This window comes from Acomys russatus, chromosome 7, assembly GCF_903995435.1.
Source record: "Acomys russatus chromosome 7, mAcoRus1.1, whole genome shotgun sequence".
Classification (NCBI taxonomy): Eukaryota; Metazoa; Chordata; class Mammalia; order Rodentia; family Muridae; genus Acomys; species Acomys russatus.
This window is the reverse complement of record NC_067143.1, coordinates 40919534-41063712: the sequence shown is the minus strand read 5'-3', so window position 1 is coordinate 41063712 and position 144179 is coordinate 40919534. Positions and strand designations below refer to the sequence as shown.

Sequence of the window (144179 nt, the reverse complement as noted above, 5' to 3'; positions counted from 1 at the left end):
GACATAGGATAGCATTCTGGGTCCTTCACTTGACTCCTGAATGATATGACTGGAGGATAGTCCCCAAGCATAGTTACTAGGGAAGCCAGGAAGTGTTCTTGGGAGACTAGGAATCCCCTGGCAGATGTATGTTCACTCTTGCACTAATTAGGGGAGGCAAGAAGAAGCTGTCTAGGTCTTCAGACCTGAGTGGGTGCAGTGCTAGGATTGTCACTCAAGATGAAGCCAGAGGCCAGTGCAGAGGTTTCACGGGAAAGCTTTGCAAATTGCTCAGAATGCCTGAGCCATGTCTCAGAACTTTTCAAATAATCAGGCACTATTGTTGGACACGTAACAGCCATTTGAAGTAGGAAAGATTCTATAGCAGATAGTGTAGAAACATACATATAACTTGCTAAAGCGACAGCTTAGTTTGGAGTATTTGAAACACACATAGCATAGGCATTTAAATAAAAGATCTCTAACACACATAAACATAACTTGAGCAGTGAAATAATTTGTCTTACTAGAAAAGAGAAAAATCACATAAAAAGAGAGTCTGACGCTTGTTGACTGGTTATGAAGAGATCAGGGTAATGTAATAGGTCTGACACTGTTGACTGGTTATGAAGAGATCAGGGTAATGATGTAATAGGTCCCAGCCTTTGAGACAATTCTATATACTAAAACATATTGTTCTGAGATCCTTTCAATTCTTCCATGAGATTATCCTTGATTCCCTAAGTAAATTGCAATATTCTCAGATTCACAGTCTTTGTCTTGTTTACATTTTATAGCAGGAAAAGTAACTTTTATCCACCTGAGATATAAATGTAACTTGTCTTCTCCTGATGTTGTCTTGGAGGCTTACTGCTGACCAAGCTCACCCTTTCTATCTCTTTCTGAATTCTGACTAGCTGTATCAACTCAGCTGCTCTGGCTCAAACTCCCCTGAACTCCACAAACTGACCTGCTATCACCTGACTGCCATGAACTCAACTCTCTACTGCAATGCCTCCTTCACTGACCGACCTCAAATCTACTGTACTATCTTCCCTACTGAACTCTCTACTGTACTCAACTCTACTACTTTCTCTAGTGTACTGACTTCTCTAATGAACTCTCTACTGTGTTGTCTTCTCTCTCTCTCTCTCTCTCTCTCTCTCTCTCTCTCTCTCTCTCTCTCTCTCTCTCTCTCTCTCTCTCTCTCTTCCTCCCCTCTGTACCCTACTCTACCGTCTCAACTCTACTGCTCTTCAGTAGCTTCTCCTCTCTGTTCTTATGAGACTTGAGCACATCCCATCCCTGACTCATTCTGTCAAACCCTTCTCTGATTTGTCATTTTGCTTGCCCCTCAATTAGATATCACTTCCAAACATGTTGTTTCCTTCTACAAAGTAACTTTACCTTCATTGTTTGGGATTAAAGGTGTATGCTAAAGGTGTGTCTGTATTCCAGCCAGGAGGACTAAGAGTGTCATTCTAGCCAGATTGGTCTTTGGGTGTGATTCCTTGCCAGAGCATCCATGTTGCTGGATTAAAATTCTTTTACAATATAACACCTACAGTGTCTAGTAAACTGCTAGGCAAAAGAAAGTGCTGAATTGGTGGGGTATTTTTAAGGACAAAAATAAGGCAAAGAAGGCACATTGGCATGATGGAGGCAGAGGAGGCAATAAAGTGGAAAATAAGATAAGGGATATTTTAAGGTTTCTCAGGATTATACAGAAAAGTATTTGTTGAACGAAAATGTAGGTCATATTTTTGTGGCAGTGGATACAATTACAATATTCTTTCTTTTAAAGCATTAAGCCAGGGATTCTCAACCTGTGGGTCATGGTCTCTTGTTGCATCAATGGATCTTTTCATGCAGTTAGATACTCTGCATATCAAATATTTACATTAGTATTAATAACAGTAGCAAAATTACAGCTGTGAAGTAACAATGAAATAATATTATGATGGGGTGGGGATCATCACAAGATGAGGAACTGTATTAAAGGGTTGCAGCATTAGGAAAGTTTAGTACTACTATACTAGTCAGTTTTTATGTACAATTCTTAGTCTCCAAAAATATTTAAAGGTTAATCAATATTTATATACATTCTACATTTATATACATTGTTATAATCTCTTACCTAAAACCAGTCATATTCATAAGAAAACAATTCTGGACCTGGGAGCAAGCAAGCAGGTGTTCTGCAAGTAGTTGCATTAGTCCATGGTTCTCAGTCTTTCATACATACATAAGAAAAGTAATACGGTCAATATTTGTAAATATATAAGACATAAGAAAGAGTCTCACTCTTATGATTTCCCCAAAACAACATGGAAAGAAGAAGTCGTGGCAGGAAATCATGTTATCAATGATAACATTTTGTCTTTTATGAGTTTAGACAGGAACATGAAAGAACCTCAGGATAAACTGGAGCTTTCTTATCTAAGCTTTTCTCTGTTTCTCGTGTTCTGTCCCTCCTTCTCATAAATGTGCTTACACACACACACACACACACACACACACACACACACACACATTGTATTCATGATCTATGTATGTTTTCTTGGAGAATGAAGGAAAGAAAGGAATGTGCTTTTTATAATAATTTAAAAAACAATGTGATTGACAGGCATGGTGGGACACATTTGGGAACATGTTACTCAAAAGGCTGAGTACCCAAGATAAAGAACTTGAGGTCAGCCTGGACCACTTTCAAGACTTTGTGTCAAAAGCCAAAACCAAAACCAAAACCAAAAACAAAACCAAAACTAAACAAATGAATGAGGTGGGGGGTGGAGAAAAAGTCAGCCTTCTTTCCTCTGTAGCATTGTGAGCCTGCAAAACTGTAAAACCTACTTTAAGAGATTCAACCACAATTTAGAAGAAGAGAAGGTGAAACACTACTATGTTTAGAAACAATAATCCATACTGAAATTAGTACAGCATATGTAAATAAGAATGCTAGTTTGTGTAACTAGTAGAGATGCCATTTGTCAGATCATTTATGCCTATATAGAAAGGGGTACAATAGTTTTCAGCATATGTACATGAACTGCTAAAATAAAATGTGGAAAATGGCCTGGGTTGCACTGCAGACAGTTTTGCTGGCTAGCTACACAGCCTACGATCTTCTCAATAGGTTTGGCATAGACAAAACCTATAAAGGTCAAGTGAATATGACCAGCAAGGCATACAACGTGGAAAGCATTGCTTTCCAATCTGGTGGTTTTGCCTGCCATTTGGATATAATCTTTGTCAGAACTACTAGAAATGGTGAAGCTTTGAAAGACCTGAAGGGAGCTGTGGATGGGAGGTCTGTCTTTCCCTCGTGGTACCAAATAATTTCATGTTTACGGTTTGAAAGCAAGGAGTTCATTCTACAAGTACATCCAAAGCACATATGGGTCAGAGTCCTATAAAGTATATGTGTTACTTAACAGAGAATGCTAGAAGGAACAGCTGTCTCAGTACTTAAAGAGCAATTTCATTTGTTTCCTGAGTACCACTCCTCCTGCCATACAGCAACTCTTCCTTCCATCCTTCCTCTCTGTCTCTCTCTGTCTCTCTCTGTCTCTCTCTCTCTCTCTCTCTCTCTCTCTCTCTCTCTCTCTCTCTCTCTCTCTCTCTCTCTCTCTCTCTCTCTCTCCTCTCCCTCCTTCTTTCCCTCCATACCTTTCCTTCTCCCCCTCCCTCTTTCCTCTTTCATTATTTAATTCTTTTTTCTTCCTTCTTTCCTTCCTCCACTCCCTTTTCCTTCTTTTGTTTCCTTATTGTTTTTAGCTCCAACCTTACAATAAAACTTCTTTATAAAACATATTCTTCTGTGGTCCGTGAATTTCATTATTTCAATTCATGAGAACCTAGAGCCACTGAATCAGTAAAAGTTTTGTGAGTTTCAGGCACCCTAACTCTGCAGTTGAAGCTCATTGGAAGCTAGGAAGTATCCTCTGCAGCCAAGGACTTCCATATTGCCACTTACACAGCCAAGATGGAGTAAACAGCCACCTCCATTTCTTCCATTGGAAGTAGCTACCAAACCTTCATCAGGTGCACATGACAGATGCTCAACACCTAGAAAACTAACAGCAAAATACATATTAAAGAAGAAATTCGTGATTAAAATTATCATCAAGTCAACATTATTTGGAATCCACCCTCAATCCTCAATCTGCTCTAGGTCGGCTTTACATGTGTCTAAAGCTGTGGACTTTAAGTTTAAAGTTTAAGAACAGGACGTGAACTAAGGGGAGTGGATGGGAGTAGATAGTAAACCCTAGATGGATCTTTTTTTTTTTTTTTTCAGCTTTAGGGAACTTTATTTTTCTTCCCTTCACTCAGGTGTCTACAGAGCAGCTCAGGACCACTCAGTGGTCACTCCAACCTACTTGGTGGTCTCTGCTGTGGGAGCTGCTGAGGACTGCTGGCTAGGTACTCCTGTCCTCAGTAGGGAAGTGCTGGATGGATACAAAGGGCACCTGTACACACTCAGACCAATCTGCCACCTCTGGCTGAGCAGTGGTGAACTCAGGATCTGGCGCAGTTCATTCACCCTGAAATTCTTCTATGGTCATGGCCTTAGCAGCAGCCTGCTCCTCCTTCTCAATATCCTCTTGGTCTCTGTAGAAGTAAAGATCAGGCATAATCTCCTATGGTTGCTCATGGGAGATAGTACCACGCATGCGGAGTATTTCCCAGACCAGCATCCAGCACATCAGACCCACTGAGTCAGCTCCCTTGTTGTTGCATGGGATGGCAATATCCACATAGTGCAGAGGAGAATCCGTGTTGTACAGAGCAATGATGGGCAGGTTGACATAAGAGGCCTCTGTGAGGAGCTGGTGGTCAGTCACCACTGGACACCGTGACTCCCTGAAGACTGTTTGGATCTGGTTGGTGAAGGTCCCAGGTGTGAAGCTGCCAGCAATGGAAGTGGCTCCAGTGGCCGTAGCAAACTTGAGCACAGCTCGCTGGCCAGTGTTCCTGGAGGAGATGACGCTGACGTTAGCAGGGCTCTCAATGGCAACAATAGCTGGAGCTGTTAACAATAGCTTCTCCTCAGATTTGTGATGCTGATACCATCACTCTGACTTTTGTAGATATATTGCTCCATCTGAAAGTCAAGGTCGGTGCCATTTAAGTGGGTTCCTGTGGCAAGGAATTTGGGGACATCCTCTTCTTTCATCTTCAGGACATCAAGGTCTCCAGACATGGTGTAAGTTCCCTTTAAGTTACAACTGGAATCAAGAACAACACCTTATGGATCCACTCCCTGGGCAGCGTGGAAAGCTTTTTCTTTCTTTCTTTCTTTTTTCTTTTTTTTTTTTTTAGTTGTAATGGTGTGATGTACTTTATTCTTTATAGATGTTTGTTTTTCATGTCTCATTAAAATGTTAGTCATCTTGATCATTGAATGTTTGGATATACTTCTACATTTCATACCTGAGACGTATGTCTCATTTATCTGCCTTATCCGTCTTAAACTTGCACGCAATAAGAAAACTAAAACTGTGTTTTTCTGGCTAAAGTTTCCAAGAAGGCAGGGGCCAGGGAAACAGAAATTATCAAAAAGATCAATTAAGGTAGCTCATGAAAATGGATTCATGAAAAGCATCTATAAGCTCTTTCATTGTTGTCTGCTTGTGGGTGTAGTGGCCATCAACAACCGCAGATTGACATCTGAAGCAACAAATACATGACCACTGCTGCCTCACACTGGAGTGCAGGCAAGAGAAACAAAGGCTTTAGAATAGCAATTAGTATCACCACTATAAACATTCCCACAAAAGATGCCATTACACCTGCAAACTGAACTTTACCAACACAAAAAGCATGTATTGTCAGGGTCTCTGAATATGATACAACCTAAAGGGAGTCAATATCTGAAGAACAGGATCATGCAGAAAAGATGACCAACAGATACCACGACACAAACATGAGAAAGCCTTTAGAATAGCTTGTAGAAAAAGTGCTGCAACACACAGTTATGGAAAGTCTTTTATTTATTTATTTATTTATTTATTTATTTATTTATTTTTGGTATTTTATACTTTATTCTCTTTTTCCTTTTTTTAGATTTTATTTTTTGGCATATGCATTCATATTATTACACATACGTAGAAAACTTATATACAGCAAGAAGAACCATGAAACAATCAGGGATCATATAAATGTTATATTCGTGGTGTTTTGGTTAGATGCATTTGACAGCCTTGTAGAAAACATCTTTCCTATCTTGGTGAGTTTAAAATTCTGAATGAGAATCAATATCTATCATATCTCATCTAGGCCAACTCAAAACCTCTATCTAGACCTAAAAACATCTTAACACCTACACAGCTTAGGTTAATTGTAATACTAAACTCTCTGGTCTTCAATCCCAGCAGAGACCTGAGAAGGACTGAAACTTTGTTACTTGAGTGAACTAGAAGTGCAGGTTAACAGCTTCCAAAATGAGAAGGAAAAGAAAAAATGACAGACACAGTGTACTGCCTGAACAGTCACCCAAAACTCTCTATAAGTTTGGAGCATCATCTTCAGCCTTCTGGCCGAATATAGCTGACAGACATATTTGTGACACAGGAACTATTGAAGACTTGCCTACCCTTTCTTAACTGAGTTTGGCTGTTGACTCTGCCTGTATCCAAGCTTGCCCATTTTTAGGCAGAATACTGTCTGTGGCAGAAATGAGGACCTTTTAACCAGTGGCTTGTTTGCCACATTTTAAGCCACCTCCATAAGGAGGTTCTTTGATGCTCATCATCTTCTTGAGGTAAGCTAGGTGCTACTACGAGTTAACTTGCCTTGTTGTCAAAGAAGCTTTAAGATATTAAAAGCTTCTTAAATGCCATACTCTGTAGGTCTCTGAAGCTTTGAAGACCTTATCTAACTATTTTACCTAATCTATCTATAGGATCATTTCTATCTATTAAACCTAGGATGTATATTCTTGTTATTAAAAATAGGCTAGTAGTTGACATGACCATAATTTGATTAACTAACAGTTGGGTTGTATTAATTATCCTAATCAGCCTACAACAGCACTTTCCAGGTATTGGAAGTAAGCTTTGAATTATAATTGAGTTGTATGGGTTCAGTGCCTCATATTTGAGTAGAAATATATATAATGTATGTGGAGAATAGTCTCAAATTTGAATTCTATACCAATGTATCAAAGTTCATCTTATTTTGTATCAATATCCAAAATTCTATAGCAATGAATTAAAAATAACCTTTTTTTGTTAGTAACAAATAAGGCCTTAGGTTGAGTAGATTTAATAATCTACTTTTTATCCTATCATTCCTATATATTTCTATATAACCCCTTCTTTCTTTTCAACCCCTATCTCCATATTTACAAAAGAAAGATAGAGGAAAAGAGACATCTTTGAGTCCAACTTCGTTTTCTCCCTGAATAAGACCAATCATAACTTATAAGCAACTCTCAATGAAAACAAGCATCCGTAGCCCAAGAGAGCAAACACAAACCTACCCAGCCACCCCTAGGGGAAATGTTCTCTTAAAGTTTCTTCCTGCTGATTTGTGGCAAATAGTTCCGTTGTAGGGGCCCAAATAAAATTGGGGTACAAGGTTAATCAAGCCAGAAATTGCATTTGTGGTCCAGTTTCCAAATGTTGAAAGATTTCAGGCTTAATCGAAGTCCTGTGTGGGACAGTCTAAAGCACTGAGCCAATTTGTATGGAAGCTTTCTTTGAAGCTGTCCTGGGAACTGTCCTGTTCTGATGAATAACAGCAACTGAAGCACTTGGGGCTGGAACATCAAGGATGTAGGATGTCAGATTCCTACATGCTGAGAGGAGTGAATCCTGTCAGGTCTGATCCAGCTTCAGTGTCTAGCTCTTTTGTTCTGAAAATATATTGAAAGTCGTTAAACAAATAGAAAACATGTAAAGTTTTAGTAAAGAATTGGAAGACATGAGAGAAAGCTCAGTGTAGGGCTTTCTTCTCTACAAATATTTGTTTCTTTCCTTTGTAGAACTAAGTATTGACCCTTAGACTTTGCACATATCAGGCAGCAATCTCCCCCTGACACACAATGCTAGGTTTCCTTTAATTATATTTTTTATTTTGGGAAATTTAGATTTCCCAATTTGGGAAAAATAGATTTATCTAAGTTGCTCAGGCTGGCCTTGAACTCACTCTATAGTCCAGACTTGCCTTGACCTTGCAGCTTTCCTGCCACTGTTTCTCTACCTTCTGGGATTATAGTCTGTTACCACCAGGCCTAACTCCCAAATGGACAACTTCAAGACTAAAAACATAAGTGGCTGAAATAAAGATTCCAGTGTTGTACTTAACAATGGGATGCAGATGTCAAAAAAAAAAAAAAAAAAATAGAGGATCAGAGAACTCAAAGACAAATCAATAGAAGTTATCCAGTCTGAACAGAGAAGAACAAAGCTGAGAGGCAAATAAAGCAACAAAAACAAAGAACTTTCTTAGAGACAAGACCTACTATTAACATCTTCCTTCCCAGAAATGAGAGAGAGTTATGTGTTACAGACAAGAGGAATGAACAATTGCCTGAAGCCTTTTCAAACTGTTGGTGTGCAGTTTCATACATGTCAATGCATGTGTGAGTCACAGAGCCAGCACTATGAACAGGTAATCTAACACAATAGGGAGCCAACCCCATGGACCTTCTCATCAAAGATTGGGTAAGTATTTCTTGTGGGCTTGAAAGATTATTTAGTTCTTAGCCCTGCATTTTCCTTGGTCTGTATCTGAGTTTTACCAACTACATATTCTCTTTCTTAAAATATCAAAAGAAGAATGCCATTTGGCTCCGGTAATTTCCTCTATTTCCAGAACTTCCTGACACCATGCTATCAGTGCTACATTAGTGATTGTGCTGGTGGTAGCAGTTTCCCTCAAAGCTGGCTTTTTAATAGTTGAAAATCTCCAGTGACCTAGAAGAAATTGAGGCCACCTTTGAAAATCAGCATGAAATCTTTCAAGTTGTAAGATCTTTCTACTTGCTGGGCGATGGCTGTCCCTCTAAAAGGGGGTGGATAGAGGTTAATATGAATTTTATATACTGCCTATTACAGCCTATTTTTATATAGTAAATGTACAGAAACTAGGATTTATCTCTCCATTTTATACAAATATTGTATACATATACATGTCTGTTGTTCACACTTTCAAAAGTATTCGACCAACATGAAAGTCATTAAAGGCTATTTTTCCAGTGAGAAAAATGCATTTATGAAAACCATGAAGGGGGGTCTCACTAATACTAGGCAAGAAAGTACAGTTAAAACCAAGTAATATCAGGAGGTCAGGCCATGTGAGCAAGGCAAAAATTTCAAATGAGTTCTACTAAAAGCCTAAAATACATAAAGAGCTTTTATGGGTAAATAATCATTTTAGTTCTCAACCAGAGGCCCTGTTGGAAGAAAGGACTGAAGGGTTTTTTTTCCCTCAGCAGGACTGCTGACAAAGAGGGGGAATTATTTGAGCCAATGAATGAACATAGAAAGGCAATGGAATTTATGTCGCTGATGCTCTTTCAGCAAGAAAAGGCCCCATATGACAGAGAACAAAAGATACCTACTTTAAAGCAGATACATTCTTTGCAAGTTTTACATATTTTATTTCACTTTCTGTGTGAACTTGGCAAGCATTAACCATATCTTTATCCTACTTTCATTAACTATATTGAATGAGATAATCATACCCAAATCACATGATCACCCGGAGGATTAATGCATGCAGGGACACAGAGAGAGTGCCAAGAGCTTGGATGTTATTAAGGCAGCCCTTCTATCTGTAAAACAAGAGTTCCGCTCAATTAAAAACTTTTTCATCTTCATCTTGATTTTGGAGGCTCAGAAGCCAGGCTTGAGTGAGCCCAACTCTCTGAGTTAGTCACATCTCTATAGTGATTTCTGCCTTCTAGTGGCCTCAAGCTATATGTATAAGATGGAGAAATAAATAACTTCCCATCCTTGAAATCATATCAAAAAGCAAATGGTTATAACTGTTACATTGGAGTGTGTTGAGACTTCTTTTAATGCTCAGAGTCTTATAGCTGCTTCCACTCATTTGGTTTTACAGAGCATCTACTGGCACTGACGTGATCTCGGTCCTCTGGTGGTGTCCTACTCATAGTTACTAGTGCTGTGATACAACACCATGATTAAGGAGGAAAGGGTGTCCTAGGCTTATGTTTCCACATGATTGTTCATCATTGAGGGAAGTAAGGACAGAAACTCAAAACAAGGTAGAAACCTATAGGCAGGAGCTGACGCAGAGGCCATGGAAGTGTGTAACCTATTGGCTTGCCCCTCCTGGCTTGCTCAGCCTGCTTTTGTACAGAGCTCAAGACCAGGGATGGTCCCATCCAAGATGGACAGGGCCCTCTTCCATCAATCACTAATTAAGAAAATGCCTTGCAGCCAGATCTTATGAAGGCATTTTCCCAATTGAGGTTCTCTCCTTTCAGATAATTCTAGATTGCATCAAGTTTATATAAATATACCCATCAGAGATGGCCTGAAATACACCAAGGGAGACCATTCTTTCAACTCATTCCACTATGGAAAGGTCACTGAAGGAAAGAGGTCAAACAAAACAAACAAAAAACAACTGGACCTAGAAAAAAAGGACAAATTTCACTCTTGTGTACAAGTGTGCTTCACAAAGAAATTGTAATCTAACCCCAAGTATTTTCCAGGTCTGAGCTAAGATTGGGTTTTCCAGACAAGACAGTTTGTACAAAATTGTAGAAAAAAATATTGCTTTGAGTTTTCTGCAGACCTTTTTAAGTTTACCATGATCTCAGAACAAAACAAAACAAAACAAAAAAGTAGGGGTAAGAATCATTTTTTAGAATACTTTTATTAATGAATAGATTTTCCATCCTATACTGTATTCCTATGTCGTAAAATAAGGAATGATATGCAGATAAAAGATCAAGTTGAACCTATAAAATGGACTAAGTGTCATCACTACTTTAATAGCTGTTATAAGGAATTGCTGCTATGAAAATACTCTTTAATCTATAAACTTAGCACTGGTGAGATGCATCACCAGGTAAGGCCACTTGCTGCCAAAGCCTGACAGTATGAGTTACATCCCTGGGATCCTCATGATAGAAGGAAAAAGCCCACACTTGCAGGGTTTTCTTCTGGCAGAAAAATTGTTGACTCTATGACGATACAGTGTTGTTCATTGTTGACAAATGGTAACATAAGCCTGCTCATTTGTATATTATCAGCATCAGATAATTTTAAGTAGCTATATTCAGAAATGAACCAAAGGAAAAAAAAGCATCTTAAGTAAAGTGAGTACAGAATATGTGACTCCCACTGAAGTACTGTAGGAGGTAAAATTGGTCTGATAAAATTCAAAAAATGTAGAATGGCTTTCAAAATGTTCAGTAACTAACAAGAGGAGACACGATTACTTACATAATGACATCGCAAGAGCAAACTTTGCAGAAAAAAATCTTTAATAGGAACAGGTATTATGATATAGTAAGAGATGTAAAGGGGCAGGGAACAGCACTTTGATTATTTTGAAAGAAACTTGGAAATGAGAATGAAAATATAATGCAAGAAGGAAACAGTCGAGGGAGAATAAGGCATAAGGAAGAAAAGTGATGCAACTTCCTTCCCAGGGAGACTAAAGGGAAGTGAAAGAAGCACAAGACAGAACAGCTTCAGGCTGAGCAATTCAAAGGCCCTGACTCCAAGGAGGTGGTGGCGGAAGATCAGGAAGAATCACCGGCTGAAATAAGATAATGCAAAAAAGGCCTTGATGGTCAGGTAATGAAGAAAGACCTGCGCTGTTTCGTTTAGGAGGGTTCCACAGGCCTCACCAGCCTTCTTGAATTCTTAGGACATCTTTCTTCCTCCTTAGCAGGTACGCATGTGAGGAATCATTAGCGTTTATGTAATAATTTGCCTTGAAACTTACAAAATATAGCTTTTCGCTCTTCTCTAGATTCTGACAGCTTGCAGCAGCTTGTGAATCACCTGGTTATATTAGAAATAAACTAAAATGCTTAATTAATCAATTTAATCTTTTAATCAATCACTCCCCCCTTTGTGATGCCAGGCTGGGAGTTACACTATAAGGAATATAGGTGTGACAAAGAAAGCCATTGCTCTGCCTCTGAGATGCTATTAGGTGATATAGGAAAATGTTCAGAGGACTTTAAAACAATGCTAATTGCTGCCTCTGTAGAAACTGCAGCACTGCTGGAATCTAGGTCAGGAGCTTCCTGTCAGACCTTAGAGTGGCAGTGGGTCAGAATAACTGTCAGCAAAGAACTTCCAGAAAGGCTTTCTGGAGAGGATGCAGTTTTACTGGGGCTTCCTTCCTTTTTCTTTCTTTCTTTCTTACTTTTTTTTTTTTTAATCTTGTCCACTCCAAACATTTCGTACGCACATGGAACTTTTCCCTGGTATGTGCAGCACATAGAAACCACTACGTCAATTTCAGAAAAGAAAGTTCACTGTGTCACAAAGTAAAAGCAAGTCTACCAGGCAATTTTTACATATGCAAACAGGTGCCTAGGGCACTGAGTTCTTAGCCTTACACAGAGTAGTGACAGTTTTTCACTATTGATGGGAGCTCAGTTTGACTGGCTGACTCACAATCAGAGAGAAGTGGGAGATAGCAAGTCAAGTTTCAGGAATGTCAGACACAGGGCTTTGGGTAACAAGCCTGCACACAAGAATTTTAGAAGAAATGGTAGATGTATATAATGTTTGACCTCTGGCATGCTGGCTATCTTTCATGGAAAAGACTGTTTCCCTCAGTCCCAAAATCTAATAGACTAACATTTATCTTGAGTTTATTCAACAATCACTTTCTTTATTACGTGAATTTCTAAGGAATAGTAATGTGTCATATAGCTAGGCTCTAAGTGTGAGCACTGAGCAAGACTAAGCAATCCTTTCTCTCACCCAGGTTTAAGCTAGCCCATCTAATACCTTCATCGCAGCATTGGAGAGGTACTTAGTCCAGGAGAAACACTTATCCAAGACAGATGTACAGACTCTTTCCTGGGAATAGTATGCTCAGACAGCCTGCCCAACACCTGAGAACTACTCAGCCACCCTTTTGCATGCACAAAGGATGCAAATCTTCAACCAGATATTCTAGGAGGAATTTGTTTCTTTCTTCCCCAAACCATACACAAAGTAAATGTCCTCAGTGTGAAGTCTTTGTTAGGTCTGGAATCATGTTTGAGGGAAAGCGTACCTTTGAAGTCAAATATACCTAGGTTGAAATATTAAGCCCCCAAAGGTTCCTCCTAGGACAGCCATCTGTGCCTCTCAATATTTATTTTCATTACCTCTCCAAAAGAATAAGGAAAAGCTGTTAGCAATCAGGTGGTACCCCCAGCCCCGTCTTTGCTGACTTACCACCAGCTGCTAAGTTAAGCCATCACAGGCACCAACCTTTAAAAGGTACCTGCTATCTCAGATCTGTCTCTGTCTCTGTCTCTGTCTCTGTGTCTCTCTGTCTCTGTCTCTCTGTCTCTCTCTCTCTCTGTCTGTCTGTCTCTGTCTCTCTGTCTGTCTGTCTGTCTGTCTGTCTGTCTGTCTGTCTGTCTGTCTCCCTCTCTCTCTCTCTCTGTCTATCTCTCTCTCTCTCTCCTCTTTCTCCTTCTCTTCCACCCCGTAAATCTCCTGTGTGAGATCTGTTGTGTAGTGTGATCTCTCTCTGCTGAGGCATTCCTAGGCTCTGATCCACCAACATACTCTGCTGCACAGTCCTAAAAGACGCTTAGGTAACTTAGGTTTGTGATGAGAACACAATATGCTAACCTAAGTGAAGACAGCATGCTGCAGTCACTGTGTTGACCCTAGGAAGAAAGATCCCATCTAATTGTCAGTCCATCAGTCCATGTGTTAACACTCTCTCAGCTTCCCTCAGCTGACTGTGGAGCTCAAATGGCTCCTCTGTTCTAATCCTTCTTAAACTTACCTCCTACTTTTCCCAAGCTGACTGTTTTCTCTCCATGGTTCAAACTTCTTGAGCTGGGGTGCGTGTCTTCTGGGTGCATGTAACCGTCTCCCAATAACACCGCTTGGAACTCTTAGCTGCTTTCCCCCTCTAACAGCCCCTGGAGTCGCCATTATCCTGACTATCCCCCAAAACAATAGGTGAACAGTGCTCAGGGTGGGGATTTCTTGTTAAGAGGAGGTTAAATCAACATATTTGTTGGTCTCAAGCATCCTCTTTAATAAGAAAGACTGCTTGAGAAGCCTCTGTCTCAGTCAGAGATTTTCTGCACAGTGAAAGCTTATAAATTTGCAAAATGAGTGGTCATACGCATTTGGCAACCAAAATGACAAAGAAAATATGAATATTTACATGATTCCATGTGGGAAAGAAAAAGGCAAACAGAAGCATTAGGGAAGCATCATTATCCCTGGTATTAAAATCAGAGAATTATTTCTCTAGGGCCTCACAGAGAGGACAGCATTTAATTTAATTAACAATGCTAGCAATTCAGCCAACAACAAAAAGGTCATAGCCAGAAAATCTTGGCTTTTTTCTTGCTGGCCATTCGTAATCCAGAGAGAGACTTGGACATTGTCTAGGGAACAAATGGAGAACATAATATTCAGACAATCATCCCTAAATAGTATTTTCTTGGAGGTAGTTTGGTAAGTGCATAACTTTGACAATCTACTCCCAGAAGAATATAACAGCAGTATTGTTTATTTATGAGGAATCTGGGCTGAGGTGGGGCGGGGAGGGATATAGTCTGCTGGTGGAATGTCAACACACGCAGTCACTATGGAAGTCAGTATGGAGGTTCCTAAAAAAAAAAAAAAGCTAAAAAGAGAAGAACCTAGGGCAATGAAAATAGCTCAGTGGCCTGGGGAGATAGATTATTTAACAAAATGCTACCCACTCAAGCATAAAGGCCTATGTAGGATCCCAGAAACGCCAGTCATGGTAAGACATATTCGTAATCTGAATTCTGGTAAATGGAAACAGACCTTATCTAGGATTTTCTAACCAGAAAGACCAGTTAAGTCAATGAGCTCTGGGGCATTGAGAGACCTGTCTCAGAAAACAAGAACAGTGTCCTGCAGTACGACTCCCAAAGTTCACCTCTGCATTCCATATGCTCACATATGAACCCACAAAAAAATGCACCTGTACATGTACAAGAGAAGCAGTCCACACTTCATTAAGAAACGGTAAACTTTCAAATACAGGGAGATGGTTCAGTGAGTAAAAAAACTTGTCATGCAAATAGAGGGGCCTGAGGGACTCTCCAGAATCCACATAAAGTCAAACATGACAGCACACGTTTGCAATCCCACTGCTCACACAGCAAGATGGGAGGCAGAGACAGAAGAACCTTTGCAAGTTCACAGGCCAAGCAGCCTGCAAAAACAATAGATAGCAGCAAAGATATTGTGCCAAAGACAGATGGCAAGAACCAACACCTTGAGGTCTTCTCTTACCTCAGTTCACACGTTGTGTCGTGCAGGTACACACAATCAAATACATGAATGTGTGCACATGCGTAATGCATACACACATATCATACATAGGCACCCGCACACACATACACAAAGAGAGTTTTGTTTTTGTTTTGTTTTAAAGAGAATGAAGTGGCACAATCTCAAGAGTGGGAAAGAGGAGGCACAGAAGCAAGCCTCACGGCTCATTGGCTCTGGGTTACAAAGAGCTAGAGTTTTCATGTCATTTCACTCTGTGCTTTTGGCTGCAAAACATTGCTTGACTTGCCTGGCCTGGGTTTGTCTGTGGATGCTTTCTCTACCATAAGAAGTTCTACATGCAACGTCATGTATCACGTTGCTCGTTAGTGTCGTAAGGTTCCAGGTAGGAGTGTTCTGATATTGTAATGTGTCATAGGTCACCTTTGCATATTGTCCAGTGCCACTGTTCCTATGCAAGTGACTAATTTTAGATGGCTTTGTGGAGTGGAGGGTTGGGGGTCCTCTTTGCCCATATATATATACATTTAGTAAGGGCTTGGGTAAGGCCAGACCTCTCTCTTATTTGTTTGCCTTGTATCCATGTGTGTCTGTGCAAGAGTCACAGTGAACAAGATATGGAATCAGTCTGACTATGATCAACAGTTGAATGGAAAAAGAAATTTCGTGGATGTACACAATGGAGTTTTATTCAGCCGTAAAGAAGAATGAAACTGTCATCGCAGGAAAATGTATGGAATGGAGGAGTATTGTGTTAAGTAAAGTAAATTAGGCTCAGAAAGACAAAAGTATCACATGTTTCTGTTTCTATGTGTGTGTTATGAAAGCAGAGTGGGACAATGTAGAGGCCATGAAGGTTGAAAAACACTGCAAATAGACGAGAAAGAGTCATGGGGAGAAATAATGCAGAAGGATCACTGCAAATAGACCAGAAAGAGTCATGGGGAGAAATAATGCAGAAGCATCACTTTTTTTCACATGTACAAAACATATGTGTGTACTTATAAATATATTTCATGCCATATATGTGACATATGTGTTCAATAAAATCAACACATTTTAAAAACTCAAACAAGTCATCTAAAACACCCAACTCTTCACTCACACTGGCCTTACTACAATTAACTTTGTGAGTATGCAGAAAAGCAGTGAAATTCTATATGGTTCTATTTTTTTTTTTCATCTATACAATGGGGTTTCTGCAGAATATATATAATTAGGAACTCTGAGCATGAAGTGAGAAAATGTATGAAAACGTCTCAGCTCAGTCTATAGAGGAGAGTAGGCTCTTTAACTCCTAATTAGTCGCTTTGTTCTTTTGGATCTAGTTATGCGTCACCCTGGTTTATAATTTCTGTTCATTCATGGTGGTTTTTTCATGAGGCCCATGTCATTGGGTAGTTATTCCATTATGAAAGAGCTGGAGTCTCATATCTTGAAGAAGGAATAGTTCTTTAGTAACCATAAATCTTGTGACTCACAGACTATGTGCAAGACTTGCCTCTTGCAGGAGGTTATCTTGATCTCTGCCTGGAACTCTTGTTTCAGAATTCAGAGTCAAATGTTACTAGAATTTAGCCATTATTTATCCAACACAAGCACTGTGCCTGGGACTATCGTTGGCCCGGTAAACAAACAGCCATGCCTGTTCACACGTCATCTGGCCAGGTTATCCTGCATTTCCTTGGCTCTTGCCTATCACTGCTGAACACAGAGTGTGAAGAGCAGAGCATCCATGCCTGGTCTGATACATTCCACCATGGATCAGGGCTGATAGATGGGGCTATTCCTTCCAATGGGAACAGATGCTGTTATCTGCCCTCTGTGCCTACATCTGGCTCCGACATGTTGCAGTGTCCATTGGAGGCTCTCAATCACTATAACAGTCTTAGGAAAGGTAAGCCTCTGTGATTCTATTACATCAATTAAGCAAACATTCAATTTTCTAAGTACTTACTGAGCTCAGGATGTTAGCGGAATTAACATCTCTAATGCTTTGGCATGCGTCTCCTCACGCAGTCTATCTTTGGGAAGCACTGACAAAAGTAGCTCAGAGGGACTTAAGGTTCTACTTTTGTTCGTTGTCTGTAAGCACACTATTGATCAGGATTGTATCTCCCGGGAATAGCCTATATCTTATTAAGATACTATTAAGACAAGAATCCATTTTCATCTATTTCCTTGTGTCTAAATTATTGCAAAATTTTGTGTATGAATTTCAAACATATAACTTCTATAATCTAAGTATTAAAATAGATTATTTACATAATTATATCATGCCCAAGTAAAAGTAAATAGTATCTTTATTTTCTAAAAATACAAACTAAGATATAGGAATGTTAAGCAACTTACTCAAATGAACTACAATTCAATTAATGGATTGAATTAAAACTCAGTCTGACTCCAAAGCCAAATTTTTCATAATCCTAGGGTTCTCTAAGGTTGGCAATGTTAGGGTCATAGCTAAATAATTCTCATTTTTTTATATAATACATACCTTAGGATGTTTTACATCATCCCCAAGCCATATTAGCAGAAGTCCATAGCAGTTCCCTCACATGTGATAGCCAACATTTTCCCCTGATGTTTCCAAACATTTCACAATTAAAACCCATTACTATATGCTAGACTAAAAAGAAAACATGTATCAAATCACCTAACTTTGCTATACCACAGAGAAATTACATATTTATCAAATTATATAAGGTAGTATGTTAGGAATTGTGAAGATACAAAGGTGTATACAGCATTCTACATTTGAGTACCTTACTAACGTGGAAATGAAATGGCTGGGGATATAACGCAATGATATAGCACTGGTCTAGCATGCAAAAGGCTTTAAGTTTGGTCCTTGGAAACACACATGCACACACACACACACACACACACACACAGGAAGTAAAATTAAGGTTTTAAGATTGGGCCAGTTCAGCAATGTGGCTCAGGGAGTAAAGATGCTTCCTGTCATGATGGATGACCTCAATTCATCCCCCAGGATATGGGTAATAGGAGAGAATGCACTCCTGCAAAGTGTCTTCTGTCTCCATGTATATTCCACAATGTGTATACAGGCACATGCAGTAAATATATTAGGTAAATAATTTAAAAGTATTAGGACTTCTTAAAAATATAGTAATTTATTTCATATATCGAAAGGAAGAAACTTTTAAAAGAAGAACTGTTATCTACTCAATGATCTGACTGACCTTATCAACACCCAAACAACTGTTTCTTGGCCATTGGACTAAGATCAAATGTAACAGTCTAAAAAGATGAGACAACACGTGAGTACTAATTATCACAGTCATAACAATTATGTGAAATGATGGCAAGATTTTTGCTGATTTTAAAATAAAGACATAAAGGCTGGGTGGGCGGAGGGCGCGGGGGAAGTAGACTGTGTCAAATCACACATCTGTGTAAAGGAAAGGCCAGAATAAGAATCTCTTTCTGCTTCCAATCAGAGTTCAGAAGATCTCAAACACTGGACAGCCACAGATGCTGCAAGAGACCCAAGAAGAAGCAGTTGACTGAAGCCTCGTAAGTAAAGTGAAAACAGCAAATTAGGCATGAGTTTCAGTGCTGTGCAAAATGAGAATATTAATCATGCATATTTGGAGAAAATGTCCCAGATGTCTAGAGACATTAGCCTGCTTATGCTGCATAAATGAAGACATCGCATTGTCTAATGATCATTTAAGAATCAAATTGTGGTATGTGTTTGCCTCAAACATGAAAAGATGATTCTAGCTAGTGACATATTAAACTTGTGAAAATTAGGAACACTGACACAATATACAGAAATGGCTAAAAGCAATCCTGGTAGCTTATAGGAAAAGAAGCAATATTGACAGAACACTCTTTTTATACTCTCTAGTGAAATGCCTGGAATATGACTGTGTGGGGCCTGATTTTCCTTCATGTGATTAAGTAACAACATGTCAAGAAAGAGTTTGCCAATCTGTTCCTTTGGGAGCCCACCTGGCACCATGCAGAGGAGTCTCGATGAGAGCAAAGGGTCAAGCTTACACGGCCACTGGTTTTAGATACCTATAAGTATTCATTGGGGGTGTCTTTTGGGATTTGATTCTGTCAATCCTGAAATAAAATGTTTTACCTTCCATGTGACTTCCTCAGTTTAATTTTTCTTAAAATATGTTTTTAAATTTAAAACTGAAATGTCTCTGGAATTTTCACATAAACATGTTATCCTGTTTTGAGGAAAGATGTTTAATATATAGTAAAAGATAAATTATTTAGACTTAGCAAATTAGATGATTATTTCGTGGTGTCCTATTTTCCATAGTAAGTGGTAAATATACACTTATTGCTTTCTAATAACCTAAGCAAGGCAAAAAGAACATTATAGAAAAGTAATTAGACTAATAATTTAGAAATTTTGGCTTCTAGAGTTCAGTTTCACTAACTTGTCTTGTCTTCAGTCAGGGACTGAGTTTCTCTGATTGAACATATCTTAACCGTACAATACAATGCATAATGTGTATTTCCTAAATCTCCAATAATAGACTGTGAAATCACAAGTTTGCTAATGCCTACATGTCCAACTTTATTTAAGTTCATGTTATTTCAGTAATCACATCCATTATAGTACAAACATAACACTTCATAGCTCATAGAATCACCATGCAAACTCAAAACTGTCACAAAGAACATATGCCAAAATGTTTGCTCATCTAGCTGTGGTAGTGACAGCTTTACTGAAAAGCTTCTATGTGGGAAAACTAGAGTTCTAATTAGTTTTTGAAATTTATATCCTTAATATACTTAGAGAAGGTGAATATGGCTTTTTCTTCAGTCTAACGCGATGAATTTTATTATTTTCTCTATATGAAGTTTAGTGTTTTAGTGGGAAGGAAAATTGAGTCTGCTGGGTAGAAATTTTAAGATGCACTATTTATTAGTGGCATATAGATGTCACTGTTTGTTCTCCTGGTGGAGGGTTCTGGTTAGCTTTAACTGTTAATTTGGAACAGCCTAAAGTTTATGAGAAGGGAGTCCCAAGTAGAGAATTGTCCAGATCAGACTGTTCTGTTTCCATGTCTGTAGAGAGTTGTCTTGATTATTAATTATTGAAGGAGTCCCCAGCACCCTTTGAGTGGTGGCATTCTGGAACAGTGTTCCTGAGACATGTAAGAATGCAGGCTACATAGTAAGCAGCATTCTTCCATAGTTTATGCTTCAAGTTTCCACTTGAGTTCTTTCCCTGACTTCCCTCAATGACTCACATAACAAGGAATAAGAGAAAAGGAGGAGGAAGCTTGAGTTACATCACAATTTTCACTCATTTGTTGGAAATTTACTCATTGAAAAAGAATGCTTTAACGGTGATGTAGATCTATTAATTTCACATGATGTCAATTAATATAACACATAGTCCAAGAGTGCTTTAGACTTTTTAATATTAGTTTCACTTTATTATTAAACACTGTTGATGGAGATAGAATTGGAGAGAAAGAAAAAGAGAGATCACTTGTGATTTAAACTTTCTCAATGTATTTGCTTATTTCATTAATATGCAAGGAAACATTGCCACTTCATTCTGCTATAGGAAGCTATTTCAAAATGCTGCCTAATCATCAGTTTCCATGTCCTTCTAGGAGCACAACATAAGAATGTTACACAGAGCACTCAAGAAGAGGGAGATCAACATAGGCATGAGCACTTGATGAGTATGGCAGTGAGCACTCCATTGTGCTAGGGGGTAGCTTGGTGTTCTTGTGGGACTCCTAACAATGGAAGTGGGGGTGGTGTCTCCAACTCTGTTGCTTGCTCTTGGGATCTTTTTCTTCCTACTGGGTGGCCTTGTCCAGCCTTGATATGAAAGTATATTGCCCAGTCATGCTGTAACTTGTTATGCCATGTTCAATTGTTATCTCTGGGAGGCTTGTCTTATTCTGAAGGGAAATTGGTCGGAATGGATCTGGGTGGAGAGGGGAGTTGTGGGGAAGAGGATTAGGATGAGTGGAGGGAGGGGAAACTGCAATCTGGCTGCAGTATATGAGAGAAGAATAAAACAAACAAGCAAACAAGCAAAAGCCTTTCTATCTGATTAAGACCTCCATACCTAATTACCAAGCAGAGGATGTGAAAATGAGGGGAGAACACATCAAACATCACCACAGGCTTGCAAGTAGCAAGAGCTGAACTATTAAAAAAAAAAAGAGGAGCTCACAAAACTAGTTGTTGTGAGGAGAAACAGAAAATAATCAACTGTGAAAGCAGGATAAGAGGCATATAGATCAGGAGACATCACCTGAAAGTTGATTTCACAAGAGCATACCACTTGCCAGGTATCACTTCTCTTGGCACATGAGCCTTGTTTGGTGATACTCTGTAAAGTGCCATTCTCTTTGCATGGTGTATAATGAGATACATATGTCAAGTGATGCTCTATAGTGCGAGCTTCCCACCAGAAAAACAATATGTGAACTGGGGAACCAAAAATTAGACATTGAAGATTATTGCACATGGACAGTGGTATTAAGCTGTTCTACAATTTTCATTATCTTATTCTATGTTGATTTTTCCCATGGTAATATGTAAGTCTGGGTCAAAGTAGTCCAGTAGAATGTTGTAGCCAAATGTACAGTCTCGGGGTCTAAAAGGAGTGTCTCTTGTTAACAAGTGAGTCCACTTACATCAAAAGAAAGAAAGAAGAAAAAAAAAAAGAAGGAAGAAAGGATGAAAGAAAGAAAAAAAAGAAAGGAAAATGAAGTTTCACGGCAGGAAAAACAAACCAAAAACTAATTATGTAGAGTTTAGTAGCATATTTATGATAAAATTTTGTGGTTAGAAGCAAATAGAATGACTCAGAATCTCCTCATCACTTATAAAAATAATTATTTGAAATGGAAATTATCCTTAGGTTAGTAGTTTTGTAGAAGCTGCCTTTGAAATATTGATAGCCCTGGGGAAGGACTTGGAAATGATCTAGGAGCTGAAAGATTTCTCTTTTATTGGTCACGTGGAGAATGGTGGGAAAAGAAATAAGCTTTCTTCTGTTAGGATGTTTGTGAGCAGAACTTCACTAGGGATTTTCCCTTCACCTAGGATACAGAATCTTTCATACACATGTCCAGGAGGATTTTACATATTTCTCTATACATGCAACTTCCGTGCCCCAGTGGAACTGAGTATATTCCATCTCTGTAAAAGGCTGCGCTGAGAGAGTTCATTGTATCATGCAATATCAGTGACTCAGAGATAAACTGTCACTAATGGGAATTTTAAGCTTTGAGAGAAGTGCTTGTATGATGAATGACCAAATGTCACTGTGTGAAAGAAAGTGTAATAAAACATTGGCTCTCAGAGAAATAGACCAGATCAGTGAGTGGACAAACATTTACTCTTGCTCTTACTGGAAAATGGGAAAATAGCTTTCCATAACCCAGTTGTCACATTCAACTGTAACTATGTGACTGCTACTGGCCTATGCCATGTAACATAACGAATGTCATTTCCAAGACAAGCCTGTTCAATCACGTTCTATGTCTTCTGTCTCTGGAATATGTGTAATAAAAATCTAAAAGAAAAGAGCCTTGGTTGACATGGCTCATGAAGACAGGTGTACATAACATTTGGTTCACATGCAGATTATAATCTGCATCAGAAAAGAACTTGATTCTACTAAGCCTCTGAAATTCAGGTATTATTTGTTAAAGCAAGGAGACTCATATTGTGAGGTAAAAGCATACATCTTTAAGCTCTTGGCACATAAATAACAAGAATGTCATATAATTTGACTGAGCTTGTATTTGAAATTAGCTTTGCAGTTAACAGTTTGGGGTTTCTTTCTTTCTTTCTTTTTTTTTTTTTTTTTTTTTTGCGCATATAGTACATTTTTATTGGTGGAACATGGGAATGATTTCTTTAAGCATCACCAGGACCATACTCATCATTTTTTTAAAATTATTTTATTTTTGTACATATATATTTATATCATTAAACATATATACAATAGATTCCCTATGGCAAGAAGAACAGTGACACAATCAGGAATTATATAAATGCTACATTTTAGTGTTTTGGCTATTTGTATTTGACAACCTTGAAGAAGACATGTTTCCTATCTTGGTGCATCTAACTTTCTGAATGTAAATCAATCTCCATCACATACTGTCATTATCAACTTAGAACACCTATCTAGACCTAAAATCATCTTAACCCATAAACAATTAAGCTTCATTGTAAAACTAAGCTACCTGGTCTTTAACTCCCTCAGAGACTTGAGAAGGAGTAAACTTGATTATCTGAATATGCCAGGAGTGCAGGTTAGTAGCTTTCAGTTTGGGGGTTTCTTTAATGATGATATTTCGAGTGGGATTTGTTTGTTGTTTTTGTATATGTGCTTTTTTGTTTGTTTGTTTGTTTGTTTGTTTTAACTTTTGTTTGTTGAGGGTCTAGTTCTTACCAACATTGTACTTGATGTCAAGAATTTCTGAGAAAATAAATACCACCCTTACATAAGAAGCTTATATGCTAGTGGGAAATAATCACATTCGGAGATTTCCTGAAATCTCTAGGGAAAGATCTAGCCTCATTCTATAATATTTTTCATATGTCCATTATTCTTGATTTTCCTTCTTGCCATCTTGCTTATGATCTTTGTACAGTTGGAGCTCTGTCAAATCTAACATTTAACAAGCCTTTGGCATCTCTCTCACAGCTTCAGATACAAAGGACGAGTTTGGGACTCGTCTTCTAGGTCTGTATACGAAGCTCTGTGCAGCTCGCTTTGCAAATACTGACTCTTCTGTGTCACAATCATGCTTTGTAAGTTAATGGAAACTAATATTTTGCTTATAATTCTTGAATCAGTGTAGTACAAGTTAAGCTACCTTTCCTGGTATCTAATATTCAAAACATTCTCCTTGCCCTCAGAACTCAGTTTTTGTGTGTTTTCTTTAGTATACAATGCCCTGGGATTCGGGGCTTCAAAAGGTTTGCAGAGGTGAGGAACTACTTATGAAGTGGAGGGAGAAATAGATTTATTTAAAAACTGCTTTCCAGGGTCAGTGCACCTCCAAGAGCCAGCCAGTATAGGCACAGAATATCTCAATGTTTTTCTGTTCTCTTGGGAAAGGACAATATATCTTGTAGTAGAGAAAAAGGGAGTAGAGACATCTTAATTTTCTCTCTTCCACTCAGAAACTATGGGATATGTGTCCTTGAGAAAACCTGTTAACCCAATTAATATATTGTATTCATCTACAAATGGGCATAATCATAATAAAGCCTTATATGGTTGCTGTGAGAGCTGAATTAATAAATGATGTACTTAATATGGATATTAAGTAATGAAGAGTGACCTCAGATTATTACACTGGCAGGCATTTTTTCAGTTTATGCTCATCATGACACAGGGAAATATGTCTTTGTGATTTGATCAATTGTCCTGTTTGAAATTTACATTTCAAATTCAGTTTTCTGTATCTTTATGTGCCTTTTGATGGAGAGCTTGCAAGTGACATATGGGGCAAGGTTATTATAAATTTAGAAGCGGCTGCCTCCGTGAAGGAGGAAATGATCCTGAAGTGACCCCAGCTCTGCAAAGACATGGCTTTGTTTTATAATCATCAAAATAGCAAGGACCCTTCACTGGCATCTTTGATTTAGAATTTAAATGTATGCTTTGTCACAGAGGGTTAGACATTTAACAGGTTTACTTGATTGCTAAAGTTCTGATTAAGAGACACCCTGACTCTTTGCTGGCGCACAGCAGAGGCATTGACAGCTGTTTACTACCTTAGTTCTTACTGGGTGAGTTGCCATTTCAAATTGCTGCCAGAGGTTACTTTTAATGACCCCACTGGACCCTTGCCACAAATTCTAATAAATATGTACTGATTAAAGAAGATGTATCCTGGGTCTCACCACCTTACTAAGCATTTTGAGATGGTCTTTTTTTTTTTTTTTTTTTTCTTTATGGAGTTTTGTGAAAAATAAGGAAACCCCATCTTTCTAATCCAGTAAGTCAATATATTTCAGAATCTGTTTCTCTGTCTCAATCTTTGTCTAAAATAACACAGTAAGAATAATAATAATAAATAAAAAAACAAGGTATTGTGCAAAGGCCTTTCACTAAATTTGTTTGGATTTCCATTCAGTAGAGATACTAGCAAATGAGAAATTGACTAAAAAAATTGATCATCCAAGTCTGTAGTGTTCTTATCTGAAAGTAAACATAAAACCAAACCAAGCAAACAAACAGACAATCCAAAACGACAATTCTATGTAAATCATGGTGGCAAGGGCTTATAACTCTAGTACTTAAGAGACAGAAGCATAGTCTGGGCTCCACAAACTCTTCTAGGCCAACCTGAGCTGCATAGTATACATCTATCTTAAAACAAACAAACAAAAATATAAACTAAATAATTAAAAGAAAAATTACTTAATTCCAGATATTTCTCCTGTCAAAATCTCCTTGGATAGTTTACCAATGATGAAATACTCATACCAGTGTTAACATCCATCTCTTAAGGCAGAGTACAATTTTTTTAAGTTCACATACTTCCTTGGGGGCGTGTTCCCCATTAAATTTCTGCTGTTACATTTCAGAGACAGCCACTGTGCTGATTTGTTTCATTTTAAGTTAGGTTTACCTTAAGTGCATCAGGTTGTAAATGAAAGAATGAATTTGGAGTGCTTAGAATATGTATTGTTGAGAAAGTGTCCTTGTTGTTTGGTGGTACATCTTTTGAGTATATACAAAGGAGTTAGTATAGCTGGTTATTGAAGTAGAGCTATTCTTGTTTTCTGAGAAAGTGCAAGATTGATTTCCAAAGTGATTGTACAAGATTGCGCTCCCACCAACACTGGAGGAGTGTTCCCCTTTTTCTACATCCTTGCCAGCATGTGCTGCCACTTGAGACTTTGATCTTAGCCACTCTGACAGGTGTAAGATGGACTGTCAGAGTCATTTTGATTTGCATTTCCTGTTCTTAGAAGCTTTATTCATAAAAGCCAAAATCTGGAAATAACATAGATGCCCCTCAAACCAAAGAACAGATAAAGAAATTGGGTACATGTACACAATAGAATACTACTCAGCTATTAAAAGCAAAGAAATCATGAAATTTGCAGGGAAATGGATGGAACTAGAAAAGATCATCCTAAGTGAAGTATCCCAGACCTATAAAGATACATATGGTATGTACTCCCTTATAAGTGAATATTAGTCATATAGTACAGGATAAACATACTACAATGCACAGACCCAAAGAAGATAAATAACAAGGAGGATCCAAGCAAGGATGCAAAAATCTCACTCAGAAAGGGAAATAGAAAAGACAGAAGTAGTAGTTTAAGATAAGGAGCAAGGAAGGAGAGGGGGTGCAGAGATATGAGGATGGAGATCAGACCTAGGGAGAGCTGTATGAGAGGACAAAAGGCCTGCAGAGAAAAGAGAAACTGTGGGTAGGAGCATCTCTGTGACAAGCTGGAGACGTAAGTCAAGGTAGGCTCCTGGGAGGATATGAGGAGGACTCTAGCAGAAACTTCTAGTAGCAGGGGCCATAGTGACCGAAGAGGATATCCTCTAACTAGATAAGACTCCTAGTAGAAGGATGGGAACATCAACCTACCTACAAAACTGACCCAAAATTTACCCTGCCTACAAGCTGTTCAAGGACAAAGATAAAGCAGGTAGAGTAGCTATTGAGGGAATATCCAACCAATGTCTGGATCAACCCAAGACCTACCCATGAGAGAGAGCCAGCCCCTGACACTATTAACAATACTCAGCTATGCTTGCAGAAAGGAGACTAGCAAAGTTGTCCTCTGAGACACTTCACCCAGCAGCAGTTTGAAACAGATGCTGAGACTCATAGCCAAACATTGGGCATTGAGTAGGGAGTTTTGGGGGGCTGGGTTGAGAAAAGGACATGGAGATGACATGAGATCCACAAGCATACCAACAGAGCCAACTAATGAGGGCACAGAGGGGCTTGCTGAGACTGAAGCACCAACCAAGGGCCATGCATGGACTGGATGTAGGCACCCCACAAAGATGTAGCCAATGAGAAGTTTAGGCTTCTTATGGGTCCCCTAGTAAGGGGAGTGGGGGATGCGTCTGTTTCCAGGTTTTTGAACACTTCCCCCTGGTGGGACCACCTTACCAGGCCACAGGAGAAGAGGACATGCTCAGTCCTGATGTGACTTGATAAGCTGGGATGTATGGGATGGAGACTCCCCTTTTCTGAGGAATAGGGCAGGGAGGATGGGGGAGAAGGAGGAATAGTAGGACTGAGAGGAGAGAGGCAATGAGGCTATGACCAAGATGTAAAGAAAAAAAATTTTTAAAAGACAAGACTAAATAAAGAATTTTAAAGCAACAAGAAGAAGAAGAAGAAGAAGAAGAAGAAGAAGAGTTATTGTTGTCTAATAAATGTTAATTTAACTATTTCTATTATGTTGATAATATATCCACACAAAGAGAAAGTTAAGACAGTTGATGAATCATTAGCAATTGAAGGAGAGATAAAGATGTTTTTTTGGTTAGATCACAAGTGGGGGATGAGAAAAGACTTGTGAGAGAGCAGGTGATGTTTATCCCCTTAGAAGTCGAACCACCATGTGGGGGGAGATTGGTTGTTAACCAGCTGAAAAACATCCTTGAAGAAATTCTGAGAGGGTGTATAAAAATGAGCCAAATACAAGAGGCGGAGCCTTTGGAGACTTGGGATAGTTTTAGCTGTTCATCACTCTATTTCGAGACGTTCCTAGAGAGAACCGCTCGAGGGAAAGTTTCAGGGCTCTGGGCTCCAGCTGAGGTTCCAGGTTCTGGTTGCTCCAGGTTCTAGCAGAAGAAATCCTGCTGATTACGTCAGAAGAATCATTCCTTGGAACTGATATCCTTATGGTTTCCTTATTGTGTGTTTTTTTTTTTTTAATCTTCTTTTCCTATTGTTTAGGTTAGTTGGGTTATAAGTAAGGTACTCTTGGTTAATAAGTTTGTAATAAAATATATTTGCTAAGAAAATTGAGCCTACAAGCAATAGAGGGATAAATGTGAGAAACCCTGGATTAACAGAGGAGTTATATAAGGGTAAAAGAAGAGTTGAGGGAATAGCTAGAAGCAGGAGGTTGTTTAAAGCTATTCAATGACTGGTGAATGCCAACATTATGTTAATAGTTTAATTTATTTAATAATAATAATAATAATAGTAATAATAATAATACTTTAAAGTAGATGTTGTTTTGTTCCCCCAACACACAGGTTTGTGTGCTCATGTAGACATTAAGTAAGCCCTTATTTAAAATTACACCACTAAGTAACAGGGATGAATTTAAGCTTCCTCCCAGATCTAAAGATCTATCAATTCTAGGAGAAAACTGGGACTCAGAAAACTGGGACTCTATATTAGAGCAAGAGTGCAAAGAACAATGAGATTAGTTGAGCCTAAATATAGAAAAGCATTCAGCTTGGCACTTGCTTTTTCAATATTATTTCATCTAATCATCAAATATATCATTTTTCCACATTTTAGTTTTGTAGAATCCACAGTGCAAAAGAAATGAGCATCAGTGTGATTTTTGCTTAGCTTCAACTGTCAATTTTCTGCTTTTCAAGAATAGAAACTAACAAACTAAACACACACACACACACACACACACACACACACACACACACACACATATATATATATATATATATATATATTATACTTACAAAAATTTCCCACACAAAAGGTTTAGGAAATACTGTGGAAGAGAGCACAGTAGATTGTAAGAGGCAGGTGATCGGGGAGTTTTCCATGAGATTGGGTCTCTTAGTAATGTCAGACCAGAAGATACACACAAAACTTTAAATGTGTTTAAATTAATTTTAAAAAGGAGAAGCTATGACTTTTGAAAATACGTATACTGCATGTGTTGCTCATTCACCAAACTGCAGAGTTTAGCAAAGACAGAGTCCACAACCATGCGAAGCCTACAACATGTTCTATTACAGTCTCCTCCTCAAGAAAAAAACAAAAACAAAAATAAGGCATTGCTTGAATCTTTGTGTGTGTCACATTATGCACCCCACTCTCGCTCACCTCCCTGTCCCTAAATATCTGCCTTTTGCCTTTGCAACCTTCTCTCTGAAATAAAACATGCGCGCGTGCGCGCACGCACGCGCGCGTACACACACACACAAAGTAAAATTAAGGTTTTAAGATTGGGCCAGTTCAGCAATGTGGCTCAGGGAGTAAAGATGCTTCCTGTCATGATGGATGACCTGAATTCATCCCCCAGGATATGCGTAATAGAAGAGAATGCACTCCTGCAAAGTGTCTTCTGTCTCCACATATATTCCGCGATGTGTATACAGGCACATACAGTAAATAAATTAGTTATCCTGTTGCCGCCCTGTGTCATGAGGACCCTGAAGCTTTGGATCAAGAGGATGGGCCCTTTCAAGTGCCCCAACTGTTCACAGATGATGTAGGTTTTGGGGTGTGCCATCTCAGACCCATGGATCTAGGCCAGGGTGGTAACATCATCTCTGCCCCTGTGCCATCCCACAGCAGATGAGTGGCAGAGTCTGCTTTCCCACACTCACGCTATGAGGGTCCGACTCACCCCCAACTGCATCACCAGGGCCAGCTCCACTGTGCTGCCTAGGTGAGGCTCAGGGTCCACTCTCCCAACTGCTGCTGCTTGTGAGAGGTGAGCCCAGCTCTACCTAGCCACCAGTTGTACACAGCCCCTAGATGAAGGAGAGATAACCCTGTTTTTTAGGATCCCAAGTGCGGGATTGGAACGGTCTCCTGTGAGAACAGGTGAGGCTAATCCACTAGAAGAGCAACCATCTCGTCCAGGAGCTTAATTGTTGCCAGCTGAAAACATCCCATGAAGAGACTCTGGGAGGAAATATATAAATGAGCCTAGAACTTGAGGTGGGAGCTTTTTGGAGACTTGGGATAGTTTTGGCTGTTCATTGCTGCACTTCGACACACCCCTAGAGAGAACCGCTCGAGGGAAGGCTTCAGGGCTCTGATTCCTGCTAAGGTTCTGGGTTCCGATTACTCTAGGTTCCAGCAGAAGAAATCCTGCAGATTGTGCCAGGAGAATCGTTCCTCGGAACTGATATCCTTACGGTTTTGTTATTGTGTCTATTAATCCTCATTTACTGTTTTTTTGGCTAGTCGGGTTATAAGTGACGTATGCTCGGTCACTAAGTTGTTAATAAAATATATTGGTTAAGAAAATTGAGCCTACACCTAGACATCCATGAGGTCCCTGGTGGCTTTCCCTGGTCAGAGATGTCCTCATGTTCTTTTTGGTAATATGCGCTATGGACATTGATACTGACCCTTGCCATTGTGTGGCCACAGACCCAAACATGGCCCTCAGCAGCAGCTTGGGCTGGAATTTCACCATAAGTGGGCTGGCCACTCACAAGAGTCTACTCTATCCATCCTCGAGTCTCTACTTGGATCTCTCTTCATAATGCTTGCCCTGCACCACTTCTCTTTCTCATCTCTTCACCACATACACACACTGAGGTGACACCTGTTGGCAAGTGGGTGTCTATGGCTCTGCTTGTATTCTGACTGGAGGGCAGGTCTATGGGTGGCACGTCACACACAGGTGCTGAGTGGTGGTTAAGTGGGGCTCTGTGTGTGTATGGCCTGCCTGTGCCACGGGGTGGAGGGCAGGTCTGTGGATGTTTTTCCCTGCCCCCATTTCATGGATGGGAACTGGGTCTCTGTCTGTCTTCTTCCTCCCATGATGCACAGCCTGGGTTTGATTTGATTTGTATGTGTCCTAGGCATAAAACAGATTTGGTTACCAAGCCTGGCATCAAGCTAGGATGAACAAAGGACTGCCATCTGCTGTGCCCCTGCCTGACATGAGAACACCATCATCCACCAAGGTGTCTCTTTGCCCACGCATGGGGTAGGGGATGGGGGTGGGGTGGGAGGGGCAGGGGGAGCAAGTGGAAGGCCAGCTTAGAGTTTCTTGGTAGACTAGTGTGAGTTTTAACTCTGACTGAAAGTAACCTAATCTTTCCATCCTTTATTTTCTTCATTTGAAATGTAATTTAATTGGACCTTATATTGTTATTATGAGTCTTCTGGAAACTCTAAATATTAGAAGCTTGCTTTTTGTTTTGGGAGATGAAAGATAACAATAAACAGGAATCATAAAGACTATAAATATTATTTTAAGGGAGAGCTTTACTTTCTCAGTTAACAAAATCTCAAAATGCATTATATTTTTGCTAGCCTGAGGATTAATAGGTGATTCAATTAGGAACAAAGTCCACTCTGCTATGGCCATCTCATGAATAAATCGTAACACTACTGTGCATAAAGCAGAAAGCATGCGCGTGGCCTGTTCTGGTGTGTGTTCTTCCTTATATTGCTCCTCATCTTCCCAGAAGAAATCAGCAGTTCTCTGTCAAACCAACTACATCTATCACAAAGCAAATGAAGTGAAGAGGCAAAATTATCTTATCATAGTCCAAGGAGACACATGCCAAGGAGAGTCAGTGCTACTGCTTTTCCCTTTGACCAGTCACAGCTTTAAAAAAATCAACTGCATTAAAAGCCTAGTTATTAATGTGTAAAGTGCTAACATTTAACTCTGATGTGAGTTGATGAGCTCTGACACAGGCTAGTCCAATTATTGGGCCTTGGGATTTTCCAAGAGCTAGATAGTAAGGTTAGGTTAAGAGTCCAAATCAGAGTTCTCATATCTGTCAAATGATCAATCTCATTTAAATTTCTTCACTATGCTAACAAATAGTATATCAGAATGTTGGCAAATAAAAACTGGATAAATGGATAGAAAAAAAGATAAGTGTTTACATAAAGTAGTTTGTCTTCTCTAAGTGTGCTTCTGGTTTGAAATCCTATGCCCTACGTACTAAATGGAGAAGGCTCTTTCTTACATCTGTATAATGCAGGGTTTTCTGGACCAGAGGTAAACTTCTTAACACAGTACTCATTCCTCTCACCTGGTAAATTTCAAAAAAGTACTTATTATTTATGCTAGGAAGACATGAATGCAACAAAAGACAGACTGGATGATGTCATGGGTACAATGGGGAGGGTGGAAAGGTCACTAAGACATCTTCCCACACAATTCCCAATAAGACAAAGCGTGAAGAGGTGTAGGGCCTGATGTGGAGAGACCCTAGACATTGGTTGATTCTTTTCTCTCAGACAGGCATGATGAACCGTTCTGAACATCATTTTACTCTAGTCAAATACGAGATTCTCAATCCTATTATCTGAGGTCAATTATGATGAAGTGAATCCTGGAGACTACCCTGTCCCTAGAGAAAACTCTTTCCAAGAAACAGACCAGGGCTTACCATTTACTGTTAGCTCATTTGTCCTAGATACTCAGTCAGAAAGAGTGTGCTCTGTGGGTGTGTATGGTAGATAATTCCAGTCTTTACCACATGCCTGATAAATTCATACAAGAAGTCACCTAGTCAGAAACACACAGTTTAGAAGTGAATAGTGAACATATGAAAAACACTGCCCAAATATTTTTACCTCGGAAGAAGTACATAGATTAATAGAGTTTGGTAAAGGGCCTCTAAACTCATGAGGATTGATTTTGAAGGGCACATGAGATCATACAAGAAAACAGAGTATTCTTTTTTAAATACGGCAGACCTCAAAAAGATGAGAACTCTTTGTGCTTGTCTGGAGGCCCATTGTCACCATGGCTTATCAGACAAGTCTGCTTTCTTTGTTACAAATGAGAGCAGTCAGTCATCTTCCTCCATGTAGTCTCAGCTTTAGAAACCTTTGGGAACACTTCTGACTGACTTGCTGAGACAGCACACTCTTTGGTGGGTCTCCAGGATAGAGATTTCTCAGCAAGCTGCTTTATGGATTTTGGTGACTTTCTCACTTATAAACCCTGAGGTGTGCTCCATGTCCTCACTCTTGGGCCTGTCAGCAGCGTGTGACATTATTTTCTCTCTACTCGTGAAACCCTCGTATGTATTCCAGGAGGTTATTCTTTCTACTGCAGACCAGCCATTGCTTTCTGTTTTTTATTCTGCTCCTTCTCATCTCTTAAACTCAGTGCTGAATATCTAAGAACCTTCTTAGAATTGTTTCAGTGGTATTTACATGATCTTCCCGTTGACACCCTAAGTCTAAATACTGTGTGTAAATTCCCAAAGTTTTGCCTAAATCTGGCATTTTCTATATTCTAATGTCATGTCTCACAAGTACAGGTATTTATATCAAATTTAAGAAGGCTACATTTAACCCCTAAGCTCTCCACCATCACAACTTCTTTCATGCATCACGGAAATTTTATAGTCAAGATAAAATAGTTAAATTGCTTTGACTTCTCTCATTTCTCACGTGCAATCTATCAGAAAATCTGACTTTAAAACTTTGTAAGCCAGCAAGTGTCTCTCTTAGCTTGCCATTCCACTCTTGACAAGCACACCCTCGTAAACTCTTCTAAGCATACACTAGATCATTCTTATTCACACCTGAAAATTCTTTTTTTCTCAATTTAGATAGACATGAAAATACAGACTCCAGTTTCCTTGTTATCAGCCTCAGATTCACAGCCCGTGGTGTTTCCCACCTCAGCCCATGGTTCTTCTGCTTAATTCAAGAAAGAAATCATGAAAAAAACTAAACCCAAGCTATCTACATAAGGAATTATTGGAGTAATGCAAGGAGTGCAGTACGTGGGGCCGTTCTTCCTCGCTGCCTTCCCAAGGATGGGAGAAGTGAATCTTACATACACAAAAGGTGTGGGTAAGTGTGCTCACAACCTGCTGTCAGACACAGAATTTCTTCCCAATCATGCCACCTCATTGCTCTAGGTACTGCAGTTAGCTTGCACTTGAAAGGCAATCTGCTCTTTTGCGTGGTCATACCAACAGACAGAAGGATATGTCCTTTTTATCATGACTACCTAGCATCTCATCAGGAATTTGATGCACATCAGACAAAATGTCACAATCAAAGGCATTTCAGCACCAAAGATGGAATAGATAGCTATGAGATCACAGGCTGGTAAATCAAAAAGACTTAAAATAAGGATGGGAACTTGATTTGGTCCTACTCTTATACCATGTGACCTTACACATGCTACTTAATATCTCTGCCTTCGTTCCTCTCAAATTTTTTAAAAATTTTATTTTATTAATTTATTCATATTACATCTCAATGGTTATCCCATCCCTTGTATCCTCCCATTCCTCCCTCCCTCCCATTTTCCCCTTACTCTCCTCCCCTATGACTGTGACTGAGGGAGACTTCCTCCCCCTTTATATGCTCCTAGGGTATCAAGTCTCTTCTTGATAGCAGGCATTCCTCTCAAATTTACACGTATAGTGCAAGTTTGCTACGTCAGTTCCGAAACTAGTATAAATAGATTTACCTGGCATCCAACCTGGTACCCGAGACAGGCTGTATTATTAGAGAAATGCTGGAGATGTGGCTTTTAACCACTATTCTGTTTTGCAGATCATTGCATGGTCTCTTGTGTGCCACTCAACCATATGAGACTAGAGTTACAGCTTTAAATAAGGAGAAAAAATGGTTCTACATTGTGGTTCTAAATCCACCTAGCTTTTATGAGGCTGCATTATAAAAAAATAGGTGGTCTGCTTGTACCAATGCCCTGCAGCTACATCTCTGATGCTCAACAAGAGAATCAAACTGAAATACAGGCTTTCGGTATGTACTGAAGCTGACTTGCTCACTGTTTTAGAAATCTGAATTGCCAGGTAAGGCTAAAGGGAACCTGAGTGCTGTGTTTACCTCTCACATTTCCATCATGTCCTGGAGAACAGACCCAACCCCTTAAACTCCAAGAGCCTCTTCATTTTCTGTCTTCTGAATACTCAGGTTAATAAAATGACTTTTGTTATTGTATCATCATTTATGAGTTTGAGGGATGAATACAAAATTAATTCCTTTTACTAAGGAAAGTTAATACTAAATCATTGGTATTTTCTCCCACTTGAATACACAATAGATCCAAGGAAGTGAATGTGCTTCTTTAGTATTCATTCTGGATTTAAATAAAGTTCTTAGATTCTTGGGTTGTTTTAATAGTGGCTTACAAAATTATGAAGAACTATATCTGGCCTTTATCAGAACATAACCTACACACCAGAAGGAATTTGTCAGTACAGTTTTCTCATATATAAACTGATTGTGTTTAATGTACAAAATACAATAATATGATGAAAAACAAACTCAGATTAAAAAGCAAGTCTGGGTTATTATTAAATGTTCAGTGACAGACATTCATGTCCCAAAGCACAAAGAAATCCCTTTCTTTGTTATATTATTTTATTTTTCAATTTTCAGAGAATTCATTGCCATGTCTCAAGTCACAGATTGATTGATTCTCTGAAAGACATAGGGAGGGAATTAAAGAAAACCTCACATACACTTGGATGGAAATTCTTAACATTGGATTTCATTTTCATCAGTTACAATTTCCTGATGGGAGTGAACTGATTCAAAGTGTAAGCACCAATGGCTCAGCAGGGCATTGGATAAAAAGGGAGGGTCTGGTAGGAGTTGGGGGAGAGAAATAATATGATTACAATATAACATCTAAAATTTTTAAGTAAATTAAAAAAGGAATGTGAACCCCGTTTAGAGAAGAGTGGAGTTCACGTGTCAGGAGACTTCTGTGACTTCAGCTCTAGGACTTCTGATGGCTCAGGCACACCAGACTCACACTAGACATATACATATATACATCATCAAAAACAATAAATATAAATCCCAAAAAAAATCTCAAGCACATGTGGGGTATATGTGTGCACAAGCCCCACAAGCCCACAGAGTTTCACCCAAAGGACTCTAATGAAGGAGGGAGTATACAGAGGTGTCAGATGAACTTTTTATAACACTATTAGTTTTTGTTACACTCTTTCCTCTATCTCTCTATTTTAAATTAATATATATTTATTAATTTATTCATATTGCATCTCAACTGTTATCTCATTCCTTGTATCCTCCCATTCCTCTCTCCCTCTCACTTTCCCCCCACTTCCCTCCCCTATGACTGTGACTGAGGGGGACCTCCTCCCCCTGTATATGCTCATAGGGTATCAAGTCTCTTCTTGGTAGCCTGCTATCCTTCCTTTGAGTGCCACCAGGCCTCCCCATCCACGGGTCGTGGTCAAATATGGGGCACCAGAGTTTGTGTGAAAGTCAGTCCTCACTCTCCACTCAACTGTGAAGAATGTCCTGTCCATTGGCTAGATCTGGGTAGGGGTTTGCAGTTTACTGCACGTATTGTCCTTGCCTGGTACTATAGTTTGAGCAGGACCCCTGGGCCCTGATCCACCCATCATAATGTTCTTCCTCAAGGTGTCAAGGGCCCTCTGGATCCTTATATTTCCCCATTTTCCCATGCTTCTCTCACCTAGAGTCCCAATAGGATGTCCTTGACTCTATCCCACTTTCCTGGAAAGTGAAGACATTCATGGGACATGCTCCTTGGGCTAGTGTCCAGATATAAGTGAGTATATACCATGTGAGTCTTTCTGCTTCTGGGTTAACTCACTCATTATGATCATTTCTAGTTCAATCTATTTGTCCACAAATTTTTGGAGTTCCTTGTTTTTAATAGCTGAGTAGTATTCCATAGTGTAAATGTACCACAGTTTCTTTATCCATTCTTCTACTGAGGGACACTTAGGCTGTTTCCATGTTCTGGCTATTATGAACAAAGCTGCTATGAACATGGTTGAGCATATGTCCTTGTTGTGTGCTGGAGCATCTGCTAGGTATATTCCAAGGAGTGGAATAGTTGGGTCTTGAGGAAGCCTTATTCCCAGTTTTCTGAGATAGCGCCACATACACTCTTAGAATAAAGATTGAGGTCAAATGTCTCTAAACCTAAATTTCTGATTGTTGTAGTGCATGCTCTTGACACAGAAGTTCACAAAAATACCTTTTGTTTTGTGTGACATTTGAATTTCAATTCATTTCAGAATATGACTAGCTAACATCGTTGGCAAGCAAGAAACCAGGAACAACTCTAAATATTACACAGTGATTATTTCATTTACTTCATATAGGAATTCAATTACCAAGATCTTAATGTTTTATCAGCAACTGTTTAATCATGAATCACTTCTGAAGGCTTCCTCTAGGAGAAGTTAAAGCTCAAACAGGCAACAAATCAAAAGAAAAGAGAGGGAGGGAGAGGAGAGGGGGAATTAATTGCTTTTTTTTTCTTTTTCAGATTATATTTACAACATTTCTCCCTTCCCTTTCCTCCTTCAAACTGTTCCATATAGCACTCCAACAGTTCCCTCACATTCACCATCTCTTTCTTTATAAGATGTTACTGCATGCATATATATACATATATATGTGCATGTCTATTTATATTGAATGTACATAAAAATTCTGAACTATACCCTGTTGAGTCGCATGTTTTTAGGGCTGATCACCTGGTACTTCACAACTGACAGTCTGTGCTCCTCCCTGGGGAAGACCACCTGTCCTACCCCCTGCATTCCTCGTTTGCCTAGAGTTCTTAAAAAGACATCCTGTCTCCTACTCTAAATCCAAAGAAGAGAGACACTGGTATAATATCGATGGACATCATCAACTCTGATCCAAAGTCAGCCAAGATAAACTGAAAACTAAGAGTATCAAAGGGGATGGTGTGATTATGTGTCACCTGAAAACAGGAAAATCATATAAATAAGCCTTTACAATGGTAGTTGAAGTTATATTGTATACTCCAGAGTGTGCATGACTCACTATGTATAGTCAGAACAGAGTGATGTCTAACTCAGTATCCTCCTGCCTCAGCCTTTCTGAGTGCAGGGATGACATTGCAGGCATACAATATCAGGACTGGAAAAACCTCTAGAAATTAAGATTTAAAAAAAACAAACAAACAAATATTGCCAGAGAAATGTTTTATGCTTGGATTTATTCTGTCGCTACAATTCTATTTCCTACAAGGCTAAAATGAAAGCAGTTTCTAAGGGTATTTTGTAAAATACATTTTATTGTCATAGATTGAAAGCAACTAAAAAGATTCTATTATGATTTTCGAAGTGTTATAATTTATAATGCCTTGGTAGAATACATATAACACTATAAAACACAATACTTGACTCATCGATTTCATTAATGTTATGGCAAGCCAATTTACTGGCACATACGGGTTACATCTCCCTATCAGATAAAATGCTTCCTAAGGAAAGCAAATTTGTGCTTATCGTGTTTTTATTTAGTGCTACGATACTTCTCCCCAAGGACTAGAGAGAAAGTGACCTTTCTCAAGGGTACTGAGGAGAAGATGGAGGCAGCTAAATTTGTGTTTAATCGGGTCTCCGATATAAAAAAAAATGACATCATGACTTTTGGTGTCTGCAGAGATTTCTCTTCCCCTCATACATTAACCAATCCTCCACAGCACATGCGAGCGCACGCGCGCGTGCGCACACACACACACACACACACACAGAGAGAGAGAGAGAGAGAGAGAGAGAGAGAGAGAGAGACAGAGACAGAGACAGAGAGAGACAGAGAGAGAGAGAAAGAGAGAGAGAGAGAGAGAGAGAGAGGGAGAGAGAGAGAGAGGGGGGGGGGGTGTTCTGCAAGAAATCTGCAACTGTTCTGAGTCCAGGCCGAATAGAGGATCCTAGGTTGCTCTGTCCTTTGGTTATTATTAAGCATCCTCAAGTGAAGGGAAGATCAGTACACGTTTTCTGCAAGTAATTTCCAGGCAGTTTTTAAAGTTTTGCATACATTATTACTCAGAGATTTCATTTCTAGAAATTTATGCTGAGGAATTAATCATGATTATATAAAATTTTTATTTTTCAGATATTTTAAATTCAAACTATTGGTGAAAACAAATGAGTCCCTTATTAGTGTGATTGCATAAACTACACTGGATGATAATGTTTAATTTCTATCCCTCAAAATATATGATGGAGAAAAAAATTCCTGAACTAGAGAGATGTTCATCATAAAGAAAACAAAGTCAAATCCTAACATGATATTGAACACCAATTCTTTTTAGGCAGAGAAAAAAATTCGGGCTAATTTGGGAAGTTAACTCATAACTTTGGCATTCATTTTATTTTTCATAATGTGCACAGAGGCTTATTATAGTAAAAAGCCTTTTTATTTCTGTGACCACATGCTTTCTAATAACATCTTCAGCAGCTGATTACCAGGATACCAACAAAGAAACAATAATATGCATAATTATTTTATTGAAATTAAATGCCACATATTCATAGTCATGGTGTTATATATTTGTATAACTACATTGCTGCCCATATAGAAGGAGTTAGGCACTATTTCAATTAATTGTCATGGAATTCAGGGAAGATAGCCTGAAATATAAATTGAAATAGCTATTATTGTTATCATGGAAAAAGTGGCAAACTAACAAAAGCAAACAGCAAAGCTTCTTATGTGCCTAAAGTACAGCTTTCTACACACAAAGCACTCATAACCATGCCTGAAGCGGAGGATGTGCTGTAAGACTCAGGGTGTTTCTACTGCCCATGTTGTTGTTACTGAGTCTTCACAACAACTGATTCACAACAACTGAAGACTACAGTATGACAGCAACACTTCAATTGTGAAAATGAAAGAGTCTGACTGTCAGAGTAGACATGGAAAGTCCACACCAGGCTTTACCAATATCAAAGCCTCAATATGTAGGATTTGTTCAAGCATGTGGCTCATAGTAAAAACAACTATTATTTGGCACACAGATGATGTAAAAACTCAGCAAATTCCATCACTAAAGCAATAGTCATTTCTAGTTCCCTCTATAAACTATAAATTGAATATTTTTATAATGACCTCTTAAGATATTTATACACATATAGATTTCTCTTCCGGCCTTCTTACTTTCCAATTAAAGGTACTTAATATTTACTGAGATCAATATATGCAATAATTATCATCATTTTTATATTGTAAGTACAATAATTGAAGTAGAGACATTTGCCATGCTGAAATTTTAAAGTAAATAAATCACTTAAAAGCTAGTGTGGCAAAGACAAGACTACACGACATTTTTCCCTGGCACATTCTCAGCATCTCATAAAACTAGGAGTCATCTCAGTTTAGATTATCTCGGTGTGAGCAAGTATTCAATACAACTCTTGTAAGACTGACTTTAATCTTATGTATTTCTCTTGCTCTCACTTCTATCTGCATATCCAGAAGCAAAGGACTTCAGGGTGATGGAGAAGCTCAAGAGAAAAATAACCTCATCTGACCAGCTCCACATCATGATTTCAGTGATGGGGAAATGGTTAAGTTGAGCCAATGATACAGGGAGCTTTTTGCGGTTGAGCTATTTTGGGTGACCATGATTAACACATGATTTTAGTTATCAATTGATGACATTTCTGTTCCAAATTCATCCTTCCCTTGTGTTTTAATTTTTATTTTTAATTTTCAATTTAATTTTCTTGCAGATCATCAGGGTTCCTTATGAGATTTTCATGCACACTTTGTTTGGGTCCTTTCCCTCTTTTGTCCCTTCACTTTTATATTACATATGCTCTTCAGCCCTCCCCTCCTCCCTTAGGTTCTGAAGCTTTTCATTCTCATTTCAGGAAAGAACATTATTGTTTCCTAGACAGTAGTGGCAGCTACTCAACAGTAAGAAGCTAAGATCCACATTGTCTTTCTTTGAGCCTGCTAATTCCTGTTCTCTGCCAGTGTGCATAGTTACACAGCCTTGTCACGAGAGAGTGCTAGCAAGATCCCAAGAGGAGGAGGGAGCATTTCTCCCAGGATTCAGCGCTGTTCTTCCTTCCACAGTCTGATGCTAATGGATTCCTTTCTGGCAGGCAGCCCTTTTGACAGAAACCCTTGGTAGTAGTGCACACCTCCCAGTGGGCTTAAGTAGCCTACCTGCCAGTGATGGGTTTCTATGTAGCTACTCTTGCTTAATTCTCTCCACATTGAGCTGCCCATGGCTGTAAGTTCCTTGGGTCTCTTTATCAGCCTCAGACAAAGGGTGAGAAGCACGTGCAGAGGTTCACCTGAGAGTTTTCTCCCTCTTGCAAGTGTTCTCTCAGCCTAAGAAGTGTTGGATTTCTTCTACAGTCCTAGCCTAATTCTTCATAATCAATCTCCCATTACTAGCCAGCAAATCCTCATGTTAAGTATTCTGTGTATAAATTCATGTGTGTTTTGCTTTTTACTGAAAATTTAGTTTCGCACACAAAATAAGTAAATTGGAAAACTGTCGTTTCAATTACTGCCACATAGCTATGGTCACGTGGAGAAATGTTCAAACTCTGGTTCTTCAACTTTCATCAGTCCTCCTACTTCTGGCCTTCAGTGCTTAAGCTACAGGAATCACCACCATAGTGGCTTCTCGCCCACTTCTTTGGGCGAAGTTTGATGGGCCTGTATTACTTCATACTTTTATAAAAATTTTATTCCAATCCTCTTTTGACTTCCTTCAAAAAAATCTCCATTTATCTCTAAAACAGACTCCTAGTTTATACTTCATAGACTTTTAAAAGAAAATCTGCTTGCCTAACTGACAGATGATTATACTTGAAAACATTTTCACACTAATTTTTTAAATATAAACTGATAGATAATGTGAAATACTTTGTGTCAAGTATAATGTTCTCTATAATCTTATAAAGTAATTTAATCACAAAATCTTAAATTCTTGATTTTATTAGGTAGGTCACTATCAACTTTTCAGCCAGCTTGCGCAGATGGTGTCTGTCTGTTGGACCTGGGAGCTGAGGACCTGAGAGAATGGGGTGGACTATGGTCTCTCACTGTAGACAACCTTACTTCATTTTCAGTGCACTTTTATACAGGGATGTAAGAAAGAAAACAATGATCTAGGGAAATGTGTTTGTGGTATGAAAAAATGTAAGCGAACGCTAGTAGCACATACTAAATATTAACAGAGCAACCCTTTCCCAGCACCTTCTCAGGATAAACCAATTTAAACACAATTTCCTGGCATGTACTACAGGTTATATCTGGGAAAGCATGTAAATAAGCAGAAGGCCATACCCAGAGTCAGGGGACACTGACCAGATAGGGTTCTATAACTCTGATCTGATATCCAACAAGATTAAACATGTCTCACCAATTGTATGGAAATGTTTGTCACAGGAGGCACAAAATCAAATCCCAGAACGATTCAGGGAACAAAATGCACCTGAGGTAAAATGCCCTCTGCCTTTCTTCCTGAAGCCTCTCTCACAGTTCCCCAAAGCATTGCTCACCATGGGTAATTCTTTTGACCGTGTTCTGACAGGCTACATTTTTACCATTTTATTATAAAGCACCTGTCCTTTCATCAACTATATATGTTTCTATACAACTGGAATATTTTAAGATAAGTCTCCAATAATAAAAATGAAAAATCTCCAAGTAACTTGGAGTTGTAGTTATTAATGAACATTATGGCCAGGAATGTGTGCCTTGTAAACCATGAACATAATTAGCAGGAACAGGTTCAACCCAGCCCACTCTTTTTCTTTTTCAGTTTTTTTATAATTTATTTTTTATTTGTTTACTTTAATCCTGATTGTAGCCCCCTCCTTTGTCCTTTATAGTCCCACCCTCCTCCCTCTTTCTCCCAATGCCCCTCCCCTAATGCTCAGAAAGAGGGAGCCCTTCTCCCCTACCATCTGATCCCAGCCTGCAGTGTTTCAGCTGGACTACCTGCATTCTCTTCCTCTGTGGCCTAGCAAGGCTGCCCCAGCAAGGGGAAGTAATCAATGAGCAGGCAACAGAGTCCATGACCCCGCTCCCCATATTATATGACTCACACAGAGACTGAAATATCAACTTCATCTGAGCAAGGGGTCTAAGTCCTCTCCATGCATGGCCCTTGCTTGGTTCATCGGTCTCTGCAGGCCCTCCTGGACCCAAATGGCTAAAGGCCAGTGTAAAAACACAACCAATGAAAACCAGAGCAATATGGTACCTTCAGAACCCAGTTATCCTACAGAAAGCAGCCCCGAATCCACTAACACAACTGACATACAAGAAAATGACATTAACTCTATGTTTTAACCCACTCTTAGTGACCATATGCCTATGGTAGCCAGGAGCATTTAGTCTATGGACAGATGAAAATAAACTCAATCTTTACTGAACAAACCATACAGAAACAAAAAGAGAATTTGCTGCTTCTCTTAATAAGTTATTAAAGGTTAAACCATGACTCCTGCAGAGTTGAACCAAGAGACCTAGACAGGCTCTACCATCTTCTTCACTGTGGCCTCTCACCACTTGACTCTCACCCGTTGCATTGTGTATAGGTTAAGAGTCATGGAAACGATGCTGGATGAGGAAGTGACAGATGCTGCCTGTATCCCCTTTATTAAAGTTCTAGGGGCAGGGAAGCACAGAGGCGTGCACAATACAGCCTGTATCACGATTACATCTCTGTATCTCACCGTAGCTAAGGACAGAGTACTGAAGGCAATCAGAAAGGCAGTAGACACATTGGCTTCAAATCTCCCCGGAAGCATGATAATAAGGACACCTTTTTTTTTCTATAACCTTATTTATTTATAAAATTTTGAAATCCTCCAGCTTATAGATTAGTAAAGATAATTAAATGATACTGTATTTGGAAGTGATATATTATAGGACCTTGCAATACATGATAGCTAGTATCATTTACTGTAATGATAAAAATGAAGACTTGCATGTAGTAGAAACAGAAACAGTAATCTTCCTTGGTTTCATCTTTTTCCTGTCTTATTAACCACCCTCTTTTCCTCTAAGAAATTTCAAAACTTAAAGTTCAGGGAACCATGACATTTTATTCTTCGTGTTTCCATGGCAACAGCTATCACAGGAAAAAAAAGAAACTAACACATATTAAGCACTATGTATTTTGCTGGAAACCTTGACAGGTGGCCTATTTAATACAAATACAGAGACATGCTCAGAGCAGTGACTTGATATCTATTTGATTAAAGACCTCTATGAATACAAATTGATTGATGTTACATATCCAACGCAAGGCAACTTCCTAAAACTTCAGTTCAAGGCAACAGAAAACACAAAAATGTAGTACAAATATCAGCAATCAGTTGGTATTTGATACATATGAAAGGAAAACGCTTCCGTAAGGTTGATTCATGTTCCGATGGAAAGCACAACCCGGGCCTACCGGAATGTTAGCTTCCTTGGTCTTAGGTCTAAAGTCAGCTAGTAAACTGCATTTAGGAATATACTGCCTGTGTGCTTGGAGATTAATATTCTGACATTTAATTCAATTGAAGAAAATAAGTTAGTTGTTATTTCATTTCAGTCATAACCATGCTATAAAAGTATGGTCAGGCATGCTTCGCAGAGGCACTTTGCTTCCAAGTTTGAGGGTCCTGTTTCACTTTACCTGTGCGTTCCACCCTTTCCTTTGGAGTTTCTTTTCTTACAGATTTGGAAGATGTTCTATTGCTTGTGGGGATTCAGGGAGATGATGCTATCATGGGGAAGGACAGCTCAGAAGCCATGTACAGTGGTAGTTCCCAGCATAGAAGAGCAATCAGAGAGTGCAGCAGAGCAGGTAAGGAGACCAGTGACAACAGTGGCATGAACACATTTCAGGAGACACCTTCCTGCAGAATCACAGTAGAACAATTTCCCCGAGTTGGATTACATTAATGCATAAAAGAAAACAATTCCAGATTTCTTTTTCTCTTGCTTCATTTTTTTTCTTGTGAGTACTTTGTAATTAATTTGGACACTGTTTATCTCATGTTTCACTGGATATTAATATATATACGAAGTTGTGTGAATATCATTAAAATTAATTTTTTAACATTTCTGTTTTTCCCCAAAGAAAATAAACCCTTTTAGCTATCATTGGAACCTATCACTAAACTGTATCAGTGGGTTAGGTCTAAATATATATATATATATATATATATATATATTCTCACCAAGGGATTGTAATCTTTTAGCTTAGTAATAACTAAGTCAAAAATATAACAGTAAACATTTTTGTTAATAACTTTCCATGTTTTAGACACTATGCTAAGTGTTTTCACATATGGTGTACAATAGCATCTCTCAGGGTTCTGAAGAGAAGTACTTGGTACCATCTTGTATGTGGTAGTGCTGCATCCTACAGAAATCTTAGGAAAAAATGATTTATTTTTTCATAGAGAATTAAACTTTGCAGGACATAAATGATCTTCAATAATTTTTCTAGTTGTTTGATTTTTGTAATCATTAATGTTGAGAACTCCATTTCACATAAGTAAGTAGTACAAAGTGGTAGAAATACATTTAGTCATTTCAGCAATTGTTTAAAATTCTATCTTAACCTCATGTCAAAATCCCTTTAATGGTTTTTTGAAACTCAATTCAGTAACTAAATAGCAACTTTTAAAATCAGGCATTCTGACATGATTCAATTCATATAGTTCAAATATTTATTTTACACGAACATGCTGAGGCATAGAAGGAAAATATTAGAAGTTTTCATTTTACAGAATTATGCCACCATGCTTCTGTAAGAGGAAAAAAAAAACTCTTTATGTACAATAAAAAGCACTGCAATTCACAACACACACTAATGCCCAATCTTATCCAAAGTGCTTCAGGCAGCATGTGGTGACATGTGCAAAGTGCATGTGTTTTATGTTCAGAACTAAGGCCACAGTAAGGCCTGTGGGATACAGCACAGATGGAGTGCAGCCAGAAACATACAGGATTCATGATGTGTTTGTTTTAAAAATAACATTCCATTATGTGTGTTAGAAACCTTTTAGTGTTGCCAAATTTTCAGAGTCGCTACATTTGAGCAGTTGACCCCTCAAAGAGTCACAAACTACAGTTTATGAAGCTTGAGTCCCAGTGATAAGGAAAAATGGAGGTAGAGGAGAGAGTACGTAAAATAGGAGGGGTGGTGGGACAATCTCTGTTACCTTCTGTTGCGCTTGATCCTTGAGATTGTAACTGATGTTCACGACTGTTCTCTACCACTCTCATTCCCTAGACTCAGTTGCTTCTAGATCAAGTGTCCCACATGACACTGTCATTCAGGCTTGGGCCCTATGAATGTGAGTCCCAATTCACCTCACCAGTATGATGCTGCAATTGTTCCAGGAGCTATCCCCATGCATGGAAGCATCACAAGGATGCCAGTGAGCCTAGAGTTCCAGACTTATGCCTCCCTGATCCATTGGCTTTCAGCAATCCCATTTCCCCTCGGCCGCCATGACAAACTACTCCGTCTGTTTAATTAAGTACCTTTCCTACATGCTGGTCTATGAACATAAGTGTTCAGAAGTAATCTAGCAGTATCTGTCACCACGTGGAATCCTTCCTGTGTTCACTAGGTAAGTATCAAGACTCCTAATGCTGTAGAAGCTCAGTGAGAGAAAGGAGTACATATTTAGAAGGTGTTATTGAGGGAAGAAGATCCATTCTGGATTTTAGTCTTAACTGTCCACAGCACAGCAAAAAAATAAAATAGCATCATTTTAGTATTACTTGTACCTTAAACCATCTAAGTTCCATGCCTGTTAAAATACAGCCACACCTTTATTCACTCAAACCTGACCTACTAAAAAAAAAAAAAGTAAGTACACAGCTTCTCTTTGCTATTATTTCCGCTCCCACCCCAACCCCGATTTCTTCTCTTTCTTGGAAGACTCCTTATTGCTTTTGTGAAGGGTGTGTATTCTACAATCTGGAAACGAAACAACTTCATGTATTCAGCTTTTCAAAAAGAAATATTTTATTCACTTTACCTATTTTTCTTTGCCAAAGCAATCCTGGGCATTTCCATATCACTTTGTTTTGGGCCAACATCGCTGTAAATTTCAAGGAGTTTTTCAGGAGAATATTAATGTTTACTACAGGTGGATGTGCCAGAATATTAACAGTTGAGCCATGGCAGAGTGCCTCCATGAACAGATTCTTAAATGGCTGTTTTTAAGCACACATTCAACATCACAACACAACAAGGTTGAAAAGCTTTCCAGGATCTTGCTGGTATTTATTAGATACAGGTTGCACACCAAATTTACTAAAAGTATAGATTGAACTGAATATATTTTCTTGTCTAGAGTTTTTTCTTCTGTTTTTAAAACTTCTTTGAAAGTAATAAATGATAATCATATGTGTGTGGTACATCAAAATGTTTCAATATATACTCTCATACAATACGATTAAATTAGGTTAATTAACATTTCTCTTTGTCACATTTGGGCAATTTGAGAGCAGCTCTTAATTTTTTATGGACACGTGGGCTATGATAACCTTGCTATGCTATAGAACACCAGGAATTATTCCTCTTGCCTATGTCCATCATTCTTGCTCCTTAACACCCTCTAGTAATTACAATTATATCTTTGCTACTTAAAATAAGTTTTACAGGGTTCACATATGAAAGAGAGAAGCACATAGTATTTGTCTGTGTTTGGCTTATTTTATATAACATAATGTTATACTACTCCATCTAGTTTACTATAAATGAGAGGCTCACGTCTTTTCCCTTGGATAAATGGTATTCTACACTTACACGTTTTCTTCAACCATTCATCTGCTAATGGGTACCTTGGTTGTCACTAAACCTTGGATACTGTGAATAGTCAGGCAATACATATGAAGTGTAGACACCTGTTCATATGCTGTTTCATTCTCTTATGAGTATAGACCTAGAGAGGGATGGCTGAACTTTGTGGTACATATGTTTTCAGATTTTTTAAGGGAATTTTATGTTGTTTATTATAGCTGTTACACTAATTTTCATTCCTATCAATGGTGTATGAGTCTCATTTTCTTTGTTTTCATCAGCATTTCTTATTTTTCCTTTGTGTTGTTAGGTATTCTGACTAGAACAGAATGACATCTCTTTGTGCTTAAGTTCATCTTTTTCTCATGGCTAGTAATGTTCTACCTTTATTTTTCAAAACTTGGTGGCCGCTGATATGTCCTCACTGGAAGAGTATCTCTCCAGGTCATTTTTATAGGATTATTGTTGTTGCCACTGAGTTTTTAGAGTCCTTGTGTGTTTTTTTTTTTTTTTTATTCATTCTTTATCAGTGAATAGTTTGAAAATATCTTTCCCATTCCGTAGTTTGTCCCCTCGCACCGCTGCTGCTTGTGTCCTTTGCTGTGCAAAAGCTTGATTTGACAGAATCGTATTTACCTTAGATCTGTCCTCTACCCACCTCATGGGTATCTTAGCCCCTTGGTACTACTGCTTACAGCTTTCGCCACCAGCAATGAGTCCATCCTGGCTGTGCCTCGTTGTAATTAATTCAAATCAAACATCTGACGCTAAGAATCTTCCCCCTAGGCTCATCTCTGCCTTAACAAACATAGGTTGCCTCCCCATAATAAGAGGAATACGAACATAATTTAGGAAGAATCAAATGGAAAATTACCTCTATAAAAGGCAGGATCTTAGTACCACTAGCAACAGTCCACAGAGCATGACTTGGAGTTATCCATGGTGAGTGAAAAGAAAATTGGGGGCTATTTATAGTTCATTCTCTGCTCACTGGTGACAGCTGTTTCAAGAGGCATGAATTCCTAGATGCTTCAGAACTACCTGTCTCATGGGCCAGCTGCATCACGGGTAATACTAACATGTGTGTGGTGCTGACAGAAGCAGTGAATGTTAAGGGTATATACTAAAAATATATGTTTTTAAAAACTTGAAGCTTCTGTGAATGTACTATAAATATCAAACAAATTAGTTCTATTAAAAATGTTATCCACCTGCAGCATTTCAACAATAAGGCCAATTGTTTGTCTTTACATTCATTGTTCTGTCACTTTATTGGTCAGAATGTATGAAAGCATATTTCCGTGATTAACCAAAATAAACACTGATTATTTCCTTGTCTTAACTACTGAATGAAACAGTTGATGCAGATGTAATGAACTCCTCCCAATTCCTTACCTCCTTTCAAAAATCAACTGTAGAAATGGATTTTGAGAAACATGGTTGTATTGTCAAAACAAAACAAAACACAATTGAAAATGACACAGTACTAAGAAAGAACTTGAAGGCAGCATCAGGAATAGGGAAACAGCATCTTTAATGTTTTATTTTTCACTTGTGAAAAATATATATAATATATCTTACATGTACAGAGGAGTCCCGCAGCTACAGTCAGAGGAAGCTAAAAGAAAGGCACACACAGGGAGCAAGATCCTTCCATACAGTTTTCAGTTAAACCAGCATTCAGGGCACAGCAAGTGACAATGAAGGCAGCCAAAGCACAGGGTGCCGGTGCAGACGGCTCTAAAGAGCAACATCACAGGCAACCCTTAGGTCTGCAGTGAATGGAGAAAATACCGTTTCTATTTAATACACCTATTGGACAGCCCAGACACAAATTGAAACCTGCACAAAGACCCACCAGGGCAAGGCAAATCTCCACTCTTCGCTTGACCTCCTCCTTGCTCTCTTATTCCCCTTCTCAAGAAGCCCAGAAGCTTCTGCTGATTTAAAGGAATAAATATCAGGGCTGGCTGTGTCCCTGAGTGACTTTGCTCAGTGCTAAAACAGCATTTTGCCACAGACTAATATTTTAAAAGCTTGTAAACACTGTGCTGACAGCGGGGGAAACATATAAAGAACATTTGCTGCTGCTCTCTGACAGGACACATACCGTCATACACCTTTGGCTTGTCACATGGGCTTCCCTACCATGACGCTTACCCAACATGGTCATAAAGAAAACCTGAAGAACAATTCATGAAGGCCACAGGGTTCTTTCTGTGATATGCCAGCAGAGGAGCTTTCTAGGATTTGGCACAGCCAGAGCAGCTGGCAACCTTAGGTGATGTGAGGTGGGGCTTCACAATGTCCGGTTCTATGGACTCTATGAGGTCACACTCGTTCGCAAGTATGTGCTTGACCAGGCATCTTGAAGCTTCATCGATGTTTATATTCTCCTGGGGGAGGGGGGAGGGGAAAAACAATTTTCTTTTAATACAACCTTCGAAAATAACAGTATCATATAAGATAAAATCCAATATTTTAAAAATATGTGTTTGTGTGTTGCTGTTGTCTCCATGTACACATACATGTACATTGGAATGTGGTGGACAGAGGACAGCTGAAAGTGTTGTGTCCCAGGCACCTCTGCCTTTCTTTGAGACACAGTATCTAACTGGCCTGAGACTTGCTACACAGGCTAGGCTGGCTGGCCACTGGGGTTCACGGACCTGCCTTCCCAGCAATGGGACGAGAGGGGCCTTGGGAGCAGCTTGTCTGGAATTTGATGCCCATATTCTGGGGATCAGAAGCCGATCCCTTTGCTCACAAAACAAGTCCTTTACCCACTGAGCTCTCTCTCCAGCCAAGGCAGTATTTTTGGTGATTCATGTAAAAATCCTTTCTATACACTATCCACATATCCTCTTGTTTTCCTTCATCGTCATTGCTACATTCCTTCCTTTCTTCCTTCCTCCTTTCCTTTCTATGTCTTGGCTCTTCACAAAAGTTAGCATATAGATTTCACTTTGTCAAATAGGAATAACATTGTTTGCTGGACACATTTAATGTGTTACATTTTTTAGATTTCAATTTTCTTATTTTCCACCTGTTCATCTATAATCGTATATGAGACATAAACCTTTTCAGTCTAGCTTAGACTTACAATTCCCCTGATTCAAATTGCTTTTATAGGCGCAATAGGAAAAAGAGGCAATAGGACATCTTTTGCAGCAGTCACTAGCAGTTTGACAAATATTTCTATCTTTCTGCCTTCCAGCCAAATGAAACAAATCCCATGCTTCTGGCCTCCTTGAACTCAGACAAACATGTGACAGCTGCTGGCCAATTAAATATGAGAAATGTGAGTGAGAAGCCAGGTGTCTTATTTTCTCAGTTAGAGGCAATAAAAGTCAGGGTTATACTGCCCCACATTCCTTTCCTATGAAGTCATGGAAAGCTGGAGGTGGGATTTCTTAGACTCTGCTCCAATCCATTTGTGATGATAAATGTAGCCTGGGTAGGATTTATGCCTTTGCTATCTGAAGTCACTGAGATTAGAAATGGTTCTAGCATGGCATCGCCTAGGCACTGCCAATGGAGGCCACTCTTGAAAGGAAAACGTGAAGTCAGAAGTGGACCCAGGGCTGGTAAGACAGCCCAGTGAGCAGCACTTGCTACAAAATTGTAAGGATATGAGTTAAAAGCCCCATAATCCATGTCAAGACATGGATGCAGTATCCCGAGTGTATGTAACACTAGCACACGCCTGCGTGAAGATGTGAGGTGCACACAGGGAACTTGATGCTCACTCGTGGGCCAGTTAGCTAAACACTGGCAGTGGAAATACAACAAAAAGACCCTGTAGTCAAACAAGGGCGAAAGTGAGAATCAACACCCAAGTTTGTGCACTGACTTACATGTGGACACTGTGGCATGGCATGGCACCGCCCTCCTTACATACACATGGGGGTCATGTAAGAAATGAGTTTAGTGTTAATAATAGAAGAAATTTTAATTTTGAAAAATGGAACAAACATTTTAATCTAAAATATACATAATTTTTTGGTCTGGACAGGGTTTCTCTGAGTAGCACTGGTGGTCCTGGACTCCCAGGGTGCTAGAATTACAAGTATGCACCACTGTGCCTGGCTTACATCAGATGTTTAATTGCTATAAATTGTGGGAGTTTTCCTCCCAACAGAAACAAAAGAAAGAATTTACCACCAGGATAGCACACACACACACACACGCACACACACACACACACATTACATATATATAATACATATATGTGTATGTATGTATATATGTGTGTGTGTGTGTATATATATATACATACACAGTATTCCCACCATCACACCCAGAGGTCACACCTGAACTCCTTGCTTCAAGATAATAATCTGAGGCTGTTGCAGCACCTGGAACAGACACAGATCAAGACTTTGCTCCTGAATCCAGCCAGTTGTTTATGTCACTGAGGAAAAACCTCATTGCTGTTTCTCTGCTATATTCCATTCATGATGGTGAGAATGGGTAATTGCACTTAGTCTTGTAAGTTCAGCCTACAAGATGGCATCTCCCACTAAAGAAATCCTATATGTGAGCTTGATTTTAAAGTATATGCTCAAGTAGTTAAGATGCCAATACCACTTTCTTTTTAACTATTTCTTATGTGTCGGAAATGAAGGCGATATCATCCCATCCCTCAAAACAGACATGAGCTGTTATCATATGTTGGCAGGTAAAAAAGAACCATACATTTAGAAAGGCTATAGACTTTTACCATGATTTCACTGCAGGTGGCTTGGAAGACCAGACCACCTCTGCACACCCCAGCATCCAACCATGTCTTTTACCAAGCAATATTTAACTTACTGTCAAGAATTTTTCTCATTTTATACTTATTCTTTGACAGTTTTATGTATGCATATCATGCACTTTAGACATGTTCACCCCACTGTCCTCTCTCAGCCTCTCCCCTTTTCACAGAAAGGTTTCCTCTTCACAAAAACAAACAAACAACAACAAACAAACCTTTTCACAATTTCATGGCTTTTTCTCTGTGTGACGCACTGAGTTTAATGAGGGAAGTTTGTATGAGAGTATGTGAAAGGCTATTTACTGGAGCATAAACTACTTTTTTGTGTGACTACACTACTGAAGAAAATGACAACCTCTCCCCAGTAGCCAGTCACTACCAACAACCCTCTAGAGAGAGGCGGGGCCTCATGGGTTCTTCCCTGACCCATGACAAAATGCTATCTAAGCTATTTTAAAGATCAAATGCAGTAACAGAATTATTTATGCAGACACAATGTATATTAAGTAAATCTCCTCACTTGTTACATACTATAAACAAGTGTTTATTCTATAATTTTTTTTTTTTTTTTTTTTTTTTTTTTGTGGTTTCCTTGACCTCTCTGGCTCCTCTAATCCTTCCCTCTGTAACAGGATTCCCAAATCTCCACTTAATGTCTGGCTACATCATTTTTCATCAGTTGCTGGGTGAAGCCTCTCTGATGACAGTTATGCTAAGCTCCTGTCTGCAAGTATAGCAGAATATCACTAATAGTGTCAGGGTGGGCCCCCTCTTGTAGCATGGGTCTCAAGCTGGGCCACCATTGGTGGCCCTTCCCTCAAAATCTGTTCCATCTTTCACCCCTGTACATCTTGTAGACAGGATCAAAGGTTCTGTGGCTGGATTGGCATCCCAATCCTTCCTTTGGAAGTCTTTCCTGGTTACAGGAGATGTACTAATCTGGGCCTAAAGAACTACCTACTAGAGAGCATAAATGGGATGGACCTAGGTCCTCTTTTGTGCAGTGGGGTCTTCATGTGAGACTCCTGAAGTGGGAACAGGGGCTCCCTGACTACATTGCCTGCCTTTGAATCCCCTTCTCCTAACCAGGTTTCCACAACAGAAGAAGAGCACCTAATCTTACTGTTGGTGGATATCCATGGGAGGCCTCCCCTTTTCTTAGGAGAAGGGGGGAGGGGTGGATGTGGAGAGCAAGTGAGGTGAGAGGGAGGGACTGGGAGAAGAGGGAAGGAAAGCTGCATGGAGATGCGAAAGAAATAAATAACTAAAGAGTTATTTATAAATATCTAATGTAAGTTATATTAGGAATGCAAAAATAAAGAATTCGGAACACTTGGCAAGTGTTTTCCTACAAGGATTAGAGTAATTATCACTTTCTAAAAAATATTTATATAATAGAAAAACTTTAAACACTAAGAGGACCCCTCCATGTACAATGTAACTTGGGCTTTTAGTGTTTCTCAATATCTATTAATATATTAACATGACACTTAAGTATGGTTTTCATTCATTAATGTACAAATTGGCAAAACCTCTTAGTTAATAGGGTTAAATGCTAATATTGTCAAGTAAATGACAGTCATGATGAGGAAATTACTTAAATATCTGAATAGTCAGTGGCAGCCTACCTAGACAGTTCCCATAACAGACAAGATGATGCAGGAGAAATTGTTTTTGGAGAGTGACTTATCAAGTGAAGGTAAGTGGGATTAGTACTGGGGTGGGGTATGGGGCTCCCCACAAAGAAAACTCGAAGAGCCGAGGAGTAACAGAATCTCACTGAGGCTGTAAATAGATACACAGTGGCAGTTCACAGTGACTGAGCCACATCCATCATTTTAACAAGTATTACCTGCTAAGTCCTGGACACAGAGGTGAAGATGAGAAACACTCATTTGAGTCTAGGCTTACACACTAGAAAAGAGTGCATGAACCACAAAGGTATAAAATGTCCAGAGACAGCATCCGGAGGCCAGTGCATCGCAGAAGTGTGAACACCAGGATCTCTCGGAGGTAAAGTACTAATAAGTACAATTCTATACAATCCTGTTACAGACAGGACAAGATGCTGAGCACTCTGCCTTACCCTCTATCAGTTCATGTTCATGCCTACAAGTACTTGTGTGCTGCTAGTTACCATGGCAGCATGCCCAGTTCAGATCATAGGCTTAAAGATGAAGCCGAGGAGCAGTCAGGCTTCCACTTAGCACTGTATTCACTGTATGCATGCTGTAAAAAGGAAGAGAAGGTGTATGACGTCACATGCTTGTCTTAGCTCCCTCACTTTTTTGGCTCTTAAGTCACCTCAGGAAGTTCAAAGTGTTAAATGCTCCCATGACAGTACGAGTGAGAAATGTGTCCCATAGACCCCTGTACTTGGTCCCCGGATGGTGGTGATGTTTGGGAAAGTTATGGAATCCTTAGGAGGCGGGGCTTCCCTGGATGAAGTACATGATTAGAGGTGGACCTTGACATCTTAGAGCCTGGCTCCATTCCCCGGTTCTCTCCCTTTACTTCCTTTGTATGCATGAAACATGATCTCTCTGCTTCCTGACTACCAGGCCAGCCCATACTTTCATTGCTGTCTTTCTTGTCATGGTGACTATACATCCCTTGGAACTGACAGCAAAATAAACCCTCTTTTGCTCGGAAGTGCTTTAAATAACGATATTTTATCACAACAGAAAAGTAACCACTATTCCTCACTTTTTTCCTCTCGAAAAGAGAAAAATAAAACAAAACTAAACAAACAAACAAAAAACCCCAAAGAACAAACAAAATGACCATGATAATAAATTCAATATATTAATACTTAAAACAAGTGAAATACTTGGAGCAGTGAGGACACAGCACTATCCATAGTCTTCACACATATCGTTTCACTTAGCATCTGGAGAACAATAAGGTGTGAATTCCACCCCTTCATCTGGCAGCTGAGGAAATTGAGATCGAGAAGGAGTTAAGTGGCTAGCCCCAAGCCACACATTAGTAAGTGGTAGGACCAGGTGTGAGTTCGTGGGAAACAGTAAATACTGATAATGACCATAGGCTTACTGCCAAAGGGTGAGGGAAGTGTGCAGTGCCTAAAGCCAGCTTGAATTCATTTCAACTCTTCTAAATATCTCCCTAATAAATAGAGGGATAGATTGGATGAGTACTTGGTGTCAGAATAAAAAAGAGAAAGAGCATGTTAATGGGACCTCAAGCCTGCTTTTGACTGCTGATACCCTTACCAATATACATAGTGTGTTTTTTCCTGCTTTCATCGTACACCACTAGAGTCGCAGTTAAAGGCTGAGAAAACAAATACCAACGTAGAAATTGTTAAAAAGAATTTAGTGGTGTGTATGAACACATGCATGCCAACCCAAGAAAGCTGGTTCTCTCCCTCCACAGGGGATTGAACTCAGATCATCAGCTTTGGCAGTAGGTACGCTTACCTTCTGAGTCCCCTCTCTAGTCTAATATAGAAGAAAGCTCCCTGCCGTTTTGTGCCAAGGCCAAGATGCATGGTCAGACCTTGCTGGCTGAAACTTCATTTAGGAGACACTATCCTGTTTCCATTGAATAGATTTGGCTTCTTTGTCAAAAATCAAGTGGCCATATTTGTGTGGATTCATTTCTGGGTCTTTGATTCGATTCCATTAATCAACCAGCCTATTGCTGTGCCAGGACCATGCTGTTTTAATTATTGTTGCTCTATAGTACAGCTTGAGATCAGGATACTGGCTTCCCCATGAACTCTGGTGCCCCATATCTGACCACGTCCCCTTGATGGGGAGTCCTGGTGGCACTCAGAGGAAAGATAACAGTTATCAACAAGAGACTTTATACCCTATGATCATATAGAGGGGGAAGTGGTTCCCCTCAGTCACAGACATAGGGGAGAGGAATAGGGTGAAAGCGGGAGGGAGGGAAGAATGGGAAGAAACAAGGGATAGGTTAACAATTGAGATGTAATTTGAATAAATTAATTTTTAAAAAAGAAAAAAAAAAACTTCATTTAGGTTGCCGGTATCACTTCCTGAGCTACTCTGCATCTGGGTAGACAGGTCGAGCTCATATTGCAGAGGACTGTGCAGAAGGAGAAGTGCTACCTGGGGATTTCTGATTGCATAGGTGACGCAGTGTAGTAACAGCATCCCAGGAGCATCTGCTGCCTGAAGCGCAATTTACACACTCTGTAACTCCCAAGCCACACACAGGCTAGCGGAATCAGACTGATTCACTCACACATTTGCAGTGTGAGGAGAAGGTGTATTGTGCTTGCAGCTTCAGGTCAGAATGCCCAGGCTGGGGCCACTGCTGTGGATTGGCTTTACTGTACCAGTAGCTGAGCCAGAGAAACAGACTTAAAATTGCCAACAAAGCATCTCACTAAAACAAATGGTTGTGACTCCTATGGTTAGACAACTGAGTTATGTACAAGATAATGCTGTCAGGCATCAACCATGCCCCGCCACTTGCCAGCCACATTTCTAGATAAGGAAGCCATAAGGCCCGGAAAACTCACCTAGAGCAGAGCTTGCCTTTGGTCAATCTGTCATGTCAAGCAAAATGCAACTTCCGGTGTTAACTCTTTGAGCATCACACAACAGTTTTTTTTTTAGGTTTTAAAGTAGATAGAAAATAATTTCACTACTACGCTCAGAGTTCTCAGTCATGGCTATGGATGCCTACCATGTAAGCTTACACATGTACATTACTAGGGACCTCCTCTCAGGCACTGATTCAATGGGTCTGGCCCAGTAACCCACATGGACAGGCTTCAGAAGATTCTGGACTGAGATGACTCAGTTGGTAAGAGCACTTGTTTTGGAAGCCTGAGCATCTGAGTTCAAGTCTTCAGCATCCATGTAATGGCTGGGAATGGCTACATTGAGAGGGGCAGATGGGCAGATGCTGGGAGCTCACTTGCCAGTCAGCCTAGCTGAAAAAGAATGAGCTTCCGGTTCAGTGAAAGACACTGTCTTAAGGGAATAAGGCAGATGACAGTAAAAGAAAGCACCCAACAGCCTTTACATGTTTCAGTGCTTGAGGGTGGGCACCTGTGGACATACAAACATTCGTGCATACATGAATGCATACATAATACAAACATACATGTATGTACACATGAATCATAGTACACATGCACAAGGACAGAGCATGTGTGCATGCACACACACACACACAGAGAGAGAGAGAGAGAGAGAGAGAGAGAGCAAGCAGAGAGGTGGCCTAATTGGTGAAGCACCTGAGTTCAGTTCCCTAGAGTCCATGTAAAAAGCTGAGTGAGGTGTCATGTCTATGCAATCTCAGCACTGAAGGGGCAGAGAAAGGAGGGTCCCTGCGGCTTGCTGGCCAGCCAGTCTGGCCAAACTGGTGAGCTCCAGGTTTTGTAAGAGAATCTGTCCTAACAAAGAAGGTAGGGACTGATTACAGGAGGTACCTAATGGTAAGCACTGCCTTCCAGGCACACGTGCGCACACGCACACGTGCACACATGCACATAGGCAGTGCACTCACACCCCCTCCCATGTATACAAACATACACAAAGCTAAAGAAATGAAATGTGCACCCACTTATAAGACACAGATAGGAAAGAGATCTTTTAAATCACTGTCCTTTTAATTTTTATTTTGGAACTTGTGAAAATACAATTTAGTAGAGTGCCCTACACAGGAGCGATTCTGAGTTTCCTGTGGAGCATACCATCTATTCTATTCTAACTAGCTGGGGTCTGGAGATCTTCTCAATTTTTAATCAACTCTTTAGGACATCTACCTGGAGTCAAATTAGTTAATCTTTGACCTTCAGTGCCAGAGAGGGAGTAAAAACTCTAATAGAAAAATTTCACGTCTGTTTTGTTAGAAGCCGACAAAGAATTCACTTTCCACGATCTTCACATCAATCTCAGAACCAGACATACTAGAGGCCTGGGCTTACAGCACTAAATTCCTCGGCACTGTGAAGCTCTCATTAGAGCAGGAGGGTTTTGGGTAATAGCACTACAGTAAGAAGTCTTACACAGACAGGCACGGAAGCCCCTCACCCTGAGAACACACGTCACATCTCTACCGAACATTTAAGTGCTTTCCTACAGCTTCAGGGCCTGATATTTCTCAGGTCTCCTCTTTGATCTGCCAAGGAACACTTCCTCCACCACCTGGGTGGCCATCTACCCCACTTCAGCCCTGAAAACACCCTTAATTTTTACAGAGTCACCAAACACTAAAGAGTAACAGAAAACGAGTCAGCCTTCTCAGACACATGAGAAATTTAAGGCAAACAGAAGAAAATAGGACTTATGGGCATTACAGAGGTTACCGAATTGCACAGCTTTTGCTGCCCACCGTCCTCCCCATTTCTGAAAACATTCTATTCTCTGAGTAGCCTTCTGTCTGTTTTGTGAAATGCGTTCTTTATGTTATCTGTCTCTTTATGGCCACGTCAACTGACCCTTAGGACTGTGCCTTTCCTGCCTGTTACTGGTGTCCCCAGAACAGGATCATGTTTAGCTATAATGCATACTGTGTGCTACTGACTTTCAACATGGCAAGAACCCTCTAAATCATAGTATTACCCAACATCACTATACCCATGGACAAGTTGAAAATTATATACCATTTATATCTTTTCCCTTTCCCTGTTTCAGCTAAGTCAACCCTCTCAAAGAAGCAAAAAACAAACCCCTGAGATTATATAGTTTTTCCAGAGTTACCTAGCCCACTAATCAAACTATTCATGTAAACCCAAAATGTATTCGATCAGGTACAGGACCACAGGCCAGTGGAGTTTCTGTTCTTAGGCTATTCTTCTCCATAAATGATATGTAAGGCACCAGGCATTAGCTCGTCAACCTCATTGCTCTATTGCTTTCTTTGTAACCCTGAAAAATTAGAAGTGAGCAGTCTACAGTGTGTTATACTCATTTCATGATTATTAGTTAGTTTGGTGGCTTTCAGGCTTGAAACCCTTAAGTGGCATAGACATATTCTTTCTAGCTTGGCAGCTAACTCACTCATCTCCATTAAATTTCTGAACTTGAAGAAGCATGGAATCATACCTACTTTCTTTCTCCTTTATCAAGTACCAAGAGCCCTACCAAGAGCCCTAAGACTAGGCAGACAGTTCCCAGGAGTTTTTTTTTTTTTTAGTTTGCCATTCCAGAGATGCATTTTCCAAACCCAGAATGTGTACCCTACCATGAACCATCACTCAGTCAGAGCACTCATGGATTCTGCTACTATTAACACTTCACTTTTAATTTAGTTGCGTTTTAATTACCCCCACTGTGAATCTTTTGCTAACATAGTGTTAAGACACCCAATAATCAGTTTTAAAAAGAGCCTACCCAAGTTTCAACTCTTTCATTTAGTCAGACATAATAATTCCATTCATGAAGAATAACTTCAGTTAATATCTGTTCTCATTTATCAGCTCTGGAAGGCAAGTGCTCCAACAGACACAAATATTAATAGTAATAATTACTAACCCTGCTTGCTTGGACACTTACTCGGTATGCTGCTTTGCATGCTGAAACATATATAAACTCATCTGAGAAGAAATATACTCTTAACTCCACTTTCGCAAAGAGGAGACTGAGACACACATAGAATAAACACTTAGCCACAGTATATTCTGGATGTATTTGATGCAATTTCAAGTGTTATTGATTGCTCACTATGAGCAGAAGTGATCTGTCTTAAAATCTATTTCTGTCTTGATTAAATGCTTTTGTTTTGGCAACTCTGTGTGCTATGACTGCAATCTGAAAGTGGAGCATCATTGTCCCAGGAAGCAGCAGGGAGCAATGAAATGTAAGAAAGCTCCAGAGTTAAGATCTATAGTGTGACTTATCTCTGCAAAATGAGACCAGTCATAACTCTATTTCACAGTACTCTTGATAGAGTTCGGTGATAAACAGAGAGGAAACCCTCAGACATTGCTCCAGTGCACTCACTGGTACTTCAACACATATACGTGCCTACACCCTGCTCACACTCACCTTGCTTCAAATCATACTTTGACAATCATTTTCTCTGGGAAGTCTCTTGACTTTCTTTGGCTGGGACAGATGTCCTTCAGATACTCTCACCTAATTCTGATCTACAGGAAAGAGACTTGTTTGTATGCATCCTTCACTGAGATGCCAGGGCCATTGCTGCATTTCTCTCTACACCACAGTGGCTGCACGCAGCATCTAAGTAAATGAACAGCCAATCAACTGACTAAATGAGTGATCAGGTCCTCAGAAGAGTGACAAGTTCAGGATACAACCTGAAAATACATTTAGATGTGGGTGATTCTGGTAGAGAGTGAAAAAGAAAATATGTTCTCTACAAAATTTACTCCAGAAGCCAAGCTGTCTGTTCTAATTTGTGTCCAGCTGCTGTCTGACACCACTCTATCAGGGGAAGTGGAGGACAGCTTGACTGAACCAGTTTATTGTCACTGAGCTGAGCTCAGTTGGATAATTAGACTTTCACGCAAGCAGACTTAACTTGCCTCATTTATTTCCTTTAGATATAATTCTTTAACTGTGTTGTTCCTGTTTAGAATAACTATTGCTGATTAATAACTAAATTTATATAGGCAAAAGACAATTTTTCTTAAGCCTTATTTATAAGGTAAAACTAATTAATGACATCTATTGTCAGAATGCTCAAGTTTCATTTCTGTTGAGAGAAAATATCCTGACAAAATCAAATTAGGGAAGAAAAGGTTCATTGGGCTTAAAATCCAGGTTATTGAGGGTAAATCTAGGCAGAAACTTAAGGCATCCAGTCCACAGTCAAGAGCAGAGGGAAACAAACGCTAAGATCCTTGCTTACTTTCTCTGATCGCTTTCTTTTTTCTTATACTCTTCAGGGTGCAGAGCGTAGGAAATGGTGCCATGAGCAATGGGGTGGGTCTTCCAACATCAATTAACAATCAAGACAACCCACACAGCCACAAGCACAAAGCAACTTGAACTACATCATTCCTCACTAAGACTTTCTTCTGAGCTAGAGAGATAGCTCAGCAGTTAACAGCACTTCCTGTTCTTGTAGAGAAACTGGGGTAAGTTCCCAGTACCCACATGGTGGCTCACAACTTTGTTTAACTCCAGTGCCAAGGGATTTGATACCCATTTCTTGTCTCCATGCAGGTGAAGCACTCATGCGCATGAAATTAAAATAAATATTTAATTAAGAAAAATGCTGGGGCTGGAGAGATGGCTCAGTGGTTAAGAGCACTTACTGCTCTTCCAGAGGTGACGAGTTCAACCATCTGGCTCACAACCATCTATAATGTGATCTGATACCCTCCTCTGGCCTGCAGGTATACATGCAGGCAGATCTCTGTATACATAATAGATAAATAAATAAGTATTTCTTTTAAAAAAGAAGAAAAAGATGGTTAAAACTAATGAGTGCATAGAAGTATAAGGATTATAAATATTACATTTTATACTGCATATACATAGTGTATATATATATATATATATATATATATATATTATATAGTACATATATAGTACATAATATATAAGCCCTGGTATTTCTGGAATAGATACTAAGATTGTATATATGCCTATTCAGCATTATCTTTCCCTAACAGATTTTTATAAAATTAAATGAATGTCCATTTATCTTTGTAAAAAGAATTAAATGAAGTTCAAGTTTAATAATATCCTGCCAATCCTTTAGTTTGGTTTTTCTTTATATATGACCCCTTTGTCTATTCATCAATTAACTCTTTAGTAGAGTGTGGGGGTTTGAATGAAGTGGTAAGATTGGCCCCCATTGTCTCATATATTTAACACTTGGTCATTAGGAAGTGGCACTACTTTACAGTGATTAGGAAGTGTGGCCTTCTTAGTGGTTTCAAATGTCAGCCCCAATTAAATGCTTTCTTTTCTAAGAGTTACTGTGGTCATAGTGTCTCTTCACAACAACAGAACACTTACTAAGGCAGAAGTTTGTACCGAGGAGTGGAGTATTGCTCTGTCTGTCCAAGTTTCTTATTGGTGGGCTGTGGCTTTTTGAACTTTGGATCAAGAACACAGTCCAATGTTTTAAAGGTGGAGCTTAATGAAGCATCCTAGCAGGATCAGGGAAGACAGTAGTGCTGAGAGTAATGTAGATTATGACAGCCCAGATCAAGAGGCTTCAGAGGAAAATAATACTAGTATGTGGTCTAGAGATCGTTCTTGTGATATTTGGTGGGAAATGAGGCTGATTTTTGACCTTGTCTTAAAAAAATCTGCCTGAGACTAAATTGAAGAGTTTTGGATAAATGGCATTGACAGAGGAGATTTCAGGCAGCCTTGTATTGACTCTGTTGTGTGGTTCTTAGTGGTGGCTCTTATGAAGATTTAGAACGAAAAGGTACATGCTGAGCAAGAGAAAGAACAAAATGCCCAGTCTGGGGAGAAAAGGGGCACCAGCAATTCTAATAGAGCTAAGTTAGAGATAAAAAGTTTAAGGAAAAGCCTGATTTTAAATGGAATAAAAAAAAATGGTGACATAGAGCAAGATCTCACCCAGCTAAACTTCCAATTTATGAAAAATAATTAGAGAAAGATTAGAGCTGGGTGTGGTGTACCACCCTTTTAATCCTAGCACTCACTCAGGAGGCAGAAGCAAACAGTTCAAAGACAGAATTGGTTATACAGCAAGTTCCAGGACATCCAAGTTTAGGCAGTAAAGGGAAACATCAAAACCAGAAATCTGGTATAAATGTATTTGAATGAGGGGGCCATATTTCAGGCCCAGCAAGCAGAAGACCTTGGCAGCTTCATCCATGTGGTTCTGGTTGTAGACTCAAGGATACAAGAAAAGGCTTGAGGAATCTCCCTCTGTGGCTAAGGAAAGCTGTTGGATTCAACGCATGTGTTAGGGATGTCCTTGCATGCAGGTCTAGAGAGGCCATTGCATGAAGCTGTGAAGGTGAAGGCAGGATTGCCTTGGAGGCCCCAATATGTTGGAGATGCCAGAGTTGTGGGATACCTGCCAACGAGAGCTGGTAACAGGGTGTGAAGCTAACCCCGGAGAGAGAATTGTGTTTCAGTCAACCAAACTGAAGGAGGAAGAGATGTGAAGAGGTGCTTGGACATTAGACATGGAGTCTTTCCAGCTGGTTTTGGTCTTACCTTGGTCCAATACTTCTTCACTGTGCTCCCTTTCTTCTCTTTTGGAATGGCCATGTTTATTCTATGCCATTGTATAGTGGAAGTATGTGGTCTGCCTTTTGATTTTGATTTTTACATGTGTATTACAGTTAGGAGATTGCATAAGTCTCAGAAGAGATTTTGAACTGTGGAATTTTTAGACAGCATTGAGACTTTTATATACTGTGAGGACTTTTGAGGTTAGACTGGCTGCATGTTGGTATTATGGTATGGCTATACACTTATGGAGGCCAGGGAGGGGAATGTGCCGTTTAGAATAGGAATAACCCTCATAGACTCATATATTTGAACGTTTGGTCATTAGGGAGTGGTGCTCCTTGACAGAGATTAGGAGGTGTGGCTTTCTTGGAAGAAATGTGTCACTGGGGGATGGAGTTTGAGATTTCAAATGCTCAAGCCAGGCAGTGTTTCTCTCTTCCTGCTACCTGCTGGTCAGATGCAGAACTCTTAGCTATATCACTCCAGCACTATATCTGCACGCAGGCTGCCATGGTTTCTGCCATGCCAATATAGACTAAAGTTCTGAAACTGTATGCCAGCTCCAATTAAATGTTTTGGTTTATAAGAGTTGCTATAGTCATGATGTTTCTTCACAGCAATTGAACACTGATTAAGACACTGAGAGTTTGAATTTCTTGCATTTTTGGATAGTGTAAATAAAATTATGTTTACCACTATTATGAAAGTAATGCTAACTAGGATAAAAACAAATAATAACAAGAATGGTATGTAAAAGTAGAGATGGTGATAAAGCTAAGAAACTCATATTTAATCACCTTTTCATATCTGGAATGTCTATGAAGTTAGGAAACTACCAGAACCACAGGTTGATTCCTGGGAATAAACCTGCCTACCTGCCTTTCCAAATCCCTGAGTTCTAAGTTCCATAGTCAGATAATAGACCATGTTTAGGCTGGGAACATCCTGAAGTATCACATAGAGCCTGATATGTCATTTGTTTCTTTCTGGATGGAGTCGTAAGTTCTTTTCTTCATTCCATAATTTTGTAATTGGAAAAGTAGGCATTACAGGTCTTGAAATATCACACCACTGAACAGAATAATCTATTAGTCACGAAATAATCATTGAGCCTTTCAACAGATCAGATATATTCTGTCTCAAGCTGTGTTTGAAATCACTGCGTCAGCTACTGTGAGTGTTGACTTGGACCATGAATCTTTGTGTTTAGAAATGATGACAAACACGATGTGCTCTCATCTTATATTCATTCTCCCCCTGGTCCATGCCCTATATAAGCTCTCAAGCTTCATGCCTTTAATTTCTCTCCATTAAAAGTCATCCTTCCTTTTCTTGACAGGTTGTCTCCTGGCAATTAAAGTACAATTTTGTTCATACCTTATCCTCATTATTAGCTTATAAAACTTTATTGGCTCAGAGTGGATACCAAAGTGTGTGATCTTGTCTCCTTTGTCTCATCACTACTGATTTCCCTGCTTACCTAAGGCCTCGGTGAGCTAGACGACAGGGTGTGCTAAGGGCTAGAGCACTCACTGTGGCCTCTGCCTAAGTGAGTCTTATTTCCCTCCCTGGATGTAGATCAAGCACACATCTCTGGTCTGATAATTCTCAGTCTAACCCCTGTGCAGATGCCTTGCCCCATTCAGAACAACATGCAGAACACACAGGAAGGTTTGCAATAGTACATGGTAGATTCTAGTTAAAAAAGAAGAATTAGAGAAAACAAAAAATACCTCCACCCCATTTTATTCCTTCTACGCCAACACAGGGAAAGAGTATCAAGCAGATATATTATATCTGACCATAGAATTATTACATAATGCTGTATCTCTGATTTAGTGCTTCTCTTTATACAAGTGACAGCTACTAACTTGAAGCTGCAGTGGTACATGGGACAATAGTGGATGGAGAACTTAGGCAGAGAAGACATGTAGCAAGAATTTTGGTTTCTTTAAGGACCCAGGGGGTTCTAGAAACCTACAAGAAGAACATTGTGATGAGTGGATTGGGGCCTAGGAGGGGTCTGCTCAAACTATTGCACTAACCAGGGACAATACAAGTAGAAATCATCGAACCCCTACTCTGAGCTAGCCAATGGACAAGACATTCTCCAGAGTTTTATGGAGATCGGGGACTGACTCTGACATGAACTCTGGTGCCCCATATTTGACCACCTCCCCTTGGTGGGGAGACCTGATGGCACTCAAAGAAAGAATAAGCAGGCTACCAAGATGAGACTTGATAGCCTATGACCATATAGTGGGGGAGGAGTCCCCCCCTCGGTCATAGACCTAGGGTAGGGAAATAGGGTGAAAGCAGGAGGGAGGGAGGGATGGGAGAATACAACTGATGGGATAACAATTGAGTTGTAATCTGAATAAATTAATTAAATAAAAAAATAAAAACACAGAAATTTAATATAAATGTGTTATTGTTTTAATCCCAGGTAGAGATATGGGGCTGCTTCAGATTGACTACAGTAGATAAATATAGTTTGCCTCATGCTCTGGCACTGGTGTGATTTTGCCAGCTGCAGATAGTTTACATTCGGAATTCTGTGGACAGTTCACAGGGTATATTAATGTCAGAGCCACAAGAGAGGAGGCAGCTGCTGCTGCCCCTGCTGCTGCTACCCCTGCTGCTGCTGGCCCTGCTACTCCTATTGCTGTTGCTGTTTGTTGCTGTTTGGTGGATTGCTGGTTGCCAATTGGAGATACCCTGATGACAGTGATCAAATGTACCCCAAAAAATTTGATGTCCCTAATCAGCAGGCAGTAGTCCAACGACATCAATGCCCCCTTTCTCTTTCAACCTTCTTTTTCTCCTACCTCGTGTTGGAGGACTGGAAGGTATGAGGGCAGAGTAGTGAAAAATAACCCAACAATGTAGCCAAAAGTCCACCTACAGAGAGACTTATCAATGGCTTTTATATAAATCCTTATCTAAGGTATACTACTTCTACCCTCACCTTTCTCCATATCTCCGAGTCTGGCCAAAGATGGTGTGTGTGTGTGTGTGTGTGTGTGTGTGTGTGTTATGTTAACAAAGAGTCACATAATGCAACACTGAAGATAGTGGCCTTGGTTGCTTATGAAAACACATTGTGACAGACGGACATTCCCTAACAATCAAAACAAGGTAGGACTAGGTACCTCTTCTAGGTGCTTCCTAGTATTCTGCTGTGGCACCTATTACATATGGAAATAGTTTTTAAATGTCATTTATGGGTAAGTTGTCCTGGTTAGGACAGCAAATTCACCTTGGCCCTGATGTCACTGCCAACTGTCCTAGTCTCTGTCTCTCTCTGTCTCTCTGTCTCTCTGTCTCTCTGTCTCTCTCTCTCTCTCTCTCTCTCTCTCTCTCTCTCTCTCTCTCTCTCTCTCTCTCTCTCTCTCTCTCCTCTTTCTCCTCTCTCTATCTCTTCTCTGTCTCTCTGGTGTCAATTTCATCAATTGCGAAGGCTGGGAATGTATATTCTATCATTTTCGAAACAGCTGAAGATGATCCTCAACACTATCTCTGTCTGTTGACTAATGCAGTGAATCTGGTGAAATACCTAAGAAGAATGCTCCTTAAATGGAGATGATTTTTCATGCTGAGGCTTTAAGTAGGAGACATTGGTTTAACAGATCACTTGCTAAAGCAAGTGCACTCTATCAACTTGATTAGCCATAGTTTTTTAGCTATAAAATTCAGAAACCCATTGAATTGCCCAGGGCATCTAGAGTTTAGTTCCCAGGAGTGACAGAATTGCTGAAAGACTCTGACTACTCCATGAACATGAGGCAATACAATTAGACTCTAAATGCTATCAGGTCAGCTTCATTTTCTCTGTCTGTAGTGGCTTTCTGTATATGAAAAGACTTGCAGCTTCTAGGCTCATTAGTTCATCATTTTGATGTCAGAGAAAAAGATTTCCAGTCCTCAACTTCAGATGCAAAAGTTCCTGAAGAGGAATTGGATGAATTTCGTTTCAGGACCATGTTTACACTCAAGGCTAGAAACAATTCCAAGTTCAGTGGTTCCAGGAGTAGCCCCACTTAGATCTTGTATATGCTATTAGCAGTTGACAGTGATTTGATAGCTCAACATATACAAATGGTAATTTATGTTTATATAATATGTAGGGGGAAAGAAAGAGGGATGTGGGTAGGAGCAGAAATAGAAACCTGACATTGTGGAATTATTTTGAACGTGAGAATCTTTAGTTGTCTCATTATTATCTCTTAACAGACATTAATAGCACCAACATGAGGGTAGATAGGGCAAATGATTTAGACGGCCTAAACAAAATATGAACAAGAAAAAGTATTTTACACCAAGCTATATTTTCTATCAGGTACAGGGATATCTAACAACCACCATGTGCTGGCACATGGATAATTTGGGATACTTTATTGGGCATGCTGATAGAGATGCTCACAAGAATGAAGCAGAATGACTTGAGGTCATTTTCTTGATCAGAAGACAACAATTACTCAATACATTCTTATGTAAAATAATAATAATAGTACTAAAAAGCCTACTTGAAACTTAAAAACTAAGACCTAATTCCTGTTTTTTAGCCCTTCTACAGGATTTTGCAATGCAATAGAACAAAAGGAACAATAATTTTGCCAAGAAGAAGATGCTGCTACTTTGGATGTGAACTTTAAAAGTTTTTAGTATTATTGCTGGGAATATGTATATATATATTAGATATGTATGTGTGTGTGTGCGTGCATATGCTGTCTATTGTCTACATCATAAATCGTTATTCAAGAGTGGAGTTTCTGTCACTAATCACATTCACTTCTCTCTTTCTTGTAGCTCTTGCTGTACTTATGCAATTATACACTTACAGATAACAACTCTCTGTCTGCACATAGTGAGTCCATCTGGAGGACTGAAGTGTCAAAATAAACATGGTAGTCTGAAGAGATAGCTCAGTGGTTAAGAAGGCCTGATGCTCTTCTACAGAGTCCAGGCTTGATTCTCAGCGGCCACGTGGTGGTTCGCATGCACTCCAGTTCCAGGATGTCTGCTGCCCTCTTCTGGCCCTCATACATGCCAGATGTGCATGCGGTGTACAGACATACATGCATAAAAATATCCTTACACATAAAAGCAAATGCATAAAGTTTTTAAAAGGGAATAAACATGCCTTAAAACAATTAGGATGGAGTTCTTTTAAATATACATATAAACAAAAGGGAACACAGTAAAATATTCTCATTTAATTCAATTAATCATTAGATTATAGGTAATGTCTTCTTGTGTTTTTAATTGTGATTTTTTTCTAAATTCTCCATATGACACCTATATGAAAATATTCCCAATTAAAGGTAGAACAAAGAAAATAAAAAATGTTAAGTTTTAAGCCAAAGCCATCATGGGAAAATTTAAAAGTTTATTTTACTCCAGAAACTCAGACAGTGTGGAAAAACAAGACACACTGATAAACATTGCAGGAACTAGAGAATATTAAGAATAAAAAGAAAACTAATATAAAAGAAACCAATGTAACTGTACAAAGGTCAGGTTTAAAAGAACACATACAGAGGTCAGAAGGTCTAGAATCTGACCGCAAATCTGATTCAGAATTAGTCTGAACTTGCACCAATAAGGACATGAAACTAAACCAAACCTTAGGAGAAGATTAAAGAAAGTGCTAATGGGTTAAATCAGAACAAAAGTCCTATCACAGCAGGGAAGGACTCACAGGAGGAAAGGACTTCAAGGGAGAACAGATAGGGCTCTAATTCCATTTTTCTATGTGTTTCTAAGGCACAATTTGTTGGGGAGGATGCCATTCCTTCCATGTGTGTTTTTGTCATTTTTATCACAGCTGAGTGGCTGTAGTTATCTGGAGTTGTACATGAATCCTCTAGTCAGTTTACCTACAATTCTGCTTTTGTCCAGTACCAGGTCGTTTGGGGAACTGTGTGGCTCTGTAGGAAACCTTGAAATTAGGTGTGGTGATACAACATTAGCATTATAATTTATACCCAGAATTACTTAGGGTATTCTAGGTCTTTTGCACTTTAGTGTGAATTTTTGGAAGTTTTTTTCTATCTCCTTAAAGAACAATATTGGAATTTTGATGGGGATTACACTGAGTTTACAGATTGTCTTCACGAGGGTAGTATGTTCACAATACTAATTTTATCTCTGTGAACGGGAAGTCTTTCCATCTTCCAGTGTATGCGATTTCCTTTTCGGTGTTTAAATGTTTTCATTATAAAGAACTTTCATTCTTGGTTAGGTTTGTTCTGTTTTCCTCCTTGTTTGGTTTTGGGGTTATTGTGAATGGGATGGTTTTCTTGACTTCTCTTTTATTACATCGATTGCTATTATATATTATTAACTATTATATATTAAAGAAAGTTGCAGGGGGCTGTAAGCTAATTTTGTATCCTACTACTTTGGAAAACTCTTTTGGAATTTTATGGTCTCTTATGTGTTGGGTCATATTTTCTGCAATAAAAATGCTTTGACATCTTTCTCTTCCTTTCCTATTTGTATGTCTTTTTTTTCCTTCATTCATCTTGTTGCTTTGAGCAGACACTGGAGAGAGTAAGAAAGTTATGGTAGTTCTGAGAGGAGGTGGTAGGATGAGTCAGATGTTTGTATGGCCAAATAAATCGTGTAACATTCTCAAAGGATAAAAAAAATATATTCTGTAGAGTGGTCTTCATGAAGTTTTCTCTGCCTCACACTGTTAATGGGAAGATGAAGGTTTGGAGATTTAGGAATGCTATGGTGCAGCATTATCTCTCTAACCACTTTCTTCCCAGCTGAGCAGCTTGACTGGAGGGTTTCTCTTAGGATCTACTTTTTCCTTACTCCACCACTATAGGCAGTAATGAGGCATGGCTCCCAGTGGGTGGTTCATCACCCAGAATCCTCTCTACATGTCCTATAGCTCTTTTGTTCTCTCTCTCTCTCTCTCTCTCTCTCTCTCTCTCTCTCTCTCTCTGTCTGTGTGTGTGTGTGTGTGTGTGTGTGTCTTTCTGTCTCTGTCTCTGTCTGTCTCATCTTTTTGTCCCTCTCCTTCCCTCTCCTTCTCTCTACACGCAGCTGCTTCGTTAAGTGTTCTAGGTTAGTCTGTGAATTCCCTAATATAGTTACATTCAATAGTTCTATATTTTATCTAGTCTTTTATAGTCTGAAAAATTACTGTGATCTTCTGTTGCCATTTCACAAGTTTCATCTTCTTTTTGGAGTCACAGATCAGATGTTTCTTTCAGATTTACTAGAGCATAGGAAAGCGCTGCCTATCCCTACTTGGCCACCTTCCTCCTCCCTGTGACATTCTCATCATTTCAGAATACATCTGGGCACAGCAGGCTAAGCCTGTCTTTGAGCACTGTCCCAGTATGTCAGATCGGTGGGCTGTCAGCTGAGGAGCTCTGTGACTCTTCACTTATGTCTAATGGGATATTGATTTTCCCCCAAACCCAGCAGGCTCTCTCAAGAAATCAATATTTCTCTTGCAGTGAAGCAGACAGAGATAAAATGGAAGGCCTTGGGATGATAAGGCTGTCACCAACAAATCAAGAACGCTTCAAAGATGGCAAACAAGACACCATCAGAGAAGGCAAAGCACCACAAAGCAGGGGACAAACAAAGTCAATATAGGAAACAATAAAGAAACATAAGGAGGGGGAAGGCAAACAGGTCTTGACAATGAAGCCATCCTAAAACAGGGCGAAACCCTTGCCAGGGCGAGAGAGAGAGGGGGGGGGGGGGAGAGGGCGAGAAGAGAGAGATTGATTCTGAAGGAGGAGGAAAAGCCTTTGTCTACTGGGTTTTTTTTTTTTTTTTTTTTATAAGTAGGAGGAAGTTAGCAAAAAGAGTATGAAGGTCAATCAACTGTTATGAATTTCTGTCCTAGCTCTGTTGCTTACTAGCTGGGGTGACTGGGGATAAGGTACTCATGTACCACTGCACTTTACTTTACACACTTTAAAATTTTGACTAAGTACTACTTTTTTTTTTTTTAATAAAAACTGCAACAATTAAGTTATATGCTAATCGAGACTGGAATGAGTAAGCAATCAGCAACTCAACAAAGAGCATGCACACATTCTAGTTAAGGATGACAGAACACTCAAAGGTGCCCATTTATTTTCTTTACCAATATACTGCAAAAAAAAAATCTGTGAGTAATAGAATACATTAAATAGCATCTTAATGATTAAAAGAATAAGAAATATATACATTTGTGAGACCTTCACAGAGTTTTAGAAATTTACAAGTAATGGGATGTTGGTAATGTATTGGTTAACATGCAGAAGATACAGCCTCAAGGTAGAGGGAGATGGAGATGAGAGAAATGTTATGCCCATTAGGCTGTAAAGTCATCGAATAAATAAATGAATAAATAAATAAATAAATGGGAAAAAAGAACACTCTTAAGAATATGGCGAAAAGCTGAGTTTCTTCAACAATCCCTGGATTCCTAACTCTGATTCCTAAGGCTCTACTCTACACCCATGAAAAAAGAGTTCTTCTAAGAGCCCCCCTTAAAGCCTTCTTCTACTCAGTGGCCTTGATAAAAACAGAAAAGAAGCTGCTTCACGAAGATATAGGTAGCAGTTTTACTAGCAAATTCTCTCACAGGGCTTAGAGAATAAATATTTTTATCAAAATTCACACTGTACTGGAGTTGTTTTATGAGCCTGTCTCCAAGGATACCAGGAGTTTTTTGATAAAGGGAAACAGCCCTTAATGTTCAGTATCTCAGAACTTAGCAAAGTGCCCACCTGAGGAAAAAGCGGAAATTCTCATAATGTTTTGAGAACGAATGAATGAATATTAACACAATAAAAATTAATTATTATTCAAATCAAAATCATGAAAGCAGTATTTTCCAAAAACATTATCTTCCCTTACAATTATTTCTAAAAGTGTGATCAATGCACCCACCATTGTAACAATCCCCCAAGATGATCCTGGTGTGCAAGCCTCTTTAAGAATCAGTGAGTGGACAGACCATTGGCCTAGATTTGAAGCTCAGGCTTGATATGTCCAACAAACAGCATTGCAAAGCTTTCCTGGGGCAGCAGCATGGCTTAGCATGCTTACGGCTTTGTAGAGGGATAGATTCAGTTTTTAGCATCAAGACTGTGGCTCAAAACTGCCTGCAACTACAGTTCTAGGAGATCTATTGTCTACTTTAGGTGCCCTCAGACTCCTATGTACATGAAGTGCACAGAATCGCAGTAAGGCAAGCACAAATCCATATAAATAAAACAAATGGACAAATGGTTTAAAGAAATTTTATGAAGCTTTCTTAGGTCTCTGTTCTTTATTAGGAAAAACAAACAAATATGATAACCACTTTGTATGACTCAAATGATAGTACCAGAAACACAGAGGATGAACATGCTAAAGAAAATCAGTAAGGAGAAAAGGTGGTATACACTGGGTAGAATACCAAGGACCAATGTCCGGCATTTGTGGGATTCTAGGTAGCAGTACTAGAGTTTGCATTCCCAGTACAGAGAGAGGGCATTGAGGTAGGGGTAGGTCTCTTTAACCCACCATCATGTCCCCCCTCGGACTCCCCATGCACACAGCAGGGCACAGCGTCAATCTCCTTATTGTGCAAAGTATCTGAAGAGTTTTCTAGATGAAAGGAGTTGCATTCTTTAGAGTCCTTCTGGGAAATGCAGAAGTAATTTCATTTTTCTCTTCTGCAGAGTTCTCCAAGGACAGAAATAATCCACAAAGGGTGGAGAGAATAATACAGTAGTGGAATGTTCTGAAAATGTCCTTGAAAGGCAGGACAGTAAACAGTGAATTCTCTTCTCTTCAATAGCTGCTGACACAATGATCACCTTCTCTGTCACAGCCATTGTACTGGGTGACAAACAGGGACACTTACAGGTGTGGGGGCATGCAAGCTCATGAAGAAATTATCGTTACGCAAAGTCTAAAGAAAGAAGAGATTACCTGTGGTCATAAATCTTAGATACCAAGCTGAGTCCGGAAGCAGGAGAACTAGGTGCATAAAGGCAGGAAGTATAGTCCTCCAAGCAGGAGTATAAAGACCAAAAGAGGCCTTCATGCCAGTTAGTGTCATTGTGGAGAGAGATGAAGCAAAGAAATCTCTGGGAAAGCAGGGAGGAGGCTCTCTGTGGGAGTGTTTGATGCTCAGGCAAGATGGCCCTGAAGGGTGAGTAACAAACTATAGTAACTGGTTTAACTGTGTGTGAGAGGCCTCCCAACAAGACGATTGTGTTTGTAGAGAAGCACCGAGGTCCAGACCCATCAGGCTTGAGATCTCTGGGTGCTATAAAGATGGAGATCCAGAAAGAATGGAAGTCCAAAGAGTGGAAAGAAATTGCACCTGCAGATAGAAATCTCAGCAGAAACCACAACCCAGAATCAAATTCTGCTTGTTTTAATCATCCCTTGGATCACAGGATGTGCCCTGTAGTTTACTGATGAATTCTACAGTTCAAAATTTAGTTATAAACTACACCAGATTGCTTTCAAGGAATATCTTCACCCCTAACATCCCCTGGATTTTATGAGTTGTTCTCATTACCTACAGTTTTATGAAGAAGGGCTTTGTGTTTTCAGGAAGTTTGAGCGAAGTGGAACTTCAAGACATCTTTAGACCTTGGAATTCCAAAATGAAGTGCATAGGCCTGTTCTTTATTTAAAAAAAAAAACTGTTCTAGAAATAATTATGATGTTGAGTTGGAAAATAATTACAGAATACAAAATGCAATTTGGAATGACTAGTGAGATAGGCCATGTTGATAAAGCTCTTGCCTTGAAAGCATGAAGAATGGAACTCAGATCCCCATAACACACATAAATGTATGGTGAGCCTCTTATAAACCCAGTACTTGAGAGGCAGAAATGGGAGATCACCTTAGCAAGCTAGTTAGTGAGACTAGTTGGAGTGAGAGAGACCGCCAACATAATAAATAAGGAAAAGTGATTGCAAAAGACCCCTGATGATTACTTTGTGCCTCCACATATGTGTGCACATGTGCAGATGCACTTTCTTACACTTTCGCAGCCACATACATATGAACACACACATACACATGTATCCCAAACATATGCACACAAAACACAAAATAAATGCAATGGTTACAGATTACATGAAGCCCAGCCTTTCTCTAGATGAGCTCACTAGTTTGTAGCTTTTGTTTTCATTCTCATCTTGAACTCATTTGCATGAGAACCATCTCTAAGTCAATGCAGGGGCAAGGAGGGAGGCATTGGGACCTGCTACCAAGGTATTTGGCAAATTCCTTCAAGTTTTCCTTAAAGGAATTTTCCTGTTCTCACTTCTCCAATTCTGATACTCAGTCCTCACTTCAAATCATACTCTAGCTAAGTAATTTTTCCTTCTGAAATCTCCATGTCCAAGCATTTTTCTTAATGTGTTGCAGAGAAGACTTAAGAAAGTCAAGGCTATAATACCACATTATTAAAGTAGAGACTATCTTAAATTTGAATTCTATACAAATGTATGTAAAATTAAACTTATTTTGCATCTATATGCAAAATTCTATATCACTGAATTAAAAATAACCTTGTGAGTAACAATTAAGGCATCAAGTTGAGGAGTAGGTTCACTAATCTACTTTTTGTCCTATCATCCCTATATATTTCTATATCCCCCTTCTTTTTAACCTCTATCTCCAAACCTAAGAATGAAAGATAAAGGAAAAGAGGCATCCCTGAGTCCAACCTTGTTTTTTCCCAAATAAGACCAATAATAACTTATAACTAACCTACAATGAAAATAAGCATCTATCACCAAAGAAAGCAACCAAAAGCCTACCGAATCCTCCTTCAGGGAAGCAGGGCATTGTTCTCTTCATCTTCTTCTGGTTGATTTGGGACAAATACCTTTGTAGAGGCCCAAATAAGATTGGGGAATATGGTTAAACAAGCTAGGAATAGTATTTATGGTCCAGCTTCTAAATGTTGAGACACTCCAGGCTTAATTAGAGTCCTATGTAGGACAATCTGAAATGCTGGACCGAGTGGGATTGGACACTCTGTTTGAAGCTGTCTTAGGCGCTGTCCTGTTCTGATGAGGCACAGCAACTGAAGGATTTGGTGCAGGGACATAAAAAATACAGGACCTTAGTGTCCAGCATGCTGAGAAGAATGCATCCTACCAGGTCTTATCCAGTGTCAGTGTCTGGTTCTTTTGTTCTTTAAACATATAATTTCTCACAAGCCTTATACAGTCCAAAAATTAAAAATGTATAAGGTGTGCATTATGTACAGAACAATTAAGGCTGGTTCTCTGTTCTTTGTATGAGCAGGAAAAAAAAGACATCTGTAAATCTTCATTCATGCCATATGGAGAATAATAATTCACATGGATTCTGTAGCCAACAAGAAGCATTGTCTGTGCATAGACATTCATGTCTCAGCCAGTCTCAGAGCTATTTCCATGTGGTGGGATTAGCACTATAAGTTACCTGCATGTTCTGCAGTTTGAATGAATGCCAAGACAGGGTAGGCAAGTCCTCAGTATTTCCTGCCTCACAAATATGTCTGTCAGATATATTCGGCCTGAGGGCTGAAGGTGAATCTCTAACATGATAGAGAGTCTTGGGAGATTGTTCAGGCAGCAAACTGCCTTTGCCATTTTCTCATTTGAGAAGCTGCTAATCTGAATTCCCTGTATACTCAGGTAATCAATTTTATTCCTCCTCAAGTCTGTGATGGAGTTGAAGACCAGATATTTTAGTTTTTCAATTAAGCTTAGTTGTTTAGGGGTTAAGATATTTTTAGGTCTAGATAGATGTTTCAAGTTGATAATGATAAGATATGGTAGATACTGGTTTACATTCAGAATTTTAAACTCACCAAGATAGGAAAGATGTTTTCTTCAAGGTTGTCAAATACAAATAGCCAAAATGCTATATGAATGTAACATTTACATAATCCCTAATTGTTTCATGGTTCCTCTTTCGGTAGGTAGTTTATTGTATATATGTATAATAATATAAGTGTATATGCAAAGAATAAAAAGGTATTTAATAAAAAAGGAAATAAAATAAAATGACTTCCAATAAAAGAGAGAAAGAAAGAAATTCAAGGCATCAAGGCAGTCGCCACAGAATATTCCATGATTTGGTTGTTAGGTTTGTCCAGGAAGCCTTTGGAGTTTGGGTGCAATAATTGCATAGAAGTGTATTCTTTTATGTATTGTGCTTGAAAATTTCATACGTAAATATAATATGTTTTGATGAAGTCCATTGTCCATTCTGTCAACTCCAATCCCTCCTCTATTCTCCCATGTCCTCACTATTACCACAAAACTCCATATGAATATATGCTGAGTCCACTTAGTGCTGTCTGGATGTGCACAGGTGCTAGGTCATTAACTGGAGTGAGTATCCACTCAGGAGCCAAATTTTGCAAGAAAACTGACACTTCCTCTCCCAGAAGCCATCAGTTGCCAATATTTTCTCAGCTGGAAGTGAGACATTGTGGCCAGCTTTACTCTCCACACTGAGATTTGATCTGGTTTGATCTTACACAGGTCTTGTACATGGCGTCACAACCCTTGAGTCCATATGTGCAGCTGCTTTGTTGTGTGCAGAAAACATTGTTTTGCTGTAAGTCATCCACTGTCTCTATCTCTTAGAAATGTTCTGCCCCATCTTTTGTCATGACTCCTGGGTCTTAGGAGGAAGAAGAATATAGGTGTCCCATTTAGGACTGAGCACTGCAAAGTCTCTTAGTTTCTGTATGTTGACCAGTTGTGGATCTTTGTTAATTGCCATCTACTGCAAAAAGATTTTTTAAAACAATGTAATTGCTTTAATTGAAAATAGATTCTTCCTTCATACATCTGTACAAGTTTCCCCTCTTTCCATTCCTCCCACCTCCCCTCTCCCACAGATCCACTATGCCTCAGTTTCTTCTTCAGAAAAGAGTAGGCCTCCAAGAGACACGAGTCAAACAGGACAAAACAAGATACAATAAGACAAGAAAAGAGCGCTCCTCATATTGAGGCTCAACAAGGCAACTCAATAGGAGGAAATGAGTCTCAAGAGCAGGGAAAAGAGTCATAGATACACTCACTCCCATTGTTAGGAGTCCCACAAAACCTTCAAGCTAACAGGATAACATATATGCAGAGGACCTGATACACACTCAAGCAGGCCCCTTGTTTGCCATTTCACTCTGTGAGCCTATGTGAGCCCTGCATAGTTGATATGGTAGTACATGTTCTCCTGGTCTTCTCCATTCCATCTAACTACTATAATCTTTCTTCCCCATCTTTTGCAGGGTTTCCTGATCTCCTAGTGGGTGAACCCAATAAAGATCTCCAATTTAGACTGTTTGCATAATGTCTGGCTTTTGTTTGCTTGTTTGTTTGTTTGGTTGGTTGGTTTTTTTTTTTGGACCAGTTACTGAATCCAGAGATTTGTGTTTGTTAGACAAATGATCTACCACTAGGTAAATCCCCAGCCTGATTCATAATCTGATGATATCATTAGGAGGTGGTAAATTCTCAAAGTCAGAGTATACTTAGGTTAAGTAGGTGACGATTGGTTTATCCTAGAAGAATATATTTTGTCCATGTTCCCCCTTCTTCTTGGCCCTCTTCTTCCTTTGCTGCCCTTCTCTTTCTGCTCTCTTTGCCTTTCTCCCTTGACCTCATCCCATCTATCCTTACTTGCCCACTGTTAGCCTCACCTCAGTCAAAGGACTATGTGTTAAAAAGCTCTGGAACTATGGCCTGAGAACTATACATAGACTTTTCTTCCTTTGAAGGTGTTTCTGTCAGGCTCTTTGCCATAGTGAAAGGAAAGCTGATTGTCATCACATGTGTTTCTTTCATTGGACCTTAATCTTCTGGAGAACGGATTCAATCATGCTTGACTATATGCAAATGTCAGTTGCTCAGCAAGTAATTCTTACAGAAGGCCACAAATGAAGAAGCAAGACGGTAGCACAAGATGATGGTTGGGTGACTAGTCTGGGCTGTTCGTATACCTATATTGAGATCTCAGCTTTATTACATGCCAACAATGAGTAGAAAGCATTTACACTTTCTACTTTAAAATTTAATGTCTTCATCTGAAAAAGAGAAAAAACTAACAGATTCTCCATTACAAACTTGTCTGAAAAAAAAAATACAATAGCACAGTATTTTATGTAAAACCAGTCCCACAGTACCTGGAAAAGAGAGGTAGTTCTTATTATAAAACATTTGTAGCAAACTTTAGCAAGTAAAGGGACAGATATCGAACAGTTCACCACAGTCTACAAGGCCTCTTGTGTAACTGCTCTGCTGCACTCCAACCAGAAAAGCAGCCATCAATAATGTGCAAATCATGAGCATAGCTCTGCTATAACAGGAGCTTAGCTTAATACAGAGTGGCCTATATTTGGCCCACAGGTCATAGTTTACTGACACTTGCTAAGCTGTTTGAATATTGGTCATTAATAAATGGAGCCTATTGATCAAGGCAGTGAGGAAATGAAAACAACGTCTCTCTGGGGTGAGTTTTCACCTTACGGCACATAAACTAGGCTCCTGTGAACAAAGCCTCAACGTGGGATATTATAATTTTCTAAATGTGAGAAAGCGAAGTCACAAAATCAAGAACCATGAAGGGCAGCAGTGTGCCTTCCTGTCACCAAGTCATGTTTAGATTCTCTAGCGGTCTCTTTCTACTCCTCTGAAATGGGATGTCAGGCTATCTACAAAATCATAAGCACAGAGCTAGAGTATACTTTGAGAACTAGTTGTGCAAAAATTAATAAGTTATAAATTTATGCCGATCTGTAAGCAGATAGGTAGCTTAAGTTTGTGACCCAGGCTTAAGCCACTCTCAAACTCAGGAAAAGATTTCTATTTTTCAAGTGAGGCATTAAAAACCCATCACAAGTAACTATTCAGATGGCGGTAATACAGACTAGCAGTCATTATGGAACCAATCAGGACTATTAGACACACCCAGAATCTCCTTTAAATTACACCTTCTAACTTCACCCTTTTAGATTTTAACCTTTAATGATCTTAAGTGCTCACAGGTCCAACCAGAAGAACTAAACATAGAGGGTGAAATGTATGACCAGGTTAAAAGGCATGGCAGGATAAGTCAGTCTAGCTGCAGCCTATAACTCCATCTAAAGCCACATTTTACCATTTGGAAACTAGAAAGAATCTGAAATGGCTTATTACTTGATTTAATAGAAAAGGATTTAAAAATAATGTGTTGTGCTCAACTCATTAAAAAAGAAATTAGAATAACTATTTACCCATACCCAAGTGCAATTATCTATGCAATTCCAGTTTGTATAAATGCATGTTTTATAACTGTTTATTTTCTAGATGCCTGTAAAATAAATGATGTGTGATACTACCCTTTAAGCAGCTTCAGAAAACTCGCCAATCTTAACTGCTCTCCAGACCAGCTTCAGAATAGCTCAAAAATAATAAAATAGCTCGATAAACTTAATGAAATCCAGAAAACTTTCCCTCTACAACAACAGCAACAATGTAATTCAAAGCCAGCATTCCCACTGTTTTCTTTAAGTATTTAACATGGTGCAAAACACTTAGGAGCTGCCATTTGGTATACCTACCTCTTAGAAGAAACAGGAAAAGGTAAAAACAATAAACCCATTGTTTGTTGTGGCACAGCACGAGACTATAGGGCACATCTTAAATTTTAAAATGTCACTGTAATTAGGTATAAATACTATTAAAATAAAATAACTATTCAACTTTAGGATGGTCACTTATGCCTCAGTTTTTTTTTTTTTTATTTCTTTTGAATGATAACAATGCCTATCTCATAAAGGCTTACAAATAATTGAGTGAGTTCTTACACAAAAGTCTTTGTACAAAGTTAACAAATAACAAGGGCTGGAAAGATGGCTCAGTGCCTCTGAGAGCTTCCTGCTCTTCCAGAGGACAGGAGTTTGATTGCCCACACCCATTTAAGGCTGCTCTAAACTGCCTGCAAATCCACCTCCAGGAGCTCCAACACCCTCTTTTCACCTCAACAGGTATATACGCCCATGTGGTACCCAGACACACATGATAAGTAAATCTTTAAAAAAAAAAAAAAAAACCAAAGTTAACAAATAACAATGTTTAGAAAGTGTCAGTGTAGATTTGGAACACACTGGAGAGCAAAGTCAAGGGACTCCTGAAGGAAAGACAGCAGTGAGCTGGGTTTTCTAACCTTGTTTTTGGGCCATATTTATGGTAAGGTACATTATTAATTGAGAAGCCTAATGCCAGCTGAATAAAGTATATTTAAGGAATGGTGCATAATGTGCAGAATCGTGCATACACCTGGAAAAACCAGTCAGCTTTGTCTTTCAGAATGAATTTCAAACACCACAGAGAAACAGCTTAAGTAAGAACCTGTTTCTTGGCACCTCATAGCACCGATCCTGTTTTGTTGTTGTTGTTGTTTGTTTGTTTTGTTTTGTTTTGTTTTTTTCAAGCACCAAAGAACTCAGCTTTAAATATAACTATCCATGGATCTATGAGTGGCTGATTATGACAAGCACCGGAGCCTAGAAAGCACACTGTGTCCCAAAGGCAGAGCCTTTTCTGCCATCACGGTCCAGAAAAAAAAAATGGATTCTGCCTTTTACCCTTGTCATCTAGTTTCTCACTTTCTACTCCATTTAATTATTGGAATTTAGGTGGTAAAATTATGTCCAAGTTCCAGAAGAAGCAACAGAGGAAAATATGAACAAGTGAGATGGTACAGTGTGTGATGGCAAAGCCTGACAATCGTCCATTCCTCGAACAGTAGAAAGAAAGAATGGACTCCTGAAGGTTGTTTTTTGACTCCCACACATGTGAAAACACACACACACACATACCTCACAGGAAATAAATATAGTAAAACTATTATACATAGCATATTATGGGTGCTTATCTAAAATACACAAAGCCTTGAGTTCAGTCCATCTCCTAGCACCTCATAAAACCATGTGTAGTGGCACATGTTTATAATCCCAGGGCTCGGGATGTAGTGCCAGAAAGATCAACAGTACAAGATCACCGCTGGCTGCATAATGAGTCTGAGGCCAGCCTTGTCAATCCCCCTTAAAAAAAAAACAAAAACAAAAATAAAAACAACAACAACAAAAGGCAAAGCAAATCTCCTGCATAGGTGAGCTAAAACCGTCCTTAAAGATAATAAATGTATTTAGAATTTACAAAAATACCAAAAAAAAAAAAAAAATGCTGCAGTGTGAACTGTTGGCTCTTCTCCCACAATAAGTAGCACTGTCTCCGAAGGCACGAGTCAAGCACATTCATTCTTGCAGTAGAAGGCATCCACAGGCATATTTACTTTTAACCCAAATTGAGGACATGTTCATTTAAAGTAGCTGCTTCCCAATGTACTTATTGATTCTAGAGTGTTCTTGGAGGTGTGCAGCTAGAGAGTCACCATACGTAGAATAGAAATAGTTGAGGAAATCTGTCAGGAGTAAGATTGGATGTAAAGGAGGACAAAGACAGAAAACACCATCGGTTTTCCTCTGTGGAGCTGACTCATCCTCACTTTACACAGCTGCAACATGCTCCACTGTTTCCCAGCTGCACTGCCGTGACCTAATGGCCTACTTCTGAACACAGCTGCACCTGAAGCACCACACTTTAAGAGCAAAATGGAGGGGGGTGAGGAAATGCTGAGATACAGAAAGACCGCTCTCACCGCAGTGCTGCTGTGTGTACCTCAAAGCCTAATCAGACAGTAAAGACGAGACTAGCACATGTGGCTCTGTGTGTGTGTGTGTGTGTGTGTGTGTGTGTGTGTGTGTGTGTGTAATAGTGGAATCATATATAATGCATCTGGGAAATCTACATACATGTTCACAATGATTACAAGACTTCAGAAAGTTGTGAGAAAGTATATCCCAAAGCTGTAAGAGGGAAGGCTCAGACAACAGGCACCAGAAATGCACTAAGTGAACCTGTTAACAAGTAGGGTGGAATCAATCCTTGACATGAGCTCAGACTCTAAACTTTTATTATGAAAGCACATTATGAACATTATATCTGGTCACAGGAAGGCATAAAACAGCCATTGTTAGAGTACACGTACAGAGTAAGATGGACTGGGCTCCTGAGCAAATTATATATGTAAGTGTAAGCTTACAACCAGAAGTAGAAATTTTTAATAATTATTTTAAAATAGGAGGCATAAACCAGGAAATTTGGATCATATGCTTGAGGGAACAATCATATGTTACCTAGAAAATTCACAGTGAGCATTAATTCATGCAGACTGCAAAGAAAATCTTATTTAGTAAGATCATTTTCTTTCCTTCCTTAAAGTTAGTACATGAAGAGATAGTTTAAAGATCAGATGGGCACACACACACACACACACACATTTAATTCACTGTCAACCAGGGACTACCATATTGCTCTAGCAATAATAACAGGCACCAAGGCACTGCAGAAAATGAAGGTTAAGACAGGAAGTCCTCCTCAGTGCTGGGGTCACAAACAGAGTGGTTTCAATCACAAGCTCCTGTTTCAATTAAGAAAGGGCAAGGCTGCTAGTGATGTCCACAGGATTTCTACAGGATGTGTCCATAAGTGCAAAGCCAGAGGGGGTAGAGATGTACAAAGAGAAAAATGGAAATCAGATGTTCTTTGCCAGCTGATTATGATATCATGCAAGAGATTGGTAGTTGTTTAAAAATGTCCTTTATAAAAATGCTTTATGGGGCTGGAGAGATGGCTCAGTGGTTAAGAGCACTGCCTGCTCTTCCAAAGGACCCGAGTTCAATTCCCAGCACCCACATGGCAGCTCACAACTGTTTGTAACGCCAAGATCTGAAACCAATGCACATAAATTAAAATTAAATAAAAAAATTATTTTAAAAAAATGCTTTATAACAGGAAGATACAAGTGAGGAGATAACAATTGAGATGTAATGTGAATAAATTACTTAAATTTAAAAAAATGCTTTATAACAGACAAGTCCCCTGATCCCAAATTCAAACAAAGAAGGAACTGTTTGCTGTTTCCAAATGCTGCCGTCTCAGGATCAGACAGGAAGTCTAATCTGGGTCACAATTTTATGTGTTGCAATGCTGTATTCAAAAGTTAGCAGCCTCTTCTCACAGATCTGTGAAAAAACTTGCTGAGCAGCTTGGCACTCCACTTTGTCAATTATACATATTACTGAAGAGGTTTCAAATGTTGAGAGTGAATGTTAAGCCAGTGTCAGCAAGCCATTTCTGTTAGGATGCTCAGAAGGGCAGCTTCAACTGCGTTGATTTTAAAGGGGTAGGGCAGTATGTGGATGCTATATTTCACCATGGGGTCTTGTACACTCTTGGACACAATGCTTGTGAAATTCCATGGCCCACTATTTCACACTTGTTCATAGCCTCACTTCAAACTTAACACTAGTGGAAATTTGGGTAACTAGGAATGCAGTATTTAAGTGCAAAGATCAACTAGGCCTGAAGTTAACCACCATAGGGTTCTTAAGCATATAGTGTTTGACACTACAGCGGAAGAACAAAGAATGTCAGAGTCAAGTAAGGAGAACAAAGTTAAGAAAGTCCTTAGACTCCAAAGTAATTTCAACTTTCCCCATAGTTCACAGTCTCCTCTCTTTTTTCTTGTTAGTAAGCAATTACTATTCAGCAAGCACACTTTAGATTTTACTTATGCTGGCCTATGGTTAGGCATGAGGATAGATTATGTCTTTTTATAAATATATGTGGTTTCAATGCACATAATGCTTGCCTGGTAAGCTAGAGATAGTTGATGGTATGTATTCAATGGAAGACTAATAAAAGGCTGCCTTGCCATAAAAATCAGTTTACCAATAGCTAAGAAAAGCAATCCAGAACACTATGTCTCCTTGTGCCTAGGTGAAGAGCTTAAAGGGAGAAGAGGAGGGGAGGGGAGGGAGGAAGGAGAGGGAGGAAGGGAGGAAGGAAAATGTAGATGATATGAAAGTGGAATGTGTGGCTCAGGGAAAACAAAGAGTATGTGTGTTAACTTGTATTGGAATGAAAAAGAAAAATCCAGGCTAACATTTAGAGAAAGACCGTGGTTGTTAAAAATATGTCTGTTAATTAAGAACCAAGGGAAGAATAAGAAATGGGTAGTTAAAGACTAAAAGAGCTGGAGAAGTGTGCTAGAACAAGAAGGCCTTAAAAAAAAAAAAAGAGAGACAACACTAGGAACTGAGGACGATTTACTCTCTGAACACAAGTGAATCTTGGTGAGCTGTGGCTGCCATAGGTGGACCACGTGCTAAGTTTGTCCAGAAATCACTATAACAAAGATGCTTTCAAAAAAAAAAAAAAAGATGCTTTCAAGTGAGACCCCATCAATGGGACCCCATCAGTGGGACCACCAATTCCTGTTCCTTTTTCGTTACTTTGTGAGCCATGCAGTAGCTTAATCCTGCTGGGTTTAGTCTTCAGGGATGTTCGCAAACAACCTTCTTCTTTTCAGTCCCTATTGTCAATAATCTTGAGGAAGGCCATTTTCCCACAGGAATCCAGTAATGTTTAAATCAAAGTAAACATATTTAATGAAATGTTTTTATTTCTTCTAGCTATTTTAATATATATAGCTGTATTTAAAATATATAGTAGATTATCATATATATAGTCAAAAACTATGTACCAGGACAACCCCAACCCATTTTGAATGATAGCCATTCAGGGAATTTCACCCATGATTCTCTGGGGATATCTACAAATGTCTACAATGAAGTCTTCATATGAACTCCGTAAGTAAGGAGACACTACCTGCCTTATTCACAACTGAATCCCCAACAAGTAGCAAATGCTTGGGTTTCACAATTATCTAAGTATTTGTTTTACAATAATTAACAAAAGTAGAACAGTCTTGAGAACAAAACTATATAGATTATAATCTTTATAATCTAAAAGTTGTATTTATATGTGCACATAAAATTTCAGAAAAATACAATGAAATAAGGTAATGAATATGCTAATTTCCCTATGTTGATTATTATCCTATGGATAAATGAATCATAGCAGCACATTGCATGCTATAAATTTGTAGAAATATTATATGTCAGCTAAAAATAAACTGAGTCAAAAATTTATTTTGAAAGGTACTTTTTGTCTAAGATTGATATTTAAAATATCAACGAAATATGAGGGCGAGTATAAAAGAAAACTTATACTTAAAAATAAGAGGGTAGTGTAAGGCACGATTTTAAGGGCAATACTCTTCGCACGGGTTCCTGGGTCTTCCTGTCTTGCGTAGGCTCCCACTTCCTGGTACTTCCCAGTCTCCCAGAACAACCATAAGTACCAAGCTATGCTATGCTCTCCCCCTACGTCCTGTTCTGTCTCTTGCCATACTATTCTAGTATTCCCAGTATAGTGGTCCTATATTATTGTCATTTCTCCATTCTTAATAAAGTCTAACTCCTGACATGCAGATGAATGTATTTAATAGTCACATCGTGAATTTAACAGTAAGGCGATGACACAGCATGTGACATCCATTTCTTTCATTCCCTATGAAATCATATGATGCTGCAAGGCCTAACTGTAAGAATGCTTGTAAAACGTGCCTTATGTAAAGTGAGCTCACAAGTGCTGTGCACGACTTTAAACTGTGATCAATGTGGCCATGTACAAATGGTTTTGCTTCATTAGTCATCATCATCTTAAATAGCAAATAATAATTTCTGTCCTGCCCACTCATTACCTTCCTATGAGACAGAGCACAAAACAATTTGCTAACTCTAAATCATTGGACAGAAACATTATTACCACTGGGATAATGATAATGGTTATGTGTCAGGTTCTTTGTAATCTTACTCTATTAAGGTCATTGTTTAATATGGTATTACCTTGGCTGATGTTTCAAACCATCCTACGAAACCATGCTCCTTGCAGAACTGGTCCATCTTGAGTCCATTATTCACGAGCACATCCTTTCCCTGGTCACATTTGTTGGCCAACAAAACCACTGACACTGGCTTACCATTAGGGAGAGTTAATTTTGAGTCCAAATCATTTTTCCACTTTGCCACTGCTTCAAATGTGGCTGGCCTGGTGACATCGAAGACAATAAATGCTCCCATAGCTTCTCGATAATAGACTCTTGTCATGTTTCCAAATCTTTCTTGACCTGTCACCAAAAAGATACAGAACTCAGAAAGTTACTAAACTTGAAATCATATCTGTACACTACCCTGGAGCTTCATAAGGCCCCCCAAAATGAGTACGTGACGCAATAGACAGTTGTATTGCTGCTCTTTAAAGAGTGGATAATTATACAATTATGTAGCTATGCTATTTAATGGTTACAGCCAGAAAGGAAACTTTCATTCTAAAGAAATAGGTTTTTGATTATTGGGCCTGTGAGATGGCTCAGCACTTAAAGGTTATTGCTGCTTAGCCTAAAAACATGAGTTTAATACCCAGAACTCCATGGCAAAAGGAGAAAACCAAGCCCTACTACTTCTCCTCAGACCTCCATAAGTGTGCTATACGATGATACTATGTGTGCTTATGTGTTTGTGTTTGCACATGCATGCACACAAAATAAGAAAATAAATGTGAAAATAATGAAATAATAATTGAGAAAGTGCTGTGTTTCATATGTTATTCTATAACTCTGCTGATAAAGCACCTCAGTAGGTGTATGTGGCTATTTACATTACATTAATTAAAGTTCAATAAAATTTAAAGTTCAATCCATCAGTCATAGTCATTAGCTGCATTTCAAATGCTCAGTAACTATATGTTGTGTTCCTTGGAGTTCAGGGTAAGATGACCAAGTAGAAGCTTTGTCTGTGAGATTTGATGAAGAAAATACTAATATAAAAAAAAAAGTAGATGCTACTTTTCTAAGAGAAAGAGGTATGAAAACCAGAAACAACCCTTGGTAGGTCTTTGTCCACAAAGCAGCTGCCAAGCCAGTGCTCCAGCCATGCTGCTGCCTGCATCCTGGGAAATCCAGCAGGATCTGTCTGGGAGGTGAATTCACGGGCAAGCAATAATGCAAGAGATAGAAAGAGACAGTCCAAGTTTCGGGAACCCAAACCAGAATTAGAATACAGTTTTTCAAGGAAAAGTGGCCAGAGTATGGCCAGCTGTGGAGTAGAGCAAGTGTGGTCCATCTGTTTGGAGCTGAAACTCCACACTCACACACCCGTACCTGGCCACTGTCCAGATGAGCTGCATAGAGCACAGCAAGCTGGATGAAGAACCCTGCAGTGTCCTGGTGAGTGTGCAACAGAGCTCAAGCGGAACAGGCTGGAGAAAGCATCAGAAGTGTGGAACCTAACCGCTGAAAACTTCTCAATGGTCCTCATATTACACTCCGCCCCGCCCACTTCCTAGTCAAGCTACAGAACTTGGTATGGTATTCAGATAAGCTCCAAAAAAAAGTCAATACAGGCACACAGGTCTTCCAAACTCCTCTGCAGCCTCAGTCACAGACAGTTTTGACAAAGAGAATGATCCTCAAAACACCGGAGACAAAGTTGCAATTTGACAGCAAGTGTCACATACTGGGAATTCTGGCAGGAAGTGAACTTCAGCTGTACAAAACTTCCTCATTTGCAAGGACAAACTGACATAACTCGTTTGAATTATTGACATTATAAATCTTCCTACCTTCCCATGAAGACTGGTCCAAGAGACAAGACAAGGTGAAGGAGAAACCACATCTTCCCATCTGCAGTCATAATGTCATTTTCTGTTTCACTTTAGAGTTATTATTATTGTTGTTGTTGTTAGCTATTATTCATTAATTTTTCTGTTATTATGCTTTACTCTAGGTCTCAGTTTTTTAAAAAACCCATTCATAGAAGACAGGTAACTTCCCGTCTTAACGGCGCTTACACTCTAGCGCTGGGACTAGATAACAAAGCAGTACTTATAAGGAGGAGTGGTCAGCCTTGACGATGGAGGGAGCGGCATCAGAGCCCTGGAATTGAGTAGATGATAGGAGAAAGTAATGAGGAGATGGGAGGTTGTCTTTGGAAAAGGTCTGAGGAGATCATGTATGATCTATAGGCACAGATCCAGGAACACAGTATTTGGTGTAGGAGAGTACCCTGCACCCTAGCCTGTAACGAAGAGTCAACTTGGTCCTGTTGCAGATCAGGAAGTGGCCAGTGAGGGAGGCAGAGGGTGTATGGAGTGAGGTGGCGGAAGTACAAAGGGGTGGAACCTGGAGGACGCTGAAAACTTTGTCAAATTATAAATGGAATAGTGCGGCCTGATGGGTCTTACTGAAAAATCTTGGTAAGCACTGGGTAGAACTTGAGTGACTGTCTCCGTGATAGAAGTTATAACTTGACAGATTGCTCTGGGTAGCACCACACAGACAGGGTATAAATAAAGGTGTGTGAGAGGAACATGGCAGAGCTGAAGCTCAGCTAGGAAAAGCAGGGAAGACAGAGCAAAGTCATTCTACGAAGTGGTGAATGATGCACAATCTTAAAAGGAGGGAAAGGATTGAGGGAGCCCTTCACAGAGCTATCCAGATATTTAATTTGAATTTAGTAGAAAGTAAGCTTGATAGCAGATCATGGATCAACTCATACTCAAAATTGAGAATATGGACTTTCCCATAAGCAATGGAGTGTCCCCTGAAATAGTGGCACAGTACCACAACATTAGTGGATCCGGACTCTGTGAAATGCGCCTGGTGTGGGTGTTGCCTGGGCCACTAACAAGCTGTGCAAACCTGCGATGGGGTTTGTTTTCTTCCCATTTGTGAAATGAAGTTAGTCTAGGTGTTCTCGTATGCTCTGCTTACCTTTTTAGAAAGCTTTATATCCAATAAAGACAAATAGCCACCGTTGGTTGGTTGGTCTTTCTTTTTCTATACTACTCTAAACTATTCTCTCTAATAATTCTCATGACTCTGTTCTGTGTAATTTCTTTCTTACTGTTATTCTAACTTCCTCTCTTCCACATTCTCTCCTAATCTAACTCTTAAATATTGAAACCCTTACCTCTAAAGCCACTACAAAATATAGCCCCTTAACCAATACCCCATAGACACTGCCTCTGAACTCTATCAGGACATAAGAAGAGAACAAATTATTATCTCCTGAAGCTAGGATTGGAACTACTATTAAATCTGCCAGTGTGCTTGGTTTTCACTCTAAATAGCATTATAGAACATAAACTTACATAAAGACACCTCACTAGAAACCTAATAAAAACTAAAACAATGGAAAAACAAGGGGAAAAGACATTGAGAAATTTCACTATTTTAACAGAAGCACAAAACACACATGTATGAAACAATTCACTCTGACACTTCCCCAAGATCCCAACTTCTCAGTAGTCAAAACCAAATAATGAGAGAGAGAGAGAGAGATGCATGAAATGCCAGAAAAAGAGCTGAGAGTCCTACTTTTAAAGGATCAGTGACTACAAAAAGAGCTCAAGTAAACAGATGAATGAAGTAAGGAAATCATGACCCAGACAAGGAAGGTAACTAAAGAAGCTAAGAGAAGAAATTGAAATTGAAATTGAAATTCAGAGGACAATTTCAAGAAAGGATACTGAAACTACAAAAAGGAACCACATAGAAATTTTTAAAGTGAAAGAATAAGTCAATCAAATAAAGAACAGTGAGAAGCGTGTTCAACAGAGAAGATCAAGCAGAAGGTCTAATATCTGGAACAGAGGTAAAAATTGGGAAAATGCTATTCAGACTTATATAAAGATGATATTATAAATGTCACAAAAACTCCCAAGAGCTATTGAATGTGTCCAAAATACACAATCTAAAACTCCATGAGGTAGAAGATGGATCTGGTAAAGCCTAAGAGAATAGAAAAGGTAGTCAATAAAGTTAAAAGGAAATTTCCCATAACTAGTGAAATTCAAATCCAAGAGGCATTTAGAGTCCCCAAGTAGACATGATTGGAAAAGAACTCAATACAACATATCTGTTAAAATGTCAAAAGTACAAACAAACAACATTAAAAGCTAAAAGTTGGAAGAATTAATCATTACATAGACTAGTATTATCAGAATAATGTCAGCTCTCAAACCTGCAACCTTAAAATCCAGTGTGAAGCTTCAAGAAATATTCTAGTTATATGGAATCTGACTGACACATAGAGATTCTAGGTCTGACTAATCTCACTACATATTGGTTTTTATTTGCAAGTTCTTTGCACTAAAGCTTTGATTGTTATAAGGAAAAGCCATATAAGCATTAAATGCTATGCTTTACGCCTCTAAAGTGAAAAGTAATTTTGCTTCAAACGAAGTTGCTATGCACAAGAAAATTATCTCTTAAAACTGACAGAGTTTTACAAAAACATTTCAATATAAGCACAAATTATGACAATTATGACAATCAGGCCAACATTGCAAACGATATTAAAAAGGGAACATTTAAAAATTCACTGTCCACAATGAGAGCATACTCATCACTGAGCACACAGGAAATAATGCAATTTATTTTAGGAATCAATTAAAGATGAGGAGTTGGTAAGGAATCAGTCATGTTCAGTACAGTAACCAGAAGTCCCCAAGATGAACGGGAGGGAAGAAGAACCAAGAACTGAAACAAAAAACACAACACACAGGAATACCAAATCCCTCTTAGTAACAACATGAAATGCAAACAGATTCAACTCATCTATTGAAAGGAACAAACCCAACTGATGGAGTGAAAACGACATTCAACTAATAAGCAGTAATAAAATCTATTATTTTAGGTACTAATTTTTAAATTTATTAAAAAGAGCTAATTTTAAAAAATAACTACATTTACTTAGTGGCTGCTACACTATGTGATACAAAGGCCGACTGTTTGAATCAACACGGGCCATTGAATTGGGCAACAGTGCTCTGAACACGTGACATATAATGACGTTAAGATGAAAAGTCCCTGCACTCCAGAGCTTATATTTTAGTGGGAAGACAGACTAACAATTAAAGTATGTATTATGATAAAAAAAAAAAGACATCCAAAATATATTTCCATCAAAGTTAATAAAACTAGTTCACACACTCTGAATGTTTGCTTTCTATCGGAATATGATTTATACCAATGACCATTAAAGTATATTTATTATCCTCACTGCTTAGTTTCTTATCATTATTGGTTCTGTGCAGATTGAGATCACATCCAGCTTCTCAAGAGTGTTGGGTAAACACACTACCACAAGGCTGCACGCCCCAGCCATTATCTACACTTCAAAATGAGAAAATTGAGACTTGGAATGTCTGTGTTGCTTTATCAAATTAAACAGATGGTAAGCTTATAAAGTGAGAATTTAAACCTCAGCTGTCTGAATCCAAAGCCATGTCTGTTCACTAATATCCAGTACTTTCAGCTTCTAAACTGCACCCTTGTGTTATCTTGACTGCAGATTTATGTTCCAGAAACAGCCAGTTCAGACCAATTTTACAGATATTTATTAGACATCTATAGAATGTGTGGCAGTCTCTGGTCTATGCCTTTATAATGCAACAGTGAATTAAACAGTCTCTCCATTAAGTCATCTATAATACTTTAGTTAAAGAAACATCTGATATTAGAGAAAATAATTTTTTGGATGTTTGCCTTTTTAAAATGTAATCACTTTACAGCCTGACAACAGCCATCTCCCCCCTGTGCACCCAGTCCTATCTCACATGCCCTCTCCTCCCATTCCCCCCCTTCCACTTCTTCTCAAAGAAGGGGGAGCCCTAAGGGGTACCAACCCACTCTGGCACCTCAAGTCACAGCAGGATTAATCGCATCCTCTGCCACTGAGGCCAGACAAGGCAGCCCAGCTAGGGGAAAGGGATCAAAAGGCAGGCTACAGGGTCAGAGATCGCCCCTACTCTCACTATTAGGGGAACCACATGATGACAAAGCTGCGTATCTGTTACATGTCTGTAGGGGGTCTATCTCTGGCCGATGCACATACATGCTCTTTGTTTAGTGGTTCTGCCTCTGTTACCTTACTCTGTAGGTCTTCTTGTGGTGCCTTTGACCCCTGTGAATCCCTCAATCCTTCCTCCAATTTTCCACAAAACTCCCCAAGATTGGCTGATTGTTTGGCTGTGGGACTCTTTGGATTGGTTTGGGACTTAGTTGCAGTCAGTTAGAATCAGTTTTGCTCTGAAAATCTTTCAAATGAGTATTGTCAAGTTTCTTACACTTTCTCAATTGAGCCCTCCTCTTGTGCAAGGTGTGTATTTGAATAAGAAGACTAGTTTTGAGCAGATGGAATGCATTAACATAGACTCAGCACCCAACAGTCAACATTTCTTTACTATATTACAAACCTAACAGATATATGATGTAGGTTCTAAAAGCCGGGTTTTGTATCAGAGTTTAAGACAAAACATTATTACAAGTACTTTAGCAGAGACAAAAGTGAACATATTCCTATCACTTCTAATCCTGTCGGTGAGTGATGGCTGGAGGCAGGAGGCCGCATTAGTCGATGTAGGGTGGATTTTAATTTTATGAGCCCTAAACTTTTATTTATGCTGAACCATAAAATTACACAAATCAAAACAAAAGTAGGTATACATCTCTTTCCCTAGCAAAAATAAGATACTGATAATACAGCATACTTAGGAAAATGCATACCAGCATAGTCTCAAAAACTACTTTAGGTAAATTTAGAACACAAGATTTTTGTGCTAGTGAATTTTAAGGCTAAGTAATGAATGCTTAATAGGTTATTTTGACATTGATATTAAAGAAAGGTTAGTTTCCTAAGCATCTCATGGGAAGGGATGTAGCCTGAAGGTTCCACCTTGGCAGCTGAGCCTCTCCTCATGAATGTGTGCTAGGGAACAACAGTTCATGAGGACCAGCACATGACTTTCCAATATGTCTTACATAGGCTGCACCACAGAGAAATTTACAAATATTTCCCATAGACATCTAGCCAATGAATGAAAAGGGTAAAACATTCTTCATATGACACACAACCCACAGATGAACTTTCCTTTTTTCCAAATGACCTCCTGCTTCTTTTTTTTTTTTTTTTTTTTTTTTTTTTTTTTAATGCCTGATACAAATAATGATTTCCTTTGATACTGGTTAGGGTGAGGCATGACATTTCAGGACAAATGAGGGAAAAAGCCTTCTGTGCTCATTCAGAATTCTAAGCGCCTCTATGTTTGTTAAAGATGTCTTATGATCTCTTGAGAGATCTAACCAGATGAAGGGCAGTCATGGGTTATTCAATAATCTACTTGTCCAAAGGTTTGCAAAGCAGTTGGCTCCCAAGAATGAAGATTTTACGTTTTAACATATGGCTGAGTATCATCTTCAGACTATGCAACACCAACAGGGGTTTTAAAAGAACAATGCAGGTGTGAGTGAACGAATCAGAAACAAGGAAATGGTGTCTTGTTTCTAGAAAGAAAAGACCGTTGTATATGGAGGCCACTGGGCCAATCCACTGGGAAACATTGTGTTTTTGACATTCCAGAAAAGGGTCATGGGCAGACCAGAGCATTTCTGGCCCTCACATTTTATCCTTCCTCTGTCAGCTGACAGCTCTCTCTCTGATACTTCTTGTTAAAAGTAAAAATCATGTGACTCTAAGTAAGTGCCTATTTATGGGTAGAGACTCATGCAATCTATCCTGAGTACATTTAATTTAACACAAAACAGAGACTACAATTCAAAAACCATCTCTGGCATTACAACACCAACTCAATACACATTTACTGGCAGCTACTTTACTCTCTGCCACTAATATGTAAGATTTTGCCCACTAGTACGTTCTTAAGCAAAGTGAGTCATTCTTGGTTCTACAGAAAATGACCTAGCTCAAGAGGAAGAACACTTCCCACTTCTCTTATAGCCTCTAAAAACATTCCATGGTAGCATGGATATTGATCATGATTCTCCTTGCAGCTTTGAGAAATATGCAATTGTAAACACATTTATTTAATGAATCAGAATACATGGGCCTTAATTTAACTGCCATTAGTTTTAAACAAATCAAGACAACCTGAAACAAATATTTTTCTCTCTGCATCTTAGTTTTGTGCTGTGCTAAATGAAATTAGTAAGACTCATAGCTAAGGTTCACTCCTTGCTCTCTTTTTAAAGATATAGTCAAACCCTGGCTCTGTTTTCTAATAGCCTGAGTTTTCTTGGTGTCACAGGCTTAGACAAAAATATATGCAAATGTCACAGCCATAATGTGTATTTAATAGTATTTTCGCTTAATAGTCAGTGTTCTTATTTGTTTTCTGTTGCTGTGGTAAAATACTAACCAAACCAACCTTCAGAGGAAAGGGTTTATTATCAAGGGAAGCTGAGGCAGGAAATAAATGCAGAAGAATCTGGAGGCAGTAATTGAAATGGAGATCAGTGAGAAATGATGTTTACTAGCATGCTTTAAGGCTCAGAGTTGGCTACGTTTTCCGTTCATTCTGGGCCCACTTGCCTACAGATTAGATAACTACTCACAGTAGGCTAAGCCATCCTATATTAATCAACAATTGAGATTCCCTCTTCCCAGGCAACTATAGGTTTAGATCGAGTAGATAATCAGAACTAATTATAAGAGCCAGTACCCTTGATGCCCCACCTAAGTACAACCAAGCAGTGAGTCTCCTTAACAGGCATAAAACCTATGACAGAAGCATAGAAGGCTATAAACTACAAAACACACATTACTCTGTATTAAATTTTACCAACACAAAATCTTGTGTTCTGAATTTAAAATATTCTATGAGGTTATGTTGGTATGCATTTTCCTAAATACATTGCATTTTCAGTATTTTTATTATTTCTAAGAAAAGTGATGTGTACACACCTTTATTCTGATTTATAACATTGTATAATTCAATGTAAATAGAGGTTTGGAGCTCATAAAATTAAAACCCACCCTCCGCTGAATTAAAGGCGATAGGAATCTGTTCATTTTTGTCTCTGCTGAAGTACTTGTGATTGTGTTTTGTCTTCAACTCTGATCCAAAACTTTGTTTTAGAACCTACATCATATTTCTGTTACGTTTTTAACAGTCAATAAATGTGGACTGTTGGGTCTTAGTCTATGTTAATGAATTCCACCTGCACAAAACTGGTCTTCATATTCTTGCAGACACTTTCCAGATGAGGAGGGCTTAACTGAGAAAGGTAGGACAGTCACAAATACTAAGCAGACAGGTGACCTTAGCCAATTGACCCTGGCCCACCAGTTTGTGAGTTCAGATTCATCTGCTCACTCATATGAAACTTAGTTTTCTCGCTGTCTACTCTAACTTCCTGCAATGTGATTTCTGGGAATCTGGTAAATATAATGGCCAAAATGATTATGTTCACAGGATCTGGAATTGTCGAGGATACAAGCATCTGGACTTCCCTGTGAGGGAATATCTGGATTAAGTTGAAGTAAAAAATCCAACCTTCGTAAGGAGGGGATTAGAGCGGAAGAGGGAAGGAGGCCGGGCATGGGAGGGTACAAGCCAGGGGGTAACAATCAGGATGTATAAATAAAATGTAAAAATTTAAAAATTTAAAAATGGTTCTCCCCACCAAAAAAAAAAAATTCCAACCTTAACTGAAGGCAGCACCATAACATGAGCTGGTCTAATAAAGGAGAAGAGAAAAGAAAGCTGAGTAATAGTATATAATTTTGTCTGCTTCCTACATATGACTGCAATGTGACCAGCCACCTCCGGCTCCTGCTACCATATATGCCAGCATGAACTGTACCTTGTGGAGGTGGATGCAAATAAACCCATACTTAAGTTGCTTCGCTCACGCATTTCATCACAGCAAGCAGACAAGTAACTGATACAGTAGATGCCAAGTAACTGTTCACCTCCTATCCCTTCTGTGTTTTCCAATCTGATTCATAGAGACAATGACACAACCGCCCAGAATGAACTGTTAGGACATCTTCCAACACACTGTATTTTCCCTATCCAAAAGATCTTTTCTCTGATACCCACCCCAAATTTCACCACTGAAGTGGCTCTTAACTCTGCCATCTCCTATCCCTCAAAATTGCCACTGCTTGGTAGAGTCACATTGACCATCATCTGGACCCTCTGCAGGTCCCTTACTGCCTTTCATGACATTATTTCTACCAGGATATAAATATAAATGTAAGTGTGAGTATAACTGCATCAATATGAGTCTTCTAATGGTTTCAATATGGTAGCATTTTAAAGAAATCTGTAATAGCCAGGCGCTGGTGGCACACACCTTTAATCTTAGCACTCAGGAGCCAAAGGCAGACACATTTCTGTGAGTTCAAAGCCAGCCTGATCTATAGACTGAGTTACAGAATAGCTGAAGATACACTGCAAACCCCTATCTCCAAAGAAGAAATCAATCAAGCAATCATCAGCCAATCAATCAAAATATCTATAGACTATCTACTCCTGCCCTATATTCTGTAATGATGTCCTGTTTTGGCTTTGTGTGCAGCACAGAAATCTTCATTTGTAAACACCTTCTAGGTAACATTAATGTATGGCCTAGTCTTATAGCTCCAATTTTATTCTGACCTACTTACCAAAGGTATTGGTGACTGAATAGGAAATGTATCCTAAGAAGGCTCAAGTACGGAAGGCTCATATATTTGAAGGCTAAATTACCAGGGAATAGCACTATTTGAGGATTAGGAAGTATGGCATTGTTAGAAGAAGTGTCTCAGTAGGGGTGGGCTTTGAAGTTTCAAAAGCCCTTGTCAGGACCAGTCTCTCTCTGTGCATCAGAATGTAAGACACTCAGCTACCACTGCAGCACCATGTCTGCTTACCATCATGCTCTCTGCCATGATGAAAAGACCAACAGGTTAAATAAAAAACTATATGAATATTTTCTAGGTTAAAACAGAGGGAACATCTGGCACAAAGATAACGAAAAACAAATCAGTCTGGCAAGTGCTTAAGGAATAGTAAGAGGATTCGGAGGGACACCAAAGACCGTACATGGGTCACAGCAGACTTGTATAAAACAAACAGACCGGAAGGTCTCAAGTATAAACAGTTTGGTTCCATCGTACTGATATTGTCTTTAATTCTGGGCAAGAGATGGAAACACCGAAGGATTGCATGCAGATGTGAGATCATGGATTACTAAGGCTGCTGTATTGGGAAATGCTTTGTGGGAGTCAAGACAAGACTGGAGATGCCAGTTAGGAAGGTATTGCAATAATTAGAAAGAGATTACTATCTGAACTCAAGTAGTAGTTGTAAAGATTGTTTCCTAGATGCAGCTGGAGACAGAGATAGGTGGAGAAATTGTACAGATAGGGATGACTCAAGCATGACTCCTATTGCCCCAAAGAAAACACAACTTCACCATTAGCTGGGATGGGTATGATTTCCTCATGGTGTGTGAGACTCTGGCAGAAAAGTAAGTCAGGATTCTGACATGATACAGTGGGGATTTCTGTTAAGAAATATGTCACATAAATCATTGCATAGATGGCCACAACTTCCAGGGTGTGGAGATCAGGATTGTGGGTTTAAACTGTTTTCTTTTTAAATTTTGTGTACTACTACCAAATTCACTTTCAATGGTCAGCCTCCACACTTGTAGAGAGTCATGTGCCTAGAGCCGAGAGCTGAGGTGCGTAATCAGAAGTTGAACTGCTAATATGTGCTACAGGTTTCAAAGGATTTAAATTGGCCCCTTCAGACAGTTATAATAGAAAGGAAGCTGTATACGCAAATATTCATGTATTCGAGTATCTTAACAATTCTGAACACAGAAATAAAGAATTAATATTAATAATAAATCATGACCATTTATGGTTCCTTTTTCAACACTGTTGAGCTAATCAACACTAAGCTCCTACCTTTTAAGGGGAGAAACATATTAAGACTGTACTTCCTTCATATGCTCATATTCAAGGAAAACAGCATTTTAAACGTACATTTTGCATTTACACCATTTTAATATGTATAATTTTCTTCTAACCAAAATATTTAGGGAGCAAGATACAATTTCATTTTCAAAGAAACCACTGCAACTGGTACATTGTTGTCATATGGCTCCAGTTAAGAATTACTTAGGATGTCCTGGTGGTTTCTATTTTGTTCTGCTTTGCTTTGCTTTTTCATCAAAATGCATTAGTATACTTTGGGTTATTCAAATATAAAAGCACTGACCCAAGGTTGTGGAGAAGCTTGCTTCCCATTTCTTAGGGGAATGGGAGTAGTAGCTTGCGTAATCCAACATTTTCAGAAACTCTCTTAAAAATGAACATTTACTTTCTGGTCCCGTGTGAAAATTTGGTGGTTGTACACCTAAGTGTTAAGTACAAGTAGAACAATATGATAGGCAGATTTGGGCCCAGGGGTCCCGCTCAAACTAAGGCACCAGCCAAGGACAATACAGGCGGTAAACTTTAAACCCCTACCCAGATCTAGCCAATGGTCAGAACATTCTCCACAGTTGAGTGGAGAGTGTGATATGACTTTCTCAGGTACTCTGGTGCCTCACATTTGACCATGTCCCCTGGAGGGGGAGACCTGGTGGCACTCAGAGGAAGGACAGCAGGTTACCAAGAAGAGACTTGATACCCTATGAGCACATAGAGGGGGAGGAAATCCCCCTCAGGACCAGTCATAGGGGAGGGGAGTAAGGGGAAAATGGAAGGGAGGGAAGAATGGGAGGATACAAGGGATGGGATAACCATTGAGATGTAACAAGAATAAATTAATAAAAAATTTAAAAAAAAATAAGCTTAACAAAAAAAAAAAAAAACAAAAAAACAAGCTAACTCACACACACACACCAAAAAAAAAAAAGCAAGTCAAACTATGCCTTGTTCATCTCTGCTAACTCCTGTGCCTAATTTTGAATCTTTTTCACTGGCGGGTGGGCCACTCTCACTATGACTCTTCCTTACCTTCCTCCTGACCAAATCCTAGCCAGCCTTCGAGGCTGTACCCAAGCCAAACCTTCCTGGAGACTCTATGACTCCTTGCCTTTGCCCTTGTTTCTGTTCCCTAAGTTCCCACAGTAGTGACTCACTGTATCACCCTCTTGGTTATTTAACTTAGCACCCGCTTGTAGTATTTTTCATGTTCTGCAAGCCTCTGCAGCATGTCTCCAGTGACACTGTAGACTCCACCAGCCACCTGTTCAATGACTCAATCACAGTGCCCATGTCTGCATAGCACATGGACTCAAGAGGCTTACATAACACAATGAAACTAGCAATATGGGGACTTCATATAAGGCAGTGACTCTTCGTGATTATTATTGTTGAGAGGGAACCACACAAAAGAAAAGGAGTGGGTAAAGCAGAATCATAGATCTTGTGTAGTTCCTTCCTTCTCTACTAAACTGTGCATAAAGACCTCAACCTGCCTGTGATTCACAACTATGCAGACTCCTCTCCTCATTTTAGATGCTGCATAAACCATGGCTCTTTCATTCTCTTGGAAAGTATCTGTGATATATTTAACTAAGCTAAAATGTGCAAGAAAATATGATTCCATATTTTAAAAATTACTGTGTAACCCATGCTAGTTTTGAATTTGTGACCCCAAGTGCTGGTATCACAGGTATACACTACTTCCCTGACCTTAATTTTAAAATTGTATGATTCCATCCATTAAAAGTATTAAAAATCAAAAATGTTTAATTAGAAACATTACTTCTCTAAAAATAACAAGTAATCCACCTAAGATATGTTCACTAAATAGTAAGCTCAATACATCCAATGATAAGCTATCTTTGAATAACAGCATTTGAAATAGTAGTTCTGAGTAGCCTTTAAAGACATGTTAATGTATAACATAAACAAATACCCTTTAAATTCCTAAATCTTGATTCTTGAAAGATATCTAAATTCCTTTAGAGTACTAATTACCCAAAACACAATGCCAGAAATGTCCTGATATGCCTCCAGGAAACTCACATGACATTTTAAAATCTCAAGGCAGACACAGTAGTATTTTGGTCAAGAAGATACATCAGACACTATTAACTTGGGCTAGTTAATTTTGGAAATTTCTGTTATAGAAAACAAGAATTAACTGAAGAATCAATGCAGACAGGAAATGAGGGTAATGGGGCCACTGTGTCTCAACGATGTGAGGTCATTCCATAATACAAATTTCTAAAGTATAGTTTTTATAAGTCAAATCAAATTTTTTCTTGTCTAAGTTGTGTTCTGTGTTTTTCAAATGGACAATTATTTACTAGACGATATTTTGTGTGTGTACAGTAATCATGCTACATAGCCTAGGATGGCCTTCTGCCTTCACCTCTAGACTGTTGACATTACTGACAACCATCACCATGCCTGGTTTTACATAGTGCTAGAGATGGAACCTAGAACTTTATGTATGCTAGGTAAGCACTACCAACTGAATCACATCCCTAGCCCCAAAACTAAAGCTTATTAAGTCAGCTGGTGTTAACTTTGAAAGGACCAGAAGTGTTAGCCATTTCCTTTGGGTGAATGGGATAATAAATTATTTTTTCCACTAAGAATTTGATAAACTAAGAGTCTGATTTTTTCTGCATTAGCCTTCAGAGACCAGTCTGTTATATCAAAACACAGATACATAAACACAGATAGAGACCCCTGTCACCACAGATAGAGAACTCTGTCACTATAAGAGTTAGTTATTTTTGGAAACCACAGTGCTTTCTTTCTCCCATGAGAGACTTCTGCCACTCAGGTACTATCAGTTTCCAGCCTAACACGTATATATTAAAATGATCGTTATTAAGCCCTGTCTACCATAAGCTTTTGTTAATGATGACTGTAAAGAATTTAGCTTTCCTTGTAGATGAACTTGAAACAAATTTTGAGTTGCAAAATTCATGCTTTATTTTATTTTATTGGAAAACATTAGGATAGACTGGATAGAAAATAGGAGTTGTGGTCAGATAAATCACAAATTATAACTCAGCAGAACTCCCTATATGTATGCTTTTCAAAAGTGTTTTATGACATTCTCATTTTATAGCCAAATAAGCATAGTTTTTTGTCTCTGTGTAATAATAGTGTCCAGATGAGCTCATCATGAGCAATAAATGTAATGATGCATATGCCTACAATATGTCTGACCCTCAATAAATAGAGCTATTAATAACACGTTATATTGTAGAGCAGAGCAAGTGTTTCAACAAGGACTTTGAAGCAATTTGCTTTGAACTTCCCCCTATGAATTAGACTGAATCTTTTGGAATCCCCCTCATACTAAAAACACTTCATCTGCACTAGACTAGGGAAGTCAACAAGAAAGTTGATCATCCTTCTTGGAAAAGTAATTTTATGCAAGACTGGTAAACTAATTAAAAGTTAAATTTCAATGTAAATATAGGAAACAAAGGCTAAATAATGCATCAGGCTAAGGCAAAGTACAAAATAACCGAGTCAAGGAAAAATAACTTCAAACACTTCAAACTAGTCAGGCTTCTTAAACTCATTTCTCTTTTGCTTCCAAAACTAGGCCTTTTCTTGAGTCTCTTCCAAAAATCAAAGAACCTAGAAGCCTGTGGGAAGTGGGCCCCTCAGCACACTTGCTGGAAATTATCTTGATACCCTTACACGGCAAGGGAAGACCCTTGTTAACTTGCGTGGGGCCATTACTGAGGCAGAAGGACCCGGACTGTATAAAGGGAGAGAGCAAGCTGAGCACTAACACGCATGCATTCATTGTTCTCTGCTTTCTGATTGAGATTATGATGTCTGGGGCGCCTACTGCCTTGGCTTCCTGCCACGATGAACTGCCAGCGAGAATAGACCCCTTTCTCCCTTACATTGTTTCTGTTAGATATATTACTACAAGTGGAAAATTAACTAGGACACCTTCCTAAGCAGCGTGTTTCACTTCTCTGCTACTTTGATGACCACAGCCACCTAATTAAATTCTATACCAAATAACTCATGGCAAAGTCCTCTGAAACCTGCACAGCATATCTACAAAAGGAGAAAATAACTTTAATACAAGGTTTGGTGAGAGAAGTATTACAGGGGAATAAACACAAAAATGTCACATGAGACTCAAAGGAGGAAGAAGCTACTACTGACAGGAAATAGTTGGGGGATTTCTACAGAGGAGTTGGTTTTCAAATGAGTCAAATATTAGCAAGGACTATGACATGTGGAAACAGAGAAAAGATCACATGGATCTGCAGCATAGATTAAAATAGACACAACAAACGTGAGACCCAACAGAGAATGCCAAAAAGTTAAAATGACTTAAATATGAATCCACGACGGATGGTCAATGGGACAGTGTTCATGTTCATATTTTTTTAAAGATTTGTTTATTATTATGTATGCAGTGTTCTGCCTGAACACCTGCACACCAGAAGAGGGCATCAGATCACATTATAGATGGTGTGAGCCACCATGTGGTTACTGGGAATTGAACTCAGGACCTTTGGAAGAGCAGGTGATGCCCTTAACCACTGAGCCATCTCTCTAGCCAGTGTTCATTTTTAAATTGTGAAAGTCACAGAGGCTATATAGCTCTGTGGTATATTCCATGCTTTAGCCTTCACAGAGTTCTGAGTTCAATCCCTAGAGCTACAGAAAAAAAGAATGCTGTTAGCAACTGAACTGTGATTCCTCTTGTCTATGCAACTCCATAACCTTGGAACCAGAGTAGTCAAGACAACACCAGTCATCTACTGTTAAAAAATGGTTTTAATTCCTCAGACCTCATCAATAATAAACAGAGAATTAGTTCTACCATTAGTAAGTTCTGTGGACCTGAGAATCCCATGCTACCCCTCTTCCATCCATAGCTTCTCTACCATCTCTAAAGGGTCCGGGATGTAACTACTTGGATGAGTAGATACAAGAAGGTGTAACTTTATAAAATTACTTTTCACAAGTTATTATGTAATTTAATATTGAGAAAATGCCAAAGAAGATAGTTTTCCACTTGACCTTCAAATTAGTGACATTTTTCTCAAATTATGGAGATTTTTATACATGAAGATTCCTAAGTTTTAAAATCATTTTAAGCTCATTCTCCAATTTTTGTGTTAAAAATACTAGAACACCTTCTTAAGGAATTTAGCTACTGGGTTTCTTAAATTTAAAAAAAAAAAGTTATTTTTATACATCTAGTAACATGTATAAAATTCTAGTCTTTCAACTAAGAGCACATTTGATTAATAACTCTATTTTTATTTCATTAATAAAATGCAAAATCAATGTATTTGGGACCAAATTAATGATACAATACTTTATTAGAAATGTTTTTATTATACAAATGTTCATTGAACTTCAACTATGTGCTAAGCACTACGTTAGTATCTTGGGATACAGTTTGAATGAAAATACCACTCTCATATAAGAGGAGAAATTCTGTGATCTATGGAAGATATGGACTAATTGGTGATTTTTGAAGTAGTGTCTCTGCCTATCTTCATATGAAGTCAACAAATGGAATGGATGCAAGGACAGAGGATTCACACGAGCTGCATAATTAAAATAGAGGAAGGTGCATTGACACAGGGGCAACTATGCGAGCGGGTGCATAGCCGGAAAGATAAGTTAATGGGGACATTGTGAGACTCCTGATATAATCAACAATGGCATGTGGAAGATAAAACTGAGGGGTAACAGAGGCCTGGTCACATAAAGCCTTGAAATTCAGAGTGAAAAGTTTAGCTTTTAATTCTGATAATGGTGGTGGTTGACAGGAGGTCAAACTAAAGAGATCAGAATGCATGAGGACACTATCCTAAGGAACAAGGTGCTGTAAATTTCAAACTGAGGACATGAGGAGGCTGCCACCAGGCTTCAGATAGGTGGAGAACAGCTTATGGTTAGGTTTTTTTTTTTTTTATCACAATTTTCCAAATGGGAAAAGATAGCATTTGTTGATCTAGGAATGAGAAATAAATTGAGGAAAAGGGTGAATGTTTAATAACAAGTTATTCCAAATAAACAGTAAAGCGATAATTTGAAAGACTAAAATAGAGTCTTAAATTTGACCTTTACCAGGTTGAAAAGAATACTAAAATATAACAGCCTAGAAAGAAGAATCTTCCCTGGGATGAAGCATATGTGATTCTTACTCTAAAACAGTAGGGCCACTGTAACCTTCTGAAGAGTCTATTGCTAGTGGGCACAGTGGCTTCCAAGCCTTGATGTATCCCTTTCCCTGAAGTGAAGGATCCAGGTATCATAAGAGAAAAAAAGCTGCAGGCCTACTTCAAGACAACTGTTCTCAAAAAATGTTTCTGATAAGTGATGAGTCTAGTTCAGACTTAATGGCTTTGTAACATAAAAAGCCTTCAATGAACAACTAGTGTGCAAAAGTATTGTGGAGAACATGGCCATCAGGAAGATGGAATTGTAACGTAAATATTTGCAAAGTCAAATACACAGGCAGTTTTGGAGCCAGAGTCTATGGCACTATTGGGGAATATAACAGAGATGAAGAAATGACATACTAATTCAGGCTTTGTCCAGCCTTCTCAAGTTGGTTTAGTCTCAACCCCTGGAAGGGTGTTCCATGGAAATGATTCATTTTGCACCACAAGAGCATTGTGAAGTTACCGCTATCAGTACATGCCACTCACTCTTAGAGATAGCATGTTTTCATGCCCTTATGCCATAAAGCATTTAACCTTCCTGAGGTCAAGAAGCAAGTTCGATCTAATTCAATATCCTGGTCCCCTGACCTAACATAGAATCCAACCACACACATAAGAACTGTCCTTTCCAACCCTCTTTCCCTCAAATCACTTAGAACTGTTTTATGAAACTGCTACCCACTTTTCTGTCAGAGCATGTCCTGGATGATGGGGCACAGTCCATATGCCCACACATTTTAAACAAATGCAATCTTAACCAAGGCTCTAGAAAAGATCTCAACATCTTTCTCCACACATTTCCTGGACAGTATTGAAAATTCTCCACTTCTGCTTAGCTGTAAGCACACAGCATGTTATTCCACACAGTAATCTGAAAACCTGTAATTATCCAGGTTAGAAACAAACCAATAAATTCCCCTTGCAGAGATGGGCCCATCCTTGAATGCATTTTGTTTCACTTGACATACTTGGATATATATATATATATCCAAGACACAACACTTTTTAAATTCATTGGATAACTATTTTTAGACATAGATAACAAGAATACTAAGGAGATGGCCAAGTCCAAACCCTAACTTCAGCTGAGTGCACAGCATGAAATCACTTTGAAAACTATAAAGCAGTCTACCACAGTGACCCAAGTGAGTGAGAAAAGACAGTATAGTTGAGTCTAGCATGGAACTGAGAATGTTGTTCTCATAAGCCTGGTCTTGTTAGAGGCAGTTGTCACGTAGAAGACTGCTATAGTGAAATTTCTCCATGGTGAAAAAGCACTCTTTAAATTATCTGCAAATATAATGTTTTACACTGAATTTTTGAATTGGGTTGTGTAATGACTAGCAGACTCAGTCAAGTCATATATATATATATATATATATACATTTATATAATATCATATATATGCACATACATGCATATGTGTGTTCACATATAATATATATATATATATATATTTCAGTTAGAGAAATATACTGTTTCTGCCCTTCTCTGCCATTTGTGTCTGTAAGCAAATCCCTTGTTTCTTTGATTCTTGATCTTCATTAATATAAAATTAATTTGTTACTATCTTTACTATATACATCAAGATCAAGAAGGATATGTATAATTTATAATAATGGCAGCTATCATAATAAGAATACTAATATATTTAAAATAAGAATACTAATGTCTTTATTGTATGTCGGAAACACTCATTAATCAAGTCATTTATTTTTTATAGCAACTCTAACAGATGCAAGTTCTGTTATCCTCATTTTACAAACAAGGTAGAGGCTACGATATTAGAGTTTGTAGAGGCTGAGAGAACACCCCACAAATGTGGTATCATTGGAAAACAAAATAATTGCTATTCTGTAAGTGAAACATCTGAAGTCTGATAAGATTTCATGACTTGCCCAATACCAAGTATTATATTTTCACCATATATACTTCATATTAAATTTAGAATATATCTAAATATTCTACTATTAAACAAGAGGAATCAGAACAAAGTTGTTAGAAAGGGTAGAGAGGGGCAAGTTCAACAGTGTAGGGAGTGGCATGATCAACAGTCATGTTTTAAATTCTGACACTCCCACATAACCAGAGGTTAGACTTGGACAGCTGTAAGAATAGGTGCTAGATCTGTAATTGCCTCAATACCTGAAGCTGTGTCCCAAAGTACATCAAAAGATTCACAAAGAATTATCCAGATCTCTGAATGAGCTAGTGTGGCAATTGCTGGCATCTGTCTCTAGTTTGGAGAATACTTTTTAAAAGTCTTAAATATGAACTTTTGTTTTTGTTTTTGTCTTCATTGACGCATATAGAAAAGGGAGATATAAACCCATCTCTTTCAGTGATCAAATTTAAACATTTTCATTCATTTATTTCTGTTTCCTCCATAGCGGTATCTAATAATACCCAAAATTTATAGAAAGAAGACAAGGATTACCTAACTATTAAAGAACAGGAAAGGTGGGGAAGAGCATGGAGGAGGAGGGGGATGGGAAAACATAATCAGAATGTATGGTATGAAAAAAATCTATTTTCAATAAAAGAAAAAATTGCAGGAAGATGGCAAGGCTTATCTACCAAGCAAAGAAAGGGAGATGGCTTGTCAGGAACACACAGGCTGTTGGACTTGCAGAACCTAGGCTGGTTTCAAATCGCACAGAATAGGCACAACCCTGCTTGTCCACTGTTAATAGGTTCATCCTGGGCAAAGTAACTTAATCTCTTTGACTCTACTAAGAACACCTGAGCAGAGTTACCCAGATGCTCCTTTGTAGACTTGCTCAGCCATGGGGCAAACACTGGTCCCTGTATGGTTCAGGAGAAATTATCATCTTGTTTCACAAGCCCCTAGCGTCTTGAGACTCAGAATCAAACTGGCCAGCCGAAGTGACTATAAGATAAATATCATGGAAAATTGATGTGCAAATTAAACCCTTTATCACTGAACCAAATAAAACACAAAGAGTGTACCTACGCAAAGAAGCCCTCTACAATAGGCTAATATCCTAGAGAGTCAGGCCAAGTCCTTTCCATCTCAACAAGAGTGTAAAGGCTGAAGATAAAGCTCAGTGGGTTAAGTGCTGGCCTAGCATGCAAGAGGACCAATACTGCACAAGCTGGATATGGTGGCGATTTCATGTAATCTTAGCACTTGAGAAGTAGTGGAAGGAGGATCAGCCATCTAATATCATGTTTGGCTCCACAGTGAGTTCAAGGGTAGCCAGAGCTACATTGCCTCAAAAACAAAACAAAAGAAAAGAAAACAAAAGGGAGAACCTGGAGGGGTGACTCAGCAGTTAGGAGCCCTGACTGCTCTTGCAGAAGACCTACTTGAGTTCAATTCTTAGCGCACACATGGTAGCTCACGACTCTGTAAGTCTAGTTCCAGAGGCTCCATCCCTCTGTTCCAGTCTCAATGTTTATTGCATATATGTGGTATACAAACATACATGCAGGGGCAAAACACCCATACACATAAAATAGTGTTTTATTTTTTATGTTAAAAGAAAATAATTTCAAGACTCTCAAAACTCAGTTCACTACTGCCAATCCTTTATAGATACATACCACAGGTTTAAAAAAAAAAAAAAAAAAAAAGGAAAAAAGAGGATGTCATGTTATAACTTGAAGGCACTAGAAGGCATACTTCTTGCCTAACTTGAATCTGAGTAGAGTTGAGGTTGGATTTCTGTTGTGGGTTAGGCACAGTGTCCCCCCCCCCCCACACACACACACACCCTCAAGCTCCAGGAATAACCCATGAGACACTAAATATTATTTTACAAATACCTAGGGCATATACTAATCTACATTCTGCCATGTGGACAGTTACCTTAGCTCAGGTACCATGCATCCATCTTCCTCACCTCTTGCTGGCTGAATCTTGAGGGCCTGGCTCTATCCCAAAATCCTCTCTGCCAACCAGGTATTCCACCTCCTATTTCCTGTCTAAGCTATAGGCCATCAGATTTATTATTGATAGGTGTTACATCTATACAGCACACAAAATATTCTTTCTACAGTCACATCACTTTGCAAGCCACAGTTCTCCAATGCAATTTGAAACATTTATGTTCCAACCATCTTATAGCTATATTACCTAGTTTTTACCCAAACATCATTCAACCGTCAACTCAGCAGTTCAGGACCTTTGAGCTTGAGGCTATCAAAGAAAGTGAACTGGGCACTGCCACGAAGTTGACTGTCACTCTCTCTGCTCAATGGGCCTCAGATCCTTCACATTTCCTACTTGCACAGACTTCTGTGATTATAACCTTCACCACAACTTTGGTCTGAAACTATGGCTTAGAAAAGCATTACCAAGTCTGGGGGTTAAATTGCTTCCAGCAGCAAGCTTGGAATTTAAACTACTTTATGCTGCAAAATGCACGAGACTAAAACTGATGATGGCTTTTGAGGACAAGATATATGTGCGGTAATGGAATTACAAATGATTAGGACTTAACCATCACATGTACTCCATGTTCTTTTTGCTTCGTATATGCAGATGTTCAAATAGTGGTGACTTAGTGAGCTCCTCGACAATAGGGATTATTGTCTTTACTTTGCACTACTACTTATTTCTCTCCCATTTGGGGGGATAAAACACACGCCCTGTTTAGAGATAGGAAAAGCAAAACAAAGAGATTAGGCAATTTATTTATAATCATGTAGTAGGATTCAGAAGGAGGTAATTGACTCTGGAGATACCCCATTCTGAAATTTGAGATCAACATTTTCTGCTCTTCTTGTGTATATGAGGAAACTAAAACTCACAGACATATGACAAGGCTGAAGACATAATGTTACATAGACTGGGAACTGGTGCTAGTCACACTACAGCTAATAAACAGTAAGCTATTCTAAACTGGGGTCCTGGTAACTTCAGCACAGCCATGAGGCACTTCAGACACTAAAACATTTGGCAACATAGTCCACAGGCTCCCAACAAAAAGCTCAAAAGACTCTAGTTGATGGCTCTTCAAGTCTCCAATAACTCATGCTTCTCTAGAGCTTCTAGAAACTCCAAACCGTGAACCTGTCCACATACACTAGCCTTATCAGAAAATCTGACAAACTCATGGTTACAGAAGCACTCAGGTCCAAGACCAGAAATGTCCTGTGTGGAATTTTCCTCCTTGGTTCTCATTTCAAGTCATGACAAAATGTTTTCAGTCAGATGCACTAGCTGAAATAAACTATATTTTCTGAAAAAGATCTCCTTACTTTAGAGTGAGCACTTACCTCGAGGCTCCTGGTGCCAAAAACTATGAACAGAGATTCAGTAGGGCTATTTGAAGTCGATCACAGAGAATCTCCTTGGAGCTTAAACTCTTTAGAGGAAAGATTGCCGAGCCATAACTGCCTACCCCTTTGCAGGTTAACAGATATGCTACTGAACTGGCGAGAAAGCATCTAGAATAAGAGGCTAGGCATGACCAGATTACCAAGCAATCATCAAGCAAGACTCATTCTTGATTCAAACTGCAGCCTCAGTTTCCACTGTGCCCAGGAACTAGTATAAGCTCTTGGTGAAATTCTGATTTCAAACACAATAAAAAAAATGTTTATCATATTGTAGTTTTCTCAAAGACGGCGCCAGGATCAAATCATGAAATCTTAGAGCAAATGCCAATTACACGATCACAACCCCACCCAGAGGCAAGTGGATCTCTACGAGTTCGAGGTCGGCTAGGACTACACAGCAAATTCCAGGCCAGTCACAGTTAGATGATCGGATCCTGTCTCAGAAAAACAAAACAAAACAAAACAAAAGTGTCCCTTAAAAATATACAGTTTCCTTTCTGTGATAGTCTGTAAAGAACAGAAAGCCAGGGATATAGAAGGATGTCTCAATGTCTTGAGAAGAGGGGAGTGATGTGAACAGAGATAGTTTGTCCTAGATTTATACAAGTCAACAGTCTCAAACCTTCTTCACTGAAGAGGTAACGATTTGGAGAGAGAGAGAGAAGAGACTAACAAGAGTTAACTTCAGATGATCCCCTCTGCTCTGCCTGAACATGAAAGATAAAAGCCACGTGGGACACTCTCTGAGGAGTTCAGGCTAAGCTAAGGGCTACCTGTGTCTAGAAACAGACTAGAATCAAAACGGAATGCGACTACAACCTCCTTCTTGGGTCCAAGGACAGTCTGCTTTTGAACCAAGAAATCCGGGGTGGGGGGTGGGGGTGGAGGAAGCAGCTTGAGCCATGGTAGCAGAACGCCCAGTTACTAGAAGTTGCAGTTAGGGTTGGGACGAATCCAACAGAAACAACAGCAAAAACAAGGAAAACTCTTTTCTTTGCAAACAGGCTTCCAAGCCACTAGCCAAAGTTTCCTAGAGTGGACCGCTCTGATGATCTCCTACTTTGTTGCACTCCAGGATCCCAAGACTGGAAAGGAGCCCGAAAAGTCTCTCTCCACTTCCTCAACCCTCTCTCCTCTAACACGCGCGGCTCTACGCGCTCACCTGCTATGTCCCAGAGCTGCAGGCGCACCACGGTCTCAGGGTCCCAGTGGAGCACCTTCAGCGCGAAATCCACACCAATAGTGGCCCGGTAGTGCGAGGAGAAATTCTGGTGCACGTAGCGCTTGATGATGCTGGTCTTGCCCACACCCAGGTCACCGATCACCAGGAGTTTGTACAGGTGCTCCTTGTGCGGGGCCTGCATCCTGGAGGCCCGCAGGTCAGAGGAGCCTGGAACCTGCCCTGGGAAGCTCAGCAGTGCCTGGCAAGGGACGGAGACCCAAGCGCTGTGTGGGCGTGAAGGCCGAGCTGGCAAACGCAGGCTAAGGAGCTGGGGCGGAACTCCTCCCCTGGGGTTAATCCTTCTTCCTACACCGCGCTCTCCAAAGTGGGTGGAGACATGAGCTACTCCTGGGACTGAAAGCCAAAGGCCCCAGTGCCTGTTCCAGCTCTTTCGCAGCAGAGATGGCACAAACTTGTAAGGTGTGTGTGTTTTGTTGTTGTTTTCCATCCATATTCTGCCTGAGAGAGAACTAAGTGTTGAGAAGTACCTAGGTCTTCTGACGCTACCGGGGCGGGCGGCGGGGTGGGGGGAGGGGGTGGGGGCGGCCTCCCACCACCCACACTGTGTTGTAAGATTGGGGAGGCCAAGACAAACACCAAAGTAGGAGGCTCTTTGATTTGGGTCCTCCCTGGCCCCCAGGAGTTGAATTAGATTAGGCAAACCCTTTGCCTGGGCGCCTGTAAAATGGTAATACTGGTCTCTTAGCACCCTTTCACATATTCGGCTGTGAATAGCCTTAAAGTAGAAACCTCCAGAGGTGAACTGCTGAGGGATTGCTAAACTTTCAGCCTCCACTCTGGTCCTAATACTTCCCAGCTACACTGAGCGGCTACTATAGGTCTTATAAGTAGCAGCACATGTTTACAATGTTTGTAAATACGCGACTTGGTCATCCTGGCAGTCCTAAAAACAAGTATCATTCTTTTTCCTCTTTTACAAGGGAGGAATCCCAAGAACCGGATATACCTTAGTCGTGTAAAGAAAATGCATATTTCAAATGCAGGTCTTGGTAGTATCAACGCCTTCTTCCTTCTTCGGTCATTTCATAAAATGCGCTATGTAAGTATCTGTGTGCCTATGGGAGTAGACAAATAGTCACAGAGCTATAGCGAGATAAAGGCGCCAGTAAAGTAGGATAGGGAAAGTGGAAAGCCTGTGTGGGGCTGGCTGTTTACTTCAGGAGGCCAGAAAAAGTCTCACTGGGTAGGTGAAAATTCAATGAGCAGCTTAGGGAAGTGAGGGGAGAAAGAAGCAGATCGTGGGAGCCAGCATTCCCTGTCAAAATCGGTTATTTTGCACCTGGTGTGCACAGGAGGGAGCTCAGTCCATGCAATCCTATTTTGTCTTTATATTTCCTTATGATGTGAAGTATTGTGTGCAACTATGGAGGAGGGAAACAAGATTGAGAGCCGCCTTCCCAGGTCCCATGTAGCTGGAGCGTGTATGAAACGAGATTTAAACTGTATAAAATAGTGAGCAAGAAGTTTGTTGTGGCTAACATCTGTCTGTTCTGTCCCTCTGATATTACAAAATACCTTCACCTTCAGCCTCTAGCAGCCCCTCATAAGCATCCGTTCCTGGGTGACCACACATGTGCAACTTGCTAAACTTTGATTTTTCAAAATAAAAAGAAGCAATAATGTCTAAATGACATGGGGAGGGGACATATACCTCTCTCTCTCTCTCTCTCTCTCTCTCTCTCTCTCTCCATCTCTCACTGGCCTGGGAGGGAGTATACATATATGATATATGGTGTGTACTGGGTTCTGCCTAAACATGAAAAATTGGCAGCTCTTAATGGGAAATGACAGCCAAGCTTTAAGTTCAGTCCAAGTAGGCTCTCCTCAGCTTTGTTTCTCCATACAGGCTAATTCAGAAGTTTTGCTCATAACTGAACACTAAGGGGAGATGTGTGGAACCACTCAGTGTCTTCACATTTGGTTGAAGTGTTTAGATATCTACGTAAGTGGTATCCACATACACACTAGGCAGATTATATCTAACAGGTAATAGAAATGTTTTGCCTGCTGGCAGAATTGAAGGATACTGCATGTTCATTTCCCAGGAAGAGGCCTCAGAAGCTGGAAGTGCTTACAAAATAAGACTCTTACCAGATCCCAAACCATACTGCTATAGATAAGAAAAAAAGAATTGTTGTGGCCAAATATCTTATGGAAGAAACCAGCAGATGAGTAGAAATTTGAGACATGGAGGGGCCCATCCCTCACTACCATAGCTGCCAACCTTTTTTGCACACCCTGGCCTGTTTCCCAAGCCAGATATCAGCTGTGTCAATTTGACTTTGATCCTGTCTCTTCTATTATTGGGACATCAGATATTCCAACATGTGGTTTAGGACAGGCAGGATAAGGCTCAGGGTTTCTGGTTCCAATATTTATAAAAACAGGTGGCTCTTTAAGCAAAAGAACATAACATTGAAATGTAAAAAGTAGGTCTAGGACCAGGGAAGGAGCCCTAACATGTCTGTTTTGCGGCCTCTCTGAGGTAGTAGATGCCCCTCTCAGGGAAACTGCCCGACAATAGGTAGCAGGCACTCTGACAAGACAGGAAGTATGTACAGTTTATTTCCAGAGGTATTCATTGCAGTCTTATGATAGTTCCTCACAACAGGGAGAAATTACTCTTAGTTTCTTTTTAAAGCCCTTTAGATTTAAGAGGCATGGCAAGCACAGAGCAGCAGTCCAGTGGAAAAAAAAACTAGGTCTCTGAACTTGAAGTGGAACTTTGTCGACATCCACATTTGCATCAGGGAAACCGGTTTTTCCCAGTGACTCTCTACATATCTTTGGCACAGTTTTCATGCTCTTACTATGTTCCTGTTGCACAACCACAGTACACCCCAGCAACAGAAATGCAGATGACTCAAGCCATAAAGGTGTGAGACTGCAAAGTCCTCCCAGTTCAAGATCTTCCTGATATCCCAGGAAGCACAGTGCCGCCTATCTCTTTCTCCATCCACTTGCTGTCCAGTGTGGATACAAAAGCTTTCACTTATTAAGTGGAAAAACTAATTAAAATGATTGGAAATTGCTTTGCAAATATAAGCTTGAAAGGCCAATCCCTTTTGCTTCTCTCTGGGGTTGGCAAATTAGATGAGCCTCTGAAAAGTTGCTTTATTTGCTTTTGCCATTAAAAGAACCACAGGGAGTTAGTTGTTAGCTTATGCGAGTTGTTAATTATTGCATCAAGTAAATACTTAAAGGACTGCAAGATAGAGTCAGTCCCAACAGCTTTGTTGTAGGAAAGGTAAGTTAATTTTTCTTAGATTAATGTAAGGAAGATATCATAAAAAATATGTCATTGCCCTTAAAAAAAAGATCTCTGAAGAGATGACCATATAATTTATTATTCAAACTGGGGCCTCTTAGAAACAGAAAGTGACCTTATTAATAACCACGGCAAATAAAAGCCAAAAGCCTTCTTCAAGTCTATTCATTCCTGAGGCAAAAGCAGGGAGTTAGAGGTCTCAAATGACATCTGCATTCAACATGGGCATCTGAAAAAATCTTCTAAAGCACGATCTCAACAAATTGAGCTGCCAAGTCACGGTTGCAGTTCTTTGCCCTGTTATCTTCAAAAAGTTCCCTTGTTATCCCCTAGGCTCCTCGGAAGCCTGCTCCTCTCAAACCTGTGCTCACTTGTTGTGATGGGCGTTGGTTACATCCAGTATTGGTTCAGGAATGCAGCAGTCATCTTCAGGTGGGTATTAACATGCAGATTATTTGGAGAGAGGCCCAGGCAGATCTAGTGTGGAGAGTGGTTGAAATGAACTCACGTCGGTCTGTAAGAATTCTGATGTTGAAATGTTTGGTTTTTTTCCTCCAAAAGTTTACTTAAAAAAAAAAAAAATAGCAAGTTATCACCAGAAACTAACTGCAGCTGAGGTTTTCAACCTGCTCCAGTCCTAAAGCACTTTGGTCGTAGGTTCATTGAAAGGTGTAATTATGTTCACAGCTGCACTTATTAGGTTTGCCTTGGACAGATCTGCCAGACTTTGGACTCCTGCTCCCCCCTAACATGAACGAGGAGACACGAGCTGAAAGGCGAGTATGTGTGAAGTGCCAGCATCAAAACATTCCAAAATGGAGGCCCGTTTAATGTTCCTTATGCTATGTAGCCTTTATTTAGCTGAACTTACTTAAGCCTCACGATTACCCTGTAGCAAGTCCCTCCTTTTATTTGGGGGAAAAAATAGGCGTTTAATAGTTTAAACAATCACCACCAGAGTCCCAGATATAAAGAGACATAAGATGAATTTCAATACATAGCCCCAATGCTTTTTTCTTCTTGTATGTACTACATTCCTTTAGCATCTGACAAAATATAGATCTAAGTTTCTTCTCCAGATTTTTTGTACTATCATAAATTCTGGCAATATAGAAAGAAAAAAAAAAGTTTGCTTCCATTCCTAGGCCACAAAGTTTTATCATTTAATGATAAAAAGCACATATTTTACACTTGTTCAACAAATAGAAATAGCATTCTTTTTTTTTTTTTTCTTTTGAGCAGTAATCCCAACTTTATACTATATAGCAAGCAAGTACCAGGTTGTCTTTTTCCACTGCTTTCAGAGAAGGCAGTTATGGCATGATACTGAGCATATTCAGTATTCAGACTAAGCCCCAGTCTACATAAAAGAGGATATAAGAAGCCATGCAATGTTGCCCAAAGGATAAAACTATGCCAGAAAAGCATTGGCATACTATTAAAGAGTCAATCAAATGTATTTATATGCAAAACACTGCAATGGAAAGTTTCATGTTAAAGGCCAATACAATATAGGAAAGATATAAGCCCCTGCCATCAAAATGCACCCATTCTAATTAAACTATCAGCATGGCCCTCGACCTATTTTGTGACTATCTTCTGAAGCTCCTTCATTGGCAATTTCTTTTTCTTTTCTGTCCATCTAGTGTTTTGCTATTTTCCATGCTTTAGATACAGAATCTTTGCTTGAACTCATTCACTCTTGTACAATACACCAAATTAATCCAAAGATTAAATTTTCATTCAGGTTCTAACATTACCTAGTTGTAAGACCTAAGGAACTTAATTTCTGTATCTGTGTCCCCTCCTATGTACAATGAGAACAGAAGTACTTTTTGCGTAATAAGTTCTTTGAGAAGACTAAATGAACAGGGATGCAATAAAGTATTTTGCAAAATTCTTGGCCAAGGATATGCTCTGAAAAGAACATGTTTAACTAACAAATGTTGACTGATGATGTCCACAGCCATATTTTCAACCCCAGCATTACTCTTGCCTTCTCTGCACTGGTTACAAACTGCCTGCTGGGCATTTCTGCCAGGTTTTCTGGCAGGCGTTTCCGCTGCAACGTGGGCAAAACTGAATCCATTATCTACCCTAACAGACTTGTTCCTTTTCCTGTACTCATGGCTTTTGGCCTGTGGCTCCACCCTAACATTATATACCAAGCCTGGAAAGTCAGCCACATTTGACTCCTCCCTCTTTATGACCAGCATCCATCAGCTGACCCCTCTGATTCTATCACAGGCCAGTTCCGGAGTATGTTTCCTCTATACCACAGAAGCAGTATGAGAAGATAAAAATGAATGGTTATTCGATATTATTGTTAGGAAGGATTACATGAAGGCAGGAATGATAAAAGAAAAAGTACCTCATATGCACATGCATGTGTCTATGTACGTGGTTTGTGGTTACATGTGTGTTTGTGCATACATTAGTATGTGTGCTTGTATTTCTGTGTCTGTAAGTATCTTTGGAAACAAGACAGATGGTAGATGCAAAACGGTTGAAAAGTTACATTTAAGAAATGAAAAATAGAATATATTTTATATACTTAAATTTGCATTGCATTATTTTTAAAGCAGTTCCACAAATAAAAGAGCAAAGATGTAAACAAACAATTTGGTACACAAGAAATACAAAACTCCAACAATATGAAAAATTCTATCAATTTAAAGTATGAAGATTAAGTAATCTTGAGATATCAACAACGCACTAAAAGTTGTTCACAATATTTTCTTCGTAACATTTATTTTAAAATGGGAAGAAAATCAAATCACTAACTATACTTCCAACTTTTACCTCACAAACACATTGATATGTTATTTGTAGAAACATATAAAAATAGACATTATGTACAACTGAACTGTATTCTTGGATGGTGAGGTGACTGCCTTTTGATACTGTGTTGCTGCTCCTGCCATTCTATAGTTTCTGTTTTACTTATACAGGCAACACTGCTGATACCTAAAAGAGAAAAGAATCTGAGCGCACAATTAGGTCTTGCACAAGGAGCCCTAGCAACTCTAGATGCAGATTTCAGGGTTCAGTGTGCAGTGACAATGACAGCCAAAGTCTTGCTGCCAAGTTCCCAGCTGAGTGTCAGTAATTTTCCACCCAACACTTGTCATTCTCATCCCACTGATCTTATCAGTGCTGAGACGTTTTCGCTCACCACAGACCAACACACCAGTTCATGTGACACTCACAACCAGTCAGACAGGGCCCAGCCAATGCCCTGTGGTGACTCTGCCACAGCAGCTTAACTCAGGAGGCATTGTGGGAGCCGTCTGCATGAGCTCATTTGGGTTGAAATGTCTACAGGACAGTACCTTTGTCTCCCTCAGGGTCCTGCTCCACTTTCCCCCTGGCAGCACTTTGCTGATTCTTGTCTCCCGTGCTTCTCTTGTTCTTCTTGTCCTGATCCCTGCTCTTTCCCTCCTTTCCTCCCTCATCCTTCAGTTACTTATTTTGTTGAGAAAGAATGAGGGTACATGTAAGTATGCATGTCAGAGAACAGAGTGCAATGGTCACTTTTCTCCTTCCACCATGTGGGACCCGGAGATCAAACTCAGGTCATCAGACTTGGCGGTAAGTGCCACTGCCAGCTGAACTCTCTCACTGGCCCAATTTTCTCCCCTCTTAATAGCTCACCTAGCAGCTGCTTCCTAAGAAATATGCCTGTCTTAGGTTTCCTAGGCTGGTACTCTGTCACCAGCCTTGATCTGATCTGATCACTAGATCAGTCTTCTTCAAAAATTAAATTGTATATATTTCCCCATAGCTTTAAGATATACTTTATGTATATCTAATACTTTAGGCATTAGAAGCGAATGTGCTGTTTTGTTTAACTATTAGTTTAGTTGAGTCCTGTTATATGTAGCCAAATTGAATCCTGACTGATAACTGTCCTTAAATATGAAAAAAGAGAATTATGGCCCTCTTGTGTACTAGATAGATTCTGTGGATGCTGGTTTGCTATTTTCTCTCCGTAAGCTTTGTTTCTGCAGACATTGTCTCCTCATCTCCTCTTTGTCTCTCCTGAGATTATGAACATATCCTCTGTCAGCACATTAGGTATAGTGCCTGTCACAACATACCTGGAAGGCTGAGACATTTTTATCACTTGTTCAGGTGCAGCTACATTTTGATGTTCTGCCTTGCATGTGTGCTCAAAAATCATTTACCAATAATATAAAATATGAAATATGAAAGACCATGACTTCTGTTACTGTGAGCCTTGAATATATAGTAAGGTACCTGTTGTGTTGTTTGTGTTGCTCTTGCTGTTGTTTTCCTCTAAGACACGAGCATTCTGGTTGGCATCTATAGAAAATAATGGAAAGATAGAAGCCCAAAGTTTCCTGGGAAAGAAGCTTCAGTGTTTCTTTCTTTTGTAACTCCAGCATCAGCCTAGTTTTGATACCTCATACTGTGCTACAGTCTGTTAAATAGCTTCTCTAAATTATAAAGACCGTTATAAACATGTGCATCATGGGTCTGAAACATAGACATAATTAGCCAACAAATTATATGGGCTATGTAACCAGTGTCTTCTTTTTTTTTCCATTTTTTTTATTAATTTATTCATATTACATCTCAATTGTTAGCCCTTACATTGTATCCTCCTCTTCCTCCCTCCCTCCCACTTCCCCCCTTCTCCCCTCCCCTATGTCTGTGATTGAGGGAGACCTCCTCCCCCTATATATGATCTTAGAGTATGGAGTCTCTTCTTGGTAACTTGCTATCCTTCCTCCAAGTGCCGCCAGGCCTCCCCATCCAGGGGGGCATGGTCAGAAAAGGAACCAGTGTCTTCTTAAGACATTTAAGGAGACTGGAGAGATGGCTCAGAGGTTAAGAGCACTGACTGCTCTTCCAGAGGTCCTGAGTTCAATTCCCAGCAACCACATGGTGGCTCACAACCATCTATAATGTGATTTGACACTTCTTCTGGCCTGCAGGTGTACATGCAGACAGAACACTGTATACATAATAATAGATAAAATGAATCTTAAAAAAGTATTCTAAAGAAATTGGCACTCTTTCAAATTCTGTGCCCAAAATATTTAATATACCATCAATTTCAATACAAACCAGAAGATACATTGATATAAAACTAGTAAAACAACAATGCCATGTCCATAAAACTTAGTAACTTATAGTTATTAAACATTTAGTTCCATGACTTTTAGTCAATGAAAATTATAATCATCCTATTATATTATTTGAAAATGCTATATTTAAAGTTACATGTGCTATGATTTTCTGTATCAACTACATCATACATATATGGAATACATTGAAAAGCATATTAAATGATTCATTTATTATATCTTTGTATATGAATATTATAATCCTAATGTTATATGGACATGATTATATATTAAAATATATAGTTACATGCATTAATTATAGTTATCTATATCATGTATATATAGGCATGTATATATGTACATATATAATTGAAAAGAAAGTTATCATGATATGGGTATTATCTCTTAACTTTAATGCATAATTATTTGGCATATTTTTTTAATTTTTATTTTCACTTAGTATTTTGAGGTTTTGCAGTGATACATTTAACTTACATCACTAAATGTTTTTTCTTCTCAATGCTCACTTTTTTCTTTAACAAAAGCATTTTTCATTATGACTTTGACAATTTTCTCTGCATGTTAGTGTATCTTTAGTATCCCAAAGTATTTCATTTGTAACAGTAGACCATAATGAAGACATTAAAAGTGTATTTCATGTTTCAGTCTCTTTTGTTCAACTTGGTTATTTACATCTTTCGTAGAAAACATTTTACTAGATTGTTGATTTCTATAAAGTGTTTAGATGTACATGCAACTATTAAATTAAGATGCTTCTATCACAAGGATTTACAGCTTAATTCATTAAGCTTTCTGTGTTGATGATGTTTGTTAATAACAGTCTTTTCAGGTTCCCAAAAAATAAACTGGAAAATTCACTACTTAAAGACTTCACTTTGTCACCCTGCCACACTGGAAGTAATTTAATGAAAGGAAATTATATATTGCCTGTAGATTTCCAAACGTGACATATCCCAGTCTCAACAACCACCTTTTTTTTTTTTTTTTTTTTTTTTTTTTTTTTTTTTTTTTTTTTTTGGCAACATTATAATAGATGACCTACAGAAAGCAAAACTCTTTCAATTGCTGTGGTGGTCTGAATAGAAATGTCTTTCATAGACTAATATATTTGGGTGCTTGGCCCACAGGGAGTAACGCCATTAGGAGATGTGGCATTTTCGGAGTAGGTGTGTCACTGTTGAGGCAGACTTTGAGGCCTCATATATGCTCAAAGTAGGCTTAGTGTAGCAGTCTCCTTCCACTCCTTGGTGATCCTGATGTAGAGCTCTCAGCTCCTTCTCCAGCACCATGTCTGCGTGCACGCTGCCATGCTTTTCACCATGATAATAACAGACTAAACCTCTGAAACTTTAAGCCAACCCCAATTAAATATATTGGCTTATAAGAGTAGGTGTATCCATGGTGTCTCTTCACAGCAATAGAAACCTTCAGACAATGACATATTGGAAAAATTTGATGAGCTAAACTGATGTTTGTTCATCTAGAAGGCAGGTGAGAGATGACAGATTTCTGTCATTTTACTTGGAGTCACTTAAAGATCATCTTTGATTATGATCTTTGGGTAAGAAAATACTCAAAATGTAGAAAGTGGAAGTGATGAGGAAAGGTGAAAGGGTTCTGTTGTTAGTTGGTTGTTTACTCAAATGGTCTCTATTGGATCTATTTAAATCTTTTTGATAGAGTCCAATTCTGTGGTGCAGGTGATTGGTGGCAGCCCTTCTCAGTCTGCTCACGTGTGATAATTTATACCAGTGAGGTGTACTGTTGCATAATAGCCTCATGTCACAGGCAAGGGAGTAAGGAGGCTCAGAGAGACGTATGAACAGGCTTCTCTACTAGGCTTCTTGAAGGACATAATCCCATGAAAAATCTCAAAGAGAAGCTCGAGGCCCAATGTCTGGAGGCTCAAATCAGGGTTGTACACAGCACAGCCAGGTCTCAATGAGAGCAAGTGTTTGCAGCAACTGTTGAGGGGAGAGTCCTTTTTAATGAATGTAGGCACACCATTGCTGGTCCTCCATATGATGCAATGGAATGGCAAACAAATCTTCACTTCCTCATTAAAGTTGTCCCCTTAATCACATGGTCACCAGGACACATTTTCCAATGCTCTCCATGGTCTTATAGTAAAGTACGGGCATAGAGAAAGAGCTGATATTAGCTTTGCTGTGCAGTCTCACCCATCAGCCAGGTCACTTCTGACTCATTCTATCCTACCTCTGTTGAAGTTATTTTTATTAAACATTGTTTGTTTCTCTCAGCTTATTTTTTAACCTTGCTATCACACAAATCATTGAAATTGTTTTATATTTGCTTAAAAACAAGCTTCACAATGACAATCTTGAGCAGTTGAAGTCTGTTCTTTCCCTCTGTGCTATCCTATCTTGCTCCCAGAAAATATCCCAGGGATACTTGTACTTTGTCGCTTTTCTGGGCTCCATCTCCTACCTCCTGATCTTCCTTGAACCTCTACCGCTGGCTCACTCCTTCTTCCTTTCCTGACTCCTCCTCTCCTGGATGGCGGAAAGTCCAGCCCTCCTTTCTCCCTGCTATCAATTGTCTGTAAGCTGCTTTATGGACATAACAGGAGGACAATGGGGGAGCAGAGTTTACACAACATTTAGACAGGAAATCAGAATTGAAATTACACAATAAACTTATGCACTCTGATCTACTGTGAGATTTTGTTTGGTTGGTTGGATTGGTGGTGGGTTCATTGATTAAGTTTGGTTTCTTTTTTTCTTTTTGAAAGTAAAGGGTTTTTAGTGTTTTACTTCTCCTTAATTTTGGAGTCATCTACAATGCTAGGAACTTCTCTTGAATCATTTCAGAAGTAGCTCTCTTGGTAAATAGCCATGAGCCTAGTGAATTTCTGAAACAGGAGAGATGACTGGGATTGTGAAACATTTGGAGGGCAAGGTAGAAACTTAGTGTAATAGAAACTCTCAGGAATCCCTGGGGGGGGGGGTATGGAGTCTGAATCATCTCTCTTCTATAACTAGACAGGGTTCTGAGTGGAGGAACTGGGACACCAACCCATCCACAGAACCTTCAACCTGCAATATGTCCTGCTGGAAAGATGTGCTGGGTCAAGATGGGATAAAAACCTGTGGGAGAGACAAATCATGGGTCTAAAGTGGTCCAGGTTTGGACCCATACCACAAGAGAAAGCCTACACCTGATACTGCCTGAAGGGCCAGGAGCCAGAGGCTGGATAGCCCAGACACCTAGGAGAGAAACAAATACAATCAACAACAAGGAAAAAAATAAAAAGTCAATGTAATGTCTCCTAGTGATACTCTGCTACTTGTATACAAAAACCTAGCGCAGTGGCCATTAGAGAAGCTTCATCCAGCACCTAGAGCAAGCGTATGCAGAAACCTACAGCCAAACAATGATCAGATCTCTGAGAAACCTGCTGAAGAGGGGAAGAAAAGATGCTGTAACCTGAAGGGACCAAGGATCCACACAAGAAAACTCAGAGAATCAACCAGGGCTCATAGAGGATCCCAGAGACTGAACTGACAATCAGGAAACCTGCTTCGGCCTGACCTAGGCTATCTGTATATGTTATAGTTATGCAGCTTAGTCTTCTTGTGGGACTCCTAACAGTGGAGGCAGGGGCTGTCTCTGACTCCTTTGTCTGCTTATAGAACTCTCTTCTTCCTACTTGGTTGCCTAGTCCATCCTTAATATGAAGGGAGGTGCCTAGTCTTATTACAACTTCATGTGCCATGTTTGGTTGATATCCCTGGGAGGCCTGCGTTTTTCTGAAGGGCAAGGAGGAGTGAATCTGGCAGGAGAGGACGGGGTTGAACAGATTACACTGGAAGGGCAGGAGGGATGGGAAACTGTGGGTAAGATCTAATATATGAGAGAATTTGTAAAAATCATGTAAAAAATAAAATAAGGGGTGTTCAGAGTTTTAATTCCTCATCTATGAATTTCAACAATGCTAGGAACTTCTCTTGAATCGTTTCTAAAGTAGGTCTCTTGGTAAATGTCCACGAGAAAAGTGAATTTCTGAAACATGTCCACTTCCATTCTTACTGGGGTCAAGACCCAGTCTTCTAACTCCTGGTATGTAAGACTAGCATTCCTTTCTGCTGGGGCAGACTCCTGAGGCTCAGTCTAAAGGATTAGGCAGCCCCCTGCCCTCCAGGGAAACAGGCCAAATAAATAATAATTGAAGATGAAAGAGACTTTCACAGCTTCAGCTAAGGCTAAGAAGATTACAGCTACTTTAACCCCAATCACAGTGGTAGCCTTATTGTAAGTTGGGTTCACAACGAGGTCACAAGTCACAGACAGCAAATAGGGGCTTTGGAAAGTAAGAGTTATGAATCTACATGCAGTGTCTGACATTTGCTAATTAGCTGGTACTACCTGACACTCATTATATAGAGAAGTTAGCATAACTTGGAAAAGAAGTTTGGAACACTGGGTCTGCAAGAATTGCTGAAGGCTTTAATTATGGGTCTCACCAAAAGAAATGATGGCCATCTTGCCTGAGAAAAGAAAATGCTTATAACAAATTCCAGAGACACACTCTGCTAGGAGGCCAAGTATTCACTTTGTGTCAGAGACTTTAAATTCCACCACAGAAGATAAGCTATTCAGTTTAATACCAGCTCCACAAATCACCTGCAGTATGAACTCGGGAAGTCACTGAACTTCAGATTCTACACTTGATATTAACCAAAAGATCAAGAAGGAATATACCTTTATTCTTAGCAACAAATATCATATACTCTCTCTGGCTGTAAAGAATCAAATCAGACAGTTGACTGAAGAGTAGCTTAAGAAGTCTCTATATGAGAGTAAGTTTTGTATTGCTCTCTTTTATTGAACATCCCATAAACAAAAAATAATTCTTATATTAATAAAGTATTAAAGTTAAATACTGATTGCGATAATGTTTTTACGGTAGTAGCAAAGACTAAATATTGTACTGTCTAACTAAACATCAAGCTAAACCTTTAAGTCTAAACAATTTAATTTAGTCAAGCTAAAAACTAAAAACTAAAATAATTCTTCCTCTAAGGAAGCATTCCTGAGCACTGCCAACTAAAGAGGCTCTAGCCTCTCAGCATTTTATGGCACAGGCTGTTTTGCATCAATGAACCCTAACTTGAACTGAGACTGTAACACTCATAAACTGTGCCCACTCAGAGAAGTCATATAATGTGCCAAGACATAGTTTACATGTTTGTGCCATATATATAATTTAAGCCCAGGCTTTCTTTCACACCAAACCGTATGAGTATTGCCATTTATTCATGTTCATGTAGAAGCTCAAGCTGAGAGGATGGGTTCTTTTTCCAAAGGCTCACACACACACTCACACACACACACACACACACACACACACACACACACACACACACACACACACACACACACACAGAGAGAGAGAGAGAGAGAGAGAGAGAGAGAGAGAGAGAGAGAGAGAGAGAGACCATCATCTTTGGATGTAATACAACTTAAATCTACTTTCATAGAAACTTCCAATAGAAGAGACTACTGTTTTCACTTTAGGAAATATAACTGTTATACAATAGATATTTTGCAAGTCATTGTATTGGAAGTGGGATTTATATCTAAAATCTTCTAGATCTAGAATCATATTCATCTCCCTTGGCAGTGACGCATAAGCCAAAGTACAAAGCAACACAGTAGACATCTGGTTGGTACAGGCAGAACATTTTAGTTAAAATCTGTTTAAGAACATAGGCCCTAAGCTAAAAGTTCCTGGTTTCTCTTTGGTGATAATAGTTATTGATTGTGGTTCCTTGTGTGACATTGTTAAGCATAAGCCCGTGGCTAAGGAGGTCAAAGGCTCTAGTGGGAGATTTACTGTTATTGTTTTGTTAAATGAACATGATGTGCCTGTCAAATTTTCTACATAAATCTGTTTCTGCTCATAGAATAGTGCTGCTGGCAGCTTTTGAGAGCAAAGCTCCTTTTGTAGTGCCAGTGGCAACTGCAGACATGCATGAATGGTCAAAGTACTGAGATTAAGTGTCTGAGAATAAGATGAATGGGAAGCACTAAATGCAAGACTCTCTCTCTCAGACTCAGGAGCATTGTGGAAGAAGTCCCTGAAATTAACACATGAGCCAAAGGAAAGGAAGAAGGCATGGTGCAGTGCAAGGAAAGGAAGAAGACATGGTGCAGTGCAAGGAAAGGAAGAAGACATGCTGCAGTGCAAGGAAAGGAAGAAGACATGCTGCAGTGCAAGGAAAGGAAGAAGACATGGTGCAGTGCAAGGAAAGGAAGAAGACATGGTGCAGTGCAAGGAAAGGAAGAAGACATGGTGCAGTGCAAAGAAAGGAAGAAGACATGGTGCAGTGCAAAGAAAGGAAGAAGACATGTTGCAATACAAGGAAAGGAAGAAGACATGGTGCAGTACAAGGAAAGGAAGAAGACATGGGACAATACAAGTAGAAGAAGACTATATGGTACAATGCTACCTTATGGAAATGAGAAGGATTTATACTCTTTTTTAATTAATTAATTTTATTTTTAATTTGTTCACTTTACATCCCGATTGTAGCCCCTTCCCTCGTCACCTCCGGGTTCTACCCTCCCTCCCTTGCCCCACCCAAGTCCTCAAAAACAGGGAGCCTTCATCCCCTATCATCTAACCTCAGCCTGTCATGTCTCATCTGGACTGCCTGTATCCTCTTAAATTCATAGTGGATGATCCCCTGCACAAAGTCTGCAGAAGAGTAGACCTATGAAAAACCTACCATGGAATGAAAGGAGCTTAAAGGGCTCTACATTTTCATGTGCGTGTAAGTACATTTAACCATTAATGGAAGAGAAAGAGATCTCTGGTAAGGTCCTCATCCTCCTATCGACACACTCTTACCTCATGCTTCTGTGAACAGCCATAATGAAATTTATTGGGACATACACACACACCATGTAGGAGCCTAGTTGGGAACAGAAAGATCAGTTAGAGTGGGAGTAGAGTAGGAAAAGGTAATGAGATGGATATAATTGAAATACATTATGCACATGTTTAAAAATTTCATGATGAAACCTACTTATGTATAATTAATATATGCTAACAAGAAACACTAAAAGGATGTGTCATCCTTCTCTGTCTCTGTTTTCCCCTAAAATTAAGTCATACTGTATAGATGAATCAGTGGTTAAGACCATGTGATGCTCTTGAAGATGACCTGAGCTTGATCCCTAGTACCTACATTGAACAGTGCACAACTGCCAAGGGTCCAGTGTCCTCTCTTTACCTCTATGGTCACATGCAATACACACACACACACACACACACACACACACACACACACACACACACATCCTTTTAAAAATATCATACACATTTTCAAATTATTCTGAAAATAGAGTTAATGCATGTATAGTACTTAAAGTAAGCATGCTACTGTGGAAGAAAAACAATTATCAATTTTAGCCAGCCATGAACCCTGTGAGCTAAAGCTGAAGCAATAGTGGCATTAATGTCATGGCAGTGACCAACCACTTTCTAATTGCATTTAAGGCCTCTGCCACAAGATGAATAACTGACACCATTACCATGTCAAGAATCAGTTGCCAGACATATAATGGACCATATGAGAGAGCATACTACTATTATTCTGCTAAATTGACATGGTTTCAAACCAACCCCTAACAAATTATCAATATGCCCATGTATTAAGACATTTGTCAGAGCTCATCATAGAAGCTTCTGTAAGGATCCATGCAGAGAACCAAAACAATCCTAGACTAAGAGACTTCAAAATGGCTGCTCTGGCAAGAGATCACCACCAAAGACCTCCTAGGTTTGTGTGATTTGGCTAGAATATCTTTATTCCCAGGGGAAAGAAGCAAACAGATCTTTGAGTTCAAGGCCAACCTGGTATAGAGCAAGTTTCAGGTAAAGAAAAACTTAGTCTGGGCATGGTGGTACATGCCTTTAATCTCAGCACTCAAGAGACAAAAGCATTCAGATCTTTGAGTTCCAGTGTAGGCAGTTTGGCTGAAAGGCTGTGAAGTGGAGTTGAGTTTGTAGCATTTCAGTTTGTGGAATTCAGAGGCAGTTTACAGAGACAGGTTGAAGAGAGAAAAGGTGAAGACAAAATGAGCCAAAGAATGAGATGGAGCTAGAAGATTAGACCAGATTGCTAGAGTTAGTTTGAGCCTAAACAGAGCAATTCAGTCAGACACCAAAAGAGAAGCTGGCTTGAATCAATCAGCTTGGAGAGGAGTTTGAACCAGGAGAGATGAGTTGAAACAGATAGCCAGAGTTCAGAACGAACAAGAAAAGCTGTGCTTATTCAGCTGTAAGTCTCAGAAGCTGAAAATATTATAGGCCTAGACAAGATTGTATGGATGCTAGAAGCTTCCATGACTAGGCTTAGGTAGCAGACAAAGGCAGTAAGGCTCCAAGATGACATTTAAAATGGATGAATATTTAGAGTCCCAATAGGATGCCTTCCCCTCTGTCCCAGTTTCCTGGTAAGTGAAGGCTTTCGTGGGACATGCCCCTTGGGCTAGTATGCAGATATAAGTGAGTATATACCATTTGATTCTTTCTGCTTCTGGGTTAACTCACTCATTATGATCATTTCTAGCTCAATCCATTTATCCACAAATTTCGGGAATTCCTTGTTTTTAATAGCTGAGTAGTATTCCATAGTGTATATGTACCACAGTTTCTTTATCCACTCTTCTACTGAGGGACACTTAGGCTGTTTCCATGTTCTGGCTATTATGAATAAGGCTGCTATGAACATGGTTGAGCAAATTTTCTTGTTGTGTGCTGGAGCATCTTCTGGGTATATTCCAAGGAGTGGAATAGCTGGGTCTTGAGGAAGCCCTATTTCCATTTTTCTGAGATAGCACCAGATAGATTTCCAAAGTGGCTGTACTAGTTTGCATTCCCACCAGCAATGGAGGAGTGTTCCTCTCTCCCCACATCCTCGCCAGCATGTGGTGTCGCTTGAATTTTTGATCTTAGCCATTCTGATGGGTGTAAGATGGAATCTCAGAGTTGTTTTGATTTGCATTTCCCTGATGACTAAGGAGGTTGAGCATTTCTTTAAGTGTTTCTCAGCCATTTGATACTCCTCTGTTGAGAATTCTCTGTTTAGTTCCAAGCCCCATTTCTCAATTGGGTTATTCGGTTTGGTGGTGTTTAATTTCTTGAGTTCTTTATATATTTTGGATATTAGACCTTTGTCAGATGTAGGGTTGGTGAAGATTTTTTCCCAGTCTGTAGGCTGTCGCTTTGTTCTCTTGACAGTGTCTCCTGCCTTATGGGAGAACAGCAAAATAAAAGGATCCAGAGGGTCCTAGAAATCTACAAGTAGAACAATATGATAGGCAGATTTGGGCCCAGGGGTCCCGCTCAAACTAAGGCACCAGCCAAGGACAATACAGGAGATAAACTTTAAACCCCTTCCCAGATCTAGCCAATGGTCAGAATATTCTCCACAGTTGAGTGGAGAGTGTGATATGACTTTCTCACGTACTCTGGTGCCTCACATTTGACCATGTCCCCTGGAGGGGGAGACCTGGTGGCACTCAGAGGAAGGACAGCAAGTAGCCAAGAAGAGACTTGATACCCTATGAGAATATATAGGGGGACGTAATCCCCCTCAAGAACAGTCATAGGGGAGGGGAATAATGGGAAAATGGGGGGGGGGGGGAGGAATGGGAGGATACAAGGGATGGGATAAACATTGAGATGTAACAAGAATAAATTAATAAAAAAAAAAGAATCACTGTTTTGAGACACAATAAAACTAATTGCCGTTGTTTAACAAAAAAAATAAAATAAAATAAAATAAAATGGATGAATAAAATCTGCTTTTACTTAAAGGAATGCTCAACTTCTTTAGTCATCAGAGAAATGCAAATCAAAACAACTCTGAGATTCCATCTTACACCCATCAGAATGGCTAAGATCAAAAATTCAAGTGACACCACATGCTGGTGAGGATGTGAGGAGAGAGGAACACTCCTTCATTGCTGGTGGGAATGCAAACTAGTACAACCACTTTGGAAATCTATCTAGTGCTATCTCAGAAAACTGGGAATAGGGCTTCCTCAAGACCCAGCTATTCCACTCCTTGGAATATACCAAGAAGAAACTCCAGGATACAACAGGGACATATGCTCAACCATGTTCATAGCAGCCTTATTCATAATAGCCAGAACATGGAAACAGCCTAAGTGTCTCTCAGTAGAAGAATGGATAAAGAAACTGTGGTACATTTACACTATGGAACACTACTCAGCTATTAAAAACAAGGAATTTCCAAAATTTGTGGACAAATGGATTGAACTAGAAATGATCATAATGAGTGAGTTCACCCAGAAGCAAAAAGAGTCAAATGGTATATATTCACTTATATCTGCATACTAGCCCAAAGGGCATGTCCCATGAAAGTCTTCACTTACCAGGAAAGTGGGACAGAGGGGCGCACATCTCATTGGGACTTTAGGTGAGAGAAGCATGGGAAAATGGGGAAATAGAAGGATCCAGAGGGTCCTAGAAACCTACAAGAAGAACATTACGATGGGTGGATCTGGGCCCAGGGTTCCTGCTCAAACTATGTGCAGTAAACATCGAACCCCGACCCAGATCTACCCAATGAAAAGGACATTCTCCACAAACTCTGGTGCCCCATATTTGACCACATCCCCTTGATGGGGAGGCCTGGTGGCACTCAGATGAAGGATAGCAGGCTACCAAGAAGAGACTTGATACCCTGTGAGGATATATAGGGGGAGGAGGTCCCCCTCGGTCACAGTCAAAGGGGAGGGGAGAAGGGGAAAAGTGGGAAGGAGAGAGGAATGGGAGATTCAAGGGATGGGATAACTATTGAGATGCAATATGAATGAATTAATAAAAAAGATTTTTAAAAAGCTACATTTACAGTGCAGCATTTAATCGATATTTTGCACTCCTCTTGCAAATGCACAGGGGTCACTATGGAAAACAGAGCAAATGGGGTGTATGAGCCAGAGACAGTGGATGACTAAAAAGACACTATCTTCTAAGCACAAGAAAATTGTGTGTACACACACACACACACACACACACACACACACACACACACACACTATGGTTGTAACACCACGAAAAAGACTTGTGCAAGTCTATAACAAGCCAAATCAAAGCATGGAGATGTGGACTGAGGCATGAAGTTTCAACCTTAATCAAGGAGCTATTGGCAATTCCTAGCTGCCTGGAGAGTGAGGGTCAGTTTTCTCTAAAATTACAGTCCCTGATAAGTTGACCTTACTGCACTGGAAGACATACATCCAAGAATGTTTGAACCATACATGGCCTTCATGGGTAAAAAGAGGGTAGGACAACAAGAAGCGTGGTAAATTTTACAAGAATTGGGAGAAGGAATATGATCAAAACTTATTGAATGGAATTCTCTAAGAACAAAATTTTAAAGTTCTGTTATCTTTCTTTTTGGATTGTTTTGTATATTGAGTTAGCACATTTTCAGTCAGTACTTGAAGTAAGTCATAGATAATAGTACAGGCTTATAATATCAATATGAGGCAGAAAGATACTGAGTTCAAGTCATCCTGGGGTACTTCCATGTTATATATATATATATGTGTGTGTGTGTGTGTGTGTGTGTGTGTGTGTGTGTGTGTGTGTGTGTGTGTGTAAAACAGTATTCAATAAAAACAATCCCCTAAGGCTCAACAACAGTGAAAATTTTGGCCTTCTCTGATCTATGACGTAAATATACTAAATTGCTATCTAGTTCACGAAGACGCAAGCAATCATCACTGCAAATAATTTTGGAGAGCTACTAGTGAGTCATAAATGGTTCGGCTGATGTATATCGATAAATGGTGAATTCATATTCATTACTGAGTCACATTGGAGGCATTTGAAAATTGTATGATACATTTTTACAGATACATCTTCAGGAAGTTGGCAAAAGCAGAAAGTAGAAAAAATAAACGCATATAAATTTTATCATTTAACACAATCACTGTCAAAATTTGTTGCATTATATTTACTAATCTATTTCTATTAATGCATATGTGTATATGTAGACATGTATATATACTTAGAACAATAATAGATATAAATATCCTTTTCTACTTGTTTACATAATGATTATTTAATTGATTTTTAAATACTATAACATTAAATTTTCATCATAGTCTATTATCTTAAAAATGTTCAAGGAACAAGCTTAACAAGTTATAACTTTTTAATCCAGTGTGGCATTTCCAAATATAACATCTCTGGAGTCTTAATAAGATTTTTTTCTTACTTTAAACACATTATATATGAAGTGATATATCATAGGAAATAACATTTTAAGCAAAATCATTTCCTTTCTCAAAGATAATAAAACATCTGCTTTTTCTCCAAAATAAAACATAGCTTTAAAAATAGTCTTCTTGAGCTACAAAAGTTATCTTTTACATATTTAAGAAGTTCCTCCAAAGTACAAATTTCACAAAAGTCTCTGAGTGTAATTTTCGGCATATGTAAATTTTAAACACCTAATTATGCTTAGCACCTCTTATCAGGGCTGAATCAAAGCATTTCACACTGCTGAATAAAGACTCAAAGCTTTTAATTAAAGATTTGACTTGAAGTGATATTAACAAAGGAAATTCCACTGAAACCCTTTATATAAGAGACTATATGCAAAAGCATATTGTTACAGACATCCTAAAATGCTGACAAATATTCTATTTCAAGATAAATACACAGCAAGTAAAATTCAGAAATCCATTCTTTCCCTTTTAAAACGTTTTGATTACTTGCTAAAATGAAATAGGACATTTTAACTCAAGAATAATCAATGATGAGTAAATAGCTTAAGGGTTTTATTAAATCCTTATACTGTTCTACTGTTTATATAAAATGTTTATCTCTACCATTTTCTAGCTTCTGACCATTTTTTTCAGATGTTTAAAAGTTCATTATCAGTTGCACCAATAAAGCACACATGGAAAGGGTCTGTAATGTGTTATCTAAAGAAGAGATTCCTAAAGTCTGTGTAAAGTAGAATGTTCAAAGGGCAGAGATTCTGGAATACTTGTGAGGAAGAGCATTTGTTGCGACTTCAGTTGTAATCTTGGAGGGGAAAATTTAGCCCTCATTATATTTACTGGGAAATGGGAAATGAGTTCACTAGGGAGACAGAAAAAGAAGAAAGAAACTGAAAAAAGGAAGAGGAGAAGGTGAAAGATTGCATGGAAGAGGACTAAGAAGAAAAGAAAAAGGGAATATTTGCTGTCATAGTTCTATTTGTTTTTATTAGTTTATACCATTTAGCTCCTAGCCTAGGCCTATCATATGTATGTTATCTTCAGTTTCCAAATTCAATTGAAGCTAAGAGAAGTACAATTTAATTTAATAATTAACATACCATATTAACTGAGCTAGAATTTAAACTGAATAATGTCTGATTTCAAATTTTATATGTATTTTTATATTTATTTGTTATTCCTTGATAGTGTTGTGTGTGTCTATGTTGCCTTTGGGTAGCCTGTACCTTCCTTTGCTCTCTATTCCTATTCTGTTCAGGATGAACAGATTTTTTTTTCTACAGATACCCTTTCTATTTTCACTGCTTATTTTTGTTTGTTGTGTTTTTGATGTTTCCTATGATTTCCAGCAGAGAGGTTTTTTTTTATATATTAGTTGATATCAATGGAAAACTTGTCTGGGATTTGTGCTAATTGCAATACTTGACATACAAGATAGGACAAAATTTAATTGCCCTTCAACAGAAACAAAACATTGAACTTGCCCACATAATGAAACTTGACCTAGTAGCTCAATGTACTCATTTACTTCTTCTGTTGGTGTTGGCTTCTGTATAAAACTGGTTAGTTTTTTGTTTTATTTTCTTTTGGTATGGATTTATGTTTGTTTGCTTGTTTGTTTTTGTGCTTGCTTGTTTGGTTTTTCTCAACTTTCTTTATAATTAAGTTTGGCTATATGACTGATTCTGACCAATGGGTAGGGGGCAAGATTTTGTCTCCTTCCAGGTGTAGGGCATGTGAGAATGCCAGTGATTCATTTTTCTACAAGGTAAGGAGCTAAGCCTTACAATCTTAGAAGTCACAGGTTGAAGAAGGTAAGCTTGACTTCAAGTCAGATGAAGACCCACCAGCCAATAAATCACCGTTTATGATTTGTAGAGCAATAAAGTATTGGCCATTTGAAGCATTGAATACCTATATTGGCTTAATTAAAATGGCATTATTGGAGCTAGTGAAATGACTGGATGGGTAAAAATACTTAGTACACCCTCTGAAGCCCCAGCATACAGATAAAAGCCAGGCTTGGCTCTCTACACCCATTGCTCCTGCACTGTGAATGATGGAAACAAGTAAATCCCTGTCTCAAAGAAAGAAGGAAGAGAGTGATAGGTGAGACACTAGATATTCTCCCCTGGCTGTATCATGTATGTATATAATGTGCACACGCACACACACACACACACACACACACACACACACACACACACACACTTTCTCATTGGAAGAAATGTCTTTATCATGTTTATGAGAGAATAGTCTAGACTTTTTCTATCGTCTTTGTGAATTATTTTGCTCTTCTCTCATATATCACATCAGGACCACAGTGGCCCCTCCCTCCCCTCTTCTCAGACTCCTCAATGTGGCATGCACCTCCCTTCTCCCGTAGAATTTCAATGCTGCTTTATTCTGTGACTCCCTCTTTGAACAATTTAAACACTTACTTGACATTTTATATATTTAATACTTATATATCTTTTAAGTTCCCCACTAACTCTCTTCTTAAATACAAGTCCAGAACCTTCAACGGTGCTATGGTCACAGCTCAGTGAATATTCATTAATCTTATTGTGAAATTAGAATAAATTAAATATTTTGCCATTTTGCCTGTGAGGATTATATAGCATATGAAAGGTTTCTGTTGTAGAAACATGTGAAAATTACAGGCTGCAATAAGTTCAAATCTCAATGTGAACATCAGAAGAAACATAGCAACATCTGCAGAACAGCTGCCCTGTGGTGAACAGTCAGAGTTGGATTCTTCTCAGAATCTCTTTGCAATGAGCATTAGAAACAAGTACAAAAGGAAATGGGTTAATCACTTACAGGGAAAAAAAAATCTTCATTTGGTCCCTGAAGACTTTGAGAGAGGAGTACGCATTTATCACTAAGCAGGAGGCTTCATTTCAAAAAACAAAACAAAACAAAAACCCCTCCAATCAAGGGTGTTTGATGTAATGGTGGAGAATTGTTGGAGATGCAACCCCATCAAGCTGTGAGTGAGCCAGACAAAAAGATGCATGAACTGCCCCAGTCACCATCAGTTGTATGGCAATGACTTGAAGGATGTCATATGAACGTTTATAGAGTTGGTTTCCTACTTCTATTGACTGCTAGAAAAAGGGAGTCTTGAAGAAAAAGCCTGCTTTTTCATACTTTCAAACAAATAGTATTCCAGTAGTATTAGAGGTCAGGGGAAAGATAGGGGAGTTAGAGAATCTTGTCTGATGAATATATTCCAAATCAAGGCTTATCCCAACTTTTAAGTCAGCGGGCCAGTGGGTTTAGCCTAGAAGGAGCTTCGCTTCGTTTCATAATTGTTAAGTTATTTAACAGTGTTGATCAGGGGATTTGAAGTAGATTCTGTTTTAAAACTCCCTTGCCAATATAGACATGTAGCTATGTTAATACATGTGCTTGTGTGTATCTGAAGATATTTTCTCTCTATCTGTAATTTTATGACCACTTATCTTTGATGACATTTAAAAATTTTAAAGAATGCGATTCAGAGAAAGTAAATGTAATTCTATTTTATTGTAGGTCAAAGGTTTTGTAACTGAGTTAGTCTCTCTCTCTCTCTCTCTCTCTCTCTCTCTCTCTCTCTCTCTCTCTCTCTCTCTCTCTCTCTCCCTCCCTCCCTCCCCTCCCTCCCTCTCTCTAGTCCTCTCTCTCTAATTTCTTTAAAAAAAAATTGCCAAGGGAGGACTGACAGAGGCAATGAACCAGAGCCCAGGGGTTCCTGTGGAGATTGGGGCTCCAGCCAGGGACTGTATCTGTAACCCCTGCACAGATGCAGCCCATAGGCAGTTCAATCATCATGTGGGTACCCTAGTGAGGGAAATGGGGCCTGTCTCAGTCTTGATGTGACTTAATATACTGGGGTGAATGGGTGGGGGGGGGGGGTTTCTCATTTCTTGGGAGTAGGGGATGGGGGATGGGAAGCAGGAAGGAAGGGTGGGACTGGCAGGAGAGGAGAGAGGGGCCTATGACTGGAATGTAAAGTGAATAATTAATAAAAATAAATTTAAAAATAAAGAAGAAACAAAAATATTTATTTAACCACTTTACAGCCTGATCCCAGTGCCCTCCCTCCTCTCCTCCCAGTCCCTTCCTCATGTCCCCCCATCTCCTCTCTTCTTCTCAGAGGACCCTAAGTGATACCAGTCTACCCTGGCACCTCAAGTCACAGCAGGACTAAGTACATATTCTCCCACTGAGGCCAGACAAGGCAACCCACCTACCATAACCAAACAATAGGCTGAGCCCAGTGAGTTTTGTGAAAGAGTGGGAGGAAGGATTGAGGAAGTCAGAGTGGTCAAGGACAACACAAGAAGACCTACAGAGTAAACTAATGTGGTCCCATTGGGTATCACAAAAAACTGAACTACCAAACAAAGAGCTCTCAAAGGCTGTACCTAGACTCCTTACACATATGTCACACCTGTACAGAACAGTCATCATATTGGTCCCCTAAAAGTGGGAAGGGCTCTCTCTGTCTCAGTAAATGTAATTCTTAATTAAGTTTTCTACCAAAGCCAATAATACTTTTAATTGTTTTGTACATAACATGTTCCTGCATTAACAGCAGCAGTAAATACTGATTCCAGGTGTAGAATGATGGTTATCCCAACATCCTAAAAGATTTTAACATTATCTACCTTTCTTAGTTGTAGTTGGCTTACTTACAGAAGAGATATATTAGTCATGCAGTGTGGAATCAAAAATAATAAAATTAACGTTTCTGTAATTTAAAAGATAATTAGGAAACATGCTGGAAATGTAAGAATTTATTGGTACTATTTATTGTTTAATAATTTACTGCATGAAAAAAGCTCAGCTCAGGAACTAGTATTCAATAATACATTTTAAAAAAAGGATAGAGTTCAGAATTTGAGGGCCCAAGGGAATGGAAAATACACCTGATGTTAGAACTCAAAAATGAAGATTTTTATAAAGGCTTTGGTAGTGATAGCTGAATAGGGACTAACTTTCCCACATATTGTTCACCATGATTCCAAGGAGCAATCCTTTAACTTTACGTATGATAGATGTGTTGAAAATAAAGCAAAGGTGAAAATAAATCAATGTTCATAGTGATGTCTAAAAATTCTGAAGCTATTCCAGGTTCCTTTTAGAAGCATACATGTTATGCTGTCTGGTAGAGCATGCTGTAAACATTTGTCAAGAACAGGTAAACAAATGTTCAACATTGTTTTTGTTAAAAGTAATTTTCATTCTGAACATCAAATCCATTATTGAAATGAGAATATTGAAATGTAGTGTTTCAATGTTTCTTCTTTTTTGATCTGCCAAGTTTTACATTTTTAGGTGCTCTGATGTTGCATTCATGTGTTTCTATAATTATAACTTCTTGGTGCATATACCATTTTATTCTATATTGACTTTCTTTGACTTATAACTATATTTTTCTATATCCCTACTTTATCTGACTTAAATATAGCCACTCTACTCTCTTAGGGTTATCATTAGTGTAGAATATATTTTTATGTCCTTGTCAAGCTATGTGTACTTTTAGACCTAATGTAAATCACATATTCAGAATATAACTGGATTTTATTTTATCCATTCCTTTATTATTTTAAATTGGTGAGTTTAATTTACTTACATTTAAAGTAATTATTAATAAGTAAGAATTTTTAGTGTCATTCCATTCCTTTTTATGTCAGTTTTGACTTGATGACTTCATTGACTTGATTGGGTTTCTCTTTCTTTCTTTGTAGGTTTTCTTTGGGCATTTTTCATGGTTAACCCTACATTATTCTATCTCTAGAAGTTAACAATTTTATACATGTGTGTGTGTTTTCAGTATCAATTTACCTCGATTTTCTTTTTTTTTATTATTTTTAAAATTTAGTATAGCATGCACAGTAGTAAGTTTTATTATGGCATGTTTACATATACTTCATTACATTTCACTCATATTTTTCCTGCTGCCTTTCAACTCTCCCATTTTCTCTTTGCCCATCTTTCTGGTTGCCCCTCCCAAGTAGGTTCTCCCTTCTATTTTCATATGACATATATTCTGTTACCATTCCCCCTGCCTCCCTTAAGATTTGGAGCTTATGGGGGTCAAAATAATGTACCAGACCCCTGGGAACTGAGAGTTACAGAGAGATGTGAGCCACCATGTGGGTATTAGGACCCAGACCTTTGTCATCTGAAATAGCACCAAGTGCTCTTAATCACTGAGATGTCTTGACAGGTCCATTTTTTTTAAAGATGAGGTCCCATATAATCCATGTAACCCATGTAGCCTTAACTTATCATGTAGCTGAACCTGACCTTGAGCTTCTGACCATCCTGCTTCAGTCTCCTTATTAGTGACTTTACAAGCATGTGGCATCATTCTAGATAACCCTGGGACTTGATGGTTCTTGACTGGCAGGTATTTTAGCAACACCATGAGCCATAACTGAAGTAATATTATCCTATTTTGTTTGCCAAATTAAAATTTTAATTAAATTTTTCTTTGATTTCCAATAGTATTTATTGCATGGACATATAGTTACAAGTCTCAAATTTTGAGAGTTAATTAAAAGCAACATTCAGACTCAATGGAGAGGAAAGATCAGTCCCTGAAGATAATAATGGACTTTTCACTGTGTCCCTTAAAATAGAATAATGCCTTTTATTTTATGAGAGTAGGAGTAATGTAGGTATTTGGCACCCATAAATATGCAGTGTTCTATGGATTAGAGCACAGATTGACATTGTTCTATATTGACCTTTTAACCAAGAATGGCCATGGGACAGAATTGGGTGACTATTTTCAGATGTAAATCACAAAATGACTGAAACATGATCTTTCATGGTCTTTCTCTTTCTATGCTTCATTGAAAGAGCTCAGAGATTGAGAATAGTAAGATTTGTACATTAACAATGCCAAAGGTTCTAGGAGCTTGGATATTGGATAAGATGGATGGAAAACGGGACCTAAATTTAGTCTTCTATTTAAAAAGTAAACCAAATGAAATACATAAAGCATTAGCTGCCTAAAAACTAGGCATTGATATTAAGCAATGAAGCATAGCAATCTGAGAGACAGTGAGTAAGGCGAATCCTGTCTTGTTCTAGTTTACCGTCCTTCTCAAGACCCGACTCTTGGAAAGGAAGTAAATTTAGAGCCTAGAAAATTCTGAAAGTAGTCAGAGATGGGAGTTTGAGGAATATAGAGAGGTAGAGATCACAAGGAAGAATATCAGAAAGGGTAGAGCTACATTGACAGAGTTTAGAAGGTATGTACAGTATTCACATGCATTGTCGCTTGAGTGTTCAACAAAACGCTGACCAGCAAATGTATGTGAGAGAACTGTCTGAGCTAGAAAAATCAGCAATTTAAGAACAATGTCAAGAGCACCAAGAGTGGAATCGATGCCTCTTCCTACCAGCTAGTAGGTAATTGCCATAGTTCATGCTGTTTGCAGTATAGTTTTCCAAAAGATCTTGTCCCTGTGGCAGAGTAAGGCTTTATCTATTCTTTCCTATTTAATGTAATAAGTCTTGAAGGAATAAGATTGTTTCTATCTGACATAACTATTTACAGGACATCTGTCAAGTCTGTCTGTTTTCAGGGTTACAACAATATTCAACACCTATCAAACTTCAATAATTTACAACATTTGATATCCAACAAAAATGCCCAGAAATTCAAAGAAGCAAGAAAATACTGTCCATAATGAAAAGGGAAAGCGTTCTACTGAAAGCTCTGGTAAAAGTAGCACAGATCATAGGAGTACTAGACAAAAAAATTAGTAGTTACACTGTGTTCCATATATTCAGGAAGTTATTAGAATGTATTGAAAAGAGAATGCTTTAAAATGTGAATACTAAAAAAATTTTTTTTTAAAAAATAAAATAAAATGTGAATACTATAATGATCAGAATTAAGAAAATCACTAGGTAATAGTAACAACCAACCTGGAAGAAATTAGTGAGATAAAATTAATAATACCAATATAAAAGAAACATAAAGAGAAAGCATTTAATCTTTACATAGAACAGAGAATCCAATTTAAAACATCTTACAGTCTTCTTAAAATGTTTAACAGATACCAAGTGTATAATGCAGGTACTCTCCTCCTTACTGTTCACCTATAAGAATTGAAAGCATATGCCCATAAAAACAAATATGAATATATATGTTCAATTTATTTCTAACCTCTTAAATTGGAACAACCCATATATTCATTTACTACTTAATACATTTTGGAGTATTTGTATAATAGATTCTACTTAGCAGTAAGAAATAACTACAGATACACACAATAATTTGTACTTATCTCAAAACAATAGTCTGTGAAGAAGACCAATAGACTTTGTACTATGCAACTTTTTTTGCATGTGACATTCAGCAAAATAAAAACTATCACATCATAACAAAAAGCAGAAGAATGACAGCTTGAATGCATAGGAGGAGAAATAAAAGGTCTTGGAGGAGGGTTGCCAAGTGTAGAAAGACAATGTACATGTGACATAATTTTCTTTCCTACCTGGCTGTGTCCTTCAGATAAGTATAATATATTTTGTAGCAATTAATCATACACAAAAGTGATTATTGTAAAAGAATTAAAGATCTTATTCTTGGAAAGCAATGAAATTAAAACTAATCCTGGACTTTATAAAAATTATAAATAAGCTCATATCATTGTTGAATCATGTTTCTTTATTAATACTAATAGCTAATACAGCTTCCTACTAGAGCTGGTCCCAAGATTGTCTATTCTTTTATATTACCTGGTTATAGCCAGGATTGTTTTCTTATTATAGTCTAGTGGTGGAAAGTATACCTTTGTAGCTTGCAGAGAAGAAAGCTTTGTTTTTAAAAGTGCCTACCAATATGCATCTCTTTGTAGTTGTTTAGTATAAACTGATGCATGTCACAGTGTCTGAATGAGTCATGGCCAAGGCCACTATAGATAATTGTGTGGGTTATAACTTGAAGCTGGACACCCAACCAAAGGTGAACAGTCATGGGTCCCCAGCCAGTCCATGCCTTGTGGTGGACTGCATTCGCCCAGAGAATTTACAAGAGTCCTGTAATTTGCAGAGAGGCTATTTATACTCTTATTTACACTCTGGTCATGGTGGCCAAGCAGATATGCTAATAGAAAAGAGAAGAAAATAGAATGTGGCTTAGGAGTGAGAATAATCAGAAAATGGCTAACACAGTAATGCTTGTGACACAGTTGTTTATATGGCCATTGATCATCACAGAATTCCAGTCTTTTCAAACACCTGAATAAACAATATCCCTGACAGAAGTCGTGTACAACTGCATGTTATAAAACTTTCTCGGATTATTTACAAGTTAGTTTTTAAAATCAAGAAAAAAAAAGGAATGAATAAAATTTGGATTATTATATGAATCAAGAGTGCTCAGAACTTTTAGTAAAACAGGAAAAGTTGGTACATTGAGTAAAGTTTCTAGGATGGTCTCTATCATGAGTGGAATAATTTAGTGACACATGTGACATATCATATATGTTTCTGTAAAATGACTTCTTGATCATATAGTGCAGTGTGTTCTTGTACAATGACTAAGATTTACAAGTTGTCTTGACGGAGGCATCACTGCAAGGAAGAAGTCTTATTCAGTTGTAAAGCAGGAAAGATATTTTAACTCTGGAAGAGTTGATGAGTTAGTTTCTCCAGCACTAAGCTTAAAATATTTGCCATTGATTTCTCTGTTCTAATTTGCTTTTGGCTGTATACTTGCTTTGGTGCCATGTGGTAACTAGAATTCATCATAGCATCCTATAAAACAGAGTACACTGAAAACTCAAACTGACCAGGGCCAGAAAGTTGATTTGAGTGGCAAGAAAATATATGAGTGAGGTCATGCATTTGTATCACCAACATGTTCAAGTCCCTCAGCAGGATACAGAGTAGTAAATATAAAAGGAAAGAACGTTTAACGGGCTTTTGTATTTTTCCAAGAGTTTCTTCTACATTATCACCTCAGCTGTTCTACTAAAATGATGTTTTCATAATTACCAAAGATGAAATAATGAAAAATATCCAAGCAGATAGGGTAGTTTAAAAGAACAAAACTGATGAGACAGTTTTAATACAAAAAGTACATGAAACATGAACATAAAGATAATGAGACCAAGGATACAGACCTATCTGTCCTTGTGTCTATTTCTCATGCTTTTTCTTTGGCTCTTTTTCTTTCCACTATTTGTTTTGTCCTATTCTGATTTGTTCAGCTTTATTTTTTTTCTTTAGATGACTGTTTATTTCATATAGAAAGAGTATGGATTCAGATGACAGGAGATGTGAGAAGGAGCTAAGATGAGTTGGGGGAAGAAAAAACAATCAGAATAAAATGTATGAAAAGCTCTCTTTTCAGTCAAAGAAAAGAAAGATAATGAAATAAGTATTTATATTTCAGGTGAAATAATGTATTACATTTAATATTGCTTCAATGGCATATGTATCTTCTGTAATTAATTACTATTTAATTTTAATGTAATTTCATTGATTTATATATTTAATCTATTTGAGGGTTTTTTGTTCATATTTCTATAAGAACTTGTGAGTTCATACTTAGTCTTATTTTTTTGGCACATGGTCACTTATTTTTGATGAAAATGTACAAGAAGTACACCTAGATAGTGGCCCATCGCCAAACATTAGACTAACTTTCCAGTAATATAGTCCTTGATTTAATTACTTGCAAAGCTTAAAACTGGCTGCAATGGAACCCTCAGATTTAACTTTTGAGACAGGATTTCTCTGTGTAGCCCTGGCTGTCCTAGAACTCACTACGTAGACCAGGCTGGTCTTGAACTCAAGAGATCTCCCTGCCTCTGCCACCAGGGTGCTGGGCTTAAAGGCATGCGCCACCACCTCCTTGATCAGGTTAATTTCATTTCATAAGTATCTAGTAAAGAAAAAAAGAGATTTCCCAAAAAATAATACACGGACAGTATTGTAGTAAATTAAGCACACAGCAGCCAGGGATATTTCCTGCTCTTTTATACCTGAAATTACTACACTGAAAATTTTGCTGCATTTTGTTATACTTAAGGACTTTAAGTTGACAGAGTACTTGGCTGAAAAACTGGGGCATTGCTAATGCAGGCTTTAGCCTGGGTCAGCAGGAGACTCTTGCTCCCTTACTGGGGCTGCCTTATCACATTTCTGTGAATCTCCTCTCCCCAAACACTTAAGAGTGTTTCCCAAAGAAAAGGTTAGGCTTTGAATATGAGATGAATATGTCCACAGGCTCGTGCTTTGACCCTTGTTCCCCAGTGGATGGTGCTATTTTGGAAGATAGTAGTAATTTTAGGAGAACGAAGAACAGCTGAAGAAAAAAATAGGTTACTGGTAGGTGTGTTTTCTAAGGATATCCTTGCTCTCTGGTACCCCCTTCCCCCCCCCCCCACACACACCCTTTTTTCCTCCCTTCTTCTCTGTGTGGCCCTGGCTGTCCTGGAACTTACACTGCAGACCAGGCTGGCCTCAAGCTCAGTGCCTCCGGCCTCCACCTCCCAAGGCCTAGGATAAAAAGTGTGCAGCACTAGTCTTGGCTTCCCTGGTCCTTTCTTCTGCTTCCTGTATACCAGGAAGAGAACCTCTGCCTATGGTCCCACCAACAACTGTCTGCCTCACCACAGGCCAGGAATCAATGGAACTAAACCATGAATAGAAACCTCTGCGACTATGAATCAAATAATCCTCCTTTCATGCGTTGTTTCACGGTGATTGAAAGTATGACTAATCAGAGAGCTACTCTGGTTCTGCTTATTCCAAGTTCTTACCTAAAACCTTATCCTCCCTCCACCCAACATTTATAGCTCCGTTAGTACCACCTGCCTTGACGCATTTCCGAACTAAGGGCATTGTGCCTGGACAGCGGCTCATCACAGTCACCTGCAGAATCTCTAGACTCCTGAACTCTTCACACTCAGAGGTCTGCATCCTCTCATGGGTCTAATCTGATCCCGTTTGTTCAAGGCCTCCACTCTTTCTTCCGGTTCAGGCTTCGACTTTTAGAACCTTCACATTTAGAACCTTCAAAGATTCCTGTGCTGTCTGACACTGACACTCTTTCTAAGCAGTCACAATGTCTTCTGGAAATGGGCTTTTGTAAAGGCCCATTTCTATCTCTATCTCTCTCTCTCT

General features: G+C 39.0%; 1 protein-coding gene, 1 long non-coding RNA gene, 1 other non-coding gene and 1 pseudogene across 3 annotated transcripts; 1 reads left to right on the top strand and 3 right to left on the bottom strand.

The window, feature by feature from the left end:
- Positions 1-4330: 4330 nt before the first annotated feature.
- Positions 4331-5185, bottom strand: LOC127191671 (40S ribosomal protein SA-like; annotated as a pseudogene).
- A 26017-nt stretch (positions 5186-31202) lies between these two features.
- LOC127192500 (small nucleolar RNA SNORA48) lies at positions 31203-31346 on the bottom strand. The gene has a single exon (XR_007830982.1). It is a non-coding gene; the product is annotated as a small nucleolar RNA SNORA48 (small nucleolar RNA).
- A 17958-nt stretch (positions 31347-49304) lies between these two features.
- Rab38 (RAB38, member RAS oncogene family) lies at positions 49305-111617 on the bottom strand. Its single transcript, XM_051148884.1, has 3 exons — positions 111276-111617; positions 86664-86944; positions 49305-50326 (listed from the first exon to the last, which is right to left on the bottom strand). Exons 1-3 carry the CDS (start codon positions 111475-111477, stop codon positions 50174-50176), a joined length of 636 nt encoding a protein of 211 aa, XP_051004841.1. The 5' UTR covers positions 111478-111617; the 3' UTR covers positions 49305-50173.
- Positions 111618-111723: 106 nt separating this feature from the next.
- LOC127191673 (uncharacterized) lies at positions 111724-126106 on the top strand. Its single transcript, XR_007830931.1, has 4 exons — positions 111724-111755; positions 113203-113298; positions 114958-115056; positions 125814-126106. It is a non-coding gene; the product is annotated as an uncharacterized LOC127191673 (long non-coding RNA).
- The last annotated feature ends 18073 nt before the right edge of the window (positions 126107-144179 follow it).

What these genes read in the sequence shown, in the direction of transcription:
- Rab38 (XM_051148884.1), bottom strand. Translation starts at nt 111,477, where the DNA reads ATGCAGGCCCCGCACAAGGAGCACCTGTACAAACTCCTGGTGATCGGT. An exon ending in GCAGCTCTGGGACATAGCAG is followed by an intron (nt 86,945 to 111,275) that starts GTGAGCGCGTAG and finishes TTTTGGTGACAG; the next exon opens with GTCAAGAAAGATTTGGAAAC. An exon ending in GGTTTGAAACATCAGCCAAG is followed by an intron (nt 50,327 to 86,663) that starts GTAATACCATAT and finishes CCCCTCCCCCAG; the next exon opens with GAGAATATAAACATCGATGA.